The sequence below is a fragment of the Dendrobium catenatum genome, unplaced genomic scaffold (assembly GCF_001605985.2).
Source record: "Dendrobium catenatum unplaced genomic scaffold, ASM160598v2 fragScaff_scaffold_94, whole genome shotgun sequence".
In the NCBI taxonomy this organism is placed as follows: Eukaryota; Viridiplantae; Streptophyta; class Magnoliopsida; order Asparagales; family Orchidaceae; genus Dendrobium; species Dendrobium catenatum.
Window position 1 is genome coordinate 407,374 of NW_021318556.1, and position 109,556 is coordinate 516,929.

At 36.7% G+C, this 109,556-nt stretch overlaps 1 protein-coding gene across 2 annotated transcripts; it reads right to left on the reverse strand.

Annotated features, from left to right (window-relative positions):
* Nucleotides 1-28,498: 28,498 nt before the first annotated feature.
* On the reverse strand, nt 28,499-105,699 carry LOC110102397 (the record flags this gene model as incomplete). 2 transcript variants are annotated; one of them, XM_020830728.2, is given in 5 exon segments in its annotated part: nt 28,499-29,837; nt 40,424-40,518; nt 82,159-82,230; nt 82,330-82,407; nt 105,599-105,699. In XM_020830728.2, coding segments are annotated over 5 exon segments (894 nt in total), but the record flags the coding sequence as incomplete, so codon positions are not given.
* Between the last annotated feature and the right edge of the window lie 3,857 nt (nt 105,700-109,556).

Genomic DNA, 109,556 nt, shown 5'->3' on the forward strand with positions numbered 1-109,556 from the left:
AAATGCAGATGCAGGAGCAACACAATCAGTAGTTGGATGAAATGCGCAAAATGAGGGAGCAGATGAGTGGAAAAGAGGTAGCTCCAGCTGAGGAGGAGTCCACGGATTTAGAGTAGTTTAGTTTATTTTATGAACTTATTTATTTTCTTTGAATCTGTAATATTGAACAATATGTGATGTTTTAAGTTGGTTGTTACTATTGAACAGTTCCTTTTAATGAGTATTTATGTTCTTGTGCATCTGTTGAATTGTTATAAACTGTTGTGTATAGATATTTGTATAGGATTGCATGTGTGGAAATTTGATTTTTGGCTGGGAAGGAAATTTTTTTTTGTCAATGCTACAGGTTTTTGACGGAATTTGCACCGGAAACGACGATACAACGAATCTGATCGATCATACCGGCGTCTCTTCGTACGCCTGAAAGTCCTGGTGCCTTTTCCGATGTCGTATCCGCCGGCATTGTCCGACGCATATTTTGCGCCGTAAACATTCCCGTAGGTTATTTACGGCATACCAACGGCCTTCTTTCCACCGGTAAATACCGGCGGACTCATACAACGCAAATTACCGGCGCCTATATCACCGGAATTATTGGTCCAAAGGTCGCCGGCTACCATCATTTTTTGCGCCGGTAATGTGTCGGAAAGTGCGCCGTATATGCGCCACAAAAAAATTATCGACACGTGCCAAACCAGCGCATGGAATTCCGCCGTAAAGGACTCCAGAAACCCATGGTTCCGACGGATATTTTATAGTAGCGGCGGATTTTATCCGCCAGTATTAACGGGTTTTCCCGTAGTGTTTTTTTTATTTAAAAATTCTTAGAAATGATTATTCTAGATATGTGTCACCTCATTATTAGTTGGATGGAACGGCGCAGCAAATCCTTTGATAGTTTTCCTTTGTAGTGTTGAGTAGGTTCAACCAAGTTTTCTTTAGCGAGTCCATTGGCGAGTGTTGAGAAGAGGGGGCCTACGACTAGAGGAATAGTTAAAGTTGTTGGTAACTTGTTTTAATGGCTTTGGATAATCTTAGAAGAAGAAGGTGAGTGAGTTATTATTGTGGGAAAGAAGATAAATTGATCAAATGATTAAGATAAGATAAGTTGAGGGCCATTTGAGTAGGCTTTCTCTTTTAGTTGAACTTAATGTGTATGAGTGAGAATCACTTTGGGAGAGAATAAGTGATAATGGTGGATATCTTCTCATCTAATGGGTGATGAGTTGCTTTGTTGGTGAGTGAACTTGAATTGCTTCCCTATGTGGAATAATTTCCATTGGCAGGCATAAGAAAGTATCACTGCTTGATAAGTAGAGCAAGTTCTCCTAATTATTTCGAACAAGTAGGTCTCCTTGATTGTCTAACAAACTCTTCTATAGGTATCACTGTAGGAAAGATCCATCATTGTAACCTTCTGACAACTTATCAGGAACCTATGAAGGTATAAGTTAATTTACATTTAGTTCTCTAATTTGTTTAAACCTTTGATTAACAAGTGATGAAAAAGGAATGTGAATTAAAGAATGACAAGTATTTAATAGGGAATGAAAGAATGTCAAGTATTTAATAGGGCTACCAAACAATAAGAAAGTAAATGTGAATTTAATATCCTATTTACTTAGTCTCAATAGTAGATGTAATGCCACCTTCTTAGTCTTTATAAACAAAGGCTCCGTGTTGGAGGGTTTTACTTCTTAAAACCTTTAAAGGATGTTAATTGGCCAACAAGTACATTATAGAATAATCTAGCCAGCATTATGTTTGATTTTAAAAAAATGTAGTTTTGAAAAATATTAATTTTCTTTTGGAAAGATTTAATTTTTGGAATTTTGAAATTGAACATGTCATTATGAATGAAATATTACCTAGAAAAATGAACATATCATTCCCTAATGGGTTCAAATTATAAAATTTTAACTTTATCCTGATTATTATAGTCAAACTCAAGGGAAGACATCATATGATTCCGATGGACCAAAATGATATTTGATTAAATATTTGACTATAATAATCTAAAAAAAAGATCATTAATTTCATAATCAAAATCTTAATAATATAATGATATATCTTTTCAGAAAAAGAAGATATCGCATATTATTAATCATTCGAGAATGACGACAATGATCATCGGATTTGATTTTCCCAAAGATAATTAATTGAAGTTTTGAATTTTTTTTAAAAAGTTAGATTTGGGCTTTTAAATCTCTTACGAGTGCAAGCCCTTGTAGTTAATTACATCATAAGAAATTGGACTTTCTTACGAATACTCTTGATTAAAATAGTAGTAAAAATTTTATTTAAGATTTCAAAGATTGATGTCAAAGAAGGTAAGGGTTGGAATTTTCAAATGGGATTGGATCAAATTTGAGCACTTATTTTTGGAGTTAAAGGAAGAAGGGTAGAAGGCACTTGGGATTCTAAAATAATTCAGAAGTGCCTCAGTCTATCCTAAGTGTTGGGCTTGAATTTGATTGAAAGAGATGTTAATTTTGAATGATAAATTTTATTAAAAAGTTGGAATTCAATTCCCGGAGGTTGAGGTCTTATAACCTGAGCCTGCCTCAAACATAAGTCTAAAGTGGGTACTGAAAACTAGTGACCCGAACCTAGCTAATGCAGTGTAAATCTGAACTTACCCCGTCCTGAATTAGGGAGCCAGCTAAACCACCTAGGCGCTTCAAAACCATGTATCTTCTCATTTAATGTGGAGTGGTAGGGACGTTGTTTAAGAAAAGTTTTAGAGAGTATGGCCAACATCTAGATCAGATCCTAATTGGCCCTTTAACTTATGTTGGATATTTGATGTCTAAATAAATGCAATTACGGTTTAGACTCTTTTAAATTTGTATCTAATACAATACATGCATATTGACTCGATTAAATGCTTAAAATTTGTAATGAAGAAATTTTAAAAAGGCTTGAAATAGGTTTTATCCTAAAGATGCATATATCTCCTTGACAGAAATACACCCTCATAAGCTAGGTGGTTTGCCAAAACCCGCAGGTGGGGAGGTGCCTAACAAATGGAAAGAAAATAGAATAAATATGCATGTTAACTCCCAATAATCCCTGGCTTACTTCTTAAAATGTTAGAATTTCTATGTTGACTTAAAAATTTTAATTTTGATTAAAGTAGATTTTTTTTAACGAGTCCTTATGAGCCTACGATCGTAGTCCAGGCTAAAACAAACACAACATGCAAGTAAAAAGACTAGAAAAATAGGTAGTTCTTCTACACAATAAATTAAATAAATTAATTAAATTAAATGCTCAAATTGAATGTCCATGTGGCAAATGCCACTTAATATTACATCCTAGAATTACAAAAAAGTAAAGTGTTCGAGCACCACTAACAACAACCTGGATTTCTAATCCTAAGACAAAAGTGACTTGAGAATGGGTCTTCCCATTCTTCATTTCTTTGTCCTTCCATGAGCTTCTTAATTCACCGGGTCTGAATGTTCAAATGGAAAGAAACTCTCCCTTAAAAGGGGTATTATCTTCCCTCTCTAAACATTTGAGAGCCATCCTAATTTGGGTCTCCAAACGGATAGAAACTCTTTTCCTAAAGGATGTTACTTCCTCTTAACAAAACTTTAAACCTTATTTTCCTGGGTGAACATAAATCATTGGGACTATTTGATTTTGCTTAAAATTTGATTAGCAAAATGCTAATTAAGCCTAACTACTATGACCTAGGTCTAGCATTTTTAAGAATTTTACCACAAGATCTTGGAGGAAAATTTTTTCTCAAAAACTGTAGTCTGTCCTCGTATTAGTTCCCAGTTGAATCCTTGACCAAACAAGCTACTATTCTAATAGATGTAAGCTTGGATGGACTTGAGCTTGAGTTTACCGGATTCAACTTACCGGCGGGTTTTGAAGGCCGAATATTGGTTGGAATGTGAAGGGGAAATGCTTAAGGGATTGAATGAGAAGAGAGCTAGGCTAGAGGGGCTTGAAATGGTAAGAGAGGGCTAGGTTTGTCAATGAGACTCATTTTAGATCTGAGTTTCTAAATCTTCTAAAAGCGCAAGCCCTCATAGTTAATTACATCATAGGAAACTGGATTTTCTTATGAATATTCTTGATTAAAATAGTGGTAGAAATTTTATTTAAGATTTCAAAGATTGATGTCAAAGGAGGTAAGGGTTGGAATTTTCAAATGGGATTAGATCAAATTTGAGCACTTATTTTTAGAGTCAAAGGAAGAAGGGTAGAAGGCACTTGGGATTCTTAAATAATTCAGAAGTGCCCCAATCTATCCTAAGTATTGGGCTTGAATTTATTTGAAAGAGATGTTTAGTTTAAATGATCAATTTTATTAGAAAGCTGTGATTCAATTCCTGGAGGTTAAGGTCTTATAGCCTGAGCCTGCCTCAGAACCTAAGTCTAATGTGGGTACTGAAAATAAATGACCCAAACCTAACTAATGCAATGCAAATCTGGACTTACCCCTACCTGAATTGGGGAGCCAGCTAAACCACCTAGGCGCTTTAAAACCATATATCCGGTTAATTAATGTGGAGTGGTAGGGGCAGTATTTATGAAAAGTTTTGAGAATAGGGGAGACATCTAGAGCAGATCCTAATTGGCCCTTTAACTTATGTTCGATGTTTGATGTCTAAATAAATGCAATTACAGTTTATACTCTTTTAAATTTTTATCTAATACAATACATGCATATTAAGTCGATTAAATGCTTAAAATTTGAAATGAATCATTTTTAAAAAGGCTTAAAAATAGATTTTATTCTAAAGATGCATAGATCCCCTTAACAGAATTGCACCCTCATAGGCTAGGTGGTCTACCAAAATTCGCAGGAGAAGAGGTGCTTAACAAATGGAAAGAAAATGCAACAAATATGCATGTGAACTCCCAACGATCCCGGGCTTACTTCTTAAAATGTTAGAGTTTTTATGTTGACTTAAAAAATTTAATTTTGATTAAAGTAGAAATTTTTTTTGAACGAGTCTTATGAGCCTACGATCATATTCCAGGCTAAAACAAACACATTATGCAATTAAAAAGACTAGAAAAGCAGGTAGTTCTACTACACAATCAATTAAATTAAATTCTCAATTTGAATGTCCATGTGGCAAGTGCCACTTAATATTTCATCCTAGAATTACAAAAAAGTAACGTGGCAGGGCACCACTGACAACAACCCAGATTTCTAATCTTAAGACTCAAATGACTTTGAGAATGGGTCTTCTCATTCTTCATGTCTTTGTCTTCCCATGAGCTTCTTGATTCGTTAGGTCCGGATGTTCAAATGGAAAAAAAACTCCCCCTTAAAAAGGGTGTTATCTTCCCTCTTTAAACATTTGAGAGCCATTCTAATTTGGGTCTCCAAATGGATAGAAACTCTTCCCTAAAAGATGCTTCTTCCTCTTTGGATCCCAAATTGGATGTTTAATATCCCAATCTTAAGACACTTAATACATTACAACTGAAAATATGGAAAAAAAAATTATGGACTCGATCCTGTAGTGTTATCCTAATAATCAGCAGTTATATATAATCCAAAGCAATTAATATATATATAATTTAAATTGTTCAAATCACAATCACACTTGGCCATGCTTTTTTAATTTAAAGGGGGTCTTAAGTGTAGCAAGCACTTATGCAAAGAATAATAATATATTTATTTTTTTAATGCCCCCCTTTACTTTAATTGCCCTTTATAAGCATGGCCACCTACACAAGATTGAATTAGTACAAAGTGTTCCTAACCTAAGGGTAGATCTAACGCACAATCAAATACATTACAGAGTGTAAAAGTAAGTAAACGAATACATCAATTATAAGCTAGCAAATAATATGCAGTGAAAACCATGAAAAACTCGACACACAACTACAGAAAAGTAAACACTGGCCTAGCCAAAATCTAGAAGTGGTGTCCTAGAAAATCATTTAAAGTGTGTGAGTAAGGCTGTGTGGATTGGATATGTCATAAATAGGATCATTAGTTAAAGTTGTTTGAGGCTCTGGTTGGTTAAAAGGCTTAATGGAATATTTAATTTTAGTTTAAATATTAATGACATAAAATTAATTTTAAGATGCATTTTAAAGTGTTAAATGGATATTACATTTGTTTCTCATCGAGGCTATAAAGTTTATTTAATCTTCTTTGGGGCTAATTTAATAGTCTCGTAGGCCTGGATTACTAAGTGGTACCCGTTATATTTAAGTGATTTGAGTTATTAAGGTTTAAATATTAATGAATTATAATTAAAGTTGTTTCATTGCTGGATTTAAGGTTGATTAAAAATTTCTCGAGTTTTAAAGTGATTTTTAGATTTTTTTATCCATTTAATTAATGGGTTAAAAATTGACTTTTTAGTTAAAGTTGAATTCTAAAAAGTTAGTATTTTTATAAAATATTATACCTTAAGTTGAGTTGTTAGACACTAAGTTTGCTAGATTTGGATTTTTCAATATTTAGTTATGATGGTTTGAAGATTTGACTTTATTTTGACAAAATGTTTGATGAAAAGTTGACTTTTTTAAATTTTAATGAATTCTGGAGATTTGATATTTTTAATAAATATTAGATTTTATTATGAGTTAAATGTCTTTCAGTTTGTTCAATTTCAAAATTTTTAGAATTAGTTATGATTTTTCAAAGTTTGATAATTTATTGAATTATTAAAATTATTTAATCAAAGGCCTTTTTATTGAGTTTGCTCCAAATGAACTACCAGCTTCTTAAAATCAACTCCAAAGGTCAGAAATGACCTAAGAAGAGAATCCCAAGTGTTTGCAAATTTTAATTATTTTTAATTAATTAAATTAATTAAATATTAAATTTGAATTAAAATTAAATTAAGTTCAAGTTTGCTATCAAATAATTTTTTTTATTTTTCTTAAGTTAAGTATATAATTCTGGTCTATTAGAATTATTATATATATATTTTTATTTACATTTGATTTATTAAAATTTTTATAATTTTTAAATGTTTAATTAAGGGTTTAATCTTAAGGAAATTAATTAGGGATTAATGATTTCAAAAATTTGTGAAAATTTTCTAATTATTAGAATTTCTCTAAGTTTCTAAATATGTCCTTAATTATTGTCCTTAATGGTGTCACTAGGTTATGTATGTTTGATACCAAGTTTTTAATCTTTGACCAACATATACATGTATAAACACAATCTCAATCAACTCCTAAATCTAGGAGAGCCTAGGCTAAGTGGTGTTTGCTTCCTAAGTATAAAAAGATTAAAATTAATTGAAATAATTAATGATGTGATTAATGAATAATTAAAATATAATTATTCACTAATCACTCCCCTATAAATTCCATTCACACATTCAACCTATGTTTAAGATTTCAAAGGAATCTCCCAAATATATTAAAGATTTAATAAATATAATTTTAAAGTAAATTTCAAAACATAGGTATTTATATATATAAACATAGATATATATATATGTAGAAGGATATATATTTTAAAATAAGATAATTAAAAAAAGCATCAAATTTTTTTTTAAGACTTTAGAGATTAAGAGATCCACAGATTTTTAAAGTTATTGAAAATAATTTTTTAATTTTAAAATTATTAATATGATATTTAAATAAATATTAATTTGATATTATAAATATTCATTTTTAAATTTAAAATATAATATTTAAATATCTCAAAATATTTAATTATATTTAAAGAAATATTAATTTTAAAATACTTAATATTAAATATTTTAAATAATTTAAAATTAAAGTAATATTTTAAAATAATGTTAATTTTAAAATATAATAACTAATTTTATAATAATTTTCTTATATAAAAAATATTTTTTATTATTTAGAGGGAAATGATTTCTCTGAAACTGTAGTTTGTCCTCATATTAGTTCCCAGCTGAATCCTCGACCAAACAAGCTGCAATTCGAATGGATGGATGCTTGGATGGACTTGAGCTTGAGTTCAACGGAATCAACTTGCCGGCATAGTTTAAAGGTTGGATATTAGTTGGAATGTGAAGGGGAAATTTTGCGGATCTATGGTTTATGATTTTAATGATAGCAAACATTCTTATTTCTCTACGATTGCCTTTTTATACAGACATTTCAGGTCCACACGATCAGACTGCAATTTTGGAACCAGCTCAAGATTGGGTAAATTAGGTCTGAGTCAATTTTTACACGTTTTCCTTTCTTGAGTCTGTTGTATTTGGTTTGGCACTTGATGATTTATAACTTGGAAGATTTTCTATTGTTCCCTAAATATTTCTAATTTTGGTAACATCATCCCGGACGATATTTATATCGTCCTGGACGATTTATCCAAAAATAGAAACCCTAACTAGGGCATCCTCATTAAGGCAGCCGTCATATGTTAATCAGCCTGGACGATACTTGTATCGGCCAGGATGATAAGCTCAATTCAGAAAGAATTAGCCGCCATGATCAGATTAGGTATTCATTATTTTTGGAAATCGGCTAGGACGATATACACATCATCTAGGACGATTTAACTCAATTATGCCTAAATTGATCTGGTATCTTTAGAAAGCATTAATGGCTGATTGATTTGATCACATCGTCCAGGACGATTATAGGATCGGCCAGGACGATTGCTTGGACGATTTACATTGGCCAGAATCTATTTAGGGCAATGATTAGGACGATTGAAATCAGTTTTAAACTAATCATCTGGGACGATCGTGAGATCGGCCAGGATGATGTAACCAATTTTTTTTTAATCGTCCCAAATCGTCTCGGGCTGATGAGCTGAATTTGAACTGATCGTACAGGATGATATGCCTATCATCCTAGATGATAATGTCGGAAACTTGCATTAATGAGCTCGTTTTGAAAGCTTCTATTTAAGCTTTGTCAAGGCACGTTTGTAAGTGTCTTTGGCAGCCATTGTAGCTTCATTCTTTCGAGGGAAACTTGAAGAGATAGATTAAAAGGGAGTGAGGAAAGGGTGGAGTTTGAGAGAGGGGGAAGATCCTGTGAGGGAGGACTCAAGGGAGTGTGGAGGGGGTTCCACAATGTTGCTCCGGCAAGCTCGCACCTGAATACCGTCGGATTCAAGGCTTGTCTCGAGGGAAGTTTACCAAATAAGAAGATCTCTTTGGTGTCAAAGGACCCGGCGACTCCGCCGCACCGGGGAAGGTGAAAGTGATTTTGTAAGGGCTTCTCCGCCTAGCTGTGGGGGCTAAAGGAGAGACACTTTTTTTAGTGCAATACTTGGAGGGTGCCTCTAAGGAGTGGACGTAGGTCAAGATTTGACCGAACCACTATAAATACCGGTGTGTTCTTTCTTTTTATTGCTTCTGCATTATTTCCTTCCGCACTTGATTTCTGTGGTGATTTTAGTTTTAGTTTTATCTTTGGTTTTAAAGTTATCCAATTCACCTCTCTCTTTGTTAGCCTTGGGCTAGTTCATAAGGGCTTAACATCCCTAATGAACTTTCAAGTGGTATCAGAGCACTTTTTAGTGTCATTTGAGTACTTTCAAGTGGTATGAGAGCCGTTTTCAAAAAAATAAGTTTTTAAAAGCTTTTGAATTTTGATCCATGGCTAATTTTTTAAATCATAATAATGCGAAAGGTTATTCAATCACCAGACCACCTTTATTTGAAAATATTACTTTTGATTTTTGTAAAATTTGCATGACTACTTTCTTGCAATCGATTGATTTTCGCATGTGGCATATGATTTTAACTGGTTATTCATCACCGTCACGTATTGTTAATGGAGTTAAAACTGATATTCTTTTTAATCAATGGAATAGGGAAGAACAAGTAAATGCTCAATTGAATGTAAAATCTTTAAATTGCTTTTTCTGTGCTTTAAATTCTGAAGATTTTATGTTAGTATCCACGTGCACTACTGGTAAAGAAGTTTGGGATAAACTACACACCATATACAAAGGCACTAGTGAAATCAAGCAATCCAAGTTGAATGTGTTAATGCATGATTATGAAATATTTTCCATGAAATCTTATGAAATAATCTTAGACATGTATACTAGGTTTATTCAAATTGTGACATCATTGCATGTTTTATGTCAAGAATTTTTAAATTTTGAAAAAGTTAATAAAATTCTTCATTGTCTATTAAATAAATTCGATACCAAAGTTGTTGCTATTTGTGAATCAAAAGATTTGACTGATTATTCTATTGATAATTTGATTGGCTCACTCATTGCCTACGAGCAAAGTTTGGGTCAAAGACTTTTGGATGCAGGTGAAATAATTGTTCTAAAAGCTGAAGATACAGACAGAGATAGCTTAGTTGGTGATGAATGTAATGACGTGTCAAGAAAATCACAAAGCTCACCAAAGCATAAGCAAAAGTGGAAAAATTTAAAAATGGTAAGGATGTTCATATTCCTTCTAACGTTATTTGCTTTCGATGTAGGAAGCCTGGACATATGAAAAATCAGTGCCCTAATTTAAAAATTCTTCCTATAAAAGAAAAAGGCAAGGCGAAGAAAAATTTAAACTGGGGAAATAATGAAAGGCAAAAAATCTCATGGACAGATCTGGTTTTTGAAGCATCGAACTAGGAGAGAGATAATGGTTAAAAGCCTTTCATGTTTTTATGTTGTGTTTTTATGTTTTTCATTTTTATTTTGTGTTTTAGTTTTGTTTATTCTTTGAAATTTTTATTTTCGTGAAAGCTTTTCTCTGATCAACACACACATTCACTTTTCTAAAAATGAAAAATCTACTTCCTATTTTTTCTTAAAATCTTGGGTAAGTTGTGTTTGACTTCTCTAAAACAGTCATAGGAAGGAAACTCATATTTTTGACTCTCAATCTCTATTTCCTAAAAGAGTTTATTCTATTTTTGATTAAAAATCTTTTTCATCTTTTAAATTAGACTTTGAAACTAAATTTTTTATCTCCCTACATTTTTTTTATTGCATAGGAATCTTTTGCATGTTGTTGAATCTAACTCATAATTTTCTTAATCAAAAATTCACTTTATCAATAGGATGGGTTTACTTTTGTTTTTAAGACTTCAGAAAGGTAGCATATTAAAAAAATGGCCAATGATGCCAAAAATAAAAGACGCACAATGACGCCAAAATGAAAAATATACACAAAAGTATATCAAAAATTAAAAGATGCGCAGTGCACCAACCAATTGTCAAGAGGCATAAAATGAGCCCACAAAGTTTAATGCTTACCATTCTTGTACTTCTTAAAAGCTTAAGAAAACCCTTGATACTTTCGATAATTGAGTTTGAAAATATTGATTGTTGATTCAACAATTCGTGCATTGATCTTCTATTATATATATTTTATGGAAGGAGTTTTTGAAAAATGATTGTTTTTTTCTCTAATTTATTCCTTGATTTAGATATCGAATTAAAAAAATTTTGAGCCTTTTTAAAGAACTTGAGTTTGGATTATCAAATTCTAAATTTTTAACCTTTTCTGGGCTATGCGTTGTTAATCCAATTCTACTAAGATTTTGATTAAAACCAAGAGGTAACTTTCTCATTTTAAGAATATTTGTTTTTTTTCAAGATCAGGGAACGTTTTTGTCTTTTATTAGTTTTGGTTTTTGTTTGTGCCTCCTCTCTTTTTGATAATGTCAAAGGGGGAGAACGTATTATTGAATTTTTGTATTGTTATCATATTTGTCTTTATACTGTTAAAATTAAAAACAACAAAAATATTTTTATCTCTCCTATTTTTTAAAGTGTTATTCTAGTGATGGGGAGATTAGGAAGAGTATTTACTTTTTTGAAAATTCAAATTGAAATATTTTGCCATCATCAAAAAGGGAGAGATTGTTGTGGATCTATGGTTTATGATTTTGATGATAGCAAACATTCTTATTTCTCTACGATAGCCTTTCATACTGACATTTCAGGTCCACACGATCTGACTGCAATTTGAAACCAGCTCAAGATTGGGTAGACTAGGTCTGAGTTAGTTTGTACACTTTTTCATTTCTTGAGTCTGTTGTATTTGGTTTGGCACCTGATGATTTGTAACTTGGAAGATTTTCTATTATTCCCTAAGGATTTCTATTTTTGGTAACATCGTCCGGGATGATATTTATATCGTCTTGGACGATCTGTCAGACTCAAATAAAATGAAAAATACATACTCTCTCTCAGACTCAAATAAAATGAAAAAATACATACTTCAATTTTACAAAAAATTCTAAGCAGATCTTGATTTGAAGTCTTCAATAATCTGGAGTATGATTTTACTAAAATGTTAGTACACACAAGAAGAAAAAACAAATATTCTAAAAAGTGTTAGGAGAAAATAATAATCAAAACAATAATACTTGGAATCATAAAAAATATAAAAGTTGTAAGAATGTAAAATATGCAAAGCTAAGTAGCAACTCTCTCAACAATCTCCTCTTTTTTATGATTGCAAAACAATTATTATTTGTATAAATTTGAAAGTCCTAAGTTTCTCCTAAACTCCCTCTGAATGAATAAGCATGTGAGAATAAGGGCCATTAGTTATGAATATATCAAATTTTTTAATTTTAAAGTTTTCAACATATAAAAATAACCACACACAAAGAAAATGACACTGAAATGCCAAAACAAATACAAAATAAAAAAAAGTCATGAACAAAACATATAGAGACACGAAACAAAACAATCAAATATCTCAAACCATATTTCTCCCCCTTTTTGACAATAACAAAAAGAGAAGAAGAAACAAAAAAACACAGAAATGTAAGAAGCCATATGAGAAGCCTTTGATAATTGATCCTGAAAGAGATTGAGTTATATTTGCAATAAAAAGATAAATGTCATTAGAGAAATAAAAGGATTCATATGATTTAAGTATAGATATAACATAGATGAGAAAAAATATCAAGGTCATGAATCAGTTTAGACAATGAGATAACCAAAATTATTGTAAAGTAGATGAAATGAAAATTTATGTATTTCAAATTTTAATAAAAAATAAAATTGAACAGAAGATTCATTTGAATTGAAAGATTAAAAGATAGAGGAAATAACATATACTTATGGTGCTTTGCACATCTTTTCAATATTTGTGGCATACTTTGTGCACTTTTTATTCGTGGGCTAATTTTGTGCCTCTTTTTCAATTTGTGAAACATTGCACATTCTTTTGATTTTTGTACATTTCAAGTTTTTAATTGATCTTTCCAAAATCGAAAATCTAAAATCTCAAATTTCTCTATGTATAAAGATATTTATATTGAAAAGAGAAATAACAATAAGAAAACATCAAAATTGCAATAATAATATTAAAATTATGTTAGTCTAACAAGAGACATGAGTTTGATAGCCTTAACTTGATCGAGTTATAACACAACTTAAATTTTTGAAAAATTATATTTTCTAATGAATTCAATTTTGTATTGCGTTTCAAAGTATACCACTTATTAAATTAATTTGTCATGATAATTATATAGGCTAACAAACATTTCTTAAAAAGATAATAAATAACTAAAACAAGAAAAGATAGTTTTTATTGATATCAAGATAAAATGATAATACATTAAGCATGATTGATATCAATACACAAACATTCATGAAACATAAAATATAAAGACATAAAAACTAATAACACATCACATCACATCATAACTGGTAGAGAGAATCATAAAAGAAGTACAGTCATCATTCTGAGGGGCCCTGATCTGGAGGAGGTGGTTGGTTGAATAAATTAAAATAGCTATTCATCATAGCTATATTTGTGTTAACTAATTCAAATTGACCTCATACCGAGCCCATATCCTGCTGATATTGAAAATCCTGCTGTTGAAGATGAGTTTCAATTTGATCAAAATGTTGATCAAAGTGGCTCTTAAGACGATCAAAGCGTTGGACCATCTCTTGAAATTTTGATCTACCAGCAGGTGCAGGTGGAGGTCTTCTCCTTTCTTCCTCAGAGTCGCTACTTTCTAAATGTGCATCTTTATTAAAAATTGCTCGGAATGATCCATCATTATAGTAGATAGGCTCTTCAAGATGTTGAACAGGATGAACTAGTTCATACTTCTTTTCAAGAATGTAGGTCACAAAATGTCCTAAGTCTATTTTCTTCTTTCTTTTATGGGAGACATGGCCAATCTCAGAAAGTCCATACATGTAGTCAATGTTTAGTTGGGCTTCGTCTATTGGTTGGCTAGTCATAATCAGATATGTTACAGTGGAAATAAGAGGAGTAATATTTACTCGATCACTAACTTTAGGAATAATGGAAGTACGGAGAACATGCTGGATGATTCAAGAATTTTAGTTAAGAGTTAACACCTTAGGCATATGACCTACCTCTCTAATCCCTCTAATAACTTGATTTATCGCAGTCCAATCGAAGTTAGAGGAAGAGGTCAAGGTATGGGCTCTAATCTCTTGAGTCCTTAAATTTAAGAATATCCCCAAATCCTCCTTGGTGATTTTTACCTTCTTTTTTAAAACATAGAATCTAATCACACTTTGGTCAGTATTAGACGTCATATTTGTAAGAAAATAGTGGAATGTTTCTTTGTTGTAGGAATGGATTAGGGTCATAATAAAAGCAAACTGGGTAGAAGTAAAAAGGTGCATTACTTAAAAGGTAAGGTTATCCTAGAGAAGAACTCTAGAAGGGGTGATTTTAGCGGAAATGAATCTAGGAAAAGACTCTTCGTTTGCTTTGGACGGGAAATTTTCTTTAGGAATTTTAGAGGAAGGTCCCCTAGTCAGTTCCTTAGCCACTCTAATCCTTTTTCTTGCGCTTTCCATTTGACTGATTTGGAAAGATGAGAGGATTTTGAAAGGTTTTTGAAGTGTATGAAAATAGAGTTCTAAATCCTTCTATTTAAAGAAAAATTGAACTTTCGTACGTATGAAACTGATTTCATCCTGTACAATATAGGGTTCATACGTACGAAATAAAATTTCATATGTACGAATGAATGTGTCCAAAAATGAAATGGCTTTTCATAATCATGCAAGTTACGAGGCATCCTTTCGTACAGATTTTTTACCAAAGGATTGTACAGATGAACAGATATTTGTCTGGGATGACCAATTATTTAAGATCATTTTAAAGATGGTTTAAAATGTCCCCCACTCAGAATCCCATGTATTCGTATGTACGAACTAAAGGTTCATACGTTCGATTAGAAATAAAAATTGATTCTATCTGTATAACCGTCTACATGAGTATATATGAATGCATACACATCTTTCAGACAATATGGGGTTCATACAGACAAATGGTAAAAAAAAACTTAAAAAATTGCATGCAGACTATTCAACTCAACAATTGATATGCTACAGGATTCATCCAGTATGAAAATATTTCATACAGGCGATGTCACACTTAGAAACTTTCATATGATTGCTCAAAAACATAAATTTTAATGTGAAAATATTTTAAAAATACATAAAACAAACAGACAAAAATTGCAAAAGCAAACATGCACAAAAATATAAAAATACACAAGTAAACATTAAAATACAAAAAACACACTCACAAAAATACATATTAATGTTACAGAAATTTTAATTAAGCATTCAAATCAATCACACCAAGCCTTGTTCTTAATGTACTAAAAGTATCAATGGCTAGTGGTTTTGTAAAAATGTCTGTAAGTTGATTTTCAGTTAAAACATGATTGAGTTTAATTTCTCTTTTAGATATATGATCCCTTATGAAATGATGTCTAATGTCAATATGTTTGGTTCTTGAATGTTGAATAAGTTTTTTTAGAAATATAAATGACACTAATGTTATCATAATAAATGGGAATTGTGCATATTGTTAATCCTAAATCAATCAACTGTTGTTTCAACCAAAGTTCTTGTGCCACACAACTTCCTAAGGCAATGTATTCAGCTTCAGTAGTAGATAGGGCTACAAAATTTTGTTTTCTACTGGATCAAGAGACTAAAGAATTTCTAATAAATTGAATGTTCCAGAAGCACTCTTTCTATCAACCCTACAACCTGCAAAGTCCGAATCTGAATATCCAATTATTTCAAATAAAGAGCTGAACTTAGGATGCTAAATCCCTAAGTTCTGAGTCCCACTTCATACTCTGGACATTGTTTGTATGAACCCAAGTTCATGCAGTACAAGTAGTTCAAAAAATGTAAGTGTTTTTATGGGACAAACTGGTAGCATCCATTTCATACTTTGGATGTCGTCTATACAAAACTCACTTCGTACAATATGATCAGTTAAAAAATGGTGAATTTGATTAGGATGAACTGGTACGCATTCATTTTATACTCTAGTATCCATTGATTCTATTTTTAATACCTCATCCAATGCTTTCGTGAAGGTTAATTATTTTTTCAATGACAATGGTTGGGATGTTCAGAAGCTTTATAATGTGTTACCTAATTTTATTACTCAGCAAATTTTGCAGATACCTTTAAACATGAATTCTCCTTAAGTTCAGCTTTGTGTTTAATTAAAGATGGTACGTTTAATTTAAAGGATGCCTGACATTTCTTTAGAGCGAAGCAAGATGTTTCTAAAATTTTCAAAATAATTTGGCATAGAAGTATTTCTTCTACTATCTATGTTTTCATGTGGCATATTTTACATAGTTATATCCCTACGGATGATAACTTGATTAAACGTGGTTTCATTTTTCCTTCTAAATGTCAATGTTGATATCATATGGACAATATGCATCATATATTTGTTTTTGGTCCTTGTGCTGTGAAGGCCTGGACTTATTTTGAGGATATTTTGCACTTAAACTATTTTTTTGCTAATATTTCCATTAAATTCTTACTTAATTGTTGGGTTGTTAATTCTAAAGGTCATATCAGGAATGTTATTCCCTCTCTTATCCTTTAGTTTTTATGGTTGGATAGGAATAATTCTTATTTTAATGGTGTGCCTATGAATCAACATAGGATTATTCAAAATGTTAAAGATAAGATTAGGGACTTATTTTTTTCTAAGCTGCTTTCTATTAAGAACTTAAAAAACCATCTCACTGCTGTGGTTGATTTTGGGATTAAGCTGGATGTGTATATTTTCCATAATGTCCCTAGAAGTATTTCTTGGTTGAAACCCCCAGGTAATTTTTTAAGTTAACTGTGGATGATGTTATCATTAAGATGATGGTGGGTTGTGGTGGTGTCATCAGGGACTCTAATGGTAAGTGCATTTTGAGTTTTGTTGGTCATCTTTATAATTATGATGTTAATACTACTACCACTTTTGCTATTCTCTATGGTTTACGATTGTGTTTATCTCTGGATTGCATCAATATTATGGTGGAGGTCTGTTCTTTGTATTGTTATCAATCATTCATTTTGAGAAATAATAAGAGTTGTTCTCCTGAGATGTTTTACAAGAGAAGGGAAACTAAGAATTTGTTTATCATGCTTAACTTTTCTTTTTCTACTATTGATGTGGTGGGGAATGATTGTACTACTGCCTTAGCCAGGTGGGGTTATGGGCTAGATTCCATAGCTGATTTCATTAACTCTAATTTACCAATTTAGGTGAGGGGTCTCTTAAATTTGGATTTGAGTAATGTTCCTTATGTCATTCATTAAGGTGTTTGGGTGTGTTGGTGTTTTGTATTTCCTTTGCTGCATGCTTTTGAACCTTTTCAGTTGGCTGGGCCTTCAGCATTTCATCTGGGTCGTGGTGATTATTATTTTTATGTTTTTATTGGAGATTACAGTTGCTGGGTTTAAGGTGTTATGCTGTTGTGTGGAGGTCTTGTGGTGGTGGCTCTTTCAGAATAGCTGGTGGGTGCCTTATAATTTCTTTGAGATTTTCTCTCTGGTTTTCAAGGTATGTGCTGTTAGCAGTGAGGTGAATGAGATATGGTGCAGGTTTTTGGTTATTGTGGCATGGCTGGATGGGAGGATTTTCATGGGTTTTTATTTCTTCCATATTTATTTTTGGGTGTTATGTTTGATGCTTAAATTTTGTTGGAATATGATGAGTGAGAGTATCATTTATTATCCTGTTATGTCCTGGTTTCATGGTTTTAGTTTTTGAGGTCTTTTACTGGCTACATCATGGCTTCTATAAGTTTCTTAATCTGTGGCTCTCACTCTATTATTGGTGGTTTGATTATGTGGTTAGGGTTGGCTTTCTTTAGCAAGGGGTATGTTTTTAATTACCTGGAGATTATGGATGACCATCTAGTCTTGGTTTATTGGTTGCAGGTTGATTCTCCTAGAGTGGAGGTGTGCCTTATAGATTGTCTTAAGAATTTTGATATGAACATTATGCCGTATTATCTTCTTTGCATCCGGTGGGCTATGGGATATTTGATTCTTAGGTCGGGTTGCCTTAATTTTGGTGGTTGTTGGGAATTGTATTTGTGTTATAACCTTATACAATTTTATCTTTATTGTTGTTGGAGCAATGGTGAACTTGAGTTTCTTTTAAGGACAGTGTAATCGTTTTCTTTTATTAACGCATAGGCCCCTCCGTGGATTTCCCCTACAAAAATTGTACTCTAGAGTTCATTTGTACGAATCTAGCTTCATACAATATGAACAGTTCAAAAGAATTTTCCAAGGCATGATATGATTAACTTAGTTCTGGAGGAACTATCATGTCAAATTGTCCAATAAGATTTAATAATCTTATAGTACGATTAGTTTTAAAAATAAAAATTTTGACTCACTCCCCAGTGTCTATGTGCAGGGTTATCCAATTACAATCACACTCTCTCAGACTAAAAGAAATAGAAAACATATAGAGTTCAATAATAAGAAACCCTAATATAATCTATCTTGAAGTCTTTGATAGTCTGGAGTATGATTTCTCTAAAATGTTAGTACACATAAACAACAAAAACAAAAATTTTCAATATATGTTAGGAGAAATAGTAATCAACAAAATAATAGTTAGGTATCATCAAAAACTCATATGATATAGAAATATAGTTTTGAAGACTAAGTTATGATAATCAACCCTTTTTTTATGATGGAAAAATAATTTTTATTTGAGTTAACACTTAAGGAAAATTTTCTCCTAAGCTCCCCCTAAATAAACGACCAATTTAAAATAAGGAATTCCAATAAAAATCAAAACCACAACAACAAATCCAAAAGACCCAAAAACTTAAACAAACAGAACACAAAAAATGAAATAAAAACTTGAACAAAAATAACACAAAAAACACACACGAACAATAATACAATACATACAACACAAAAATGATACAACAAATAATCATAACAAACGTGTGTCAAATAACATCAAAAACAATATAAAACAAATAATACATCAAATAATTGCTAATGACTCCCCCTTTTGACAACAACAAAAAGGGAAGTACATCTTGAAAAGATAAGTTTTTATGGATAAATAAAAATAGTTAATGAAGAAGAAGATTTTAAACTAATTGTAAATATAATATTTTAAATAAAAGTCAACTAAGATAAGAAAAGTCAACCATATTTACTGTTCGTTCTAGACAAATCAAATAAAAATAATTATTACAAAAATGATAAAATAAGGATTAATTAGTTTCTAATCAATAGTGAAGATTATTGTCGATTATATGAATTTATATAAAAAATAGAATGATAAAAGAAAGAATAGTATGAAACTTTCAATTGGTGATATTTTGCATCTTTTCAATTATTTGTGACATACTTTGTGCATCTTTTCAGTTTGGGCTAATTTTGTGTCTCTTTTTACTTTGGCGAATATTGTGCGTCTTTCTAAACTATTGGTACATTTTATGCATCTTTTCATGTTTTGTACGCTTTGTGCGTCCTTTTACATTTTTGGTTTTTCTAGTATCAATAAATCTAAAAAAAAATCTAATAATTAATAAAAATAATAATAAAAAAAAGATATCTATTTTCCAATAATTATAGCTAAATGGAATTTGACTATAAGAATATGAAATTGATCTTCTAATCTACATCCAGTCATAATTTAATTTAAATTTTTGAGAGACTAAATTTTTCAAAAAAATTAATTTGTAGAGCAAAATAATTCAAAATTTTATTATAGAGATCAACTACAAATGATTTGCCTTTATAAACTTAACCAATTTAAGAAGAGTAATTTCAATTCAAGTCAAAACATCATTCCATTTAACATTTGAAACACATACAAATATTACATCATACTAAAAACTAAAGAACCACAACATGAAGAAACCAACATATGAAATCACAAGAAACATCTCAACAATAAGTGCAAAAATCTCAATAGCAAGTACAACACAGAAGTAACAACTAAAATGCTGAGGGGCCTTGGTCTTAACATGGTTGAGGGGTGAACATTATAAAGTAGCTACTTATCATAGCTACTTGTGTGATGACCGAGTCAAATTTCCCTCGTATACACCGCATGTCTTCATTGTACCTCACATCCTACAGGTTTTGGTAATACTCAATTTGATCAAAATATTGATCAAAATAAGATTCCAGACTGTCAAAATGCTGGACCATATTTGTAAAGAAATTATAATTGGGTCCAGTGTAGGTGTTGGTGCTGGAGCTGCGGCTCCGTCTTCTCCCTCAGATGCTTATTCCCGACCAAAAAGTGCACAAAAAAGCCATCGGTAAAGTAAATGGGAAGTTAAGTGGGAGGATCAGGATGGATCAGGTTGTACTTCTTTTCTAAAATGTAGGCAACTAAGTATCCTAAGGCCACTTTTTTATTCCTCCTATTATAAGGAAGTCCAATATCAAAAAGTTTATAGATGTAGTCCATGATTAGTTAGGCTTCTTTAATAGAGTATTGGTCATGATCAAGTATGTGACTATATACAAAAGAGGAGTCAGATTAATATGATTATTAGCTTTTGGAATAATAGAAGTTCTCAAGATAGTGGATGATCCTAGCATTCTAGTTAAGGGTATACACACAAGAAATATGATTTACTTGTGCAACCCCTCTAAGAGTTTGGTTTATTTTCGACCAATCAAAATCTGTTCTAAAGTTCATGGTGTGTGCTTTAACTCCTTGTGTTCTAAGGTGAAGGAAGTTTCCTAAATCTTCCTTAGTTATTTGTACTCTCTGCTTAAAGACCTAAGAAGACAGCCTAGTGTGGTTCTCATTCACTTTCATGTTCGCAAAAAAAATTGGAAGGTTTTTTGATGATAGGCAAAGATCAAGGTAAGAATAAAAGAAAATTGAGTCAAGGAGAAAAGAGGCATAACTGAGAAGCTTATGTAAGGAGATGAGAGGGAGTAATCTTTTAGCTCCAATAAAACATTTGTAGGCCTCCTCATTTCCCTTTGAAAGAGCGAGAGGAAGAGGACTTAGAATTTTGTGGATGTTTGCTGCTACTGTACATTTCTATAGAAGGACATAAGTTGGTATGGGATCGAATGAGAATGTGAAGAAAAAATCATCCACCACCTTTTAATTTTAAAAAAATGACATATAGTACAATATGAAATTTTTATTGTACATATGATTTAAAAATCGGACGAGATGAAATATTTTTCATACATAAGAATGGAAATGACAAAAAAATGAAATAACTTTCGTAAAATACCATTCCCGAGACATCATTTCGTACATGATTTTTAACCATATGATAGTACATATGAACACTTATTCATCCGGGATAATCATACTATTAAAAATCATTTTTTATGGTTATGTTCTTTCTCATAAAAAACTGACAACATAATCGTACAAATGAAATTTTATTTCGTATGTATGATATGACAGAAAAATAACTAAATGTTTGGAAAATTGTCCCCAATCATACAGACATCAAATGTCTGATCGTATAGACGATGATGACATTATACAGTATGATATGCTTTGAAAAACTAAGCCTTGCATGCTCAACTTAGGAAAAAATACTATATACACGCTACAAAATGTGTACAAAACAAAACAATTCATACAGTACAAAGAAAATAATTAGAACAAGACATGATAAATAGAAACCTTTTTAAAAACCAACCACTCAAGATCCATGACATGCAATAATGAAAAAAAAAAACCAACAATACAATACTAACGAAAGAGAAATAAACATAACTAATGAAATAAACGAACACTAACAAACAAATACAAGAAAAAAAACAAACAAACGCATCAATAAATTATAAATCCAATTTGCATAAATTCAATTTTAAGCATTAAGATCAATCACACCTAATCTAATTCTTAAAATGCTAAACATTTCAAAAGCCAGCGGTTTTATGAAAATATCTATAAGTTGATTCTCAGTATTAATATGATGTAATTCAATTTCTCCCTTAGCCACATGATCTCTAATAAAGTTATGCCTTATTTTTATATAATCAATTCTAGAATATGGAAGTATTCTTTGAAATGCATATGGAACTTATATTTTCACATAAAATTGAAATAGTGCTAATTGAAAATTCTAGGTCAATCAATTATTGTTTTAAGCAAAGAACCTGTGCCACATAACTACCTAAGGTAATGTATTATGCTTCACAAGTAGAAAGGTTTACTAAATTCTATTTTTTACTATATCAAGAAACTAAAAAGTTTTCTATAAATTAACAGTTCCAAAAGTACTTTTCTGATCAACCCTACATCCTGCAAAATCTGAATCATAATATCCAATTATTTCAAAAGAAGAGTTGTGCTTAAGATACCAAATCCTTAAATTTTGAGATCCTAAGAGATATCTCAGAATTATCTTAATATTAGTCAGATGTGATTTCTTTAGATCAACTTAAAATCTAGCTCATAAATAAATACTAAACATGATATCTAGTCTTCTAGCAGTAAAGTAAAGCAATGATTTAATAATTTTTCAAAAAAAAAAATTCATCAATAAATTTTCTCTTAGAATCCTTATTTAACTACATTGAAGAACTTATTGGTGTACTCATTGATTTAACATTATCCATTTCATATTTCTTGATAATGTCCTTAATATACTTTGACTGGCTAAGAAATATTCATTCCTCATTTTATTTTATACTAAAACCAAGAAAGAAACTCAAGTCTCCCATCAAACTTATTTCAAATTCACTATTCAGCATTTTTGAAAAATCACTACAAAGACTTTTTTTTTGGTGGATCCAAATGAGATATCAACAATATATATTTGAATAATGAGTATGTCATCTCCTATCCTTTTTAAGAAGAGCGTGGTGTCTACACTTCCTTTAATAAATGATATTTCTAATAGGAAAATGCTTAACCTCTCATAACAAGCCCTAGGTGTTTGTTTTAATCCATAAAATGCCTTTTTCAAATTTAACACATGATTTGGTAATTTTAAATTTTACAAAACCTCGAGGTTGCTCAACATAAACATTCTCTTTTATCACTCCATTGAGAAAGATACTCTTAGCATCCATTTGAAAGAATTTAAAACCTTTAAATAATGCAAAGGCTAATAATACCGTTATCTCTTTAAGTCTAGCTACAGGGCAAAAGTTTCTTCAAAATTAATTCCTTCTGTTTGATTATATCCTTTGTCACCAATCTTTCCTTGTTTCTAACAACAACACCTTAATCATTCATTTTATTTTTAAACACTCACTTAGTTCTAACATCACTTTGATCCTTAGGCCTTTCAATCAATTCCCAAATATTATTGCTAACAAATTAAATCAATTCTTCTTACGTGGCAAAAGTTTAAAATTCATCTAAAACTGCTTGATTTTATTAGTGGGTTTAATTATCGATATAATAGCAGAATGATTCACTTCTTTGCTAAGTTCATACCTAATTCTAACACCCTCACTAGGTTCACCTAAAATCAAATTTTTATGGTGATTCTTAAAGAGAATTTATTCTCTAGGCAAAGGATTTTTTGTTCAACCATTCTCTTCTAAATTCGTCTTTTCAATTTTGTGGCATATATCTTCAAAATGTTCTTCCTCCAACATTGGCTCTTTCGAAATATCAGATTCATAAAAAACTATATGTGTGATTTCTTCAACTACCAAAATTCTCTTGTTAAAAACCCTGCAGAATTTGCCAACAATTGAATATCCTAGAAAAATTACTTCATTAAATTTAGGATCAAATTATCATAAAATGAGTTTTACCATTATTATGAATGAACACCATACATCCAAAATTATGTAAATATCAAAGAATAGGTGTTCTCCCCTTAAGAAGTTCATAGGATATATTGTTCAATTTGAATCTAATGTTCATCTTATTCAGAACATAACAAGCTGTACTAACTACTTCAGCCCAAAATATTTTGGATGTGAATATTCTGCCAATATGGCTCTAGCACCTTCTATTAATGTTTTGTTCTTTCTTTCGATAACCCCATTTTACTAAGGGGTCATATGTGCTGAAAATTTGTGATCAATTCCCTGATCTTTATAAAAATCTTCAATTTTTTTTTTTCAAACTCTCCTTCATGATCACTTTGAATTGATAAAATTTAGCACTCTAGTTTTCTCTAAATCCTAGTAGAAATGTTTCTAAATTCATCAAATGATTCACTCTTATGAAATAAAAATTTGACCCAAATGAATCTTGAATAATAATCAACTATTACAAACTCTAAATTTTTATCTCCTAAACTTACAGTGGTAACCGGTCCAAAAAGATCAATGTGAATAATTTCTAGTGGTGTACTAGTTCTAAAATCTTTAATTGAATGAAAGGAGGACTTCACATTTTTCCTTATTAACATACATCACACAGGTGATCCTTAGTGAAGTCTATTTTGGGTATCTTCTAAATATTCATTAGTAATTATTTTGAGACAAAAAACATTAAATATTTAACAAAATTTAATTTTTTTTTAGTAATCTTCTAAATATTTTTCATGCTTGCGTGACAAAATCTTCTATGTCATAACTATTATTCATTAGTAATTATTTTGAGACAAAAAACATTAAAACATTTAACAAAATCTAAATCAAGCATGTATATATTATTTACCCTATTTCCATGCAACATATCTATTTCATTTTGGCTTATAATGCACCTTGTGAGAAAAAAATTTAACACTATAACTTTTATCACAAAGATGACTAATAATCAACAAGTTACATTTTAAACCTTCAGCCAATAATATATTTTCAATAAAAAAATTGTTCTTGTTGCCAATCATACATATACCTACCACTTTCCTTTTGGTATTGTCTCTCGGTGTCACTTTGCCTTCATTTCTGGCTTCCTATGATATGAATTGTGTTGTATCTCTAGTCATATGCTTCCAACATCCACTGTCCAAGTACCAAATATTCTCATAAGGACTTATATGAGAGCGATTCTATAAAATGATCAAACGTTAAACTTGGGAACGCAAAAAAGTTTGGGTTATTCTCTTGACAATAATAATCTAGATGAATATTTAATATGATGTGATTTATGCATCTTATGTCTCAACACTAGATGTGTTCTACTATGAATCATGCAAGTGTTAGGATATGACTAATCATTCCACAGGAAAAATATTTAACTTCAAGAAAAGGATTTACCAATCTATGATAGTTATATTATCTCTTTTTAGGTTTTAAAAATTAATGGTTCTGATTAGGATTAAAAAATTGTTCGTGTTGGGGATATCTTATTTTTCTCAAGAGCATTCAATTTATCTTTAAGATATAAGTTAGCACTTTCTAAAACAGCATTGTCAACTCTTAACTCATGTTCTCTTTGATTTGTTTCATTTATATACACCTTACATTCATTTTTAAGATCAATATAAGATGTTTTCAATAAATCCTATTTTTTGTTTAAATCATCCAATAATTTCATGTGGTTGCTATCAATAGATGCATGATCATTCCTAAGGATTTTATGCTTTTTTTTATAAATTTTAATACTCTATGTTTAGTTTGTCATGCAATTTTTTGAGTTTACTATATGTAGTATGGATTTTCTCAGAAACTTCAAATAACTCATTATTGGATAAATCACTTACCTCCTTTTGATCCGACTAATCAAGTTTGTCAGCCATTAAGCTTAAGTTTATGACTATTTTCTTCGCTTTTATTTTTGAGAAATTTGATGCTGAGTCCACCTAGAATGCTCTCTGTAGTCTTTTTTTGCCCTTCCTAACATTGCTTTTCTCGTCAACTTTCTCCTTGTTAGGATTAGCTTTGAGATTTGAGCAATCAGAATTAATATGTTCAGGCTTCATACATTCATAACAATTTACGTCATTTGAAACTTTTGTATTTCTATTAAATTTACCCTTGTTCTAATACTGACGTCTTCTTTGCTTCCTCCTAAGAAAACTTTTGAATTCTCTTTTCATTAAGGCAATATCTTCTTCAACCTCTGATAAAGATTGATCGTTAACTGAATCCTCCACTTTCAATGCTATATTCTTCTCACTTGTCACCTACATCAATCTGTCTTTGAGCCACTCCTCTTTCGTAAGTAATTAGTAATCAAAGAAAATTGTCAATAGAATAAATATTTAAGACTTTTAACTTAGTTATGATAGTTATCTTTGAATCATAAGAAGTAGATAAACAACAAAGAATTTTATTAACTTAGTTCCATACCTAAAGCATACAATGAGGAGACTATCTACGTGAAATGAGTATGCATGTTAGTGATTGATTCATTCAATTTCATGCAAAAAAATTCATACTCGTGTAATAGAATGCCCAATCTACATTGTTTCACCTCATTAGTTCCTTCATACGTTATACAAAGTCTATCCAAAAATAATTTTCTAGTACTACATGTTGAAACATGCATATAATCCTCAGATTTCAGGGCAGTGAAAAATTTGTTTAAGCATTTAGCTTTTAACTGAGCTAATTATTTTTCTCTACTGCCCAATCAATGAACAGTGTTTCAGTCCTAATGCCATCAAGTCTAATGGGTCTAGTGTAACCTTCCTCTACTAAAATTCACATGTGATAATCAAGTGATTACAGAAAAGTAAACATACATATTTTTCAAAAGTCGAAAGGAATGTTATCAAACAGTGGTTGTCTAGATATCGGATATCCTTCAGGACTGTTCTGGTTTCCAAGAGTAGCCATGATCATTTTCAAAAAATTGCCTAAACCTTAAGTTTTGAAAATAGTTTCTGATACCACTTGAAAGTTCGAATAAGTTGTTAAATGTAAAAGATTTGACCAAAGGCTAACCAAGGGGGGTGAATTGGTAATTTTAAAAAAATTCTTAGTAATTTAGAAAACCGATTTAAGATCTTTAGCATAACGATAAATTTTCTCAAAATAATTTTTCAACCAGTCAAAGTAAATGTGCAGAAAATAAAAATACAGTAAAAATAAAAGAACATAAAAACATCAAATTTTATAGTGGTTCGGTCCATCTAGACCTATGTCCACTCCCTGAAGACTCCATAAGTTATTGCACTATATCAAAGTAACTCTCTTTTTGCTCACACAGTAAGGCAAAGAAGCCCTTATAACAACCTCTCCTCCACCAACCCCCGGTGCAGCAGAGTACCGTCATCCTTACTCAATCTCCTGCTGATGATAGAGTACCAACATCCTTTTTCATCCCCTTAGTGATGGTAGAATACCAATGTCCTTTCTCACCTTTATGGTGACGACAGAGTACCAACATCATTTCTCACCCTCCTGGTAATTGCAGAGACCAACGTCATTTCTCACCCTCCTGGTGACGGCATAATATCGGATCTTCTCTCAAGAGTCTTCAAAGAAATAAAGCATAAATTTGAAGAACACAGAAAAAGATCCTCACCTTTGGGCAACTTTATGAACTCTTTATAATTTCCACTTACAAGATCTCACAACCCACTTTTAAACACTCCCCCAAAACACTCTCTCTATTATTACCAAGAGAAAATTCTCAAAAGATGGATAGTAAATGTTTAGGACACTTCTATATGAAGGACAAGAATAAACGCCCAGAAACTGAAAATTTCAAGTCAAACGTACTTATATCATACATTACGATCATACTTCATTTGTACAAACAGTTAAAAAAATCATGTATAATTATTTACGAACCTGATTTTGTACTATGTCAATCGTATGTACGAATTGACATCGTACAGTACCAGTAGTTCAAAACTGAACAAGTTCGTCCAATACGATTTCATAAAAATCTATTTCGTATACTGTGAATCGTCTCTACGAATCCATTATTATACAATATGAACTACTTAAATAAATCATGTTTCATATAATACGAATGTGGACGATCCCATTTCATACTTTGGCTGTCGTCTGTATGAAACCAAGTTTGTACAATACGAACAATTCAAAAAATTTAGGTGTTCGTATTGGACGAATTGGTATGCACCCATTTCATACTATGTACATCGTTTTACGAAACTCACTTCGTACAGTACAATCAGTTCAAGAAATGGTGAATTCATTCGGGACAAACTGGTACATATCCATTTCATACTCTGGAGATCGTCTGTACGAATCTATCTTCGTATAGTACGAACAATTCAAAAGAATTTTCTAAGGCATGATTTAATTAACTTAGTTCTGGAGGAACTATCATGTCAAATCGTCCAGTGCAATTCAACAATCGTACATAACAATTAGTTTTAAAAATAAAAGTTTTGACTCACTTCCCCAATGTGTGCGTGCATGATTATCTAATTAAAATCACTCTACCAGACTCAAGAAAAACAAAAAAAGATCAGACTTCGATGTTGAAGTTGCAGAAGAAATGCATGTGCAGAAGAAATGCATGTGCAACACTATTTTATTGCTGGCTCTCCACACAAATCTAAATGATTTCGAGCTACGTTTTTAGAAAAAATAAAAAAAAGGATATGCTAACGAAGCTAAATCATTTCAAAACATAAAAAAAGTCGATCAACGACCACAAGAAATAGGCTACAGAAATATCTACTAGTCACTCGTGATCCACTAAAATTTGATACAAGTTCGAATGACAGCAACTTTTTGTCAGTGACGACCACAACAACATGCCACAGTCGCCTGGTTGGAATCTTGCTAAATCATGTTCACCAATTCCTGCAAAACCTCGAGCAAAGCAGCTGGTATTCAAAACGTGACCAAGCACCAGGAGTATTCTAAACTTGAGCAATTGAAAAACATGCTCTTCGAACCAGCTGAAGGAATATTTCCAGGACATTATCATCTCAAGCTTCCATTTTCAACCCATTCTTTCTATCTCAGACTGAACCAAGGCCTACCAGGTATAAGTGATGAACTGATGGTATTAAAAGACGAGTAGAGTTCCAAACTCAGCTCTAGCTTCTTTCTTACTTTCTACAAATAAGCTTTCATTGAAGATCAAGAAACTTGAAATTTAAAACTTGCATAAAAGATCTGCCTGCTCCCGAAGAAGGATTAGCAGCGGTAGGCACACGAAGAGAGGAACTTTCTATATGGGTACGAGGTCAACAAGAAATTCCTGAATTCACAAGATGATTGACTGGATACCATTTGGAGTTTCATAGCAGCCAAAGCAGAAACAACAATAAAGGTCGTTTCTCAGAGAAGTTGAAAGCTTATTGATGGTCGGGAGCTTGTTTTCTTTCATTCGTTCTCACATTAATATCATGACGAATGTTACTTGAAGCTGTACCCAATGCTTGAGCAAAAATTCTCTTAGCAGCCCCAATCCGTTCCCTTTCCAAGAACTCCGTGCTTGCTACCTTTCTATGTGCAGCTAGTCCATCACGCATGTTTCCATTAGGTTCTGAAGAACAGTCATAGCCGCTGTTCTTAGCTGGAAACTTACCACCTTTCTTTTGATAGGGAACTGGCTTGCGTATTTCAAAATGCTCACTGGTTTCTTTTGCATCTTTTGAACTACAAACATTTGAAACCTCATATTTATCATTTCCTTCACATTTGTGCAGATAGGACGCCTTTTGACCAAGTGCATGTGCAATCATCCGCTGAGCAACCACAGGAACTTTCCGAGTTTTTGGTGGAACAACTTCCTTCTCATTAGCTTCATTTAAGGAGAAGATTCGCTCACGAGCAGCTGCATAAGCAGCTTCTCTTACCTCCAGTGGCTTTGCAGATGGAATAGTTTTGCTCTCCTTTATCTCTGCAAAATGGAGGCAAGCCATCAGAACTTACAGAAAAATACATGCATGGTACATGAAGAGTTCATAGAACAGAAATGAAGTAATCCAGGAAATTCATGACCAGAAAGCTTTTACAAGAACATGTAGATGACATGAAGAGGGAGAACTCAGAAGGCAGCAATGAAGACGGCAGATCATGGGCCTGTATGCCAACCAGCATGCTGGCCCACTCTTGACAGCAATAATTTTTTTTGGGATAAATTTGAGGGCAGAGCTCATTCTATATAAAAAAGAAAGGAGTACAGTGAAAAAACCCAAAAACAGCCACTAACAAAAACTGTGGCCTCAAAACATTAAAAAGCAATAACCCAAAATACAAGAACAGAAAATCAAAATTGACAGAAAAAATCCGTCTGGCCAGGACTCCGAATAAACTGTGCATCAAGTATAGTGATCAAATCTTCTTTGGTTGTCCGAAGACCATCCAAAAGGAGGTACGACAGACGTCATCATTGTCCTAGGCCCAAAAAAAGGGGTCTGCCTGGCAAAAACAGTGGGATAACCGCAGGTAATTCTTGAGGCTGATGATAGCGTCTCGGTAGGCAACGGAAGGCATCGGAAGGCTTCCGTTGGGTTGCTGTACTATTTTGTTGGAGGCAGTTCTGGGCTGGTTTGTTTTTTCGTCTGCTTTGCTGGACGATTTATGGAATTATGTTTTAGTTGGAATGGATTCTCCCAACTGAATATCAGTCTATTGCTATATCGAGAAATCATACTGCTGTATTTTCTGAAGCCTTCCAATGTTTTTTTTTTCGAATCGTTGCATTTTTCATCCCCACGTATGCATGTGCACACATTCATAATATTAATCATAAACCAAGAAGCGTCATCACAATTTTTTCAGGCCTAGAGCTATCTCAAAAATCCTAGCCTTAATCTTTCTTAATATCTCTCGTCATAGCATCCCAGTCAAATTGGTTTTCTTAGACTTCGAATTTATGAATCACAAATACCACAGTTCCATCATCTACAAAAAAAAAAAAAAAAATCTACTTTCTTTCATCCTGAGGGACAGGCATTACTGCACGAGCAGGATAAGGTCAACCCTCACACACGTCCCAATCAGAGGCAGATTCACGCGGGGGGCTATGGGGGCACGGGCCCCCACTAACTGCATAATTACTATCTAATTAATATCTAATTAAAGCTATTTATGGTAATGCAATTATACAAAAGAATAGCTTTAATTTTTTTTCCTTCCGACTTCTTCAAACTCTTGCGTTTCATACTTCACGCACAGCACGCGGCAGCCGACATGCTTTCTTGAGGTTCCTCGTCCTTATGCATCACGACAAGTCTCTCTCTCTTTCTATCTATCTCTCTCCACCGTTGTATCTTATGTTGGCGAGGATGTCGAGGTAGACGGTTCTCGCCCAAGAAGCCCTGGCCCTTCCCCGCCTCCGTACTTCTCTTCGGCCCCCCACATGCTACTTGCGCTATGCAACGACGTCCAGGATGGGGATTCGCCTGCCGGTGTCGGAAGATCTATCACGATTCCGACCCCCGTGGTGTCGATGATGCTGCTAAAGAAGTGGTTTCAGACCAAATTTAGCCCAGAGCAGAAGGACAGGATGCTGGAGCTCTCGGAGAGACTTGGATGGCAGCTTCATAAAAGAGATGAAGAATTGGTGGAAAAGTACAACAATGAAATTGGAATTGGCAAAGGCGTTTTTAAGGTATGGATGCACAATAACAAACGCCATTTGTATGGGCACTCGGGCTCTCATAAAGGAGAAACGATGAGCGGCGTTTCTCTCTCCGCCGCCGCTGCTTTGGTTGGCGGTGTTGCGGGAGTGCATAAGGTTGATGAAAATGGCAATGCAACGAATGGTGCATGTCGAAGGAAATTTTAATTTTATGGAAATTTGTGACTTTTATAGTTCTATGTGTGATACTCACAAGTCACAACTCTTTTAAAATTTTCAGTAATATCTAAAAATTTGACTCTAATTAGTTATTATTATTATTTTTTAAAATCAATTTATTCTTCATTGTTATATTATTACATTTTCATTATTTCAATAATTTATTCTTGATTGCCGGATGAAAAAAAGTTAAAATTCAATAACTAGTGCCCCCACATAAAAAAAATCATTGCTCCGCCGCTGGTCCCAATGTACAAAATTTAACACCTTTTTGCTCCATTTACAAATTGTGTTACTGTTGTGGTCCCAGGAACTAACCAATCAATGGCACGCCGAGACGACGTAATAAATATGTGCAAACAATTATCCATAAAAAGGAATTAAGCCAAGAAAGCCAAGTTCGATCCATGAGCAAGTTGGCCCAAATTCAATCTAAGTCAACTTATTCTCATCGGAATTCACCAAATTTGCAAATGAGCTTTATTCGAAGCAAATCAATAGGACTTACCAAATTGGCTACAAATGAGCTTATTCAACAAAAATGGACTTTTTGTTCGTATAGGAGATAATTATCGGCAATTCATCTACTTATGCATGACAAGCCAGTAAGCTCGATTGGCGACTTCCTCAAGTTGGGTATTCTAATGACTTAATAGTCTTCATCAAATCATCATCTAATGTATATAAGAGAAATTGAGCTAGACAACTCTTAAACTTTTTCTTAAATTTTGCATAGTTAAGTATGTGGTCAATTTTGTAACATTTAATCCTTCATGACAAAAATGGGTTAAAAGGATTAACTTGAGTTATGCAATTTTCTATACTTGAGTGTATTACAATAAAATCACAAAGCTTCTCACTCTAAAATTCTTTCTTTCTATCTTCATTTCACTTCTTTTTTTTTTTCATTCAATACACATGGCAAGATTTGATATGATTCACGGACAAGTTTAGATTCAACATCCTCAAAAGGTTCGGTGATCGAGGTGTATGCCATAAACTAAAAGAGGAGTACTTCATGAAGCAGAATTGCAATGCAAAGATAGATAACAGTCAGGATACATGGACAACCAACAAGAGTATTCTTACAAGGAAACTTACACAATTTGAGGAGAGTGTGAATGATTCAATTTTCATTGGAGCAAATTCAAAAGGTTCCTTTTAGCATAATGCTACAAGAAATCTCTTATGATTTTATTGTAGGAGACTATCAGGAGCAAGTACTATATTCTATTCAAGCAGCAAATGTGTCACGACCCGGACCAGTTAGCTCGTGTAGACGAGGCGGGAATGGAATCAGACGTTTAGAACATTTCAATCATCTTAAAACATGTATTTAAGAATCTAAAAGACTTCAACAGAGATTTAAAATCGCCTCTAAATTCTCCCAATATAAAAAAAAAATATATTTCATATCATTTCATGTCATTCAAAATTTACATAGGTAATGCTAAACCACCCAAAAAGGAAATCAACAACAATTAAAAAAACATTAAAAGAACCTATCAACCGGTACACGACGACTGTATGTAGACCTTGGGTTGTCAGCCATCTCTTGCAGAAGGTTCTCTTAAAAAGTATCCTAACACGAGGGAGTGAGCTAACGCTCAATAGGAATTCTCTAATCCTAACATGTTCACATGCCTTAAAAATGAAAATTCACATTTCATGCTAGTGATGAAATGCCTTAATTGCTTTCCTACACATGCTAGTTTTCGTATGTCTTAGGAATGTTGGATGCCTCATAAATGTCATATGCCATATGTATGTTATGCGTCGTATGGATATCATAACTTATGTATATTATATGCTTATTCATATTTATTTAATACAACCGAACCGAAGTACCAGGAGTGTACTTATCAGGTACACAAACATCTTTTTTGTCATTCATTTCTTTTCCTCTTTCGCCCCAAAGGGCCATATCGTTCCCGTATTGCTCATAAGAGCCATATTTGCGCTTTCACACCATATTTGGTACTCCGCATTCAACATGCACAAGCATTATTCATATTTATTTACATTTTTCTTCGTGCAATTCCTTTGTCTAATATGTCTTAGCATTCCTTAACAAAATAATCCAAAATGGAGAAACCCTAAATTCGGAACTTAAGATTTTCCTTAAGAAAATTTCAAGTTTAAGACTTAAAAATGTAGGTATAACTAAGCCCTAACATTCTTCTAAAGAAATCTTCAATAAAATCCAAATCCTAAAATTTCACAAGCAAAAAATCTCATAAAAGAGGGAGTTCTTGCATGAAAAACTTGCCTCTTATCTTCTCCAAGTCTTTCTCTAACTTTTTCCTGAAGGATCTTGCCGAAAACTCGCCGGCCACCGCCAGCCGAGTCCAAGCCTTCGCCTTCTCCTCCCTCTCTCGCGTGCTCTCACGTGCCGGCCGAACAAAACACAAGGGACCGAAAAATTTCGGTCCCTAAGAGTTGTTTTGTCTATTAAGAGGGAGAGGGATCACCAAATGATGCATGTACCCTTGCTAATAAAACTTTCCTTAAGAGCTCATGAGGGCAATAAGGGAAGAAATGGTTAATTATTACTTAAACTTCTTTGGTGAATTTTAATTCCCAAACCATACGAAATTTGATATGAGTTCTTTATTTCGTTTCAATCAAAATTTTGTGTCGAATTTAATAAAATTTATTTCATCGAATTTCAACGACATTGAAATTTCGCCTAAATTTATCGCAGCGCATCGAAATGCGTGCGACACATTCGAACGACAAATTTCGGGTTTTACAAAATGAGACATATTACCCTAACATTAAGAAGTAAACTTCTACCTTTCACCAAGAAGAGAGAAGTGTTAAGAAGACAAAGTCACAGATTACAATACTTTTCAAGAGAGATTGCTAAAGTGAAAATTCCAACGAAGTTCATGATTTCTCATATTGAATTGTTTAAAGGGAAGATGAATCTCGCCGACTATGTCGCTTATTTTGAATTTGTTGTCACATTGCTCGGTATTAGTGACGTATTGAAATGCAAAATGTTCTTCACTACCTTCAAGGAATCTTCCCTTCAATGGTTCCCACTATCAAGACCCGGACTGGTAAGCTCGTGTAGATGAGGCGAGAACGGAATCAGACGTTCACAACATAAACTTTTCTTAAAACATGCATTTAAGAATCTAAAAGACTTCAAAAAGGGAATTAAAAGCGCCACTAAATTTTTTTTCCAAAATATATAGTAAACATTTCATATCATTTCATATCAGTTCAAATATATAAAGGTGGCTTTAAAATTTATCAAACATACCAAACAATCCAAAATATGAAAACTACAACTAAGAAAAACATAAGAGCTACTGTAGGTGAACCAAGGGTGATCAGCCATTCTTTGCAGCGGGTTCGCATGAAAATGTCCCAAAACGAGAGAATGAGCTAAAGCTCAATAGGAAACACTAACTCTAACATCTTCGCATGCCTTTTAAATGAAAATTTACATGTATGCTAGAAATGAAATGTCTTGATTGTTTCGCTATCCATGCTAGTTCTTATGTATATGCTACATGTGATATGATAGTTCATATGTTTTATGTATATCATATGTCTTATGTATGTCAATGTCTTAAGTATGTCAATGTCCTAAGTATGTCAATATCTTAAGTATGTGCTTGCTAATGCTTTATCTTATACAACCGTACCGGAGTACCAGAAGTATACTGATCAGGTACACAAACATCTTTTTGGTCATTTATTTCCTTTCCTCTTTTGCCCCAATGGGCCATATTGCTCATAAGAGCCGTATTTGTGCTTTTGCACCATATATAGTACTCCGCCTTCAACATACACAACCATTCAATCATTCTTTTCCATAGAAACATATATAGGTAATGTAACATTTTCATATCACGCATATGTATTGAGTATGAGACAAAATTTCATGAAAAAAGACTTCTATGCTTTGCTTACTATCACATAATAAGAACTATAATATGCTTGAGAATATCAAAAATGCCTTGATTCATAGAACATTTAATGAACATTTTTATCAAATAAGAAGGACATTTCATATGTAATTAATATGTATCAACTAATGAGGCATTTCAAAACAAAAACATAAAGGAACATGAATACGAAGAGTAAGCTACCTCAAAAGTTGCCCTTGAAAGTGTCTTTTCTTCAATCTCTCCTTAATACCTTCTCTTCTCAAGTCCTAAGAAAAAGTTATAATATAAGCCTCTTATATCAACCCAAATCACTAAACACCCTACACATGTCATACCTAAATTACTTCCCTTAAGCTCATTAATACTCATTCACCTACTCATACCTTAAAATATTTATTTATCACATAAGCATGTTTATCACATAAAGCATGTTCATCACATATAACATAAGTCTTAAATCTAAGGTAAACTTTACCTGACATAGATCCTAATTAAAATAAATTATAAACCAATCCTAATTGCTAATTAGCTTATTATTAACCCATAATATAATATATTTTATCACATCTCTTCCTTCAATAAAATAAAATTTAAATGTAAATTTCGGTTTTACCTAGAATCAAATTTTGGGAAACCTAATGCTTCACTAATATAATTAACTTTGCATAATAAAAAACCCCCCTTTTCTAATTATAAGTTTAGGGCATTTAATTTTTGGATTAATACATAAAAAAATTAGGAAAAATAATTTTTTTCTCAAAATTCCAATTTCTCTTAATTAGAGACATCCCATGACCCTTAGGAATAAGTTTAGTTAAAATGCAATCTTCAATTTAGAAAATTAGGAAAAGCCCTAATTTGGAAAACCTAAATTTTTTTAGAATAAAATTCAAATTATAGCTTAATCATGCTTCTAAACATCTCCTAACAACATTCCTAAGCAAAATTTAATTTTAAAAGAAACCCTAATTTTGAAACCTAAGTTTTTGCTTAAGAAAACTTCATGTTTATTACTTAGAAACATGTTCCTAAGAAAGCACTATCATTCATCTAAGAAAAACCCAACAAAAAGCAAAATCCTAATTTGTTTCTCCAAGAAATTTTAAGAAAGAGGAAAGTTTCTTGCATGAGGAACACACCTTTCTTCTTCCCTAAGCCTTCCCTTTGATTTTCTTCCAAAAGCACGCCGGAAAATCGACGCCGCCGCCGGATTCCGTGAGTTCTCGCCGCTCCTTCCCCTATTCTGCCCACCTCTCCTCTCTTTCGGCAGAAGGAATGAATAAGGGACTGATTATTACGGTCCCTTAGTGTTTTAAGGTGTTCGGTAGACAAAAGACACATGTACCCCTCTCACAAATTCTTCTTTATTGTCATATGAAGGGCAAAACGGGAATAAAGGATAAAATGTTACTTAAACATCTTCGGAAATTTTTCATTTCCAAACCATGCGAAATTTGATATACGTTCTTTATACCATTCCGATCAAAATTTTGCGTAGAATTTAATTAAATTTATTTCGTCGAATTCCGACAACTTTGAAATTTTTTCTAAATTCGTTGTGGCACATCGAAATGCGTGCAACGCATTCGAACGACAGTTTTCAGATTTTACACCCACATCATCAATTGGGGTGATAACTCAATTTGCCAAGTTTAATAAGATGTTTCTCAATTTGTCAGCATGCAAAGGCTTCTAAAGAATTCACAAGCTTTGTTGCAAATGAGGCAGAAGTCAAGTGAGCCTCTAAAGTGCTTCATCACTCAATTCCAAAAAGAGATGCTTGACATGAAGGATTTTAAGTAGATGTGGCCCGAGTCACTTTGACAGAAGATTTGCATAAGGGTCCTTTCCAACATCCACTCAACTTGCAACTGTAAAGAATTTTGGCTGAGTTATTAGAACTCATCAACCATCTTGTAAATGCGGAGTATAACACTGTGACTAGTCCGAAAGAAATGAGGAAGGAGAGTACCATCTAGGATTTCTAAAGGACCAGAGAATTTGCATGAAGAATCGAGGGGTTGAAGTTAAGATTTTACAATGAAAAAGAAAAAGAGATACTAACTTTCATCAATTCATCATACTAGGGGCCATGTGCAAAAAGACAAGCGACAAGATAATCGCCGCAGATAGAGGTTGCCACCACCTCAACTTCGCACACTATCGACTGGGACTCCACTGAGAGTCTCCATAGCAAGTTTCTTGATGCCATTTAAAATAATGATACTTAAAATGACCGGGGCCAATGATCGCAAGAGGGAACCACTGTGATTAATCAAAATACTTTGCATGCCGCCAAGATCACGAGCATGATACCGAGAAGTACCAACATCCAAGGAGCTTGGTGAAGCACCTAATAATTTCTTGTAAGAAAAAAAATTGTCCTTACTCATGCAGGTAGGAGGTCAAAAAAGGTGCCAATGGAAGAAGCTCAAAATGAATCAATCTTAATGCATGTGATTTATATCGTTGGAGTGATGGTATAGATAAATGAGCAAGAAATAAGACATCTTCAAAAGCTAAAGTTCAAAACTTCGGACGAGAGAGATAAACTTGGTGAGTACCATTAAGGCACTTACTACTAAGTGTCGCCTATCATATTCATTGACGATAATCAACCAACAAATGGGAACTTGTATAACAATGTAATAATTGCCACTGCCCTTATAGCAAATTATTAGATTGGCAACCTCCTAATAAACACTGGGAAATAGGTGAATATCATTTTTAAGAGTGTATGACAAAATAAATTTGGGCGCTTCTTGCCTATTATCAACTTTCGGGCTTCTTGCCTATTATCAACTTTTGGGCCTCTGCTTTTTTGGGGAGTTGAGAAAGACAAATGTAGTGATTGAATTGTTGAACAATAGTGGAGAATGTCAAAAGGTAAATCATCGCAAGGGCTGACTTCACGATAATCAATGCACCTACTGCGTACAATGCCATCATTGACCAACCACTGCATAACATTTTAAGGGCAGCTGTCTCCACATATCATGTGATAATGAAATTTCCACCGGGTCATATAATGACAATTATTGGCAACTAGCTACAGCTGAGGCGTGTTACTTAAAAGCAGTTGGAAGTGTGTAGGAGATTCTTCTGCTGGATATTCAAAAAGGATCTGATATTATTGAGGAAGTGCCAATTTTCAAGAGAAATCAGAGCCGCAATTTTGAATAAGCATGGGTTTTGATGATGAAAGAAGAGTAGAGTTAATTGTTCAAAAGCTTTTTGAGGTCAAATTCATCAAACAAATTCAATATTCATAATGGCTTTCTAATGTCATCATAGTGCAAAAGTTGATGACAAATGATAGATGTATATTGACTTCAATAATTTCAACTTGGTTAACCCTAAGGACATCTATATACAACGACCCATTGATGCTTAAGTCGACTCCACATTTGACTGAAAAATAATGAGTTTTTTTTATTCTTTTTCCATATATCATCAAATTAAAATACATCCTGCAGATTACAAGAAGACAACTTTCATTACAAATAATGGTTTATACTATTATAACAAAATGAAATATTGTTTGAAAAATTCTAGAGCAATTTATCACTTTTGCAAAAACACTTTGAAAGAAAAAGGAAATCGGAAGAAACCCTAGTTTTGAAATCTTACAAGAATTTGAGAAAAGTTTAAATTTTGAGGTTAAAATAATTTCCCTAACATTTCCTATCACTTTCATTTAAAAATTTCCAAGTTTTTAGAAAAACCATGAAATCTCTCCTAAAGAAATCTACAAAGAGAATGAAAAATCCCTTAGGTAAAACATACCTTAAACTTCCCCTAATCTTCCTCTTCAATTTCCCCCAAGGAGGCTGCCGGAAAAATGCGGCCGCCGCCGCCGCCGCCGCCACTGAAGCTCCAAGCTGCCGCCTCCCTTCTCTTGTACGCCCCCTCTCAGTTTCAGCCGAACGCATGAAGGGACCGAATATTTCGGTCTCTTAAGGATTTAAGGGAAATGGGAGAAAAATTTACGCATGTGCCCTTAGGCCTAAAACACCTCTTAACAGCTACGAGGGCTATCAAGGTAATTTACACTTAAGAAAACATTCGCCAATTTTTAACTTTGAATCCGTGCGAAATTAGGTATACGTTTTTTATATCGTTTCGATCGAAATTTCGCGTAGAATTTAATAAAATTAATTACGTTGAATTCCAACGACTTCAAAAATTCATCTAAATTTGTCGTTGAGCATCAAAATACGTGCGACGCCAACGATCTATATTTATTGTGTTTTACAGTCCTACAACGCTTTTCATTCCCAGAAAAATAATGACCTATCAAACTCCATCTTTGTATGTAAAATCCAGTGCATTTCACCACAATCAAATTCAAGGATTTTGTATGTTGGCCACAACTTGGAAATTTGCCTTGCTTAGATGCCTTATAACTTTCCTTGACAGGTCCAAATATCGTGTCACACGCGCACATAGAAGTTAGGTGTGCTATATCTATAAACCATGAACAAAATTTTTCTTTGTTTTTAAATCAATTTCATATGGTAGAAAGAAATCTCGCTCAAATGCATTCAATAAAGTTCAACTTTAAGAAAAATAAAGTAATTCATCTCCATAATAAATTTAATTTTAAAATGAAAAAAAATACAGAGTGTGAATGACCATTTCACTATGATGCAAAGATTTTGATTATAAGCTTTTCTTTTCTTTTTTCTTTTTTTTTCTTTTTTTTTTCAACAAAAAAAAAAGAGTTGTTATTAAAATTTTTTTTTTGTCTATTCATAAAAGTATTAAGGTAATCACCTGGTGAATCTTTTCTCCTTAGGATGAGATTTGCTGCTGTCGGAGATTGGTATTCATCAAACTCCCATAAAATATCACTGACAAGAATGGATGGTCTGCATTATAAGAAAAAAGAGACTATAATAACAGATTAAGTATTATAGCCAATGACAAGTATTTAACTTATTAGCCCGGATACAATCACAACATTAAGGTGCACGTGACAGATATATTTTGTAGTGATAGAGAAGATCTTGAAATGGATAAACTTTTTCAAGCAAGCTTTACCATCTAAATATCAAATGATAGGAAGTCAAAAGGCAAAAGTTGTTGTAACAAATATACAAGAAAAATATCAAAATAGAATAGCATAATTAGTCATGCAATGAAAAGCTGAGTAAAGCTACATTCACACTGATCATGATAAACTTATGAAGGCATTAAAAAAGGAAAAAGCTAGAGCATGCCAATGCATTGGGCTTCCTGCCAGTGCAGGGTCAGTGAGAGATTTTATGTACCAGCTTTACCTATGCATTAAGGAAAGGCTTCTTGACAAGGCAATATATGAATAGAGGATTTCTTTTTTAAAAATGTGCAAATATGACCTGCCCATAAAAATAAATCAAATTCTAGATAAACGACCCAATATTAAATTTTATGAATATGACATGGATAAAACCTGAATGATTGGACAAAACATCATTCAACCATGTCCGCACCATCATCATCAACATCATCATACTTGTCATATTCCAACTATTCAAGGTTGGTCTTATGAATCATCATCCTCCATTCAATAAACATAAGGTGTTAATTGTAGGCTCACAAAATTCGGCCCTGGCCTCCCCGTTGTTTTTAGGGTAAGTTTTAACGGATTAAGTTTTGGGGAAAATTTTGGGAAGACATATTAGGTTTGAAGATAAGACACTACTCAGAGATTTCACCCTCATTTTGCAAGGAATTTATGATCTACGTTCTGGTTTCCTATAGGCACAAGCCACTATAATTAATTACCCATTCTGATAACAAGAGAGAACTTTCGATTAAAGCTAGTTGTCAATCAGATACATAGAAATACGTGTATCTAGCATATAGTAGCAGCATGGGCATTTGGAATTTGAAAATTTGAAAATTTGGTATTTAAAATTAGAAATGTCGTCATCTTGCACTTAAAGCGGATGGTGGGGGAATGAATGATGGGCCGGATCAAGATCCCAGGGTTCTACCATCCCCGGTCATCGTGGTCCATGGTCTTTAGTCAAAGGAGGTAGTCAATCCAACCAGATAGAAGGATCCTTGTTGGCAGCCATGGGTTGCTTCGTCCAAAGGTACCTTGTAGATCTGGGATGGATATTTATCTAAGGGGACAAATTTGAAGCCACCTTAGCTGACAAAAGGCTTTATGCCCTATCGATTATATCCTATTGATTAATATCTCAAGGATTTAGTGTCATTGAGGAGCACACGAGCTCTTTCCATGACCATAATTTAATTGTGTCATTTGGCGGCAAACCACCTGGTTCAGAGGGCTCTGGTCATAACAATTTACCTGCAGTGCCATTTGGAGACAAAATCGCTGGTTACTTGGCATGTGTCACATACTTGCTGGCAAGAGTAGGGCTGCAAGCGAACCACGAGCTACTCGTTGTTCCGTTCAATTAAAGCTCGTTTTTTATCGTTTAATTCACTAAAACTTGAATAATATTTTAAATACTCATTTCTTAAAAAAACAAACTTTAACACTAATGCGTTCGGCTAATTTATGTTCGCGAACAACACATTTGAAGTTCGTGAACAAGCTCGACATTAAGCTCGATAAGAAACTAAATAAAAGCTCGATTCGTGTTCGATTTTCAACTTGTGAATAAGCTCGATAAAAATAATTAATATTTGATTATATAATTAATAAATATAAATAATATAAATATTTTATATTTATTATAATATAATGACATAATTATTGTTAAATAATAAAATTTAAAGTAAATAAATATTATATAATATGTTAATTAAGTATTTTTATTAAATTTTAGTGAATGATATCAATGTCAAAAAAAGAGGCGGGTCGGCGACAAACTCATAATTTATTCCCTCGTTGGCTCGTTATCTTATCTTCCCGAACCCTAATTTTTCTTCCCAAACGCGTGGGCTAACGAAGGCGGAAGGGTGAACTGACGATCTCAGAAGGTCTTCGCCGCTCTTTCTCCCCACAAACCCCGACTCCTGCTTCGTCGAACTACGTTTTCTTTCTTTCCTATTTTCTCGTCGAGGCACTCTAACGAATATTCTCATTTCTCCGCTCATCCTTCTCCCCGACAACGCCCCCGATAACGCTGAAGCTCGTGTTGACAGTAAGTTTTGGCTTCGAATATTTCTTTGGCTTCTTTCTCACATACCTTTCTTTCCATCAGAACGCTTCTCCTTTTCATTAGAACGCTCTTTTAGATTCTTGTTTTGTGATGATCGGTTTGGGGAGTGTAGCATTTATTTGGCTATTTTAATGTTGTTCAAATATGATTCATGTTTAATATAATCATTAACTTCTATTTTAAAGGTATGTCTGAAAATTCACCAAAACAGTTAGGATTGACAGTTCATGATGTCCAAATTAGTATTGAGTCATCTTCAAGTCCAACAATTACAACAGAACATGTCCAACAAGAAAATCCTTTTACTAAGAAAGCACGAAAAAAAACCTCATCAGTGTGGCAGGAATTTACAATCGTAAAACTTAGTGATGGTACTGAGAAAATTCAATGTAACCATTGTAAGCTTAAACTTAGTAAAAGCAAAGGTGGTGCAACTACACAGTATCAACGTCACTTACTTATTTGTAGTGAAAGAGTTGTAGAGTCCAAAGGACAACTTAATATTTCTTTGCACCCACATTTGCCAAATAGTACGTTTGAACTTGGGAATATTGGTAATATCACTAATTGGAAATATGATCATGCTAGGATTTGGGAGCTAATTTCTCATATGATAATGGAGAATGATTTACCATTTAATTTTGTAGAGTATGAAATGTTCAACATTGTCATGAAAGTAGCTAGTCCGCATTATGAGAAGATTTCGCAAACCACATTGAGGGGTGATTGTGTTTTAAGTAATGAAATTGGGAAAAAAAAGATTGAGAAACTTATTGGATTCAATAAATAGAGTGAGTATAACTACTAACTTATGGAAGTCTAGTCAAGATATCCATTGTATGATTGTAACATGCCACTTTGTTGATAGTGACTGTAAACTTCAAAAAAGAGTGCTTAGCTTTGTTATGTACCTCCACCTCACAAGGAAACTAATATTTATGATGTATTATACAAAGGTCTAAAGGATTGGGGTATTGAGAATAAAGTTGCAACCATAACTGTTGATAATGTAGCTTATAATACATCAGCTGTTAATATGCTGAAGACCAATCTAGAGTATCACAAGAAGCTTTCTCTTGGTGGTCGAAAAATTCTTGTGCGTTTGTTGACCTCTACTACCAGACAAATATATATATATATATATATATATATATATTGCTTGCGATTTCTTGAACACAATAGACACACAAGAAGAAATCTGACACAATGAGTAGAAATTAAAACAAACTTTGTTAAATAAACTTAAACGACCCAAAACTTGACAAACACAACAAAAGATGCTAGGAGATTTTAAAGAAATAAAGAAACTTAAAAAGACGCTATCCTCAGACAACCGTCAGAGCGGGTTCCTCACATGCATCGAATTTGTAGGATAAATAAGTAAAGTGCATAGAGCTAGCAAACCGATGGTCCACCACTGCAAGACTGTCCAAATGCTTCCGAATCAACCAAGACACGACACCCTAAAGTTGCTTCACTGTTGAGAAAAAGGATACAGATGGAGTGGCACTTGCGGAGAGACGAAGAGATTAGAAGCCCGAGAAGAAAGGGTGGAAAGAGCCCGCAGGATTTCCGGAGGGGATGAGAAAAGAAGGTTGGAAAGAGCCCGCAGGATTTCCGGAGGGGATGAGAAACGAAGGTTGGAAAGAGCCCGCAGGATTTCCGAATAAACCCGCAGGTTAATAGCAAATATGCTCACAAATATCAACTGCCTCCCTTCACATCATCATCTCATTTTTATAGGCAAAGTAGGAGAATGCCAAAAGCCACCTTAGTTAATGTTCACAACATCCCAAGCTTCTTTTTTCATAAATTTCCAAAAGCCATTTTGAAAACAGCCCAAGCCATTTCGGAAAAACAACCCAGCATAAATTCTTTTTCGGAAATCATAGGAAACTCACGGCACCAAAGAGCCAAATTCTCGGAAAGCAAACAGCCCGCCCGAATCCAAAGCAGCAAAGCATCGGGAAAAACAGCACAGATCGGGAAAACAAGGCTGGGTGAATTCCCAAAGGAAAAGCATTAAAAACAATAACTTCCCAATGAATTCAAAGCATAGAATTCAGCCCCCAATTGATACAAGCCACGGTTTTCCAAGAGACAAGAAGAAAGGGGAAGGGGAAGGGACAAGGCCACTCCAAAAGTAAGCTTCATAATGAGGTACCTTTTTTTGGAATTTAAAGAGCTACTAAACTTCAGCTCAAGCAACTTAGGGAACAAGCTCAAAACCGAATGCTCCAAAACAGCCAAGCCGAGAACCACCAGCAGCCAGGGACCAATCGAGCCAGCAAACCAAAGGTCTACCAAGTCATATGCACTACCTACCATGATCATTGGATGCTTTCCCATCATTGGATAGCTAAAAAAAGAAAAGAAAATAAAATAGAAAACAAAATATACTATTGTTCAAACAAAATAAAAAGTACATAAATTTTTGATAGCATCAGAATCTGACCAACAAGACTTTACCCTTCTGTTGGAAGAGGTTGCATTGGATAAGATTGATTGTGTTGATTCTTCCGACAATTTTTATTGGATCAAATGAATCACGAGCAAGAAAACGTTTGTTATGGTCAATGAATAACATGGTTCAAAAGCACTTGCATGGCAAAATCTTAGATATCAACGAGAATGGTGATGTTGGCATTCAATGTAATGATTGTGAATGCGTCCTACAGTCAACATCGAAGTACAAGCAACTATATTCAACTTTGTAAGAAATAAAATAAGAGGAGATTTGATTTCAAACAAATATGCAAAGTCTCTAAACGATACTACAAATTGCATGCAAATGATGGAAGTCAATGTACAAAGGTCCATACAAGTCAAAGGGAAGCTCCTACTACTGAGGTTAGCTATTTGGTAGATATACATGGCAATCCTTACTAACACTAGAAGATACACAAGTAAATTCGACGATCCACCAATCAAACACATCAATCTCCTGTAAGCAGAAGGGTTTAATGGCAGTGCAAGAGACTCATATACAACCAACATGTTAATTAAAACCAGAAAGGTTTGACATGCAATGAACATAACAAGGTGACACATTTGGATGCATTCGAGTGAATATTAACATACAAGCAAAAGACTAGTTTATCAGTGCAAAGAAGTAAAATCCAAATACAAAAGCATTGCAAAACCATTTGAATGAATAAGGCCTCATGCTGAATAAAACTCCAAGTATGATTGCCCGCATGAAGTGGCCAACAACAATCAGGAATTAGGTGTGATTTAATTATAGATAGATCACGAAGAACCTTAGCAGAGCGATTTGGTTCTTCAAGATGTCTCTAAGAAAGCAATCCACAAGCAAAATACAAAAGATATTCAACAAGTGCAAGCCCATACGATCAAAGGCAGGAGATTCGTTAGTGTACTACAATCTACCTGCATAATTATACAAGTAGTGCACAACAGTCTACCTGTACAAAGTAGTGAACAACTCTATCCATAAGCTGCTACAGCACGCCACCGGATCCCCAACATGCATACAAGCGGACAGAAGGCATTTACAAATATTATAAAATACTCCCATGCATGCACTGTAGTTTGTATGCACATAGGTACACAAAGGGGTAAGTACAATAAAAAACCAGCATGGGCTCCGACGAACGTGTTGTAGGAACACATGTGACGCCTAGGAATGTTGCGCGAGTCAACAAATTTGAACCCGATCCTCCTAAGTAGGTAAAAAGGAGTCGACAAAGTTTAATTATAAAATGCCTCCAAACACCCGCATGAGCCCCGACGAACGTGTTATTGGTACACACGTGACATCTAGGGATGCTGCATGGGTTATTAAATTTGAACTCAATCCTCCTAAGCAAGTAAATAGGAGTCGACAAGTTTCAACTAATAATTACAAAATACCCCCAAACACCCACATGGGACTTGGCGAGTGTGTTATAAGTATGCACGTTCACGTCTAGGGATGCCGCGCGGGTTAATAAGTTAATTCAAGTTCGAGCCTGATCCTTCTATGCGGATAAATAGGAGTCGACAGGGTTCGAACTATCAAATAAATATACGGTTGTGACGACCGGTGTATTTATTTTAATATATTTATATTAGGCCTTCAAGGCCTATAATCAAGATAATTCACTAACAAAGGCATAAAACCTATGAAACTCGATCCTCTATCGGCAAACTGATAGATTCGAAAGGTTTTAATTATAAGATGCCTCCAAACACCCCCATGGACCCCGACGAGCATGTTATGCGTACACACGTGACATATAGGGATGCTGTGCGGGTTAATAAGTGAATCTAAGTTCGAACTCGATCCTCCTATACGGGTAGATAGGAGTCGACATGGTTCGACTATTAAATAAATATGCGACCGCGAGAATGGTAGGGATATTTATTTTATACATTCATATTAGGCCTTTAAGGCCTTCAATAAAAAAAACTCACTAACCAAGATCTGAGGCCTATAAAATTCGATCCTATATTGACAAGTTGCCAAGAGTCGACAAGGTTCAATCAGTTAGCAAGAATGATCTCAAACACCCCAATGATGGCCATGTTGAAAGCAAATCTCAACCGGAGGGGTTAACTCCAAATATTTCAAATTCCACCCCATCAAAATCCAAAAATATCAAAAATCTAGATGTTTAAAATTGAAATAAAATCATCAAATCACTTAAAACAAAATCCATCCACCCTCCGTAATAGTTTGTTGGGGTGGACAAGTTAAAATTTACTTCAGCTCACATGGAGCTAATGCCTAGTCGAAAATATCATTAGGATCCATTCTCAAACTATCTCATGACAGTAAGGATGAGGTACGTGTCCTCTAACTAGAGGTTTTGCCGCCAAATGGCACCGCAGGATAAACGGTTATGACCCTAGGCCCTCTTAACATAGTGGTTTTACCGCCAAATGACACCACAAAATACAGGTTATGGCCAGAGCCAATACGTCCTTATTGACAACAAATTCTTGAGACATGAATCAATAGGATATGATCGATAGGGCACAAAACACTCTGTTAGATAAGGTGGATTCAAATTTGTTCCCTTAGACAAACATTCATCCCAGGTCTACAAGGTCCCCTTGGATGAAGCAACCCATGGCTGCCGACAAGAATCCTTCTATTAGGTTGGGTTAACTACCTCCTCTAACTAAGTAGACCAGGGACCATGATGGCTCGGGACGACGGAATCATTGGATCTTGATCGGGTCCATCATCCATTACCGCACCATCCGCTTTAAAGGCAAGATGGTGAAATTTCCTATTTTAAATATCAAACTTTTCAAATTTTCAAATTCAAAGCAAAATTCCATATCAATGACTGTGCTGCTACTATATGTCAGATACTACGTATCTTTACGTATCTGATTGACGACTAGCCTTAATCGAAAGTGCTCTCTCATTATCGAGAGGGGTAATTAACTATAGGGGCTTGCGCCTATAGGAAACCAGAACTCAGATCATAAAGTCCTCACAAAATGAGGGAAAATCTCTGGGTAGTGTCTTATCTACAAACCCATCTGCCTTCCAAAATTTATCCCGGAACTTAATTACATTAAAACTCCTCCCGAAAAAGAAAACATCAACAGACGGGCGGAGGCCGGGGCCGAATTTTCAGAGCCCATAGTGTTGCTGTGCAGATATTCTGAATTTGTTGGAATTCATAAGATAAAATATATTATTGAGAACATTCGGAACAGTGTGAAATATGTTAGTTTCTCAACAACATCTATTAATGTTTAGTGAAATTCCCCAAAATTTGAATCTCCCCAAGAAGAAATTGATCCTAGATTATGTAACAAGATGGAATGCTACATATGTAATGCTATCAACTGCACTAGAGTTTAAAGAAGTCTTCCCTAAATTTCAAGATAGGGATTCATGATATTCTACTTGTCCTACTGAGAAGGCATGGAAAAAGTTGAAAGATGTATGCTCATTTCTTGAAGTATTTAATGAAACAACTGAATTTATTTCAGGTATATATTCTTCTTAATGTTAGTTTAATTATTATTTTGCATGTTCCCAATTTAATAAGATATTTAAAAGTTTTCTTTTATCTTTTAGGTACTGAGTATCCTACATTAAACATATTCATGTCTGAGCTATGGGGAATAAAGGAGATGTTGGAAGATAATTGTTTACGTGGAAATGCACACATTAGAGACATGGCAAGAAAAATGAAAGATAAATTTGATAAATATTGGGGTGATTGTATTCTTCTAATCTCAGTAGGTGCAATTTTAGACCCAAGAAATAAAATAAAATTGATAAGCTTTGCTTTCAACTCTATGTATACTGAAAACATAGCGCAAATGCACATCATCGAAGTACGAGAGAGCTTATATGCACTTTATAAAAAGTACATAGAAGATTATAAGATCTCAAATGCTGAGAGGACTGTAGTTAAAGTTGAAACAAGTAGTAATTCTCTGAGTTCATCTTTTGTTACAGGTAGGCCTGTTTATGGAAAGAGAAAATATGAAACTTATATTAAAACAGATTACACTACTCAAGCAGTAAAATCTGAGCTTGATGTGTATTTGGATGATGAAGTTTTTATTGGGGAAGAAAATCCAGTAGTACTTTTTGATTGCTTGTAATGGTGGAAGGCTAACTCTCTAAATACTGTATTTTATCAAGGATGACTTGTGATATTCTTTTTATTCCAATTACAACCGTCGCTTCAGAATCCACCTTCAGTGCTGGTGGAAGAGTTATTGATCAATATAGATCATCTTTGGGTACATATACAATGCAACATCTTATTTGTGGAAGTGATTGGTATCGTAATTTGTATGGTATAAAGAGAAAAGTCAAGGTATAATAATTATTTTAAATTGTTAGTAGGTGAAAATTTTCTTTACAATTCCTAATTTACTGTATTAATCTTGCAGACTAGGGAGGAAACAAAAGAGATCTCATTGGTTTAATAAGGAGCGGAGTTAATATTGCTGAAGATTATTGTTGTAGTTTTGTTACAAGACCTATTGTATTTTTGGAGTTTTGATAGACATAACTGTTTTTTTATAGCAAGTTTTAGTATATTATTTGCTTAGTTTTGGAATATGGTGTTCTGTTCCAAGATATGTCATATGCCAATGTCTTATGCTTTGATATTCCAAGATATGTCTTATGCTTTAAACATATTTTACATTTTTACAAAGTCAGTGTTTTCCAATACCTGAATTTGTCGAAAGTTAACTTTCTTAAGTGATAATTCCAATACAGTTTTCTTTGAGATGACAATTACTTCTTATGTAATGTTCTGTTATTAACATATGATAATTATTTGGTTTAGTGGCATATGTGAAGGGCCATTCCTGGAGACTGTTTGTGTTCGCTTTGCTGGTCTTGCAATCCTTTTTGTAGCCACTAGTGTTACTGGATCAGTGATTGCTGCAGGTATCAAATATTACTTAACTTGCTGTCTAAATAATTTTAGCTTTATATGGTCATTTATTTATAAATCATTGCCTTTGTTAATGTGGCTGTTAGGAAAATTCTGTGAAGATGGGATTTGCTTATAAATCATTTCCTTTGTTACATAGACAATTGCTTTTATTATAAATGTGTTTTATTATAAACATGTATGTTTGATAATTAAAAAAAAATGGTTAAATATGTTCGCGAGCATGCTCGATGTAATTGTTTGTTAGGAAGCTCAATAAACCTCGTTTGTTAAGTTAATGAACATCTAAAAGTAGAGCTCATTTATAGCTCGTTCATGTTTGTTTCTTTAAAGCTCGATAAGCACTTAACGAACGAACATTAAGTGAACATGAACGGAACATGAACACTCATTAATTTAAATGAACCAAACATGAACACAAATAATAAAGCTCGAACAAACATGAACCAAACTTAAACAAGCTGATATTAAATGAACACAAATATGAACACTCACATACTCGGCTTGGCTTGATTCATTTACAGCCCTAGACAAGAGACTGTTTAAGAATTAATCCTAGTGGTATTTTTTATCAGATATTAGCTTTTGTGAGCTGAAGTAATTTAAATTTGTCCATCTCGGCAAACTGTTTCGGAGGGTGGATGAATTTTGATTTAAGTGTTTTGATGGGTTTATTTCAATTTTAAATATTTTTGGGTTTTGGAATTTTTGGAGTTTTTGGATTTTGGCTTGAATTTTGAATATTTGGAATTGACCCTTACGGTTGAGATTTACATTCAATACGCCCATCATCGGGGTATAGATGAGCAATTGTATTTTGTTGATTGAACCTTATCGACTCTGTTTATTGTTGACAGATGATCGGGTTCATCATTGGATTTTCTTAATTATAAACCTTGAAGGCCTAATATAAATTTATAAAACAGATATTTCAGTTGACACATTGATCGTATATATGTATGATAGTTCGAGCCACGTCGACTCCTATCTAACCACATGAAGGATCAGGCTCGAACTTGGGTTCATTTACTGACCCACACAACATCCCTAGACGTCACATGTGTACCAATAACAAGCTCGTTGAGGCCCATACGGGTGTATGATTGCATATGCACTTTTTGTATTTATGTGTATAAATTTGCATGTGTGGGGGCATTTTTAGAGTATTTGATGCTTCTTAGTTAGGCGGGCAAAAAAGAAAGGAATACACAAGACAACAAAATTCTCTGATACCAAATTGATGCGACAAAAAAACAAAAAAAAGATTGCAAACTCAAGTCTTCCTTGCCGTACACATAACAATACTTTTTATAAATAAAGACACCTTACAACTTTAAATAAAAATGACAACAACAACAACAAAAAATTTAAATGAAACACGATGCAACTACACCACTCAAAGACACCTTACAACTTTTTGAAGTTTTAGAAGAAAGATACAGATGGAATGACTACCATGAAGAGAAGAAAGAAGATAGAAGTCCGAGACGAAGTTTAAGAAGATAGGGAAGTCGAAGAGGATAGCTCGCAAGCTATGTAAAACCCAAAGGTTTCATTCTCTAAAAATTGTCACACAAACTCTCTCTAAACAACAACAAACAACCCATTAAATAAGGAAAAATGGAAACCAAAAAGCCTCCCACAAGTGCCACCCAATCACCCAATCAAAATAGGGAGAAGACCCAAAGAACAAGGCACGGCCAGCCTTGGAACCGAGCAGCCCAGCATCCCAACAGCCAGCCCAGGAACCAAACCATCAGGAAATCCAACAAAAACCAAGGAAAAGGCACGGCTAGCATTGGAACCAAGCAGCCAGAACACCAGCAACCAGGAAACCAACGACCAAAGCATGAACTGAACATTCAAATCTTGGGAAATACGCAAGAGAGAGGCACGGCCATCACATGAACTAATCAACCAAAAAAAATATTAGTTGAGTTAACCAAAACACCAAGCAGCCAAGGGACAATGGGTGAAGCCCAATAAAGAAAATTCAGTACAACCATAAATGCCTATTTAAAAAAAAAATTGAAACTTTGCCTACATCAAAGTCCCTTGTTGTTCATTCAAGTTTGCAAATCCAGTTTCATTATCATTTCATTCAGCTCAAGTCCAATTTCATGTAAGCCTTATTCAATTCAAGTGCGTATAGGGTCTACCCGCCTACAAAAGCGTGTATATGGCCTACCCGCCCCGCCGTATGTGTAGCATCGGGTTTCCTCCTACTGTGCTACGAGAGCGTGTATAAGGGATTTTTCGGCTCAACACAAACATCGAATGCAGGGATTTTTGAGTTGGAAAGTTATACCTTTACATGTTGACGACGACAATGGTTAGCAAATGCACCCCTTTTCTTCTTCCATTTTTTTTTTCCTTTTTTTTTGAATTATCTTTTCTCAAAATTTGTTGAACTTCTCTCCTTTTTTTAAAACACACAGACAAACTCATATATAGTCTACTTATTATAAAAATAATAATTATTATTTATTATAATAATATAGTTAATATTAATAATAAATTATTATTAATACAAAATTTAACCTACTCCTACCTCAACGGCTTGTGGGGCTCGGGCAAAGAGGCGGCAGGTCTGGAGTTGAATGGGTTTTGGCTTGGTGAGGTTTGGACGCTTGTCAGAGAGGGCGACGAGCTTATGGAGGTCAACATGAAAGTCGGCTACATACAGAGGTTGTGGTCGCTGAAGGTCAACACCTACAAACCTATAAAAAAAAAAAAGAGTTAACGTACCTGTTCGGCGCCGAACTCCGTACGTCGCGCACGACTGATGTCGCGTCTCACACGTCCTCCGCACGATCTTCTGGCGTCGTTAAAAGAAAGAAGAGAGGAGGCCTTCGGCTGCTCTCCTCTCCCGAGCTCACTTTCGCGATCCCTCCCGCTCTTAGAATCGAAAGCAACAAGAGCACATCGGCTGTGAAGATAATCTTCTCCCTTTCGCACGGTTTCTCCGGCACCTTCATTGGCGTTCGACTTCGCACCTTCGACGACCCTGCCTTTTGGTTGAATCGGAAGCAACGACATTTTGATCGGAAGCAACGGACGGGAGCCGCTCACCGTGAAGATAACTTTCTCCCTTTCGATCACTTCTTATGCTCCCGCGTAGCCGTTCGACGCTGCTACCTTCGACGACTTTCCCCTGCCATCGGACCGGAAGTCACGACATTTTAATCGGGATCAACAACTGGAGCTCGTAGCTTCTCCGGCTCCGTTTTAGCTATTCGACTTCGCCTCCTTCGTAGCTGTTCGACACCGCCCCTACCGATTGGATCGGAAGTTACTACATTTTGATTGGAAGCAACAACGTGAGCTCGCCGGACTGTATTAATATTAATTAATTATAATTAATTATAAATTAATTATAATTAATGATTTTAATTAATTTTAATAAACTTTAATTAATTATATTAATTAAGTATAATTAATTATAATTAATTAAAAATAATTTCTTAATTAATTTTAATTAATTAATATTAATTATAATTAATTCACACAAAAAATGCTCCTACCTCGGTCCACGAGCCTCCACCGCCGGAGTCTCCAAGGTATAAATTCTAACTTAAGTCCCGCCCTCGACGCGCATGACGCGCCTGTGGACCACCTATACGCGCTCTTGTAGCACGGTGGGAGGGAATAAGGTGCGACATGTACGACGAGGCGGGTAAGCCCAATACACGCTCTTGTAGCGTGTTGGGGACAATCCTCGACCTCGACATCGGTGCCAACGACTGCTACGCAAAGGTATGATGTTCCAAATCCCATTCTCGGCGTTTGCGGTGGACCGGAGAACCACCTATACGCGCTCTTGTAGCACGGTAGGAGGGAGCCAGATGCGAAGCATACGGCGAGGTGGGTAAGCCCTATACACGCTCTTGTAGCGTGGTTGGGAGAGCTACTGGTGTTCTCGTACGGGTACTGCTGAAGGCCCCATACACGCTCTTGTAGCGTGGTGGGATGAAAATTACTACGGCTGCGGTGTCTAAGGACACCTACCATACACGCTCGAGTAGCGTGGTGGGAAGGCCCAGCTCTCCAATTTTCCCCCAAACGGGAGATATGCCGGGGTGCTGTCGAAATTTTCACTGAAATGTACAAAGCCTGAATAATTTGAGGACATCATTTGAGCAGCAATACGAAGGACAACAGAGGACCTGTACTCGAACAGAAATGCACAGAACTTGAACTAAATAAGCAGAGGATTTGTACGAAGAACAGTGGACTTGAGGACTTGAATACGAACAAAATCTAAATGATTAATCAAGGCTCAAATCCAAATAAATAAAATCAAACTGAAACCAAAATCAAGTCAATACGAACATACATTTGAACTCAAAGGACTGCAGGGGACTTGGACAAGAATAGAACATCAAACAAAAACATTGATTTGGACTGGATCTGAACTTGAACAAGCATTTGCACTTAAACAAGATAAAGCAACAAACAGACTCGTAGAAGTCCTAAACTTGAATCAAATGACGAAAATCTTGCTATCAAAGCTAGTCAACTTGCAAGTGAACTTGTATATTCAATCTTGCATTTGATCCAGACAAAGAACTTGAACTCGTACTATACAACATTACGTGGGAGTTGTAGACTCGATAAACTCGAGTCTAAATGAAACATAACTCGGAATCAAGTATATACAAAGGGAAAAGCTTGAATCATGTGCGAGCGAGTTCAAATTACAAGAATATTTATACAGTCGATAGTGACTGAAAGTACGTTACAAGACCCCAAAGCACGAACTCCTACGACAATCCCTACAAATGCTTATAGATTGAGATGGCAATACTGGAGGCCAGCAATCAAAGATCTGCCCCTGCAACAAGTACAATCATTAAACCACCTGAGATTGGTGACAGGTGGGTATGATGTTGGCAACAATGGGTCTCCTACGAACAATTTCAGGAGCTCATAGTGGATACAACGGGTCCCTACAAATGAGCACGAGCTACTTGTGGATAACAATAGTAGGTGTATTGTAGGTACAACGAACCAATGTGGGCACAAGTATTGATATCATCTACGACATTGGTGATCAAGATCTTCAAGTATTTCGAGTACAAGGGCGACTCAATATACAAAAAAAGACACCCCTGGCGGAAGGGAGGAAATGTTTGAACAAATTAAAACCAAACTTCCCGGGGTTCCCAAAGTCTCTTCTTAGTTCCATACTTAAGAAGAAAATAGTTCTGGTGCCCACAAACACCGGAAATAACAAGTCCACTACACCGAAGAGCCTAAAAAGAGTTCTTTTCAAATCAATGGTCATTGACTCCAAAGTCCAGAAAGTCCCGTCCCCGGTGAATGAGAAATGGGGAGACAATATCAAGATGAGGAGATTCCTCGTAACATCAAGACGCAATGCCACCGGATCCGCAACATTCGTATTAGCGGACATAAGGCGTGTATAAGCTCTCAAATAAAAAATTGTGTGCATCCAAACGATAGTTATCTACACAACTACAAATACTTCAAAGTACCTCTGCACCTGCACTATAGTTTGTATACATATAGGTACACAATGGAGTATGTCCAAATCAATATAAAAATCACCCACATGGGCCCCGGCGAGTGTATTATTGGTACACACGTGACGCCTGGGGATGCTGCACGGGTCGATAAGTGAATTCTAATTCGAACATGATCCTTCTATACGGATCAATAGAAGTCGACAGGGTTCGAACCTCTAAACAAATACATGATTGTGGGAACCGATGTATTTGTTTCAATACATTCATATTAGGCTTTCAAGGCCTACAATCAAAAGAATTCACTAAACAAAATGCATGAAGCCTACGAAACCCGATCCTCCTAAGTAGATAAATAAGAGTAGACAAGGTTCGAGATATCGGATAAATATACGGTCACGAAGTTGATCGGAATATTTATTTTGTAGATTCATATTCGGCCTTTAAGGCTTTTAACAAAGAAAATTCATAAACAAATGTACAAAGCCTATGAGAAACCAGATCCTCGATCAACAGTTTGGTCGAGTTGACAAGGTTCACTCAAATGGAAATAACCTCTAACACCCCAATGATGGTCGTGTTGAACGATGATCTCAACCGGAGGGATTAATTTCAAACATTTTCAAATGCCTCCCAAAAAGTCCACTCAAAATCCAAAAATTCTAAATACCATCCATAATCCAGAAATCCAAAGATATTTAAAACTGAAATAAATCAATCAATAACTTAAAGCAAAATTCATCCACCCTCCGCAACAGTTTGTTGGGGTGGACAAATTAAAAACTACTTCAGCTCACAAAGAGCCAAATGCCTAGTCGAAAATATCACTAGGATCCATTCTCAAACAATCTCCTGCCAGTAAGAACATGGTACGTGTCCTCTAACCGGCGGTTTTGCCGCCAAATGGCACCGCAGGATAAACGTTATGACCCGGGGCCCTCTGAACCGAGTGGTTTTGCCGCCAAATGGCATCATAAATACCGGTTATGGCCAAAGCCAATACGCTCCTTAATGACATCAAATCCTTAAGATATGAATTAATAGGATATGATTGATAGGGCACAAAGCTCTCTGCAAGCTAAGGTGGATTCAAATTTGTCCCCTTAGACAAACATCCAACCCAGGTCTACAAGGTCCCCTTGGACGAAGCAACCCATGGCTGCCGACAAGGATCCTTTTGTCAGGTTGGGTCGACTACCTCCTCTAATTAAGTAGACCATGGAGAACGATGGCCTGGGACGACGGAACCATGGGATCTTGATCGGGTCTATCATTCATTCCCTCACCATCCGCTTTAAGTGAAAGATGTTGTAATTTCTATTTTAAATATCAAATTTCCAAATTCTTCCAAACATTCCAAATCTCAATACCATTACTGTTACTATATGCCAGATAACACGTATCTCTACGCATCTGATCGATGACTAGCCTTAATCGAAAGTTCTCTCTCGTGATCGAGACGGGTAATTATCCATAGGGGCTTGCGCCAATAGGAAACCAGAACTCAGATCATAAAGTCCTCACAAAATGATGGCGAAATCTCTGGGTAGTGTCTTATCTACAAACACATCAGCCTTCCAAAATTTACCCCGGAACTTAGTTCGTTAAAACTCCCTCGCACAAGCAAAAGAAAACAATCAATCGCGTGGCGGGGAGGCCGGGGCCGAATTTTCGGAGCCCACAGATTTGGCTACTCCACTGGGTAATGGTTTCTCTTTCCATCTTTGGCTAAGTCACTTATATGCTATAATAGCAGCAATCAAATTCATATGGTTTAAATTTTTAAATTTCCTAAAATTAATCTTTTAAGATTTGTTGAAAATTCAATCAGTAGGGTTTTAATTCTATTCTAACTCTCCTGCTTCTATTATTTGTTCTGCGTTATTTCTGTTTTATGAAAGTGTGGGGTGATGTATCAAATTCTGATCACTAGCCCTTGCCTTTCATTTGTGCAGAATGAAAATGCAGGACACCCCGATGACCGTCCAACTGGGAAGAGAAGCCAGGATTAAACTGACAAATGCTGTCATAGAGACTGGATATACTGGAGGCACCATGCACTTTGGTGGGCTCGAATTCTCAGCAACTGCTGCAAGGGCTGCAGTCGTCCCTGTGTACGGCGTAAACTCTAAAGAATTTTCTGGTATGTCTCACTCTGCAAGGACTGCTGCCATAGGTGCTGCTCAAGGAAGAGCCTCTGTATTTGAAAGATTATCCCAGCCTGAAACCCTTACTACAAAGAGGGTTGTTGATGGAAGAAAAATTTCTGTGGTGACTGCAAACACCACTACCCTGCCCAGAGAGACTGTCGCACCTGGGAGATATGACATTGAAGCTTACTCATCTGGAGGAAGGCTCAATAGAAGGCAAAGGAGGAAGAGAAATGTAGAGCTGCGTGCTCAGCAGTTACTTGTGCCAGTCCATCCCTCTAACTTGCCACCACATGAACCAAAAATCAATATTACCACTCAAAACAAGTTTTCTAACCCGAAGTGGATCAAAAGAAACAGCTCTACTTGGGAGCTAAAGAAATCATTCTGGGAGCGTCGACCTGAAGCTCCAGCCCCTCATAACACAAGAGAGCCCGAACGTCTATCTGCTTGAGTCCATCGAGTTTTAAAGACAGTTAAGGAGAAGGGCCTGATGAAAAAGAAGTTCTAAAGGCCACTGATCATTGAGGCCCGAAGAACTCCTCCAAGAGAGAGGCTAACGTCTATTGTGATAGACGAACGAAGAAATTACCAACGCCAAGCTCCGCACGGTGAACATCGGGGCGTGACACTTAGACCCCGTGTCCAAGAATTCGCCGCCGAAAGGTCCCGGTGGAAAGGGAAGCAAGTATGGAGGCATAAGCCTCAAAAGGATAAGATGATTGAAGAAAGAATTAGTTAGGGTGTGACATCCGGAGCTGTCTCCCGGAGATCCGCCTCTACTAACAGAACTCATCAGAAATGGGTGCAAAAGAAGGCCCATAATGATGATTCTAGTGACGGTCGACATCCTAGAGAGTCTTCCAGGAGATTCCGTCATTCTCCTACTTCAACCAAAGAGAAAGTTCATTTCGATCGTAGTCCACGAATCGAAGAAGTAATCATTCCAAGCTAGGAACGTGAAATTCAGTGGCGACGCCGCTCAGAAATTCGGGTACAAGAAGAAAAAGATAAAGAAGACTATGATGATGATGCTTATATGGAAATCGAGTTGGTTCGTATGGTCAGCCACATAGATGTTGAGGATGATGATGATGGTGATGAAGATGACTAGCAATCACAGCCACGCGTATGTGTTTATCGACGTCGCCATAGGGCTCGATCCATTGCCAGCCGAAGTGCTGGCTCCTCAGAAGGAGATGAGGAAGAAGAAGAGGTCGGAGAAAATCCCTTCGCTGGCGAAGACATCACACTAGCTGAAATGAGAAATCAAATGAGGTGCGGAAGAAAGATAGTGAAATCTCTCAGTTGAATGATAAAATGACCGAGATGATGACTCAGATGACGGCCATGATGGAGATGATACAGAAGACCACTTCTATGGGTCCTACACCGGCTCAACCCGTCAATCAAACTGCTAATCTTCAAAATCTTCAAGCGCCGTAAGCCTCAGGAGTAAAAGGAGTACCTGAAGGTGATGATAACAATGATGATCCGACTCGCCAGCGTACTCAACAAAATGTGGCGAGCGCTTCTAAACCTGTAACTACATCGCAGTTGGAAGGTTTAATCAGTGAAAAGATTAAGGCCATTATAGCTGCTGAACAAGCAGAGAAGTTGATAGGCAAAAGTCGTCCGTACCCATCAGAGTACGATCAGGTGCCATACCCAAAGGGATATTATGTTCCCAAGTTCAATATATTTGATGGCAATAAAAATCTCAGACAGCACCTAGCACAGTTTAAAGCTACCTGTGGAAATACGGGAGGCAATGATGATCTATTATTTCGGCAATTCGTGAGCAGCATGAGTAGAATTGCTTTTGAATGGTACGCCGAGCTGACAAATGATTCACTAAAGACCTTTGCCGAGTTAGAAGCCTTGTTCGTGAAAAGATTTGCCAGTGCAATAGAGAAGACTACTATCGCTGATCTTGCTCTAGATAAAAGGAGAAAAGATGAGTCAGTGACGAAATATATAACACGCTGGCGCAATCTCAATATGAAGTGCGAGCAGCAACTAGAAGAAGAGCATGCATTTCAACTGTTAATGGGAAACATTGATGATAAAATGCAACCCTTCTTATATATGGCTTCAATTATTACTTTCCAAGATCTGTTGGATAGGGTGGCAAAATTTGAAAAGTTAAACTTATCAAAATCTAAAAGCCTCCCTGACAGACCCAAAAAAGCTAAGGCGCCTGATGCTAGGAGAAATGATGTTTACTCCGCATTTCCTCCTAGACCTGATAAAGATAAAAAGGTAGTATATAATGTGGATAAAGGAAAGCAACCTATGCAGTCTAAAAAAAATCAAAACAGACTTACAATTCAAATCCTCAGCCAAAATTAGTTCTTGGAGGAATGACAAACCTCGAGCCTTTCCCGATGGAGGAGAGCGCTAGAGCCAAACTATGATAAATGGTGATAGAACGTTCTCTTCCCTCAAGGAGCAAATGAATAAAGAATATTCATTCAAGAGGGAGAGTGTTGCCAAACTGTTCCGACAAGCACTCAAGAGCGGTCTGGAATTGCCAGAATGCAAAAGACCTGAATAGTCCAAACATAGTGGCGACCCAAACTACTGGCCATATCATCGGGTAATTAGCCATCCAATTGAGGATTGCTATGTCTTCAAAGATTGGCTAGAGAAGAAATATAAAATGAGAGAATTAACATTATCAGATAACGTGTTAGTTCGTCCTAGAAACGAATCCACCCGGGTGGTGACATCCTCTTCCGTACTCCCACCTAGAGAAACAACGAAAGAACCTATTCAAGATGAGAAAAGGGAGACCATGGTCTCCAAGAAGACAACAAAAATGCTGAAGCAGCTAGGAGTTCTTGGTGTCAAGTGGAGGTCTCCTACTGAGCCAGTACTGAGCTTAAAATGGTTGCCTGTGTCACAAGCATCCACCTCTAAACAGCAACCTGGCCAAGCTAGCTCATCCACATCTGGTAAAGCAAAATCAAAGTCCTCTAAGAAGAAATCCAAGTTGAAGAAGTCTGATGCAAAGAAAACTGCAACCCAGAAGGCCATTGATAGTTTGGGTGGATATTACCAAACTGCCAGGAAGCCTATTAAGCTCGGTGATTTCATGAAAGAGCTTAAAATAGATGAAAAGGAAGAAGCTGAGGCCGAATCTCTTCCTACAGAAACATGCCGAGTCATCTTTACGACATCAGAGATATCAGATAGGAAGAAATACGCTGAAGAAGCGGCCCCTGAGTTCTGTCTAATTGTGTCATACATGGAATTCAGTTCAGATGATCTATGTTTTCCAAATGAAGAAGATTCAGACCCAAGCATAGCATCGCAAATGGAGCAGGTGAAGCTGGAAGATGATTCTGAGTCTACGGGTGGATCCCCAGATGCGACAATGGCTGACTCCGAAGAGAATACTTCATCAAACAAGTCTGAATCAGATGAGGTGGCCCAGGTGCATTTGAGAAGTGGCAAGGTACTGCCACCTCCACCAAAGAGAAGGGTTCCTGACAAAGATAAGGGAAAAGAGATAATTATCAAAGAAGATATTATCCCTGAAGACTCCAAAAAGAAAGAGACTTTAGCCAAGGGGATAGATTACAATATCTTATCCCACTTGAGGAGGATCCCAGCACAACTCAGCATTTATGATGTCTTAATGATGTCTAAAGACCTTCGGGAGACTTTGATCCAAGCTCTCAATGACTCTGAAAGATATGAAGCGTATTTTGTTGAACGCAACTTGACGGAAGTCTTGCAAGCTCAGAATGAGCCGATCATTACCTTTGCTGAGGAGGATCTGATGCTTGGAACTACAGATCACAACCACCCTCTGTATGTTACAGCAGAGAGCGACAGTAGGATGATCAGTCGAATTTTGATCGATCCCGGATCTTCCGTAAATCTCATGAGCCTTAAAGCACTGAGATCACTGTGCCTCGATGTGGAACATCTTGGACAAAACAAGTTGATGGTACACGGTTTCAACGAGAAAGGGCAGAATACCCTTGGTTTGTTTATGCTCCATCTTGTATTTGGGGAACTCTATACATAAGCCAAATTTCATGTGATTGATGCGGACACTTCATTCAAGGCGATATTGGGTCGCCCCTGGTTGCACGAATATGGCGTTGTCCCTTCAACATTACACCAGTGTATAAAGTATCTTAGAGAAGGAGAAGAATTCAGAATTTCTAGAGATATTCTACCCTTTGTAGTACATGAAGTAACAATATATGAAGATGCCAGGTACCTCATGCCAAAGAAGCAAAAGCCTTCGAGTTCTCTTGAGGCTAGGGCATCAAATTCAAAGGATGCAAAGCGACCTGAACGGGAAGGTGAGAAGAAGCATGTAGGAAGAAAGAAGGCAGCACCGACTCTTCCCAAGGCACCGACCATTCCCAAAGAAAAGAAATATGTACCTCACCTAGGGAGTGATACAGATGAAGATGATATCATCCCTACGAAATCTCGGAAATTATGCCAGTCCATGGACGAATGGAGTAGGGAGGTTGAATTCTCAAACGATAATTATGATTACGACTCTATCTATATAAATAGAGTGCATGATGTATTTTCCAGAAGAATAGGCAGCCTGTCAATCTTAGATAGTGTACTCGTAGTCACACGTATCCCCCTACAACACTTTAAGAAAATCATTTCACGCGAGGTGCATAAGATTGAAGAACTCTCCACTCTTTATCTGCCTCCTCTGAAGAAGGGGACTGCACCCGGAAATGTATTGTATTCCACGGGAGTACGCGAAGAGGAGAATAATGATTGGTGTTGTATACTCCTCGATTCTGAAAAATTATTTTCTACGAGGCTACCTAGGTTTAATATCAAAAATATTCAAAGAATGCTATGAAAGCAAATCAATATTCCTACCACCAAACGACAACTTTGTACAAGCTTGGGCCTTTGGTATGGAAGGAATCCACGTCCATTATGACGGAAGGATATAGATGCATATAAGGGCATTGGATTCATCAAACGAAAATTCCTCCGGAATAAAACCTGTCGGACATTCACATGCATGGAAATTGAATCCAATGATAGTGGCGCTGATGAGATTTATGAAACTGATGCTTATGATGATCAACCCGTAGAAGCCAGACCTGCACTAGAAGAATTGGAAGACGGTGGACAGGCTGCTACGATGGACAAGCTAAAAGAAGTCAACCTGGGAACTGAAGAAGTCCTTCTCCCAACCTTCATTAGCTCTCTTCTACCAGAAGAGCAAGTAGAAGACGTAAAGAAGCTCCTCTGTGAGTTCAGGGACTGCTTTGCCTGGACATATGCTGAGATGCCTGGCTTATCCCCTGAAGTGGCAGTTCACAGATTAGCAATCAAGCCAAATGTAGCACCTGTCAAGCAAAGCTCCAAGGAGAATGAGATTGGAGATCGAATAACAAGTGATTGCTGAAACAAAAAGCTTATAGAGGCGGGCTTCATACGAGAAGAAAAATATGCCGACTGGATTGCCAATATTGTCCCTGTAAAGAAGAAGAATGGACAGATTCGTATCTGTATCGACTTCAGGGATCTCAACAAGGCATGTCCAAAAGATGACTTTCCGCTCCCAATATCAGAGCTTCTAGTTGACAATACATCCAACTATGATATATTCTCCTTCATGGACGGATCGTCGGGCTACAATCAAATCAAAATGGTGCCTGAAGATGAAAGACATACATCATTCAGAACACCCATATGCATATTCTGCTACACAGTTATTCCATCGGCCTGAAGAATGCTGGTGCCACTTATCAACGGGCGATGACTCATATATTTGATGATTTGATCCATCAAAAGGTCGAATGCTATGTAGATGACTTGGTCATTAAAAGCACGGGCCGAAAAGATCATCTAAATGACTTAAGAATAGTGTTCGAAAGAATCAGAAAATATTATCTGAAGATGAACCCTCTCAAGTGTGCATTTGGGGTATCCTCAGGGAAATTCCTAGGGTACGTTGTTCGACATCGAGGCATCGAAGTCGATCCCAACAAGATCAAGGCAATCATGGAGATGCCACCTCCAAAGAGCCTCTGACAACTTCGTTCCTTACAAGGACAATTGGCTTTCATTCGATGATTTATATCAGCCATTTTCAAAGCTGATGAAAAAGGATATACGCTTTAAATGGGATGATGAGTGCTAAGAAGCATTTGATAGTATCAAGAAATATTTATTGAGTCCTCCTATCCTTGCGGTGCCAATCCCGGGGAAGCCTCTTATACTGTACACGACAGCACTAGAAGAGTCACTCGTAGCATTATTGGCCCAGCATAATGAAGAAGGAAAAGAAAATGCGCTATACTACATCTGTCGAAGGTTGGTAGGAGCAGAAATCCACTACTCTCCAATCGAGAAACATTACTTGGCCCTGATCTTTGCAGTTCAGAAGCTCTGTTATTATATGCTGTCTCATAAAATCACCTTGATATCAAAGATCGATCCGTTGAAGTTCTTGATGACAAGACCAGCGTTGACAGGTCGTTTGGCAAGGTGGGCAATGATACTCCTGCAGTTTGATATCATACATGTCCCTCAAAAGGCAGTAAAAGGGCAGGTGTTGGCAGATTTTCTTGCTGCACATCCTATCCCAGTAGATTCACCACTTAATGATGATCTACCTAACGAGCAGATCATGAATGTCAATGAGAAGATGCCACGAGTATGGGAAATGTACTTCGATGGAGCGTCATCGATTAAGCGTGCTCAGCCTCTAAATCTAGAAAAAGCTCAAGCTGAGATTAGACTCATTTTTGTGGCGCCCGAGGGAGGCATAATGAGATTCTCATTCAACTTGACTGAACCTCGGACAAATAATGAAACTGAATATGAAACCCTAATAGCTGGGCTGTATATTGCAATCGATGTCCGAATCCGAAGTCTCCAAATTTTCGGTGATTCTCGACTTGTTGTAAATCAAGTATTGGGAGTTTATAAAATCACCAAGTTTAAGTTGGCCTGCTATCACCGGCGAGTTCTTGAACTTATGAAGCAAATTCCAGTTGTCAGACTAACTCAAGTTCCTCGGGGACAAAATGGAAAAGCTGATTCTCTTGCCAAATTGGCTAAAGAAATGGCGAATATGGATGACGAATGGCTTATAATAATTATGGTGCACAATCGTCGGATCCTAGAGTCAGCATTATTACAATTCCCGTAGGCAGAGGGAATACCAAGTTCAAGCCAGCAGGATGCAACTCTGGTTCATCCTCAACCTCCCCAACCAATTGATCTTAAAGACCAGTCTGAAGGACGGCAAGTTCCTAAGAAAAGACGTAAAGCAAGTCAAGCTTCAGAGTCGTGGTGGCATTGCTTAGATGTCGAAAAAGATGATGACTGGAGGCAACCTTTCATAGATTATTTCAAAGAAGGTAGATTACGAACGGACAAATAAATAGCTGCTCAAATAAGAAAGAGCGCTACGATACGCATTTTATATCGATGTGCTTTCGATCAAATATGGCTAAGATGTCTAGGGACTCGAGAAGCTGATAAAGTGGAGACAAAAGTTCATGGACTTTGTGGAGTGTACCAGTCAGGTCCCAAGATGGCGGTTAAAATTAAAAGAATGGGTTACTATTGGCCAAGAATGGTAAAAGACAGTATTGATCATGCTAAGAGGTGTCACGAGTGCCAGATTCACGGTGATATTATACATCAACCGCCAAATCCACTGTACCTTACAAAAGCATCTTGGCCATTTGAAAGCTGGGGTACTAATGTTATCGGGCCTATAGATCCGCCGTCATCAGCAAGAAACCGCTTCATCTTGGCAGCAACCGACTATTTCTCCAAGTGGGCAGAAGCAGCTCCATTCAGAGAAGTTAGGTCCGAGCACGTGATCAACTTCTTCACGCATAATGTTGTCTACAGATTTGGAGTACCACGCCGCATAATCTCAGACAATGGAACTGCATTTAAAAGTATAAAAATCCACAATTTTGTTGATCGACACAAAATCGGGTGGCGATACTTATCTATATACTATCTAAGAGCAAATGACCTGGCAGAAGCCTTCAACAAAACACTGGTGAAATTGCTAAAGAAGATTCTCACTAAGAATAAAAGAGAGTGGCACACGAAGATGACAAAAGCGTTGTGGGCATATCGCGCTGTATGCCGAGATCCCCGAATAAACATTTAAAATTATCAATTCAAATATTCTTTTGTGCTAGAGAATACAAATACTTGTTTTCCAAAGTATATGCAGGCGATCTCTCAAAGATCAAGACAACACTTTCTCCAACAAATCAAGACTCAAAGGTCAAGAAAGAAATTTTTGTAACTACACGCTCCTATAAATTGAGCCGAAAAAGCTTGAAGTCTTTCGACAGCCTGAAGTTTAAGGTTCGAATGGGTGTAAGAGATCGGATCCAACAAGCCCAAATATGGCCAGATCGCTGGCAACTCCGTCTACTCAACAAGCCATAAGAACGGCCGTAGTAACGGAACGCCCACTTCGTCAACCCGTCAGTAGGGACTCTAGAAAGAACGAAGGCCAATTTGACTCGACCAGTTCAAGTGAACGTAGTCTATAGAATTCTCCCAAAATGACTGGAGAATCAAAGTTCCAGTGGGAAGATGGATCTCGAGTAACTACTGAATGTTCGTAGGCTCCAAAATCTAAAACTACGAAGGATGACTCCAAATCTGCCAACTTCAGTAAAATCAGCATTGGGAAGCGCAATTCCCATAGCTCAAGTCTGAAGTCTGGATGAGTGTAAAAGGTCGGATCCAACAAGCCCAAATATGGCCGGATCACTGGCAGCTCCATCTACTCAACAAGTCATAAGAAAGGCCGTAGTAGAGGAACCCCCATCTCAGCAACCAGAGGACGAAGAGCTGTCAAATCTCAGCTCTCCCGATCTGATGAACTCAAATGAATCAGATTAAAGTCTCCTCAAGTGGTTAAGGATCAAGACAATATCTACGTTCGGTACTATCAACTGAATCCAAAACCTGCAAATCCTTCAATAAATCCGTAAAGTACAAAGCGAGGATCGAAGAAAACTTTTCTTTAACAAGTCCGCCAAAGCACAAAGCAAAGGACCGAAGAAAATTATCCCCAAGTTCACACAAAGCTTAAGTCTGAACTAAGTGAATTCTATCATCAAAAAGTTTGTTATGCACAAAGCTCTAGACATATGACTTTTTGCCACTGACCTAATGCAAACCTAAAGGGTTTAGGTCACCGGCATCTACTCCTTCATCAAGCCCGCAAAGCTAGAAGCATAGGGCCGAAGGTACAAAAATCACCTTACAAGTCAATAAAAACAAATTAGGTAATTCTCCACCAATGTCCGCAGCACAAAGCACAAGACAAAAGAAATCAATATCTCAGTCATCTAAGGATACATCTAAAACAGTCAAGGAGAAACAAGACTAGTGTGACATTCAAACAAGCTTTGGAGATCCACTAAAGGAAAATCTTAAGTGTGACATCCAAACAAATTCTTAGAGATCCACTAAATGAAATCCCTAGTGACATCTAGAACAAATATCTAGAGACCCACAGGGTCAATCAGCATACAACAAACGTGGCTCGCTCCGAGCGCATACCACATTTGTTGGGGGGCATTTGTTGACCTATAAACCGAAAAAAAAGAGTTAACGTACCTGTTCGGCGTCGAACTCCGTACGACGTGCACGATTGATGTCGCGTCTCACACGTCCTATGCACGATCCTCTAGCGTCGTTAAAAGAAAGAAGAGAGGAGGCCTTTGGCTGCTCTCCTCTCCCGAGCTCACTCTCGCTATCCCTCCCGCTCTTAGGATCGGAAGAAACAAGAGCTCATCGGCTGTGAAGATAATCTTCTCCCTTTCGAGTGGCTTCTCCGGCACCTTCATTTGCGTTCGACTAAGCACCTTTGACGACCTTGCCTTTTGGTTGAATCGGAAGCAACGACATTTTGATCGGAAGCAACGGACGGGAGCCGCTCACCGTTAAGATAACTTTCTCCCTTTCGATCACTTCTTCTGCTCCCGCGTGGCCGTTCGACGCTGCTACCTTTGACGACTTTCCCCTGCCATCGGACCGGAAGTCACGGCATTTTAATTGGGAACAACAACTGGAGCTCGTAGCTTCTCCGGCTCCCTTTTAGCTATTCGATTTTGCCTCCTTCGTAGCTGTTCGACGCCGCCCCTACCGATTGGATCAGAAGTTACTACATTTTGATCGGAAGCAACAACGTGAGCTCGCCGGACTGTGAAGCTCCTTAGTTGTCCGACTTCGCTCCTTCCACGACTTCCCTTACCCGTTGGATCAGAAGTTACTACATTTTGATCGGAAGTAGCTAAAGGAGCTCGCTGTGTGTGAAGGTAACCTTCTCCCTCCCACGCACCTCTAGGTCAAATCCCGTAAATCCCTTGAATAGAGAGAGTAGGGAGGGAGAAATGTATTTGGTTTTAATTAATTGTTTTATTTACTTTAATTAATTTTAATTAATTATAGTTATTATTTTTAATTAATTATAATTATTATAATTAATTATGTTTAATTTTAATTAAATTATTATAATTAAGTTAATTAATTATAATTAATTATAATTAATTATAATTAATTATAAATTAATTATAATTTAAGATTTTAATTAATTTTAATAAACATTAATTAATTAAATTAATTAAGTATAAATAGTTATAATTAATTAATATTAATTATAATTAATTCGCAAAAAAAATTCTCCTACCTCAGTCCACGAGCCTCCACCGCCGGAGTCGCCAAGGTATAATTTCTGACTTTCCCGCCTTCGACGCTCTTGATGCACCGGTGGACCATCTATACGCACTCTTGTAGCACGGTGGGAGGGAATCCGGTGCGACATGTGCGACAAGGCAGGTAAGCCCTATACACGCTCTTGTAGCGTGGTGGGGACAGTCCTCGACCACGACATCAGCGCCAACGACTGCTACGCAAAGGTATGATGTTCCAAATCCCAGTCTCGGCGTTTGCGGCGGACCGGAGAACCACCTATACTCGCTCTTATAGCACGGTAGGAGGGAGCCCGATGCGAAGCATACAGCGAGGTGGGTAAGCCCTATACACGCTCTTGTAGTGTGATGGGGAGAGCTACTGGTGTTCTTGTACGGGTACTGCTGAAGGCCCCATACACGCTTTTGTAGCATGGTGGGATGAAAATTACTACGGCCGCGGTGTCTAAGGACACCTACCATACATGCTCGAGTAGCGTGGTGGGAAGGCCCAGCTCCACTATTTTCCCCCAAACGGGGGATATGCCGGGGTGCTACATAAATTTTCACTAAAATGTACAAAGCCTGAACAATTTGAGGACATCATTTGAGCAGCAATACGAAGGACAACAGAGGACCTGTACTCGAACAGAAATGCACAAAACTTGAACTAAATAAGCAGAAGACTTGTACGAAGAACAGTGGACTTGAGGACTTGAATACGAACAAAATCTAAATGATTAATCAAGGCTCAAACCCAAATAAATAAAATCAAACTGAAACAAAAATCAAGTCAATACGAACATACATTTGAACTCAAAGGACTGCAGGGGACTTGGACAAGAATAGAACATTAAACAAAAACTTTGATTTGGACTGGATCTGAGCTTGAACAAGCATTTGCACTTAAACAAGATAAAGCAACAAACAGACTCGTAGAAGTCCTAAACTTGAATCAAATGACGAAAATCTTGCTATCAAAGCTAGTCAACTTGCAAGTGAACTTGTATATTCAATCTTGCATTTGATCCAGACAAAGAACTTGAACTCGTACTATACAACATTACGTGGGAGTTGTAGACTCGATAAACTCGAGTCTAAATGAAACTTAACTCGGACTCAAGTATATACAAAGGGAAAAGCTTGAATCATGTGCGAGCGAGTTCAAATTACAAGAATATTCATACAGTCGATAGTGCTCAAAGTACGTTACAAGACCTCGATGCACGAACTCCTAAGACAATCCCTACAAATGCCTGTAGTTAAGATGGTAGTACTGGAGGCCAGCAATCAAAGATCTGCCCATGCAACAAGTACAATCATTAAACCACCTGAGATTGGTGACAGGTGGGCATGATGTTGGCAACAAAGGGTCTCCTGCAAACAATTTCAGGAGCTCGTAGTGGATACAACGGGTCCCTACAAATGAGCATGAGCTACTTGTAGATAACAACAGTAGGTGTATTGTAAGTACAATGAATCACTGTGGGCACAAGTATTGATACCATCTACGACATTGGTGATCAAGATCTTCAAGTATTTCGGGTACAAGGGCAACTCAATATACAAAAAAGGACACCCCTGGCGGAAGGGAGGAAATGTTTGAACAAATTAGAACCAAACTTCCCGGTGTTCCCAAAGTCTCTTCTTAGTTTCATACTTGAGAAGAAAACAGTTCTGGTGCCCACAAACACCGGAAATAGCAAGTACACTACACCGAAGAGCCTAAAAAGAGTTCTTTTCAAATCAACGGTCATTGACTCCAAAGTCCAGAAAGTCCCATCCCCGGTGAATGAGAAAAGGGGAGACAATATGAAGATGAGGAGATGCCTCGTAACATCAAGACGCAATGCCACCAGATCCGCAACACTCATATTAGCGGACAGAAGGCGTGTATAAGCTCTCAAATGAAAAGTTGTGTGCATCCAAATGATAGTTATCTACACAACTAGAAATACTTCAAAGTACCCCTGCACCTGCACTATAATTTGTATACACATAGGTACACAATGGGGTATGTCCAAATCAATATAAAAATCACCCGCATGGGCCCCGACGAGCATATTATTGGTACACACGTGATGCCTAGGGATGCTGCGCGGGTCGATAAGTGAATTCTAATTCGAACCTGATCCTTCTATACGGATCAATAGAAGTCGACAAAGTTCGAACCTTCAAACAAACACATGGTTGTGGGAACAGATGTATTTGTTTCAATATATTCATATTAGGTCTTCAAGGCCTACAATCAAAAGAATTCACTAAAAAAAGGCATAAAGCCTACAAAACTCGTTCCTCCTATGTAGATAAATAGAGGTAGACAGGGTTCGAGATATCGTATAAATATGCGGTCACAAAGTTGACCGAAATATTTATTTTGTACATTCAAATTCGGCCTTCAAGGTTTTCAACAAAGAAAATTTATAACAAATGCACAAAGCCTACGAGAAACCCGATCCTCGATCAACAGCTTAGTAGAGTTGACAAGGTTCAATCAAATTGAAATAACCTCTAACACCCTGATGATGGTCGTGTTGAACGATGATCTCAACCGGAGGGGTTAATTTCAAGCATTTTCAAATGCCTCCCCAAAAGTCCACTCAAAATCCAAAAATTCTAAAGATCATCCATATTCCAGAAATTCAAAGATATTTAAAACTGAAATAAATCCATCAATAACTTAAAGCAAAATTCATCCACCCTCCGCAATAGTTTGATGGGGTGGACAAATTAAAAACTACTTCAGCTCACAAAGAGACAAATGCCTAGTCAAAAATATCACAATGATCCATTCTCAAACAATCTCCTACTAGTAAGGACGTGGTACGTGTCCTCTAACAGGCGATTTTACAGGCAAATGGCACCGCAGGATAAACGGTTATGACCCGAGGCCCTCTAAACCGAGTGGTTTTGCCGCAAAATGGCACCACAAATACCGGTTATGGCCAGAGCCAATACGCTCCTTAATGACATCAAATCTTTGAGATATGAATCAATAAGATATGATTGATAGGGCACAAAGCTCTCTGCAAGCTAAGGTGGATTCAAATTTATCACCTTACACAAACATCCAACCCAGGTCCACAAGGTCCCCTTGCACGAAGCAACCCATGGCTACCGACAAGGATCCTTCTATCAGGTTGGGTCGACTACCTCCTCTAACTAAGTAGACCATGGACCACGATGGCCCGGGACGACGGAACCATGGGATCTTGATCGGGTCTATCATCCATTCCCCCACCACCCGCTTTAAGTGAAAGATGATATAATTTCTATTTTAAATATCAAATTTCCAAATTCTTCCAAACATTCCAAATCTCAATACCATTGCTGCTACTATATGCCAGATAATACGTATCTCTACGTATCTGATCGATGACTAGCCTTAATCGAAAGTTCTCTCTCGTGATCGAGAGGGGTAATTAACTATAGGGGCTTGCGACTATAGGAAATCAGAACTCAGATCATAAAGTCCTCACAAAATGAGGGCGAAATCTCTGGGTAGTGTCATATCTACAAACCCATCTGCCTTCCAAAATTTACCCCGGAACTTAGTTCGTTAAAACTACCTCGCACAACCAATTAATCGCGCGGCGGGGAGGCAAGGGCCGAATTTTCGGAGCCCACAAGGTTGGTTCGGTCAGCTTCTAAGGCTTGGTGGAGATGGATTCTAGCTTTGAACATGTAGAGGGATTGACGGGCTCTAGCATCGGGTATGTAGCAGCACTAAGAGGGGTCTGATGGCGTCGGGCCTTATCTTGCGTGAGATCTGGAGTCGAGCAGAGGTGTAAGATCGATCGACTAGTTGAGGTGGAGGAGGATGGTCTGCTAGGTCAGTGGGTTCGGTGCGGCTTTGGAGTCTGCCGGGAGATCGCAAGTGTGCGACTCTAACAGGGCTCGGTCATGAGATTAGGGCTAGAGCAATAGGTCGGTCCACTAAAGTAGATGAGTTGTGGTTCTGTGAGAGGTGGAAGAGTTCGCGGAAGGCTTGAGGAGGAAGAAGTTGTTGTCAACTAAGGATTACGAGATCATAGGCGAAGAAAGGGAGAGATGATGGCGCCGAAGTTTGTTGGGGGATTCACAAGTGGGAAGAAGCAAGAAGAAGGTTTCATTTTGGCTTGCTTTTAAAGATGTTGAAGAGCAGCGGTCGAAGCAGGTGTTACGCAGATATCGCGAAGAAGCTACTCGAGCGGCGCTGACAAGTACATAAAATTTCAGTCATATTTCTTGCTAGATTTACGATAGGTTTTTTCCAATTCTTCATGGGATTTGAGATGGGTTTTGTCTAGAGGTCAACATTAACTTACTATGCATAAATCTTTTTACACCATTTATATCAATAATCTCTTCAGTCTATTAATTTTTCTTTATAATTTTTTGAAACTAAATTTATGGAAGTGTCATAAAGATGCATTTTGTATCCTTCTTTGTAGATGTTGAAATCATCTAACTCTATTTTCCACCATCTTATCATCAATAGATGCTACTCTCACTTCTAATACAATAATTCATCAATATACCTTTCCTAATTTTATCACAACTATCTTAACATTCCACTAATGTTATGATCGACTTGACTATCAGTTATTTTTTAGATTTTATAAAATTTTAACTTTAAGTCTCAATGATGGTCTCTTCAAGCATATAAAATTTTGAGGGCTCCAAAAATTCGGCCCCGGCCTCCATCCGCACTGATTGCTTTTTCTTTTTGACGAGAGAGTTTTAACGAAAAAAGTTTCGGGGTAGATTTTGGAAGGCAGCTGGGTTTGTAGATAAGACACTACCCAGAGGTTTTGCCCTCATTATGCGATGACATTATGATCTGAGTTCTGGTTTCCTATAGGCGCAAGCCCCTATAGTTAATTAACCCTCCCAATACCGAGAGAGAACTTTTGATTAAGGCTAGTAGACAATTAGATACGTAGAGATACGTGGTATCTGGCATATAGTAGAAGCATATATTGGGATTTGGAAATTAGGTTTGAATTTGGGTATTTGAAAAGGTTTGAAAATTTTGATATTTAAAATAGGAAATGTCACTACCTGACACTTAAATTGGATGGTGCCGAACTTCTGCATTTGCATTCATCAAAAAACAAATACAATCATGTAAAGCAAAAAGGGTTACAAACCCTCAAACAGAAAAAAATAAACTACTATCTTCCTCAAGAATATCAGAAAAATCTTGAGGAATAACATTATTAACATCTCCTATATCCCAACGAAAAGAAGAAACTAAAGCTCTATGAGCACAGAAATGTGCCGCTCTGTTGAACCTCCTGTAGGTATGTACAAACACCACCTGTTGAAATGTCATCAACCAATTCCATCTATCGTATTCTTCCGGCTGCTGTTTCCAAAGTTCTCTGCTCTTAAACTCCTGCATATGCTTGATTACACTTGAGTTGTCTCCCTCAATAATTACCCCCTTAAGGTCAAACATCCAATCCTCAAGTAGCTTCTCAATATGCTGCATAGCCATCATTTCCACATGAGTGGAATCCCAATGGTTTATACTCCAACCAGCTGCCACTACCAACTTCCCAAAGCTGTCCCGAACTACCATCCCTATTCCTCCTGCATTTGAACGAAGCAAAGCACCATCCACATTGATTTTCAACCATCCTGTAGGGGGGGGACACCAATAAGAACTTGAAGACAATCCATCGGATTGAATAGTATCCCGTTGCTCCAGGTGGAATGAAGGACAATTTTGATTCATGCTTTCAAGTATATTAGCTGCCCTAAAAACAGGAGACTGACTTTCCTTTCCATGCTTAATAGCATTCCTATTCAGCCAACTATAATACACAGTCATACAGTAGAGAAAAATACCATTATCCTTGGAATACTCATTCCTCTCTAACGCCATCAGCATTTCTTCAAAAGGAACCAATGGGAGTTTTCATCAGCTCCAGCGAGTCCTCCTCCAAATCTTTCCAGATTTTAATTTTCACAATTTTCTCCACAAGATCCTCTCCAAAGTATACAAGCAGTTTTTGCACATCCCAATTCCCAGATTCTGTAATCAGTTCTGCTACATGAAGATTCTCAATTGCTACTATATCACAAAATGTAGGCCACATGGAAATAGCCCTATCCCATATCCAAATATGGTTTAAAATGTCAATATTGCAGCCATTCACAACTTTCCATCTAACACAGCAGCCTAAGCTTATTGCCCCATTACAAATAAGCTTCCAAACAGCCGAATCTCCACGTTTAAAAGCCTCCACCCATGGCCATTTCCCATATTTCTGCTCCATACACCTGTGCAGCAAACTTGTTGGTTTACTAATGTACTCCCATGCAATCCTGGCTCTAAGAGGGCCAACCCAATTGACATTAGCATGAAACCCAAGTCCTCCCATCCTTCTTGGTCTAGATACCATTTTCCATGATGCATAATGGATACCTTTATGATTAGCATCAGCATCCCAAAGGAAACTTCTACAAACTTTCTCCACCTCATTTAAAATACCTCTTGGGACTAAAGTATGAGTCACCATATAAACATAAGAGGGAATCAAAACTGAATTTATCAAAGTGACTCTGCCCGCCATAGAAAGGTGTCTAACTCCCCATGCCAATGTTTTAACCCGAGCTTGCTGCAACAAATGGGCAAAGTCTTTCCTTGTAAGTCTTCTCAAAGCAAACTTGATACCCAAGTATTCCATTTCTTCAACCTTCCTGCATCCAGTAATTTTTGCAAGCCGAGATCTTGTAGTAGAGGAAGTAGATTTGCTAAACAGTATAGATGATTTACATCTATTCACTTTCTGTCCAGTCCAAGAACAATACTCCTCCAGAATGGAAGACACCTTCTTCACATTGGGAATGGATGCACCTGCAAAAACTAAAATATCGTCAGCATAAAGAAGGTGGGAGACAGGAGGTCCCCCCCCCTACATATTGGAACACCCAGCTCCTTGAAGTTCTGATGGATGTGTGCAGAGAGCAACTCCGAACAGAGAATAAAGAGGTACGGTGATAATGGGCATCCCTGACGAAACCCACACTTAGCCATAATCCCCTCAGATAATTGGCCATTTATGAGAATCAAGAATTTGGGATCTTGTACACAGCTCATCACCCAAGAGCTAAATCTAGGAGGGAAACCCATCTGACTCAGCACCAGCTTCAAAGTTCTCCAACTCATCTTGTCATAAGCTTGCTCCATATCAACTTTCAAGGCTAACATCCCCTTTGCTGATTTAGAAACCTTGAACTTATTCATGAGTTCTTGTCCCAATAAGCAATGATTAGAAATTGAACGCCCCTGCACAAAAGCTGCTTGTTCCTCAGATATCAAACCAGATAAAATTCCTTTAACCCGGTTAACAAGCACCTTAGCCACAATCTTGTATATTGTTTGACACAAACTGATGGGTCTAAATTTTGATGGCTGATCAGGATTATTCACCTTAGGCAGTAATACCACCACTGTCTCTTTCCACTTAGGATCCATATTTCCAGAATCAAAGAATTCCAAGCAAGCACTAACAACCTGCTCCCCAACAATCTCCCAAAACAACTTAAAAAAAGAAGCTGTTACCCCATCTCTTCCAGGTGCCTTATTCCGACCCAAGGAACGAACCACATTCCAGATTTCTTCCTTAGTAACCGCATTATCCAAGCTTTCAGCAAACAGAGCTAGATGTCCTCTTTGATTTTCAAAAGAAGGCCATCCACTTTCATTAATCACATCCCCTTGCCACTTCAATTCAAAGAACTTTTGTATTACCTCCGAGATTTCACCTTGCTGTGTTACCACATCACCATCCATATTTTTGATAGAGTCAATGCATTTAGCTCTCCTTCTAGCAGATGCCATAGAATGGAAAAAATGGGTATTGCCGTCTCCCTCCTCTATCCACTTCACCTTAGCTCGTTGTCTCCACCAAGTCATGATGCGAGCTAATGTGCTATTCAATAACTGTACTTTATATCTCAAAGATTCACTTTGAGTATCATCCAGCCCACCTGTAGAACATTCCAACTCTTGTAATGCCTTAATCTCTCTATCAAGATCTTCCTTCAGTTGATTAAGCACTTTGAGCTTGTTCTTACTCCAAAAGAACAGTGCTTTTAGCGTCCTCTGGCATTTCCTTTGAAGTTTAACAGATTCACTGCCCAAGTCCTCCACCTTCCATTTCTCCCTTACTAAATGCCAAGCCATTGGGTAGCTAGCCCATACATCTTCAAACTTTATCCAATTAGAGTAAGTCCTTTTCACCTCTCCCATAATACAACACAAAATGGGACAATGGTCTGACGCCAATCTGGTAAGATGCATGACCTTCAGTCCCTGAAAATCATCAAGAATTGAAGAATTAACCAGAAAACGATCCAGTCTTGAGAAAATCCTGCTTCTAGCATCTTTGTTATTAGTCCAAGTATAAGCTGGACCTGAAAAACCAGGATCGACCAAATCATTTGCCAACATGAAATCTGCCATATCACCTGAAGCTGGAGAAAAATGAAAAGCCTTGCCACCTTTCTTATCTTCCTGTGCCATAATACAATTGAAATCCCCTCCAACCAACAAGGGTAATTCCATAGTATGATTTTTAGAAATATCCTCCCAAAGGACCTTCCTGGTATATCTCTCCTTATCAGCATATACAACAGCTACTTCCCATTCAATAGAGTTTCCAAATCTGAGCAGCCCCATAATACACTGGTTGGATTGGAACCTAACATGAAAGGTACCAATACCACTCCTCCAAGCTACCAAGATGCCTCCTGCTCTACCAACAGCAGGCTGAAAAAAACACTTAAATTGGATGGTGGGGGAATGGATGATGGACCCGATCAAGATCCCATGGTTCTGTCGTCCCGGGCCATCGTTGTCCCTGGTCTACTTAGTCAAAGGAGATAGTCGACCCAACCTGACATAATGATCCTTGTCGGCAGCCATGGGTTGCTTCGTCAAAGGAGACCTTGTAGACCTGGGGTGAATGTTTGTCTAATGGGACAAATTTAAATCCACCTTAGCTAACATAGGGATTTGTGCCTTATCGATCATATCCTATTGATTCATATCTCAAAGATTTGATGCCACTATAAAGCGTATCGGCTCTGGCCAAAATCGGTATTTTGTGGTGTCATTTGGCAGCAAAACCACTCGGTTTAGAGGGCCAGGTCATAACCTTTTATCTTGCGGTACCTTTTAGCGATAAAACCGCCGGTTAGAGGACACGTACCACGTCCTTACTAGCAGGAGATTATTTGAGAATGAATCATACTGATATTTTCGACTAGGCATTAGCTCTTTGCGAGCTGAAGTTATATTTGAATTTGTCCACCTCGGCAAACTGTTGCGGAGGGTGGATGGATTTTGTCTTAAGTGTTTTGATGAATTTATTTCAATTTTAAATATGTTAAAATTTGGGATTTGTTGGGTTTTGGACTTTGTGGAGTTTTGAATTTTGAATGAGCTTTTGGGAGGCATTTGAAAAATGCCTGAAATTAACCCCTCCGTTTGAGATCTTCAATCAACACGGTCATCATCGGGGTGTGAGGTGATTCTTTGACTAAACCTTGACGACCCTATCAATGAATGTATAAAATAAATATTTCAGTCAATTTTTATGACTGCATATTTATTCGATGGGCTTGAACCCTGTCTACTCCTATTTACCTGCTTAGGAGGATCGGATTTCGTAAGCTTCATGCCATTAGTGAATTCTCGTGATTATAGGCCTTGGAGGCCTAATATGAATGTTTTAAAACAAATACACTGGTCTCCACAACCGTGTATTTCTTTGAAGGTTCGAACCCTGTCAACTCCTATTAATCTGCATAGAAGGATCGCGTTCGAACTTGAATTCACTTATCGACCTGCGCAGTATCCCTAGACGTCACGTGTGGATCAATAACACGCTTGTCGAGGCCCATGCAGGTCAAAATTGTATTTACCTTTTTAGTGTACCTAGGTTTATAGAAACTACAGTGCACGTGCAGGGGTATTTTGAAAGTATTTATAGTTGTGCAAGTAATTGTCATTTGATTACACAATATTTCATTTGAGAATTTATAGACACCTTCTGTCCGCTAGTACGAGTGTTGCGGATCCGGTGGCGATACGTAGTAGATTGTAGATGCCTTTTATCTGCTTGCATAGTGTTGCAGATCCGGTGGCAATATGGTCTTGATATTTACTCCCCCTTTCTCATTCACCGAGGAGGTTCTTCTTAAACTTTGAAGTCCGCTGCTTTGAAAAGAATTATTTTTGAGATCATCAGTGTAGATGATTTGTTGTTTCTGATATTTATGGATGCCAGAATTATTTCCTTCCTGAGTACAAGATCGAGAAGAAATCTTGGAAGACCAAGAAGTTTGGTTCGAATTTGCTCAAACATCTCCTCCCTTCTGCTAAGGGGTGTCCTTTTTCATATATTGGGTTGCCCTTGTGCCCAACGTACTTGAAGATCTTAATCACCATTATCATAGGTAATATCTGTACTTGTGCCCCTAGTGGTTCATTGTACCTACGATGTATCCACTATTGTTATCCACAAGTGGTTTGTACTCATTTGCAGGGACCCGTTGTATCCACTACGAACTCCTAGGAGTATTCGTAGAAGAGCCATTCACATCAGTATCATATCCACCTTTCACCAATCTCAGGTGGTTGTTTTGATGTATTTGCACTTATTTGTAGGGACAAATCTTTGGTTGCTACATATGGGTAGTACTCGTACACCTTACAGTTGTCCGTTGCTTCTTATGAGTATAGTGCATTGACTTTATGGGGACTGTTGTATCAATTACGACCTCTTGGAAATATTCATAGTAGAATCATTGTCCTTGCATCACATCCACCTTTCACCAATCTCAGGTGGTCCGGTGATTGCACTTGCTTGTAGGGGCGGGTCCTCCATAATTAGTCTCCAGTATCGCCTTCTTCAATCAACTGGCGCTTGTTGTTTATGTTGGAGGTTTCTACAATGCATATAGGGGACACTCATGCATTCTGCAATCATCTGTTGTTCTTGCATGTACGATGCATCCAATCTCGTAGAGACTGTTGTAAGAGTCCACTACATTCTTTGTTTGTATGCATTCAGGTCTTGTAGTGTGCTTGCTTGTATCTTGATTTTGGTTATGAGGATATTGCAATATCTTTCTTATAAGGGCTCGTGGGCGTTCGCATTTGTTGCATCTTAGTCACATTCATTTACAAGGATTAGTGTAAATGCCATACATTATCCCTCGTGCATGCTAAGCTTGAAATCTTCATTCATTCGCACCCAGATTAAGATGATCGTTTCAAGTTAATTTATGTCAAAGCTTGTAACCAACTCATGTACAGGTCTTTTTATTCATTTGAGCTTGAATATGAAAGGCTCAAGTCACATTTGATTAAAATTCAGCTCATGTTCAATACTTTGGTTCAATTCAAGCACTCGCATTCAAATTGTTCAGGCCATTAGTGTTCTACTTAAATCCCGAGTACAAGTTCAAGTCAAAACCGCTTGCGCCAAGCTCATTTGAATCCAAATCAAGGTTCAAGTTCAGGTGTTATGTCCCCAATTTTATGAGATCTTTACAAGTTCATTTGAATTTGGCCTCAATTTGATTTCATTTTATTTGAATTTGAGCTTTAGAAATCATTTAGGTTTTATTCAGATTTAGGTCCACTAGTCCACTACTCTTTTTTTAGTCCAAATTCTTGTTCTTTTCTAGTTCAAACAGGTCCGAGTACAGTATGTTTTCACCCGAAATTTCGACAGCCTCCCGACGTCTCCCTCCCCCTTTTAGGGGAAAACAACGGAAAACTAGGCCTCCCGCCACGCTAGAGAAAAGCGTGCACGGTAGGTGCCCTCTTTTGAGGACACCGCGGCCGTAAAGTCTTTGTCCCCACCACGCTAAAAAAACATGTGCATGGGTCTTCGGTACCTGTTACAAGAAAAGAAGTTGTTTCCCCGCAGGTACAGAGCCGCGTACGGGTACTTTAAAGTTATCCCGACAATGCTAAGAAAAGCGTGCATCTGGCCAACCTGTCTCGTCATCGGTGTTGCACCGGGTTCCCTCACACCACGCTAGAGAAAAGCATGCATAGATGTTTGCTGGCTTGACACGAACGCCGAGAAGAGGACTTTGGGGGCCGAGGGGTCGCTCACTTACTTCGTCGTAGGCGTCGCACCGGGTTCCCTCCTACCACGCTAGAGAAAAGCATGCATGGGTGGTTTGCCGGCTCGACACACACATCGAGGTAAGAAAGGAAAAATTTATTATTCATTTATTTATTGTTAATATAATAAATTAGTTATTATTACTAGTAACTATTTAGAATTTATGCAATTTTATGCATTTTCTTCAAAAAAAAAATAAGTAGAATTTAATCATAATTTAATTTAATTAAATAAAATCAATATACAATTAATTAATTAATTAATTAAAATTTATATTATTTAATCATAATTAATTATGATTAATTAAATACTGATTATAATTAATATAATTAATTGTAATTAAGTTTTATTAATTACTATTAAACTATAATTAAAATTAATTAATAATAATAATAATAATAATAAATAAAACAAAAATCCTTCTCCTCCCCTCTCTGTTCGGCTAATTAATGGGATTTGGCCGGATGAGTGTGCGAAGGGGAGAAAACCACCTTTACAGTCAGCAAGCTCCCGTTCGTGCATTCGATCCCTCAAGAAGGGAATGTCATCAGACTGAGCGAAGTCGGACGGCCACGAAGGAACGGAGAGGTGGGCCAAAGGAAGAAAGTTAACTTCACAGTCGGCGATCTCCTTCTTTGCTTCCGATCAAGCAGGCAGGGAAAGTCATCTTGGAAGTGAAGTCGAGCAACACCGGAGGAGCCGAAGAAGCAGCGGAATGTAGAAAGTTATCCCCACAACAAGCGAGCTCCCGTTTTGGGCTTCCGATTAAAATGTCGTAACTTCCGATCCAATCAGGCGGGGAAGTTGTCGAAGTCACGAAGTCGAACAGCTAGGAAGACGGAGAAGCAATGCATGCCTCTCACAGCGAGCGAGCTCCCTAAGTTGCTTCCGACCAAAGTGTCGTGACTTCCGATTCCACAGATAGGGAAAGCCATAGCAGGAGCAGGGTCGACCGACAATGAAGAAGCACGCGAGAGTGAGGAAGAACGAGAGAGAAATCGGGAATGAGAGAAGAGCCGAAGGCCTCGTTGCTTCAGGCTTTTAACGACTCGAACGAGTCGTGCGGGCAACGTGCGAGACGTGACGCTTGGTCGTGCGAGTGGCAACGACGTGCGAGGTTCGGCGCAGGGCAGGTGAGATTTGATTTTTTTTTCTTCTTTTTTTTGTTTCTTTGCACAGGTCAACAAATTTGTCGAAATTCTCTATTTTAACCACCCACATTAACTCTAGAAATTATTCCCTCTGGTATATACTCATTTTATGTGCAATAAATCTAAGATACTATACATAGGATGCTTCAGTAGTAAGTCAAAAAATAGGCCGATAACAAAATCACTAGGGCTGCAAAATCAATGTGCATTACAGTAAATCACCGTAATCCAATAAAAGCTCGTGAAAAGGTGTTTTCAAGTTTGCAAGATAAACATATTTGTATTAGTCTAACAAGAAAGATAACATAATTTTATTGTATAAGAACTAATAAATGAAGGAATAAAACGATGAAAACAATGAAGATATAGAAGAATACATACATTGCGGTCTCTGGGCATCGTTCTAGCAGTAAATGGCGTTCCTCGCCCTCACCAACAGACACATGAGAAAAGCTACAAGCGAGCATTTGACAAGATAAACTTCATGATTACAAAAATGAACATGTTAATGATATTAAATATTAAAGGGTAAACTATGTAGAAAATGTGCACCCATAGATATCAGCAAGGCGATGTAGAAGAAGACGCTGGTAAGGATTCATGGGTTGCAGCTCCAAAACTACTTTTGGTCTGCAAGCAGCATGGCCATTCAGAATGATTAAAGTAAGAAAAAAAAAACAAATAAAAATATGAACATTTCAGATTATAAAATAATATATTATCTTGAAAAATAATACAACACAATGATATACGACTACTCAAGCCATGGAATAGCTGAATCAATAATAACGTAATCATCTGAAACCAAACAGCAGTTCATACTAGTTTTTACTAATCATGTAGACATGATGAAGGACCACTTATATGAATAACAAGCAATCACATCTTATTCAACTATCTTATTTCAAAAGGCCATTGAAGATGGAAAAATTATTATATAATTTATCACTGAGCGCCAGGTAATCGTCCCACCTGCTAAGTTCATAAGCCGCTACTCCCATCTATTTCATTCCACGTCTTTGTTCCAACGGCCATGCTTATATGCCATATTCTTCAACTCCTTTCTAGCAGCTGTGCATTTATGAATTGTGGACCCGCTTGACTTCTTCCATAGTGCCAATATGACGCTATCCACGGCTCATCCATATTCAACCCTCAACACCTTCACCCTCGTTGATTGCTCCTATATATCAAGCTATTCCACCAATATTTTTTTATGGGTACAAGGGAACCTCCTTCGAAGATTACTATTCAATAAATTAATTTCCAACCATTCAAGGACTGAAGTGTTGTGATTAGTGTGTACACCAGGTTCTTGTGCTGAAGCAGTTGGTGATGAGGATGCTTCACCTACTTCCTCTACTCATATTCCATTATTCTTTAAGCAAAATTAAAATTTATCTCGACACAAACTACCCATAACCTTCCATGACAAACCGGCTCCCATTTACCCCAAATCTAAGATTTTTAGTTTGCAGTTCCATTTTCTTTTTTCAATAGTGAGAAAGAAGTTCTCTGGGATCATCCTGGACTCAAGATTATACCCAAATTCATGCTTGATTTACATTTGACTAGTGATTGCTCTGTTGGGCTTCCCAACTCGAGTCATGTGCCTATTAAATTATTATTGGAAATAGATTACTCAAGAATATTCTCACATGTATTTTAATAGCATCTTGATGTGTATGATTATATGGCATCCTTACTTTAACTCTTCTTAGGACAACCTATGACTCTAATTTGGGTTTGTTTTTACATGACTTAAAGTTCACTACTTTAATCAATTCACTTTATATTCTTCTGGTTCTATTTTTGGCACACATGGATGCTCCACCTAAGGGCAAATTATTGGGTCAGGTGACCGAACCTATCTCCGTGTTCGGACGCCAATAGAAAGCAGACACATGGTTGCGATTTTTTTATTATAATCTGTTTGCTTTATGTCTTGTCAGCCCGATCGACCCGACCCAGTCCACTTTATTTTCATTTTAAGCGTTTGCCGCCCTATTTTTGAAAACCGCGAAAGATCTAAATATTTATTGCTTTAGAAGAAAAAACGAGCTAGCTAATTGCAGAAAAGAGATGGAATGCTCAGTGAAGAGGGAGGTGAAGAGGGAGTGCATGAATCGGAAGGGGTGGTGCATGAATCGGAAATGATTCATGAATCGGAAGGGGTGGTGCATGAATCAGAAGCTAACTTAGCTGGAAATTCCTCTGGTTTCAACATATCGATAAGTTTCAATCTCATCGCAAGTTGAAAAAACGAGATAGAAAGTTGTAAACAGTTTCAATTCATCGCCGTAGAAAAAGGGCGTCGGTTTCAGCTCATTAGAGTCTTAGGATCTTAGATGTTGCGATTTTTAGGAAGATCATTAATATTTTTTGTTTTTGCGGAAAAGTAAAAAAATCTCTAATGTTGTTGTTTAGCTTTCATTATTATTTTTAGGATGAAGAATATCATTATTTTAAGGATTGATAAACAGAAGATGATAAACAAATCCGGAGGTTTACATGCGTTTAAGTTGCGCTTTACTTGCGCTTTACTTGCGCTATAGTTGAACATTTTTTGAAATACTTCTAAAAGTTTTTTTCTGAACAGACTCTGAATCTTGTGTTTTTATAATAGGTGGTTGTCTAGTAGAAGGATGCGTAGAACGTTGAGTAGGCGGTGGAGGTGAACTTTCAGGTGGTTCTTGATGAGGAGATGGAGGTGGGGTGGTGTGAATTTTTTTCCTTGGGGTTGGGGGTGATTGAATTATAAGGGGTTAATGCTCATGCCGGGTTTCCAGGTTTTGTATAATATTAATGTCAGCCCCGTATTTTTCTGCTTCTTCATTAGAAACATTCTGAAGAGCAAGGTAAATCTACAAAAAATATAAATATATTAATTACCTGATTGTTGCGCTATAGTTGCGCTTCACTTGCGCTATGGTTGCGCTTTCATTGTGTTTTACTTGCGCTATGGTTGCGCTTTACTTGCGCTATAGCGCAACCATAGTGCATGTAAAGCGCAACTCTTTAAATAAAACATTTATAATATTAAACATTTAGACTTAAAAATTATCTCATTTTTCTTTAAAAATTTAAATAATTTGGCAGCTTTTTTTTGTGTAAAGTATAATTCATTGTACCCCTCCCATCTCAAAAAACGTGATCTTAGTTCTGGATCTGATGGTTTATTCAAAGAAAAGTGTTTCAAAAATCAAATCTGTATAATAACAAACATATAATATTAAAAGTTAATATTAAAAAGCTTTATGAGAGGAAAATAACCAGTATGACTGAAAACTTACCAGTAGGAGAAGAAAAAAAATCATTGATGTAACCCAATGGTCTTTACATTTAAAACTTGTCAATAATTGTGTTGAATTCGTCGACCATGAAGTTCCTTATACATGAAGCTCAATTAATAGAAGTGAACTCACTTACTTTACTTGCAACAAATGTGAGCCTTCTAGAGGTTTTATGGTTGTTTAGTGAAAAGAAAAGATTATCTAATAAAAAATATTATAAAGGTATTTAATTTGGTAGCATTATTAGTCAATTTGTCTAATTTTATCATTTTAGTTTTTATTTTAGTTGTTAGAGGTCCAATTAGAGGATTAATCCTCCATTTGATATCATCGCCTCTGTTAGGCATACCTGTAAGAAAAATTTTGTACATGTTACATTTAAAGTAAAAAAACATATCCGTACCCATAATTTCTTATTCAAAATATTACCTATCAACAACGCAACCTCGTAAGAGGTGATTTTTAGTAAATGACCATGGACAATGAAGCCTTCATCAGCAGGACTCCAACATTTCAGAACCTCAAAAAGAAGTGGTATACACTATTGTAATGCTGTTGTAATGCTAGAAACTTCAAAAACGGATAAATGTTCAAATTCTTTAATGTCTGCTCAAGTTCATCACCAATTATCTCGACAAAATCATCACAATATTTTCTGAAAGTGGTGACATAGCATCGAGAAGTTACTGGCCTTTGATATGGCATCTATAAAAAAACAAAAAAAAAAGATAAAAGCGCAAGTTAAGCGCAAGTAAAGCGCACATATAGCTCAAGTAAAGCTCAACCAAACCATTCACATCATTTGTTTCTTCCATTTATGAAGAAGGTTGAAATTCAGAAAATAAACATTTGAAGATCACATTGAACAAACAATGCAATGTAAAAAATTATTACTAAAGCCTAAAATTTAACATATAACATAAACACAACAAAAGCGCAAGTTAAGCGCAAGATAGGCGCAACCATACTTTTTCAAAATGATGATCTTCTTCAATGTCATCGTCTACCGTCGGTGGGAAGAAGATATTGCAGAACCGAAGGTATTGGAGGAGTCCGAGAGCAGATTACTAGAGCCGAGAGTAACAGAGCAGTGAAAATGTTGCGTGAAATGACAAAACGCTTCGTTTCCATTCTTTTATTCTGGAATTCAAATCATCTGGGTTACTGGGTCGGGTCGATCGGGTTGACAAGACATAAAGCAAAGAGATTATAATAAAAAAATCGCAGCCAGGTTTCTGCTTTCTATTGGCGTCCAAACGCGGAGTTGGTTCGGTCACCTGACCCAATAATTTGCCCCACCTAAGGCTTTTTAAGTCATCAATGACTAGGATTATAATTAAAATGGATGTTGATATTCATTTTAAAAAATAGATTTGAATTAGTTCTTAATCAAGTGATTATTACTAGAATGCTGAATTTGAGGATATACATTCCTATTGTCGTCTTGTAAATTTTTTTTCCACAGGAACTTAGATTTGACTTATGTTAATATAGATAGAGGTAGACCTAAAAAGACATGGTTAGAAAATATTATAAATGAACTTTTTGTTGACGAATATTTTCGCATCGACTTGACCCCGATCGAGCGCGACAAAGCTCGATCGCGCTCGATCAACTCAATTGATCATCGTCGAGGCAAAATTAATCCGAATTAAGCCTCAATTTAATTAAATTAAATTAAATTTAATTAAATTAAAACCAAATCAAATTAAATCGAACCTCGTGGAACAACGTCGAGTCCAATTCGGCGTCGATCTGAGTTCAATCTCGACAAATTGACTCGATCGACCGAAATCGGACCCAAATCGACTCAAATCGGTTTGGGTCGAGCCCAATTCGAAGCCAATTTCATCCCCAATTGACTGATTTGGGCTAAATCAATTTCCCAAATCAGAAATTTGAAACCTAGGGCTGAGATATTCTCTCAAATCTCGCCCAAATTTGGGTTCAATGTACTCAAGTACATTCCCCTCGTTTCAAGCAACAAGAAAGCCTCATAGGCTCATTTGGGCAGTCCCCTTGGGCTGTCCGTCCGAAGCCAGAGCTGAGAAGAGAGCGTGAGAGGGAGAAGGGGAGGCATTCGGCTCCCCCTTGGCTTTCGTTCTTCGGTCCCGATACACAGAGAGTGAGCGAGCGAGAGAAAGGGAACGACTCCACCAGGCGGTTCTTCTCCATCGTGCGACTCCACCAGGCGGAACCCCAGTCCACGCCGAAGCCCCAGTTCGCGTAGCATTCGCCCCGTTCGCACTTCTTGCGTTCGGAAGCCCCGTCCGGCTTCCCTCTCGCGTGCGACGGCTTCGTCCGAGCCCATCTAGGGTCTCGGCCAGACCTATTAGGAGCTCCGGCTCTTTCTTTCGCCGGACCTGTGCGACCTGACTACTTTGGCTCGGTCTCAAAGGCTTTGCATTTGCTGCAGAGACTTCTTCCCCTCACTCCTTCAATTCCGGCGACCTCGAGGCGAGTCGAAAGCTGTTGGAGACTTCCAAACAGCAAGGGAAAGCTTCGAACTTCTCCAAACAGCAGCTTGGAGTCAACAAATCGCCTTGGACAGCAGCCATACAGCTTCCGACAGCTTTCAAACGCTGAAAAATGCTATCCAGAGTGCTTTGGACAGCAAATCCACCCTCCGGAGTAGCTTGTACATCAATTGGAACTTGGAGCGGAGCTTGGACAACGCTTAGAACTTGGATAGGAGCGCTTGGACAGCCCGGGTGTGGTAAAATCTTTAAAAAACTTAGTGAAACCTAGGGTCCCCCAAGGCCAATTATTGTGTGGTTGATGCCCCCAAGCCATAGGTCCCTTAGAAGCTTCAATTTTTGCTCTCCCAAAATCCCCCGTTGGCTGTCCTCTTCGTAAATCAATGAAAATTTGGTAATTTTCATTTGTGGATTCTCATGTGAGAGTCCCAAGAGGATTTTGATGCGCATAGAGGTGTTGGATTGGTGTCCAACCCCTCTCAAATGCATGATTTTGCACTCATATCCCATGAAATAGCCTTCACCCACATTGAAGCCTAGGTTATGTTACTTTTCTTAGTCAAATTGAGGGTGTAGCTTGCATATCCATTCAAACTTCATATTGTAAACGTGTACTTATTCAACATTAGTGTCACGACGATAGAAGTATGATTTAGAAATTTTGTGGAGCTTGTACGGTTGTCATAAGTCTTGCAATATATCCAAAATATTTGTTATGACTTGTTGTAGGATCTAGTGTGAATCTCAAAAATTTACTTCAAAAAAAATCCCAGAACAAGTGTGCTTGATTAACCTATCTTTTGGATGTGTTACATGGCTTATGATAAAATTTTTATGGCTAGTAACTTTTATTATGCAAATCTTTCAAGAGTTTGGGAAATCATCTTTATGCCCTTAATGGATCAAATCATGACAAAAGTGATTTGATCCCTTAAAGGCTTTAAGATACATGTTTCCCTACTAAATCATGATTCAAGCCATATGTTATTTATTCCTTGCTTAAATTAGTGAATGTATTAGCTTGCAAATTTTCATAAATGTACTAATTTAATCCTAAATATTGCTAAACTTGGTTTGGAACATTTCATGGACCCCAAAGGCCCATGATCAATGCTCCATCATATTAAGGGATTATTTAAGCTCATTTTTCTTAATTTGCAAGATAATATGATCAAATACAAGCTCTCAAATTTTCGAATCATATTAGGTACGATTTAGGGAAAACCACCTTCTTGTAGAGCTTTGATAATGTTATAGGTTGTCTTCCAATTTCAAGTTGTAGGACCAATCTTTCTACCCAAATCACGCCAAAATTGATTTGGAAATCTTTTCATTGAGTTGGAAATCTTTTCATTGAGTTGGAAGCTCTTAGTAATCTTCACTTCCACATGTATGGAAATTTGGAGCATCTCAAAGCGTCCATTTTCCATTGCATGAACAAATCTTACCCTAGGATTCAAAAAAAATCCTAAGTTCAACTCTCAGTGCTTGTAGATACAAATTCTACAAGCACTCACCCATCTCTCCAAATGCATGGTAATTGGAACCTTCTCAAAGCCCCAAACACATATCATTGCATGACTTTTGGAGCACCCCCAATGCTCCAAATGTTTTATCATCCGACTCCTAGCATATCTTAGGAGTTATCATCAACCTTTGTCATGTCTTGCATTATGGATTTTCCAAAAAAAAAAATCCTTAATGCGTCATGTTACAAGCTTTAGAAACTTGGAGCCAAAATCCAAGTTTTCTTACATCTCTTGTTGGAACCCCAAAACCAACAAGCATCCTCTCATGTTAGATGAATTGAAGTCCCTTAAGCCTTCAAGTGTACCACCACATGAGTCTTTCAAACTTAGAAAATCAAATTCTAAGTTTTTGTCATTCCATTGGTTGGAACAAGAAAACAACGAATGGTTCTCTTGCTTGTTGCTCTCCAAATCACCTCTAAAGAAATTAAAGAGCACTAGTGGACTTTGGGATCAAACCCTAGTTCCCCAATTTCATTTGCTAATAACACAAAGTTAGCAAATAAATGTTTCCCTTCATACATAATGATTTGGAATTCTCTAAAATTTCAACCTATCATTATATGAAAATCTTGTAGCTTAGAGCCAAAAATCTAAGCTCTCCCTTTCTTTCATTTTGAGACTAGGATCAATGAAAGAATTCCCTTCTTAGGCTTAGGATTCTAAATCTAGCCTTTTTCATTTGCCTAACCTATATGGGTAGATGACCCTCTTAATTTGTAGTCCAAAAACTACAAATTACATCTCTTATGCAATAATATTTGGAGCACCTCAAACATCAAATATGTCATTGCATAAATTCTTTCTAACTTGGAACCAACTTCCATGTTCCCTCACCTAGTTTGTTGAAGCACCTAATCAACAAACAATTCACTTATGTGTTGTATTTACATCAAGGCTCTAAGTGCTCCACCTACACATGAATCTTTGTAGATTGGAACCAAACTCCAAACTATCAACCCTTGTGGTGGAACATAAAACCAACCAATCTTTTCTTTCTCTTCGTTTGTTAAGATATAAAATTGATAAATGAATGTTCCTCTCTCTCATGTATGATGATTTGGAATCTCCAAAGATTCCAATCAAATGTCATTACATGGTGGTCAAATCTTAGAAATAAATTCTAAGTAATCCTCCACCTGTATGTGAAACAAAATCAACAATCTTCTCTCATACATGTAGAATGCCTCTACTTAAGGACTAGATAACAAAAATCTCTCTTTTTGTGAGTCAACATATGCATACCCACATACTTAGGTATCTTGGCCTCAAAGCCAAGCTATAAGCCCTACCTTCTAAATAAAAATAACCCTACCACTCTACATTTGCATTGAGACCGAATAACATGGTTTTAAAAGCGATTAGAGAATGTTTAGCTGGTAGTCCCTTCCAGGCGGGACAATAAATCCAGAGGTAGGGCGGGTTATGCCTCTTATGAGGTGTAGCTTATAAGTCCCTCTTTTCACTCGTTAAATCTAGGTTCGAGGCACTACCTATCGGTAGTTCTCACCTTAGTGTTAGGGTTCGAGGCAAGGGTTGATTTTAAATCACCCTATAAGCCCTCATCTCTCGGGCAATTCCTCCAACAAGTGTTGTTGGGATGTAAGCCCCAATATTCTAATAAAAATATCAATTTAAACCAAAATTAGATTACTAAAATGTAAAGTCCAATATAGGATAGTTTGAGCACCTCTGAGTTTCATCTCAGAATCAAGTGCCCCTACTTCACCTCCTTTGGCTTTCATTCCCAAAAATTTGATTCTAAGTTGATCAATTCCTCATTGAAATTCCTAAAAGACCGAAAACCCTTTAAGCAAGACTTTCACGGATTTTAAAACAAAAAAGCAAACTTTAGTCAATGTCTAAAATGACTTCCAAGAAAAGAAAACCACTAGTTTAATCAAATGTTTTCCCAAGCCAAAACTTTGGATGTAATTAACCATAGAGGCTTGCCCCTATGGGATGTCTGTACCCCAGAAATAAATAAACCCCGCTTGACCAAACATCAAGTGGGGGAATCTCTGTTAATAACTGTAAATTTTATTATTGAGTCCATAAGGAAATGATATTTTTGCTCTTCGGGGTAATATATCATATTCTTATGCCTTACTCGATTATATAATATACAATCCGTTTGATGATACAAAAATTCTCCAACAGATTTTCTTATTAGATTTAGATGAGAATTTGACTCTTAACAGGACATAATGGAGAAAAAAAGTTCATGTAGCCGACCCTACGTAGTGGGATAAAGTATTGTTGTTGTTATTGTTGTTGTTGTTAGAAGTTAGATAGCTTGAAGGCTAACCATGAAATGAGAAAATCGTCATATATGGCACCCAAAAAATTAGGTTAATGGGGATGATTGAAATGATCAAATTCTCCCTTTAAATAGTGTTCATTATTTCACTTAATATTTGGAGTGTAATCAAAAAATTGTACCCTATAAAGAGAGAAATTCAATCTATAGCCCCAAATTTTTTATGCACTTCAAGTTTCAAAGATGTGGTAAGAGATCCTCTTCAAACTTGAGCATTGACTTTGATCCATTAGTACAGATAGTACAAACTCTGCATTATACATTATTGTTGAGGATTTTAGTGGCCTGAAATCTAAGAAAGCATATGCTTCTGATGTTAACCATCCTAGCATCAAAGCATAAGAAGATAAATGATTTCAAATATCTTTTTCCCAGGAAAAGTAGGAATAGAAAAAAAAATTAATTCCCCAAGATTTACTGAACTTTTAAGTAAGATGCAATAACTCACCAAATGACTATCATTCTTAACTTGTACAGATTGTGTTGATCTTCATCTAAACATGGACACACATTTCTTTGCCCTCATGTTATCAGTTATTTTAAGTATTGTTTTTTTCACTTTTCTTTTGGTTTTTCTATATAATTGATTATATTGTACCCTTTTCATAGACGGGATATAATATTTGCTTTGAAAAAAGGTAATAACAGATTTTGAAATCATATCTAATCATATCCAAAATTAAATCTTATCCTAACAAACAATTCAAATTAAATAAAAGATAAAAGGACCAAAATGATATCTTGACTCTTTATGAAGGACAAAAATGATCCCCAACTATATTAAAGGTAAAGAATCATTTTGGTCCCTCAACTTCTAAACAGGAATCAGAATAGTCCCAAAGTTGAGGGACAAAATGACCCTTTAATATAGTTGGGGGCCATTTTGATCTTTTTGTAAAGAGTCCATAGACCATTTTGATCATTTTCTTTTAAATAAAATGTTATTAAGTTGGATGAGAGGGCCAACTCCAATTTGTCATGAACTAGATTAGATGATCTAAAGATGTAAATAAACACTACTTGATCAATTTTGCTTCTTCGGCATGCAAATTTGCAAAAAAATCAATTTGCTTCAGTTCTACGATTTTAAAAATCAAACGACCAAACTATTTTCAAACTAAATTGAACCAAACTAAACTTCGATTTGATCAATTCAGTTATGGATGAACAAAACAATAACTAATCTTAATTATAAATCTATTCACAATTTTTTGGGGAAGTTTTAACGGATTAAGTTCCGAGGTAAATTTTGGAATGCATATTGGATTATAAATAAGACACTATCTAGAGATTTCACCCTCATTTTGCGAGGACTTTATGATCTGAGTTCTGATTTCCTATATGTGCCAGCCGCTATAGTTAATTACCCCTCCCGATCACGAGAGAGAACTTTCGATTAAGGCTAGTCGTCAATCAGATATATATAAATACATGTTATCTGGCATATAGTAGCAGCATGGGTATTAGAATTTAGAAAGTTTAAAATTTTGATATTTAAAATAAAAATTTCACCATCATACACTTAAAGAGGATGGTGGGGGAATAGATGATGGACCCGATCAAGATCTCATGGTTTCATCGTCACGGGCCATCGTGGTCCCTAGTCTACTTAATCAAAAGAGGTAGTCGACCCAACCTGATAGAAGGATCATTGTCAGCAGCCATGTGTTACTTCATCCAAGGGTACCTCGTAGACCTGAAGTGAATGTTTGTCTAAGGGGACAAATTTGAATCCACCTTAGCTAACATAAGGCTTTGTGCCCTATCGATTATATCCTACTGATTCATATTTTAAGGATTTAATGTCACTAAGAAATGTATTGGCTATGGCCATAACCGTAATTTAGTGGTTCCATTTGGCAGTAAAACCACTCAGTTCAGAGGGCCCCGGGTCATAATCGTTTATCCTGCGGTGTCATTTGGCAGTAAAACTATGGGTCAGAAGACACATACTGCATCTTTACTGGCAGAAGATTATTTGAGAATGGATCCTAATGATATTTTCAACTAGGCATTAGCTCCATGTGAGCTGAAGTAAAATTTAATTTGTTCACCTTGGCAAACTGTTGTGGAGGATGGATGGGTGTTTGCTTTAAATGTTTAATAATTTAATTTTAAATATTCTGGATTTTGGTATTTTCAAAATTTTAGATTTTTTGAGCGTTTGAGGGCATTTAGAATATTTGATCCCCTCCTGTTCAGATTTAAATTCAATACGATCATCATCGGGGAATTTGGGACCATTTTCATTTGTGAATTAAACCATGTCAACTCTATCGAGTTGTTGATAGATAAACAATTTTTGTTGTTGGCTTTGTGGTTTTGTTAATGAATTTTTTTTGTTTGAGGTCTTGAAGGTCTTAGATGAATATATAAAACAGATATTTTGGTCGACACCCTGATCGAATATCTGTTTGATAGTTCGAGCTATGCCAACTCCTATCTACCAGCATAGAATGATCGGGCTCGAACTACGTTAATTTATTGACTCACACAACATTCCTATTTGATTTTGTTGCTGACAATATATCTAAATAGGTTGGAGTGGCAACTCCTAGAACTGGTGCTTAGGTTATGCTTAAATTTTTAAAGAAAAATATTTTTTAAAGATTTAGAAAGCCTAGAGCTTTAATCAATGATAGGGGAAGTCATTTCTAAAATAGGAGAGTATAAATAACATTAATGAAATATGATATACATCATAGGGTTGTAACAGCTTATCACCCTCAAACTAGTGGCCAAGCTGAAATAAGTAATAGAAGGATAAAAAAAATTTAGAAAAAAATCTCAATTCTAATATGAAATATTATGTTATTAAATTAAATGATGCATTATAAGCCTATATAATTATTTTTAAGACCACTATTGACATATCTCTTTATAAGTTAGTCTTCGAAAAAGCTTGTCAAATTTCTATAGAATTATAGCACAAGGCATTCTCGGCTATAAAATAATTAAATTTTAAAGATTAATATAGTTGAATAAATTAAAAGAATTTAGAAATGAGGCTTATGAAAATATTAAGATTTACAAAGATAAAATTAAAAAATGACATGATCATAAGTTTCTTAAGAAAAAATTTAACCATATCATTTTCGACTACAAAGATAAAATTAAAAAATGATATCTCATCCATGGTTAAATTCTTTCTTAACTGGGATAAGCCGGGCATTTCAGCATATGTCCAGGCAAAACAGTCCCTGAATTCATAAAGAAACATCTCTATTTATTCAACCTGTTCTTCGGTTAAAAGAGCACTAATGAAGGTTGGGCGAGGGTCCTCCTCAGTTCCCAAGTTGACTTCTTTTAACTCATCCATAGTGATTGTCTGTCCACCATCTTTCAGTTCTTCTGTTGCAAGCTTGGCCACTACGAGTTGATCATCACATGTGTCAGCTTCATATATCTCCTCATCACCATCGTCATTAGATTTGATTTTCATGCATGTGATGGCTTGACACATCTCTTTTTTAGGGTGCTTTTGCACGACGAATCTGAGACCTCTTCTTGCGAGAATATTCTTTCTTTGCAATGAATGGGGATTTCTCCAATACCAAAGCTTTAAGCAAAGGCAAAGTTAATATGCAAGAGTACGAATTCTTGCCTGTTTTCGCAACATCCTCTGAATGTTTTCAGTACTAAATCTAGGCATTCTCCTAGGCATTAATTCCCTATGCTCGATGGGCCAGTGGAGCTAGTCTTGATTCCCTTCTTCGCGATCTCTAAATTTGTAAAATAGGGTTCCTGGTCTGTCCCTATTTCTTAGAGGAGGCACATAACATGTTATGAACTCCTCAACATTATGCACATCTCATAAAATTATTTCATTGAAATGTTGCGGGGGAATACGTCTAACCGCAAGTACGCCATCTGAGAGTGGCAGGCTACATAATCTTCTGGAGAATATTTCTTGCACTGTATTCATGTAGATAGAGTCATAGTCATAATCGTAATTTGAATATTCAACCTTTTTGCTTCCATTGGTCATTGACCAGCATACCCTCCGGGATTTGGTAGGGGTGACATCACTTTCATCTATGTCACTCCCTAGATGAGGCACATGTTTCTTTTCTTTCAGAAGGTCGGTACTTTGGGAAGAATTGGCATTGTCTTCTTTCACCCCATCTATTTTTTCTTGCCTTCTTATTCGAGTTGATTTGCAGTCTCTGGAGTCGATGATTTGGCCTCGAGAGAGCTCGACGGCTTTAGATTCTTCGGAATGAAGTATTTGGCATCTTCATATATTATTACTTCATGGACAGCAAAGGGCTGAATGTCACCAGGGATTCTGAATTCTTCTCAATTCCTGAGATACTTCATGCATTGATGTAGTGTTAACGGGACGATGTCGTACTCATGCAACCATGGGCAACACAGAAGAGTCTTAAATGAGGTATCTGCATCAATTATATGAAATTTGACATCTATATGAAGTTCTCCAAATGTAAGGGAGAGTGTAAATGATCCCAGGATCTTCTGCCCCTTCTCATTAAAGTCATGTACCATTAACTTTTCTTGTCCAAGATGCTGCACATCGAGGCACAATAATCGTAATGCCTTTAAGCTTACGAGATTTATAGATGACCCGGGATCGATCAAAATCCGACTGATCATCATATCGTCGCTCTCTACTATAACATATAGAGGGTGATTATGATCTGCCATTCCGAGCATCACATCATCCTCAGCAAAAGTGATTATTGGCTCATTCCGAGCTTGTATCACCTCCATCATATTCCATTCAACAAAATATGTCTTGTATCTTTCAGGGTCCTTGAGAGTCTGAATCAGAGTTTCTCGAAGGTCTTTAGACATCACGATGACGTCATATATGCTTCGTTGTGCTGGAATTTTTCTCATATTCGATAAAATATTATAATCTATTCCCTTGGCTGAAGCCTCTTTCTTCTTAGATTCTTTAGGGATAATATCTTCAATAATGACTATGTTCATCCCCTTATCTTGGTAGAAATCCCTTTTTTTAGTGGAGGTGGCAGTACCTTGCAACTTTTCAACTGCACTTAGGCCAGCTCGTCTGATTCAGACTTATTTAATAAATTATTCTCTACGGAGTCGGCCATTGTAACGTCTAGAGATTCACCTGTAGACTTAGAATCGTCCTCCAGTTTCACCTGCTCCATTTGCGATGCTATGTCAGGATCTGAATCATCTTAATTTGAAAAATATAGATCTTCTAAACTATAATCCATTGATGACACCATTAGACAAGATTCAGGGGCCGCTTTTTCAACGTATTCCTCCCTTTCCAATATCTTTGATATCGCCGAGATGACTCGGCATGTCTCCGTAGGAAGGGATTCTTCTCCAGCTTCTTCCTTATCATCTATTTTGAGCTCCTTCAAGAAATCACCAAGCTTAATGGGCTTCCTGACAGTCTGGTGATATTCGCCCAAACTGTCAATAGCCTTTTGCGTTGTAGTCTTCTTCTCCTTAAGCCTCTTTGATTTTACTTTCTTCTTGGAAGACTTTGACTTAACCTTACCAGACTTCGATGAACTAGCTTGGCCAGATTGTTGTTTGGAGGTGGATACATATGGCACAGGCAACCCCTTTAAATTTAACATTAGCTCAATAGGAGACTTCTGCTTATCACCCGGAACTCCTAGCAATTTTATAATTTTAGTTGTCTTCTTGAAGATCACGGTCTCCCATTATTCTTCTTTAATAAGTTCTTTTGTTGTTATTTCTTTAGGCGGGGGTAAGTAAGCGAAGGTGACCACCCGGATGGATTCCTTTTTGGGATGAATTAATACGTTATCTGATAAGGTTAGTTCTCACCTTTTATATTTTTTTCTCCAGCCAATCATTGAAGACAGCAATCTTCAATTTGATAACTAAGTACTAGATGATACGGGCAGTAGTTTGGGTCGCTAATATGTTTAGACTCTTCTAGTATTTTGCACTCAAGTAATTCAAGACTGACCTTGAGTGCTTACCGGAATAATTTGGTAACACTGTCCCTCTTGAATAAATATTCTTTGTTTATTTTAAACTTGAGGGACGGTAATGTTCTATCACTAGTTCTCATAGCTTATTTCAGGCGCTCTCCTCCACCAGGAAAGGCTCGAGATTTACCATTTCCTCCAATAACCAATTTTTGCTGAGGGTTAGGATTTTAAGCCTGTTTTGGCTTATCTTCATACTGTATTGGCTGCTTTCCTTTATCAATGTTATACACTGCCCGTTTGCCTTTATCAACATCATATCCACTTGTTTTCCCTTATCAGGTCTGGAAGGGAATGTGGAATAGGCTTCAATCTTCCTAGCGTCAGGTGCTTTGGCCTTTTTTTGTTTATCAAGGAGACTTTCAGATTTTAACAAGTTTAACTTTTCAAACTTCGTTACCCTGTCTAACATATCTTGGAATGTAATGATAGAAGCCATGCACAAAAAGGCTTGCATTTTATCGTCAATATTCTGCATCAACAGTTGAACTGCATGTTCATCTTCCAGTTGCTGCTCGCACTTCATACTGAGATTGTGCCAGCGGGTAATATATTTTGTCACTAACTCTTCCTTCTTTTATATAGGACGAGATCAGCGATGGAAGTCTTCTACATCGCACTGACGAATCTTTTCACGAATAGAGCCTCTAATTCCGTGAATATCTTTAAAGAATCGTTCGACAGCTCGGCATACCATTCAAAAGTAGTTCCGATCAAGCTATTGACGAATTGCCAAAATAATAAGGCATCATTGCCTCCGTGTTCCAGCAAGTGACTTTATATTGTGTTAGGTGCTGTCTGAGAATTTTGTTTCCATCAAACGTAATGAATTTCCGTACAGAATATCTCTTTATATACGACACTTGGTCGTACTCTATCGGGTACGAGCGACCTTTTCCTACCAATTTATTTTCCTGTTCAGCAGCAATAATGGCCTTAATCTTTTCACTAATTAAGCCCTCTAGCTGTGCTGCAGTTACAGGCTCCGAGGCTCTCATCACATTTTATGGAGTGTGTTGGCGGGTTGGGTCATCGGTTTCATTGACACATTCAGGCACACCTTTCACTCTTGAGTCCTAGGGCGCCTGTGGATTCGGAGGGTTTACTGGAGCAATACTCGCAGCTTAGTTAACAGGCCGAGCTTGCGTAAGACCTATAAAAGTGGCCTTCTGCATCATTTCCATCATCGTTGTCATCTGAGTCATCATCTCAATCATTTTTTTATCTAATTGAGAGATTTCTTTATCTTTTGCTCTCATATGTCACCTCACTTGCCTTCTCATCTCCGCAAAAGTAATGGTTTCGACAGCGAAGGGGTTTCTAAAACTTCTTTTTCGCGTTCTTCTGAGGAGTGGGCACTTCTTCTTACAATAGATCCAGCCCTATAGCGATGTCGGCAAGCATGTTCTCTTCGTAGCGATCGTCTTCATCATCACCATCCTCATCATCGTTGCGTCTTACCATGCAAACCACCTCGATTTTAATAGTGTCTTCACTACCATATTCTTCTTCTTCTCCTTTTTCTTGTACTTAAATTTCTAGGGCGATGACTTTATGATCTGAGTTTTGATTTCCTATAAGCGCAAGCCCCTATAGTTAATTACCCCTCCCAATCACGAGAGAGAACTTCCGATTAAGGCTAGTCATCAATCAGATACGTAGAAATACGTGTTATCTGATGTATAGTAGCAGCATGAGTATTTGAATTTGGAAAGTTAGGAGATTTGATATTTAAAATAAAAATTTCACCATCTTACACTTAAAGCGGATGGTGGGGGAATGGATGGACCCAATCAAGATCATATGAATCCATCGTCCCGGGCCATCATGGTCCCTAGCTTACTTAGTCAGAGAAGGTGGTCGACCCAACCTGACAGAAAAATTATTGTCGGCAACCATGGGTTGGTTCGTCCAATGGTACCTCATAGACCTGGGGTGAATGTTTATCTAAGGGGACAAATTTGAACCCACCTTAGCTAACAAAGGGTTTTGTTCCCTATCGATTATATCCTATTGATTCATATCTCAAAGATTTGATGCCACTAAGGAATGTATGCCATAACAATAATTTAGAGGTATAATTTGGCGGCAAAACCAGAAGATTCAGAGGCCTCTAGGTCAGAACCATTTATCCTACGGTATTATTTGGCGGTAAAATCACCGGTCAGAGGACATGTAGCACGTCCTTACTAGCAGGAGATTATTTCAGAATGAATTCTAATGATATTTTCAACTATGCATTAGCACCATGTGAGCTGAAATAAACCTTGTCAACTCTGTCGAGTTGTCGATAGAGGATCGGGTTTCGTTGCTTGCTTTATGATTTTGTTAATTAATTATTTTCTTTGTTGGAGGCATTGATGGCCTTATATAAACTTATAAAACAAATATTCTTGTCGGCACCCTGACCGCATATCTATTTGATAGTTCGAGCCTCGTCGATTCCTATCTACCCGCATAGAAGGACCGGGCTTGAACTATGTTCATTTATTGACCAGCACAGCATCTCTAGATGTCACTTGTGTATCCAATACACGCTAGTCGGGTCCCATGCGAATCTTGTGATTGCATTTACCCCATTTGTGTACTTAGGTGCATACATATTACATTGTATGTGTGGGGGCATTTTTAGAATATTTGATGCTGCTCAGTTGTGCGGGTGACCGTCATTTGAATGCAGCATTCTATTTGGATGCTCGTACACGCCTTCTGTCCGCTTGTAAGGATGTTGCGGATCCGATAGCGTGACGTCGTACTCAAGCGACACATGATTCTTACTATTGAATCCCTGCTTTTGCTTACGGGTGAATCATAACATTGTCACCTGATTGTTACGAGATCTCTTTGTTCTGATGTAGACTCCCTTTTCTCATTCATCGGGAGGTCGTTTTAGCTCTTTCATTATGCCATCATCATCAATTTTTGTTGTTGGCTTAAATAAAGAATTAATCATTTATACCTTAGATGATTGCATTCTTACTGATGCCCTACACTTTGAAATTAGTGGCTGCAGCCTTGAAAATAATCCTTTTGAGGATCTACAGTATTGTGGATTTCTACAAGATGTAGCCTCCATAGTTAGGTAGTTGGCCTCTAAGATAAGTAGAGGTATCTGGGTGCTCTTGTCGTTCATGCCTTCTTCAATAAGAATAATAGTCTAATCGTCATGGAGATATTGAAAAAATTTATATTACTAGAAGGAACATTGGAACACCAAGAATTTTAGCTCGAATTTGTTCAAATATCTCTTCCGTTCTTATAAGAGGTGTCCTCATGGGAGGATTCTGTCCAAGAAATCAGTAGGTACTTGTATTCTTTGGTTGAACAACATTGACAGAGGCGATACCATAGCATTATCAATGTGCATGGTATATTGTGCTGCAATGTCAGACTTTGAAGATCATTTGCACTTCCAAGGCCTGTAGATGTCAGAGATGTTTTATCTTAGACAAAAAGCAAAGAATAAACTTTGGAACACCAGGAAGTTTAGCTCAAATTTGCTCAAACTCTTCCATTTTTATAGGAAGAGGGGTGCTCACTTCATACAAGGGTTCTCTTCGAGGAATCAGTTGATGCACATAGGTGTTTCCTATGCCTGTGTCCACAGGGATCTTCGTTGTACTAACAGCATCTAAATCATCGCTTTTGTAGGAATCTAAAGGGGAACTGTTGTATGCATTCATCACTGATTATCAATCACTTGATTATAGGTAGATTCGTACACTCATCTGCATACTGATATGTGATTGTCAAAGAATCATTGTAGCAACCTGACTGTTGGATGGTTATTGACTGCAAGGAGGATCTAAAATATGTTGCACGTTGGTCTTCGTCATTCGTAGATGAATTACTATATGCAACATATCTCCTATGGTTGTTTATAGATGTTGTGTCTTTATGTCCACAGGGAGTTTGTTGCATTTGTAGTATACCCGCTGTTATTATCTGCAAGTGTGTTGTATCAATCGTCTTTGCTTGCATTCGAAACAGTGTATTAATCTGATGTTGTGTCGATGTTGATCAGTTACCCCGAGGCGTTGCTATATTCAGTGCCCTTTTTTCTATTATTACTTTTGTCAGATTTCCCACGTACAAGATAGCCCTTTTGTTATTGCTTGTGTGCATCACTATGTTAAGCTACCAGTTGGTTGTTGCTTGTATGAAGGCTCTTATTAGTGCATGTAGGGGACACTTATGCATTCCTGAGTCGGTTGATGTTGCTTATAAGTACATTGTATCCAATTACATGGGTATTGTTGTAGGAGTTTATTGCATATGCATCATGTCCACCTTTATCATTTACAGGTGGTCGTTGATTGTACTTGTTTGCAATGACGGGTCTTCCACGATCAATTGCTAGTGTTGTCATCTCAATCTACAGGCATTGTTGTTTGTGTTAGGGATTTCATTAATGCATGTGGGAGACATCCATACATTCGGTAGTTGGTTGTTTCTTTCATCAAGGCCTTCATTAATGTTGATTGCTATTGTTTGCAAGTATAGTGCGTTTTTGACCTCGTAGGGACTGTTGTAGGAATCCACTACATCTATCATGTATCAACAAGCATCTTTCATTGTGTGCTATGTATTCAAGTATTGATATTTGTTTTGAAATTGTTGTGAATTGACTAGCATTCATTTCTTGCATACATCGAGGTCTTGTTCGTCACGAGTGCCTTGCTTGTTTGCTTGTATTCATTTGAATGCAATTATTATTTGCATTTTAATCTTAATTATGCATTTTAAGATTTAAGGTTATGTTCTTTGCTATTCAATTCAGGTCCCCTGTTATAAAAGTCTCCTGTGCATCTGTTCAAATTTTGTGCATTTATGTTCAGGTACAGATCCTTTGTATTGCTACTCAAGTTAAGCCTTCTTTATTGTTCAGGTCTCGTGTACTTCAGTGTAAATTTTGGCAGCATCCTGGCATATCCCCCATTTGGGGGAGATATGGGGAACTGGGACACCAGGCAGTACATCTTTTCATCACACCACGGTACAAGAGCGTATATGGGAGCTCCAAAGTACATATATGAAAATATGAGTGGCTTTCCCCACACGCTACAAGAGCATGTATAGGGCTTACCCACCTCGCCGTATGCGTCACACCAGGATCCCATACCGTGCTATGAGATCACAAATAGGTGGTTCTCCAGCCGGCCACAAACGCTGAAAATGGGATTTGGAACATTATACATTGCGTAGCAGTATTGGCGGTGCTGATGTCGAAGTCGAGGCAAGAGAAGGTCCCATGGTACTCAAGGTTGTCCCCACCACGCTACAAGAGCATGTATAGCGCCTACCCGCCTCATCACACCTATGGCACCGGATTCTCCCCCCCCCCCCAACCTTTGGAACTTTATCATATGCTTTTTCTAAATCAATAAATATCATATGTAGATCCTCCTTATTTTCCCTATATTTCTCCATCAAACCTCTTAATAAATGTATGGCTTACATAGTCGACCTACCCAGCATGAATCCAAATTGATTTTGAGAAACATCAATATCACGCCGCAGCCTATGCTCCATAACTCTTTCCCATAGTTTTAATTAAAATTAACATTAATTAATTATAATCAAGGATAACAAATTTATAATTAATTTATTTAATTATAATTGATAATAATTAATTAAAAGCAAAATAGTTAATTATAATTAATTATGATTCACAGCGATCGAACTTCCGTTGTTGCTTCCGATCCAATAGAAGTCGTCGACTAGGGCAGTCGGGTTGGCTGCAATCGGGCAAATTATTGGGTCAGGTGACCGGAGGCGAAAAATAAGTTTGGACATCCAATAAAAATTTGTCGCGTCACCTTGCGTTTCAGTTGCGCTTTTTGACTTGCGCTTTAGTTGCGCTTTGGTTGCGCTTTACCTGCGCTTTAGTTGCGCTTTTTGGCCTGCGCTTTAGTTGCGCTTTAGTTGCGCTTTACCAGCGCTTTAGTTGCGCTTTACTTGCGCTAATTTTAAAATAATATTTTATTAATATCCGGACCTATCTCTGCGTTCGGTCACCTGACCCAATAATTTGCCCTGCAATCGACAGAGAAGGAGGAGGTCGGGATTTTGGCTCGACTCTGATGATCGCACAAGAGAGGAAGAGACCGAGGAGGAGTTCGAAAGAGACAACAAGAGGAAGAGATCAAGGGAGCTCGGTTTCTTCCCCCTTTTAACGACGCTAGCAGATCGTGTAAACCACGTCGCCAACATGCAAAGATCAGCATCCAGATGTCTGACTAGTGCGGAGAACAGGATTTCAGGAATTTTACCTGCGTTTGTGGAAAGAGCAACGTGCGGAGGGCAGGTGCAAAAGCCTTTTTTCTTCTTTTTTTTTTTTGTTTTGCTTCTGTTTGCTACGAATACAGGTCAACACTCATAAGAGGGAGATAAAGAACTTGGTCTCATACAAATCAAACATAAAAGAATAACGGGACAGAAGGAATCGATCAATCAAAAGAGAGCAATAATATCAAACTCGTCATTGAGTGATTTTAGATGTCTTAAGTTGGTTCGAATTGTAGAAGAGTTGCATACTATTGAGAGTGAGCATGGTTTAATGACAAAAATCATGACTCAGCTTCAAGATTTGAAAGCCCATCTTTCCAAATATACTTTGCATTTCTCGTACTTTTATACTATAGGGTTTCATGCTTCGATGCAAACTTGAATTTTGCAATTCTTTGTTAGTACTTTTATGCATTCCATAGGTGTGGTGGTCCGAAACTGAATTTTTTTAGAATGATTAATGCATGAATGCTGATTAGAACATGACGCTTACAACTTGGCTAGCTAAGGCGCCTAGTAATCCAAACATGTAACTTTGAGTACAAGGAAGCCATAATAAAAAAAGTTCTTTATAATTATCATAATTATAAATGAATCAAATTTATGAGTCATATAATGAAGTTATGGAGGCGAGTAATGAAAATAGACTTGGAAAAATTATGTTCATGTGGAGAATCAATTTAGTTTCATGCCAGAAATATCTACCATCACAACAATTTTTGTATTAAGACAATTAAGAAAAGAGTACAAAATAAAGGGAGAATCTACACATGATTTATGTTGATCTTAATAAGTCTTGTGAACCAATATCACAAATATTAATTGGGCAAGGTTTAAGAAAAAAAATGTGTGTATAAATAATATGTTAAAATTATAAGAGATGTACAATAGAACGTTGACAATGAGGTCCCAATTATAATGTGATTACATTTAGGAATATCATTTAACCCAATCTTTTTGCATTGACTTTGAAGATTTACTTGAATATTTAAAAAAAGATGCTTTGGTGTATGTTTTTCACAGATTACATAATATCAATTAAAGATTAAGTATATGCACGTACTTTGTATTGGGTATGATAGTAACAATTATCCATTGAAACTACTAGAAGATAAAGTAATATCAAGATATGATAGATTTAAATATCTAGAAATATTATACAGAAGAATTGGAAAGATATAACTAAATATAATTTCTAGAGCTAAAATTGGATGTTTAATACAGTGAAATATCACCAAAATATTATGGAGTAATAATATAATGAAAACTTTGAGGTGAATCTTATAAAATTATACTTAGGCTGACTATATTAAACAAACCTGAGTGTTAAATACTCAAAAAATATTAATATCCAAGTAAAGAATAAAAGAATAATAATATTAAGATGAATTTATAATAAAAGTAGGAAGGATCAATTGAAGAATTATTATATTAAAAAAACATAGACAGTAAATAGATCTGGGTGATTTAGACATGTAAACCAAAAGTTAGAACATGCAACTACATGCTAGTAGATAAAATTAACGCCGAACTATGTGGAAGTAGGATGGGTACAGATGGAAGTTGATATAAATAAAAGCTGTGCAAAGTATTTGCAGATAATAGAATTAATACCCCATGTCGCTCATTAGTAATAAATAAAGAGGATTCATGAATCTAAAACCGAAGCGTTGATAAGGCTAATAATCATAATTATGAGTAATATTTTCAATCATTGTTATAGATTTTTCAAAACTCCATCACCCAATATCTTGAATGGATGTAAGACTTCAAATAAATAAGCATCAACATGTTTCTAAAAGGACCAAAAAAACAACTGCTTAAAAATGAAGCTGTCGGGATGCATGGCATAGAACTTTGTTCACAAGAAAATAAGATTGTTCACAAGAAAAAAAGCAACTGCTTAAAAATGTCCAAATATAGAAAGGCTAAAATACTTTCTTGTTACCTAGAATCATTTTGAAGAAAACTAATTAAGGCCTCCTCTGTAGAGAGAACAAGATGCTTGCAATGCAAGTTATCTTTAATAAGAAAAGCCAACTCCTCCACCTAGAAATTATAGCCAGCACATAAAAAAATTAATATACGACAAAAATACAAATGACCAAAAAAAAAATTATTACTTATTCTTATAAAACCATGTAGTACCGGCTAAGGTTCAGCTGAACACTGAAGCAGTAGAAATGCATAGCATAGAACTTTCAAAGAAAATTAAATACATTCTATCTATTTATTTAATTAGAACATGAGTAAGAAAAACCACTACTACCAACAACAACAACAACAACAACAACATCAAGCCTTTATCCCACTACGTGGGGTCGGCTACATGAATCCTTTTTCTCCATTGAGTCCTATTAAAAGCCAAATTCTCGTTTAAATCTAATAAAGAAAGGTCATTCCTAATATTTTCTAACCAAGTCTTTTTAGGTCTACCCCTACCTTTCTTAACACAAGTCAAATCTAATACCTCTACTCTCTTAACTGGGTCGTCGGAAGGCCGCCTTTTTATGTGACCAAACCATCTAAGGCGACTCTCTCTAATCTTATCTTCTACTGGAGCTACTCCAACCTTTTCACGTATATGCTCATTTCGTATCCTATCTCTAAGGGTAAAGCCACTCATCCATCTAAGCATCCTCATCTCTGCCACACTTAACTTAGTATTATGCTTCTCTTTTAATGGCCAACATTCGGCACCATAAAGCATTGCAGGCCTCACTACCATCTTATAGAATTTTCCCTTAAGTTTGAGGGGTACATTTCTATCACATAACAAGCCCGATGCATTCCGCCACTTCAACCATCCAACTTGAATTCTGCTGATAATATCCCCATCTATTTCACCATCACTCTGAACAATAGATCCAAGATACCTAAAACGTGTACTCTTATTAATGACTTGATCGCCCAAAGTCACAATCCCCTCACTAGGACTATTACTGCTAAAATTACACTCCATATATTCCGTTTTAGATCTACTCAAGCGAAAACCTTTAGACTCTAAGGTTGACCTCCATAATTCAAGTTTACCTTCAACTCCCTCTCTAGTCTTATCAACAAGAAGAATATCATCAGCAAAAAGCATACACCAAGGTACATCATCTTGCAAATGTCTAGTGAGAACAAAAATAGTTAAAAAGCAATAAAATTCAACCTACCTGGTAAGACAACAGCAAATTTTGCATCACATACACATTGAAAGGTGGGACATTTGTGACGTGGGAGTGTTGCATTGTCAAATTAATTTTACTCGTAGCTTAGTGTGTGGAGATTAATGAACCTCTGCTGTCCCATTATCTCTTCAAATATTATTGTGTAATTATTCATGAATTAAGCTAGCATCAACTGTTGACATACAATTTCGTGTCGACCAGACCCTGATCGAGCCAACTAGCGTCGATCGTACACGATCGATTCGATCGAACACATTTGAAGCAAAATCGGACCCCGATTTGTTGAAATTAAATTTTAATTTCATCAAATTAGTCTCGTTTTAATTAAATTAAATTAAAATCGAATCAAATCAAATCGAACATAATCGAGCCTCGTCGAACCAAATTCTACGTAATTCGACACCGATTCAAGTCTAATTTTCCAAAATTGACTTGATCAGCCTTAATCGGACTTGAATCGGCTCAAATCGGTTTGAATCGAGTCCAATTTAGGCTCAAGATTAGCCCAATTGACCCTTCCAAATCAACCGTTGCATTCAATGGCTAGGATTTTCTTGATTTTCAAATTTTGCGGCCGTTATTAGTAAATCTTCAATTCTCGCGGGCAGCTACATCTGAGAGATTGCGGAGATCTCTTATCTCTTGTGGCAGAAATCTCATCCTACGGCAAATACGCGAGTGCGCATGGGCATCCTGCATGCTTGTCCGTCACATAAACAGTGGGAGATGAGGGGGAGCGGGATTCGTTTCTCCTCTTGTGTTGTCTGTCCCGACCTAGAGAGAAAGAAAGTGAGGGAACGCGAGAAGAGAGGCAGAGGCGGTACTCTTCCGCTTGCTTCGTGTGTCTGAATCCATCAAGGTCCGAATCTCTGCTTGTATGTGTCCATCCCGAACGAAAAGAGCAAGGGAGCGTGAGACGCGGAGGTGGAATCCATCTCCACTTGTGTTCGTTCTTCCGCCCCGAGAAAAGGAAGCAGAGCCGACTGGCTCTACGTGTTCGTCCAGCCCGAGTGAAAGAAGGAAGCCGGTCGGTTTCCTATGTTCGTGAAATCAGGGAAGGAAGGCGTGGAGTTGCAACTCTCCGGCTGTCACCTGGCGTAGGAGGAGCTCGGCAACAGATTTAGGAAGGTTTAAGAGTTTTCTTTCACTCTCAAATCAACTCCGGTGACCTCAGGGCAACAAGAAGGTTGTTAGAGACTTCCAAACAGCAAGGGAAGGTTTTAAAACCTTCCAAACAGTGGTTTAGAGGCTTGGGAGAACCTTGGATAGCAGCGGCGACCTCCGGAGCAGCTTGGACAGCAGTTAGAACTTGGATTGGAGCTTGGACAGTAGCTTTGACAGCAATTTAGAGCGCTTCGACAGCCCGAGTGTGGTAAAATCCTAAAACTTAGTGAAACTTAGGGTCCCCCAAGGCCATCACCACTTGATGGGTGGTTGATGCCCCCAAGCCTTACGTCCTTAGAAACTTCAATTTTTGTTCTCTCAAAATCCCTTATCGGTTGTCCTCTTTGCAAAACAGCAAAAATTTGGTTGTTTTCGATTGTTGGTTCTCATGTGAGAATTCAGAGAGGATGTTAATGCGTATAGGAGTGTTGGATTTGTATCTAATACTTCTCAAATGCATGTTTTAGCATTCATGTTACTTATCAATCCATCACCTACCAATAATCATAGGCTATGTGATATCTTCTCATCCCAAGATGAATATTGAGGTGTATGTTTCTTTGCATCATAAGACATGTTTTCCCTTTTGATTAAATGTCATAATGAAATTTACAAAAAAAAAAATGGGTTTTCATATTTGCCAATTTGTATATTCTCCATGGCTTTCATGAATGCGCGAAAATGCATTTAGTCAGATTTTTAAATCTATGGCACACTTGTTGTAAGATTTCATACGAATCTTCAAAGGTTCAAGTTGCAAATCATAGGATTGGTAAAGCTTTTAAAATCTATTTTTGGGTGTCTTGTGAACTGATGCACGCAAAAGTAAGCAAAAAAAATTAGGAGAACCCTAATTTTTTTTTGCTAGAAAGATATGACCTTACTAGGATAAAGAAATTACAAGAAATAGACAAAATACAACATTAATATTATAAAAAGACTTACAAACGACGCATAAAAATGACGTTTACAAACTTGACACAATCACAAATTAAAAACACCTAACGTTGCATTCCATTTGTTGCTTTGAGAAGAAGCATACATGTGGAAGGGAACTTGCCGAGAGACGAAAGAGATTAGAAGTCGAGACGGAAGGGAGACAAGCTTGCAAGCTTTCTCAAAGAGTAGAAGAAGAAGAAGTGGACAAAGCTCTCAAGCTTTTCCAAGAAAAACCTTCAGTTTTTCCATTCCAAAAATCTCATTTTTCACCTTTTTTCCCCTCAAAATACATCTCTAATATATAGGCAAGAGTGGGGAACCAAACAGCCATAAACCTTTCAAATAAGCCAATTAGACTTTAGTAAATGAAAGGCCAACAGCCACAATAGCAAAACTCACGCAACCAAGCAGGGAACCGCAAAACCGAGCAGCCCAGCACGGAACCAAGCAGGGAACCGCAAAACGAACAGCCAACCACGGGAACCAAGGGGGCAAAGTGTGGGCTCCGAAAATTCGGCCTCGGCCTCCACTCGCTTTTCTTATTCGGCGAGGGAGTTTTAACGAACTATGTTCCGAGGTAAATTTTGGTAGGCAGATGGGTTTGTAGATAAGACACTACCCAGAGAT